At 31.2% G+C, this 144,179-nt stretch overlaps 2 protein-coding genes and 1 pseudogene across 2 annotated transcripts; all 3 read left to right on the top strand.

Moving 5' to 3' along the window:
• The first annotated feature begins 13,870 nt into the window (after positions 1-13,870).
• On the top strand, positions 13,871-24,662 carry LOC114756735 (probable leucine-rich repeat receptor-like protein kinase At5g63930). Its single transcript, XM_028945669.1, has 5 exons — positions 13,871-14,185; positions 16,825-16,896; positions 23,530-23,673; positions 24,289-24,507; positions 24,598-24,662. Exons 1-5 carry the CDS (start codon positions 14,017-14,019, stop codon positions 24,660-24,662), a joined length of 669 nt encoding a protein of 222 aa, XP_028801502.1. The 5' UTR covers positions 13,871-14,016.
• A 1,626-nt stretch (positions 24,663-26,288) lies between these two features.
• LOC114756736 (receptor kinase-like protein Xa21) lies at positions 26,289-28,558 on the top strand. The gene is made up of 2 exons (XM_028945670.1): positions 26,289-27,993; positions 28,218-28,558. The coding sequence occupies exons 1-2, from the start codon at positions 26,289-26,291 to the stop codon at positions 28,556-28,558; spliced, it is 2,046 nt and encodes a 681-aa protein (XP_028801503.1).
• A 29,553-nt stretch (positions 28,559-58,111) lies between these two features.
• On the top strand, positions 58,112-114,637 carry LOC114756738 (putative receptor-like protein kinase At3g47110; annotated as a pseudogene).
• Positions 114,638-144,179: the final 29,542 nt, after the last annotated feature.

Raw genomic sequence — 144,179 nt, forward strand, 5'->3', positions numbered from 1 at the left:
AAATACTCCCTCTGTTCCTTATTATAAGAGACAAATAACTGAAGTACGTTGATCAAAAAAATAGTTAAAATTAGTTAAGAACAATTAATGTGCAAAAAGTATAATTTTTTTTCCAAAAATGCCCTCATTAATAAGGAGAGAGAGCATGAGAGAGAACAATTAAATTATTAAAAGAAGAGAAGTGGGAGGGAGAGAGAGTGTGAGTTGGAGAATAATAAATATGGGTAAAATAGTAAATCAACACAAAAAGTAGAGATAACTTGTAAGTGTCTCTTATATATAGGAACATGCCATAAGCATCAAATGTCTCTTATAATAAGGAACGGAGGGAGTATTAAACAGAAAGGTGTGCATACTTGTTTGGTGAGTTTAAAAGCAGAAAATTACATAATACCCTGAATTTAAAATTTAAAGCAATACTAATTTAATCTCTCTAATAAAGAGAAACTAAGGTCTTCTTCACCATGCGATATGCGGAGCAGTGCATATTGTACATATACTTTACCTATGTGATATATAGTTATCTTTTTCTTTTCTTTTTTTTGAGATAATTAATATGCATATCCTTATAGTTTTGATTGATTTTGAATTAGGTCCTTGAGATTTTTTTTCTTTTTATTAGATCCTTTAATTTTTTATTGTTAAACGTGCTAGTCCTTACTGTTAAACATCCACTCACACCGTTAAATATTGCCGGTAGGAATCACTCACCCACACATCATCTCTCCCTTCCCACGATAGCAGTCTGGCTAAGCATTCTTCCCTCCTTGGACATATTGTCCTTTACCGTCTAGCCTCTTCATCATTTACCTTGACCCCTGTTTGAAACCATCCAGCATTATCAGACAATATTTAGTGTTGAATCATGTTCCAATCTAACCTCAACTTTCTGGGCTGTGTGGACATTTTAGTTTAATGAATATTAACGAAACTAACTACTTCAGATGTGCGTAGGTATCTATGAACCAAAAGAAATCGATGTCCCTGAACCTATTTGAACTATGAACTAAATGGAGTAGTGATCTATTTGCCGCTGTTGGACCTTCGGGATTTGACTATGATATCCTAGCAGAAAGTGTGGGAGATGGAAGACTACTCTCTTCTGGAAATAATACTAATACACACAACCCGCCTTTAATTTCTAATTCTCCTCATACAGAATTTGAAAAGCAGTAGCTGTAGCCATGTTCAATTTGTTCCATCACTTACAGATATTTGCCTCAAAATAGCTCTGTTTTCCTATTACTAAAACAGAGGAGACATATGCACATACAGTGCACACATACAACAATCATGTCACATGTAAGGTCCTTCTTCTATATCTCTTTTTTATTGAGTCCTCACAATAATAATTAGATTTTATATAATTGTCACGAAATGGCAACCTGTTAGCATGTTTTAGCGAATTTGATTGAGGAAATGAAGAAAGAAGGATAAGTTTGGGGTGTGAGATACAAGAGAGACAACCTCGGTCCAACTTGCTTTGGTTTTTATTATGATTCATTGATGGAAGATGCCCCTGGCCTAAGAGTTATTTCTTGTTTTCTCTATATTTTCTGTTTATGGAAGATGCAGTGGTCAGTGCTCCGTAACCGAAATTTTTAACGGTGTTAGCATTTTTTTTAACAGAAGGACTAAGGGAAATGATGGTAGAAAGTTGAACGATCCCATAAAAAGAAAAAAATCTAAGGACTTAATTCAAAAATCAAAGAAAACCATAAGGACCTCCAAATTATTTTTTCCTAAATTAAATAAGAGTGAAGCTAGAAAGTATTATATTTAATAGAAAATTAATACTATTTAAGAGGTTTTTCTTTGTTTATATAAAATATATTAAAAATATTTTATAAATAGGATCGGAGAAGTATAAAATATGAAATCAATATAAAAATTAGCTAGTCAAGTATGAAATCAGTTGTTTAAAAATGTTCGTTGGCTTTTTCAAATCAATATTAGTTTATTTTGCGATAATTAAGTTTGAAAAGAAGAAAGATATATGCCAAATTGTGGGCACATGAATAAAGATCAAATTATCTTGATTGACCAAAAAATAGAATAAAAGATCAAATTAATTAAGGATGCCATAAATAACTTTAAAAAAAATAAGAAAACAAAGGTGTGCATACTTGTTGAGTTGAAAAGCTGAAAATTGTATAGTAGTCTTAATTTCAGATTCAAAGCAACACTCAATTTCAATCTCTCAGTCCGTTTGGCCTGAGGGAAAGAGAGGAGAGAAAAAAATTTTGATGAGCTCGAATTAAAAAATTGAAGAAATAAGGTTAAAAACTTTTAATTAATTTTTATTACTTTTTTATTTTACATCTTCTCTTTATTCAAATTTTATAATCCAATTTTTTTTTTCAATTTTTAAAATTGAGCTCACAAATTTTTTTTCCTCCTCTTCCTTCCTGTCTGTTTTCCTCATACCAAATACCGGGTAATAAAGAGAAACTCAGTGGATGACCATGAGTTCAACATTACATTATTTTATTTGACGGTATGAAAATGTTGTGTAGAAAAAAAGACAAGATATAACGCAATCTAAATTGTAGAAAATGCCACCAAAACGTGTTCTAAGAATTTAAAGAATACCTATCTTTAAAGAATTTAAGGAATTGCTCAAATTTAAATTAAAAAATTAGAAATTTTTAATAGGTCTTAATCCCATTGTGTTATGCGTAGTACCAATGGAATCCAGAGTTCAGTTTTAAATGTTTCACTTTTTATTAGGCTCAACATTAAGTTGTCCAAAAAAGAAGTTACATAAAACATCATATTAAGAAATAGATAGAAAATTATGTGCACGATGAGGAGCTTTAAACCTGCCAGTCAATTGTCATATCAAGGATAATACTGTATTAGTCATAGAGAAGTATGCCCATAAAAAATATTAGTGATGAAAAGAACCTTTGTTTCTTTAATTTCACTTCCTAAACCACATTTTCGTTGTTCATTGCATTATTTTATTTATGGTCAGTCTTGTAGGCCATATACGGAGTACATCTAACAGAACGTTAACGTTACTTGTGGGAAGAAGCATGCAAGGAAATATTGTCCATATAGTGCTCGACTTATGAGTAGACCTTAAAATCATACCCCATTTCATATGAAAGAGCTTATATATTTGTATGCTTATTTCAAAAGCTACAACACTAATTAAATTTAATAATCTACTTTCTACCCCAGAAATTTAATATATAAGCAAAAAATAAAATATAAACTTATTACAAAATGATCTTCATTTGAGTTATTCTCTTATCTAATATAAAAACTCAATTCGGTAACTTCTAGATGTAGCTTTGCTAAAAATTTCCCATTGCAAAATTTATTGCTTAAATGAAAGTTATTTGAAATTTGTTTAAGATTAAGGTGCAACCTTTCTCAACAGGTGCATCTTTTTTTCTCTTTTTTTTGTGTACAACTTATCAATAACTAAGGACCCTTTTGAATAATATTAAATGATTTTTTTTTATTTTCCTGACACACTCATTAATGGTGAAATAATATATATTTAGAGCGCACTCACTAAAAATATGTATGTTAGACTTTTCAACCATTCAGTGATCCTCAAAAGAAGTTGATACAATGAAATAAAAAGAAAATCACGTTAATAATAAGGAAAAGCTTTGATCTTATAAATAGTTTGTTCACATTAATTAAGGACGATATTTTTATTATCGTTGTATTTGAGCGGTCATAGAATTATCCCGTAAACTACGTTAATGTTGAAAAGAAACTTTGTCCTTTTAGAGAGTATGATTTCACTTATTATACCATATTTTTATTTTCATTACATTCTTTCATTTATGGTTAGTCTTGTAGGCCATATACTGAGTACCTTCAAAAGAATGTTACTAGTGGGAAGAAGCATGTGTGGACATATTGTCCCCACTCTCTTCACAAACATATACATCATAAGTCAAGAGACTTTAATTAACTGGATGTATCACAGCAACTACACCTAATATTTGTAGGCACATGGAATATTTGACTTGTGGGTAGACCTCAAAGTCATGCACCATTTCGCACGAAACAACTTCTACATATGTGGGTCATACGCGCGCACGCAGACATATATTATTATGATAATATTATCTTCCTCTACCTAAGGATTTTCCAGCAATTTTTTTTCTAATTTTCATTTTAATCACTACTCTATTTTGGGGTCAAGTTGGTCAAGCTATAGCCAGAGGTTACCCCAAAAAAAACGCAAGTGAGAAGACGTCAAAGAGACCCAAAAAAAAAAAAAAGTAAGTCTTTGAAAATAGGGAATATATCCGTGTGCTTGACTTGTAAGCCACAACCTGTCTCTTGTGTGTATTAAAGTCATATTTGTATTTTATATATCACCCCTTTGTAGTCACAATCCATCTGGTAAGAAATAGCTTCATTTACTTATGTGTTAAAACTTAAAATATTATATTGGTAAGGGAAAAGTAATTTCTATTAAATAGCATTAACTTTTCATTGAAATATAATAACTTTCTAGCTTCACTCTTATTTAATTTAGAGAAAAGTAATTTGTAAGTCCTTTATGGTTTTCTTTTATTTTGAATTAAGTCCCTAGATTTTTTTTCTTTTTTATGGGATCCTTCAACTTTCTACCATCATTTCCTCAGTCCTTCTGTTGAAAAAAATGCTAACACCGTTAAAAATTTCGGTTATGGAGCACTGACCACTGCATCTTCCATAAACAGAAAATATAGAAAACAAGAAATAACTCTTAGGCCAGGGGCATCTTCCATCAATGAATCATAATAAAAACCAAAGCAAGTTGGACCGAGGTTGTCTCTCTTGTATCTCACACCCCAAACTTATCCTCTTTTCTTCATTTCCTCAATCAAATTCGTTAAAATATGCTAACAGGTTGCCATTTCGTGACAATTATATAAAATCTAATTATTATTGTGAGGACTCAAATAAAAAAGAGATATAGAAGAAGGACCTTACATGTGACATGATTGTTGTATGTGTGCACTGTATGTGCATATGTCTCCTCTGTTTTAGTAATAGGAAAACAGAGCTATTTTGAGGCAAATATCTGTAAGTGATGGAACAAATTGAACATGGCTACAGCTACTGCTTTTCAAATTTCTGTATTGAGGAGAATTAGAAATTAAAGGCGGGTTGTGTGTATTAGTATTATTTCCAGAAGAGAGTAGTCTTCCATCTCCCACACTTTCTGCTAGGATATCATAGTCAAATCCCGAAGGTCCAACAGCGGCAAATAGATCACTACTCCATTTAGTTCATAGTTCAAATAGGTTCAGGGACATCGATTTCTTTTGGTTCATAGATACCTACACACATCTGAAGTAGTTAGTTTCGTTAATATTCATTAAACTAAAATGTCCACACAGCCCAGAAAGTTGAGGTTAGATTGGAACATGATTCAACACTAAATATTGTCTGATAATGCTGGATGGTTTCAAACAGGGGTCAAGGTAAATGATGAAGAGGCTAGACGGTAAAGGATAATATGTCCAAGGAGGGAAGAATGCTTGGCCAGACTGCTATCGTGGGAAGGGAGAGGAGATGTGTGGGTGAGTGATTCCTACCGGCAATATTTAACGGTGTGAGCAGATGTTTAACAGTAAGGACTAGCACATTTAACAATAAAATTAAAGGATCTAATAAAAAGAAAAAAAAAATCTCAAGTACCTAATTCAAAATCAATCAAAACTATAAGGATATGCATATTAACTAGAGATTTCTTTCTCGTGCGATGCACGGATTAAAATATTTGATTAAATTTTAAATGATAATAAATTGTATTATCTAAGGCAGTTCAAAATTATATTTACTTTTTATAGAAGTGTAATTTTTTTTATTCATTCAAATGAGATTTGAATTAGAAATTCAAAAATTAAGAAGACAATATAAAAATTTAAAATTATTTATTTATTTCTCTATTTAAGCCCAATTGACGTACTATTTAATTATGATATTTCCCATTTAATTCAATATATTCAAATCCCAATTAAGATATTATTTAAACTCAAAATTAATTATTAATTCCTTCATTTGACCCTCAAATTGAAATCCCATTTAATAATGATACTCCTCATTTAATTCAATATACATAAATCCCAATCAAAATATTATTCAAAGCTCATCAATTAAATATACTTGGATGTCTTAATGTTATACCCGACCCGTTTTTAAACGAACAGGGTATTAAAAGTTTTTAAGAATACAATTGATGATTGAGATTGATGATGATTGATTGATTGATTGATTATCTCATAAAAAAAAAGTTAACTATATATCACATAGGTAAAGTATATGTATAATATGCACTGCTCCGCATATCGCATGGTGGAGAAGACCTTAGTTTCTCTTCATTAGAGAGATTAAATGAGTGTTGCTTTAAATTTTAAATTCTGGGTATTATGCAATTTTCTGCTTTTAAACTCATCAAGCAAGTATGCACACCTTTCTGTTTAATATTTTAGAAGTTATTTATGGCATGCTTCCTTAATTTGATCTTTATTCTTTTTTCGTGAGTCAAGATCATTTTATCTTTGCATGCGCACATCTTTCTTCTTATTCTAGACTCAATTATCACAAAATAACTAATATTGATTTAAGAAAATGAATAAAATCTTATAACAATGATTTCATACTTCACTAGATAATGTTTGTAATTGATTATTTAAAATTTTATATTTAGGAAAAGGTAGATATCTGTAAATTTCTTTTCAGGTTTTGCTTTAACTAAATAAACAATGATCCATGCTTATGTAATTTAAGGATTTTCAAAAGTCATTGATTAGTACCAATATAAAATTTTAGAAGTTGTACCTTGTATTCTCATCAATGGACTGTGATTACAAAGGGGTCATATATAAAATACTCTTTGAGTCCTTAATATATGACCTAATTATTGAGTTAATCTTAACTGTAAATGTAAGACATATTTATCATATTTATTATTTTTTTTAAATTGTCCGATACTCTTCCAATCACAATCAAGTAGGAGAGAGAAGGGGGATATTAAGAAAGATGATTATGGTATTTTAGAAAAAAATATCATATTGCTTTATAATTAACTAACTCTTTTCACTTTTTTAATTTAATCAAATTAGTTAAATAGGTTTATATTAAAGATCGAAGAAATACAAACTTGCTTAAATGCACACAAAAAACCGATTGTGACTTACAAGTCAAGCACGTCAATATTTTCCATATTTCCATAGACTTCTGATATATTTGTTTGTTTCTTTGACTCTCGCTAACGTTTTTTATGGGTAATCTCTAGTCATAGCCTGCCAAACTGGACCACAAAATAGAAGTTGTTTCGTGAGAAATGGTACATGACTTTGGGGTCTACTCACAAGTCAATTATTCCATGTAGCTATGAATATTGGGTGGTTGGTATAATGAAGTCCTTAGACTTTTGATATATACGTTTGTGAACGGTAGGGACAGGATATGGCTTGCAAGATTGACTGTAAGCGAAATAATGCAGTGAAAATGAAAATGTGGTTTAAGAAATTAAAGAGAAAAAGGTTCTTCTCATCATCAACATTATTTATGGGTTATTCTATAACCTATACAGTACGATGAAAATAAAAATAATTCCTTGATGTGATAACAAGCCATTTGTAGTTCTTCATCATGATTTTCTTTTTCCTTCATTGCATCAACTTCTTCTAATGACCACTTAATGTTTGAAAAATCTACCATGCTTATGCCTAATGAGTGCTCTTCATTAAATAAACATTATTTGACTATTAATGAGTGTATTAATAGAGGGAAAATAATAGAGAAATCATTTAATATATCTTATTGAAATATAAAATGAGATTTATTATGAAACATGTAAAAGTTTTTGTGACATTTCTTATGAATTGAGGGAGTAGCTTAGTACCACATACCAAATGGGTTCTTAGTCATAGTGAAACCTAAAAAAACTACTTACAACTCTACTTCTGAACGAAAAGCTCGTCTTATTAAGCTTGAAACTTCTATAAATGGTATCTTATATTTCCTCTTGATTAATTTATAATTAAATGTTTACTTAAGGATAATTTTTTAAAATTATTAATTTTATAACAATTTATATTATAAAAATAAAGTATATTCTCTCTATCCATTATGATCGAGTAAATAATTAAAGATTTTTTTTTTCCTCTTCCATTCATGCTTTCTCTTTATTTGGTTGTTAACCCAAATATATTCGGGATTAGTGTTTTGCCAATGTCATTGTTTGGCTAGTCTCAGAAATTAAGATGTTATTTATATGCTTTAAAATTAAAACACTTGAAAGATTAATAAGTTTACTATTATAGGACTTATTGGAAATTTCTAATTTTTTTAATAAATTTAAAAACTCCTCAAATTCTTCCAAGAACATATTCTTTAAATTCTTAGAACATGTTTAGTTGGCATTTTCTAGGATTTAGATTTAGATTATATATTGTCTTCCCTTTTTTTCCCACGCGACTTCTTTATACCCCAAATCAAATAATGTAATGTTAAATTCATGGTCATCTACTGAATTTCTATAGTGTTAATTTAAATTTAAGATTAAGATCTATTATGCAATTTTATGCTTTTAGATTAGTATGCACATGTTTGTTTTTATTTTATTTCCTATGGCATGCATGCTTCTTAATTTGATCTTTACTATAACATACGGTGTTTCATTTTAGCCTATTGGTGCAAGAGCACCCTATCTTCTTTCTCAATTTAATTATCAACAGAATAAACATTTTTTAAAGGAATTAACTAAAAGTTTTAGAATCTTCTAAGAGATGATTTCATACTTTACTAGCTAACATTTTTATTGATTATTTCAGACTTAATATTCGGGAAAAATTTGATAATCTCTGAAATTCCATTCATGCTTTGCTTTAATTTAAAAATAACCTTGCCTATATAATTTTAAGGATTTCAAAAATCATGAATTTTTCTTTTCGATGTGTGAAAAAAAGCATCAATTATTTTTTCCGGTGTATAAAAGTTCATCAATTATTGCTAATATAAAATTTAACACATAACCAAATGAAGCTGTTTCTTTACCATTCACAAGGAGACATTTAGAAGCTGTTTCTGGTCAGATGAATTGTAACTACAACTGCAAATTTGACTTTAATGCACAATAGACAGATTGTGTTTTGCAAGTAAAACGCGCTAGTAGTTTCTCTATTTCCAAAGACTTTGATATATTTATTTGTTTCTTTGACATCTTCTTGATCGCTAATTTCTTTGGGTAATCTCTAGGTATATTCACAAAAGTATTTGAAGACTAACTGCTAAAATGATTTTCATTTCAACAATAAAATTCAAACCTCACACTCCTTTAAAATATGTGCTATATTATATTCATATAAACTAAACCAACTTTAATTTTGTTAATATGTTATCCTTCAATATGATTTTCAAAATGCTTTAAAACAATTGCACAAATGATCCCTTCAAGTTTGTGGCGTAGAAAGTGGATTATCAGATTGAGTTTCTGTGCCTTTTGAAATATACATACAAAAATACCATACTATTTTTTTTTTTGCCACATACAATCTATAAAATCTGAAACAAAAAATAATTAAATTCTGCGCTATTCATGTGTTTTTGAAGTCAACTGTGGTATTTCTTTTGGGTAAACTAAAATGATATTACCAAATTAAAATTACAAACACACGCACACACGAGTTGTTTCTTTTGAAATTGAGTGTGACTTTGAGGTCTACTTACAAGTCAAGCGCTCCATGTACCAATGCATACGTACAATCAATTAAAGTTTGTAGACTTTTGATAAACATTTTGTTCATGCATGCTTCTTCCCACTAGTAATTATAATTTTTTTTCTCTGTCTATGGCCTACAAGACTGACCATAAATGAAATAATGCAATGGAAATGAAAATGCGGTTCAGGAAGTGGAACTATACTCTCTCATTACTAACGTATTTATGGGGTCATTTCATCAACTTGTTTTTGGGGATAACTTTAATCTTTGGAATGCCGATTTCATTTATGCTCAACTCTTTGTTGGTATCAACTGGAATATATTTTGGTTTAGTGGTTTGTCAATATCTTTAATTTGTTTGGCTAGTCTTAAAGAAATTCAGATGTTATTTACACTTAGCTGTTATTTATAAATTTGTTTTTGTGGATGTATTTTTCATTTGGAAAATTCCCTAATTAAAATAAATTGAAGGCTGCTTTTAATAAAATAGATGATACACTAGTTGAAAATTGCAAATTGAGACTACATCAAAATTAACATTTTAAAAAAGGGATAAGGTGATTAAATACTCTAAAAGTATCCACCAAAAAACACCCAGCATCTGAAGGTTTTTTTCCCCCCTCTTATCTGCCATTATATAATTTTTTTAATCTGTTATTGTATAAATATATGTATTATAACATGTCGTTCAGATCTGAGTTATTAGGTGTAACAAAATAATCTTTAAGTTTCCATCCCAGAGCGTGTAATCTTGGCAAATATCGTTTTTAATTATACAATTTACTTTACTGTATGTGTATTGAAATATTACCTGGCAAAAAAAATGTTTATAGAAATATTAAAGCCACACAAGACAAACAGAAGATAATATAAATCAATTTTAAACGAAGTACAATACAAAAAAGTAAAAAGCTTTTATTATTTGGAAGTCTGTAATTAATCACAATCACGCAATATATTTTATTTTAGTGTTCACTTTTTATGGTTATTTTTTAATGTAGTCACGAGAGATGTCATTTTGCAATTTGAAATTTAACGTCTTCGCCTTGACTTTGATTTAGAATTGGAGAAGTATAAATGGACTTGTTTGTTAATTGCTGGATGCACAACACTTGCGAATTTGATAAGTCTGCTGTGCAAAACATGGAAAAACCTCTTCCCTTTGTTTTCCTTTTCTTTTTTCATTGCTTCATGTCCTGCTTAGCTTGGAGTCAAACAAACATGACTACCGACAGATCTGCACTTCTTTCTCTTAAATCCTATATCACTTCGGATCCATACAATTTCTTAGCTAGTTGGTCTGTCTCTTCTTCTACCTGTAGTTGGGCTGGTGTCACCTGCAATACTCGTCATGGAAGGGTCCATTCCTTGAATCTTGGTGGCATGGATCTTAAGGGTAGCATATCACCACAACTAGGAAATCTCTCCTTCCTGGTTGATCTTGATCTCAGTAAAAACAACTTTCATGGTCAAATTCCTCAAGACTTAGTTCAATTACGTCGATTGAGACTGTTCAACTTGAGCTATAATGACTTTCACGGGCAAGTTCCAACATGGATAGGAGATTTATCTATGCTTGAACAGTTGAGTTTTCGAAATAACAGTCTCAATGGGTTCATTCCATTATCTCTATTCAATCTATCAAGGTTGGAGACTTTGGATTGGAACTCTAATATCATTGAAGGTACCATTCCACCTGAGATAGGAAGTCTAAAGCACTTGAAGAATCTACAACTTTCAAGGAACAAACTTTCAGGAGCAATTCCCCAAACAATTTCCAACTTATCTTCACTTGAACTACTATGGTTGTCTTATAATAGTTTGTCAGGTATGTTTGGATTAATTTTTATATTTATATTTATGTTTGCTCAAAACTAGTCTATTTATTCATCTGGATATAAACTCTCAATAATCATGTGTTTGGGTGCGTTGAATGTGATTGTTCTTTAATGATCCTTTGTTCTCAAAATCGAAGTTAATTATTTATAAAGTAAGGTGATAAAGCATAGAATTCAAGTTTTCATTATTAATATTGAATAACTCAGTTCTAATATTGATTTTTTTCCTGTCAATCTATGCAAATTATATCATTTTGAAAGAAAAATTTGTTTAAATTCTTAGGAATTACTTAGGTCATGACGTTTTAGAAGATATAGAATGGGTTTTATTTGTCATTACATACCAAACGGTTCTTGAGGATACTCCAAAACGCAGAAGACTTGTTCCTAAACAATGTGACTCCCGCATTTTTTTTTTTAGCATTTTATATTGATGAGATTTTTTTTTTCAAGTTGTGAAAGAAAAAGCTATGGCGAGTTGAATTTTAGAAGTTTAAAATAGTTAAGACGTGCTTTATGACAAACCCTTATTCGCGACGTGCTTTGAACACATGGTACAGCTGGGATTCCTTCTTTCTACTTTTTTGGTATTTTTCATTCCCCCCATATTTTCTTTTCAATGGCAAGTTTTTTGGATTTCTTTTGTTATAGACAATCCATTAGAATTTAATAAACACACATAATTATTGTGCTTAGAGTGTGTAAAATTCGCAAATACCATTTTTACTATATGTTAATTGAAATTTTAAAAAGGCCCCATACACCACTACTAGAATTACAAGGAATGAAAATACTAGAGTATTTCTTACTTTTATTAATGATATTTCTATCTTGGGTCATTTGTAATTAGCTGTTTATATTTAGCCATATCCTTATAATCTGAATAGTCTATTTATTTATATATTTATTTTAGCTTCTCAAACTTAAAAAAAAAATAACTTTAGATGTATGGAAAACAAATATAGCACACCCCTCTGATTAATTTTAATTTGACGTAATCACGAGAGATGTCATTTTCCCAGTTTGAAATTGAGTTTGCACTCCTTGACTTTGATTCCGGATTAGAAAAATATAAAATGACGTATCTATTAATTTTTGGATGCTTCACACTTACAAATTAAATTTTCTATTTTTTATCTTAATTATAACAGTTTGTTAAATATGTTTTGAATGATTCTGGGGTTGTCTCCATTTTTTTCTTTTTTTTTTTTTAGTTGTTGTTATATTTTTGTGCCTTTCTTATTATTTTTCCCATCATTTTTCTATTCTTCTTAAAAGAATAAAAAACAATTTGTCATCCCAATTGTGAGATGGTTAGTAACCCTATACCATAGGGAAAAAGACTATTGTTATAATATTTGTTTGAAGAGATCTTTTAAGGCCCATTATCAATCCTTGAAAACGATATTTATTATTATCATGCTATTACAAACTTTTGAAGTTTTTTTAATAAAAAAAATGAGTAAGCCTTACCAGCAACATGTTTGGAAAATGGAACATTTAATTTTAATGTGGATAATATAAAATATTAATTTTATGATATATTATTCACTTGTATTTTAAATAAGTTTGTAGATGACAAAAATAATTTTAAATTAATCAAAATTACAGAAAAATAAACTGAACTGGAACATAAAACAATGTAATGAATCCCCATATCCAAAATATTTATTCTATTTTATTACCTGAGCTAAATTGAAATGGTTATTTCTATTTTGAAAATAAGTATCGTTGTGTTTATCATTTACAATGTACTAATGTTATTTCTCATATAAGAGCGCAAGTCTCACTATGTGTTTTCAAAAATGCAAATATGTCTCGCGTACATAATATTTTTGTCAACTACACCAACGATCTTGACCTGTCCCTATATAGGACTTAGCTAGCTAGTGACAAATTTAATTTTTGAAAATAATTATATTTCTTAACACTGTCAGCTTAGCTTTGTAAGGTTATATCTTATCCTTGAGTATATTTTCAAAATTGTTTTCAATAAAAATGCAGACATAAAATGCAGCACTAGATTGACAAATATAAATATCAATTAAAAATACATACTTTAAAAAAAATCTTCCATATGCATGGTCAAACCCAGCAGCAAGAAAAGAAAAACCTAAAAAAATCCACACTCTTAGCTTCTCTTTCATTTACTTTCTAGTATTTAACTTAAATTAATTGTTGATTATTTCAACAGCGGATTATTTGATCATTTTATTATGACATATGATAGTTAATGCGCATGCTATGAAAGTTGATATTGACATATTGTTTATCACTTAATATTGGAAGGAGCCATTCCAAATGAAATTGGTCATTTTCATCAGCTTCATACAATATATCTTGGAGCTAATCAGCTTTCAAGTACTATACCAACCTCCATATTTAATAGTTCAGTGCGACAATACATTTCACTTAATGTCAATAATTTATCTGGGAGTCTGCCAACAAATGTGTGTTCTGGGCTTCCACAACTCAAATTATTTTATATGGATGGAAATGATTTGTCTGGCAAAATACCCTCCATTTGGCATCAATGCAAGGAATTGGTAGAGTTACAATTAGGGGATAACAAATTCAATGGAGGAGACATACCAACTGACATTGGAAATTTGACCAAACTTGAGTGGCTATATCTTAGCAGCAGCAACTTGCAAGGTAAGAGCTTTAATTATGCGGTTGTCTAAAATTTTGTTTTTACTATTTTGATAAGTCATTAATTTAATTTAAATATTAAAAATTTAGTCAATAATAATTTTGCTAGATTAATTTTAAAGACATGGAACTTGATGCTTTCTTTTAATCTCAAACTGGATATGCTTTCTTTTATATATAATTTAATTTTCACACATGTCAAAACATGAAATAAAATATTTAAACTAAACAAAAATAAATTAATCAAAATTTGTACTTAACTTTCATGTGGTGTGGCATTCCTTCCGTGTCGGTTATTTAATTTCCCCTCCATTTTGTTGTTGGCGGCTATTTTTTTTTAAAAATAAATCTGGTTCTATATTATCAATTAGAGCATATCAGTGTTATTTTTCAAAATGAGTAAGCCTTGAACGATGTTATAGAAAAAATATAAATTTTGTATCTCGTAGACATAACATGTAAACGAAATATATCATTAAAAAAAGTAGAAAACTATTATTTACTAATATTATAAATTGCTAACACGCACAAATATGTTAATTCATTCGCATTGAATTGGAACAATTTTCTGGCCAAAAAAATTGGAACAATTCTGTACGTTCAATTCTTGGTAAAATTGAATAACGCTCTTGAACTTAAAAATTTTCACTGGTAATTTCTTAATAATTATTTAATTTGAAGTTAAAAGAAACATTCAAAAAGGGGGAAAACGTAACAAATGTAGACGCATTATACGTTATGTGGAACTTTTTTTTCCTTATTAAGCAAATATACTTAATGATTTGGAAAATTTTCAAATAAAAAAGCCTGAAATTATGATATTTTAATTTTCAAATCAATTGTCATCATGAGTGAAAGTTAAAATAAAAGAGTAAACTTATATTATTTTTTTGCATTACAGTGTTGCTTTTAATTTTAGCAACCACCCGGTTGAGAGATTAAATCCCACTAACCCCACTGTCCTAGGCAAAAAAGATAAAATGCTTCGGCAAAGAGTTCCAAAGTTATTTAAAAAATGAGAAATTTTTATAATTTTTCATGAATTTCAAAATTTTAATTTGATTTTTCTTCATTTTCTATAATTTTAAAGTATTACGTACCTGAATTAAAATAATGTAATTTTATGTTTTTTTATCTGAAATTTTTGCTAATGAATTCTCACTAAAATTGTACCAAAAAATTCTTTCATGCAAAGATAAATTGCTGAAAAGGTGGTCTGGTGCTTTTTGCCGTACATGATTCATTGGAAAACGTACAAAAGAATTATTTAGTCAAACTTAACGTACTGACTTGCGATATATTTTTTTTTAAACCAAATTTGATGGTTAGACAAAATTTGCTTCTCACTTTTTAATATTTATGCATCGATTAATCCGTATAACACATATATTCAAGTTTTTGGAATTAGTACGTAAGAAACGTATATATATACATATATATATTACCTATATGCAAATAATATCTTTTGTGTTTATTCCATTTCTATTTTTCAAAGTGGAGGGGTGTCAGAAGTCTTTGTAAAGAATTTATGTTCCTTTTAATTCAAATATAAGCATAAAATGACTTATGCAATTCAAAAAATTAGTTAAAATTAGTTAAAACTAGTAAATGTATAAAGTATATAACTTATTAACCTAATACATCCATGTTTATGGTGAGGTTTAATAAGAGCGAGGATGAGGGAAAAAAAAGAAAAGAAATAGAATGAGTTAAAAAGGGTCAAAAAGATAATATGAGTGAGGCTTATAATTAATTTGGGAATAAAATTAAAAAAGTACATTAAATGATCCAACGCATCCAGAACAAAGCTTATAAAAAAAAGTTAGTCACTCTTAAAGATTTGATATTGATATTTTTTAATTGGTAGGAGTATGTCATTGTAATGTTCAGTTACGAGTATTGGGCTTTAGGTTCTCAAAGCCCAGTCTCTAATGTATGTGTTTCTGTATAAATATGGGCCAACTAGTCAGTGTTATATGTGAATCCAGTCTCCCTTTCACTCAATAATAGATAGATTTTGGTTCTTTCCAGTTTTCTTTTTTTGGCATCTCTTTACATTACATTTATACTTTATGCATGTTATACAAAAGTATTATAAATTGTTTATTTTCCATTTACAAGTCCATTCAGCGTTTTCACAAGAAGAGTTGTTAATGAATCATATTAAATGCCAACCTCTTTACAAGTATTGAGATTATTATTTCTTATTTTTCTTCTTTTATTTCCTTTTTTCAATATTCTTCAATAATCAAATAAATTTAAAATGAGATTTTATCTGTTATTTCTTTATCATCGTTCATTTTTCTAGTGGAGGCTTGAATATGGCTAATGATTTATAAGAACAAAGCGGCAACGATTTTTTATTTTTTTCTGGTGATATTTTCTTCATTTTGAGGAAAACAAAAAAGTGATTTTTTTTTGTCCTTTCATTCATTCATTCATATTCTTCGTTCATATAATGGGACTTATGTTAAGCTTGTGATTACAATGCCAAAATAAAAGAAAGATAAGATCAACAACCAATGGGACCGCTTGATATTTAAAATGTGTAAGACATTTTTTTAAAAAAAATTTTACTCTTAACTATCACATCATTTATACTTTGATCAGTAAAATGGCTTCACCACGTATAATTTTTCCAGGAATCATTCCAAGTGACATTGGAAGCTTGACAAACCTCCAGACCCTTGATCTTAGCAACAACAGTTTGCAAGGTCAGAATTTTAATTATATGACTGTCTTAGATCATGTGTCTATTTTTGTTTTGTTTTAATCTAGGGATGAAAAATAATTTTAAAATTAGATTCTGTTTTTGTTTTTTTCATTCATTTTAAAGAATCATGAGAAGGTCTGCGTTCATAGGAAAAATGCTTACAAAGAGCCATAACTTATTAACAAGTACATGTAATGTACGTGTTTGTCTGTTCATAAAATGCGGTTTATCTATTTTTCTCTTTATTTGGGAAAATACACATCTAATGGTGATGCTTTCTTTTAATCCCAAAAGTGAATATTGCTTTATGCATATATACATGTTTGCAACATGCTTAGAGTGTGTTAATTGAAATTTATACATATACACATATATTCATGTCTCACTTATATTCGCAACGTGCCTTGTACCAGTTGGGATTCCTTCTTTCTCTTTTTTTTTTTTTTTTCATTTTCCCCATTTTTTCTATTCAATGGCATGTTTTTTTGTTTACTTTTGTTATAGACAATCCACTAGAATTTAATAAACACACATAATTATTATGCTTAAAGTTAGAACCGGGAAAACGGACTGAGCCCATCAGGCCGGCCCGTTTAGGCCCTGAAATTATGAGGGCTGGACTTGATATTTTTCCTTTCAAATGAAAAATAAGCCCTGGAGGGCCGAGGGCTTAAAAGGGCCGGCCCTGGAGGGCCACGGGCCGGCCCTTTTAAGCCCTTTTATAATTTTTTTTTGTTTTTTAAATTTTTTTATATAATTCTAATATTATTAATTTTTTACATTATTAATAATATTTCAAATATTTAGTTATTATTATCATTTTAAAATTAAATTTAGTGTTAGACAATAATTTATCCAATTAAATTTTTAAAAAATGTGTTAATTTGGACTTTAATAATGATTTGATTTATATTATATGCGTTGATATTTTTAAACTATATATATATATTTGATAATAGAGTATTTTTATACTTATATAACTTGTGATTTTATAATTTGAATTAGAAATTCATGAGTTTCAACAACAATGTTTCTCACATTAAAGTAAAATAAGAGCTAGATTGTACAATTTAAAAGTAAAATTCCTATAAAGAAGAAAAACTTAATATTTTTGTTACGAAAAAAAAAGCATACTTATGAAGAAGAGTAATTAATTATAGTGATGATGAAGTTTCAAAAGATTAATGATAGTGTTTATTTATTGCACAATTGCACTATAGATAAAACTTTTGGATGTTGTTATCTTGTTAATGAATTTTTTAGATATTCTTGGATGTTGATGGATATTTATATATGATGATATTTTATATTTGTGACTTAATTTTATTGATATTTATGTCTTTTTTTAATAATTTTATTAGTTTATTTTTATTTTTTTTATAAAATTTATGATAAATATGAAAAATAGTATTTTTTTCCTCAAACGGGCCAAAAGCCCGCGGGCCAGCCCTGAGCCCTGTGGCTTAAGGACGGGACCTAGCAAATTAGGGTATTTTTGAAACTTCAGCCCTGGAAGGCCGGCCCTTTTAAGCCTATCAGCCCTAAAGGGCCGACTCTGATTCCCAGCTCTACTTAGAGTGTGTAATATTGACAAATACCATTTTTTACTGTATGTTAATTGAAATTTTGAAAGGGTCCCATACAACACTACTTAGAGTCACAAGGAATTAAAATACTGAAGTATTTCTTATTTGTACTAATGATATTTCTATCTTGGGTCACTTGTAATTAGCTGTTTATATTTAGCGATATCCTTATAATCCGAATAGTCTACTTATTTATATATTTATTTTAACTTCTCAAAATTAAAAAAAAAAAAATTAGACGTATTGAAAACAAATACAACATACCATTCTAAATAATTTAATTTGACGTAATCACAAGAGATGTCATTTTCCAGTTTGAAATTGAGTTTCCACTCCTTGACTTTGATTTGGGATTAGAGAAATATAAAATGATGTGTCTATTAATTTCTGGATGCTCGAAACTTACAAATTGAATTTTCTATTTTTATTTTAATTATAACAGTTTGTTAGTTATGTTTTGAATGATTCTGGTGTTGTCTCCATTGTTTTTTCCCTCTTTTTTAGGTTTTGTTATATTTTTGTGCACTTCTTCTTCTTTTTTTTCTAATCATTTTTCTATTCTTGTTAAGAGAGTAAAAAAGAATTTGTCATCCAAATTTTGAGATTTTTAGTGAGCTTGTACCATAGGAAAAAGAATATTGTTATAATATTAGTCCAAAGATATCTCTGAAGGCCCATTATCAATCTTTCAAAACGATGTTTATTATTATCATGTCATTAAAAAGTTTTTGAAGTTTTTTAATTAAAAAATGAGTAAGCCTTGCGAGCAACATGTTTGTAAAATGGAACATTTAATTTTAATTTGGCTAATATGAAATATATATTAATTTTATGATATATTATTCACTTTTATCTTAAACTAGTTTTTAGATAACAAAAATCAATTTTTTTGCAGTCTTCCAACAAATATGTGTCTTGAAAAAATGGTGAATTGACATAAATCTTAAAAAATAACAAAAATAAATTAAAATTAATCCAAATTACAGAAAAATAAACGGAACTGAAACGTAAAACCCAGGGTAATGAGTCTCCCATATACGTTCTCCAACATCAATTCATCCAAATATCTCATCAAATCACATATCCAAAATATTCATTCTATCGTTATTACCTATGCTGAATTGAAATGGTTATTTCTATTTTGAAAATAAGCATCGTTGTGTTTTATTATTTAGAATATACTTATGTTATTTCTCATATAAGAGCGCAAGCCTTGCGATATGTGTTTTTAAAAAATGCAAATATGTCTCATGTACATATTATTTTTATCGACTATACCAATGATCTTAAATTGTCCCGATATAGGACTTAGTTAGCTAGTGACAAATTGAATTTTTGAAAATGATTATATTTGTTAACATTGTCAGCTTAGCTTTGTAAGGGTATACCTTATCCTTCGGTATGCTATGAAAGTTGATACTGACATACTGTTTATCATTTAATATTCTTAGGAGCCATTCCAAATGAGATTGGTGATCTTCAGCAGCTTCATGCAATATATCTTGGAAGTAATCAGCTTTCAAGCACTATACCAACTTGCATATTTAATAGTTCGGTACGACAATACATTGAACTTCACACCAATAATTTATCTGGGAGTCTACCAACAAATGTGTGTTCTGGGCTTCCAAAACTTGAAATACTATATCTCTATCAAAATGATTTGTCTGGCGAGATACCCTCCATTTGGCATCAATGCAAGGAATTGGTAGAGTTATCATTAGGGGATAACAAGTTCAATGGAGGAAACATACCAAGTGACATTGGAAATTTGACCAAACTTGAGTGGCTACATCTTAGCAACAGCAACTTGCGAGGTAAGAGTTTTAATTCTGTGGTTGTCTTAAATTTTGTTTTTACTATTTTGATAAGTCATAAATTTAATTTAAATATTACAAACTTAGTGAATAATAATTTTGCTAGATTAATTTTAAAGACATGGAACTTGATGCTTGCTTTTAATCCCAAACTGGATGTGCTTTCTTTTATATATAATTTAATTTTCACACATGTCAAAACATGAAATAAAATATTTAAACTGAACAAAAATAATTAATCAAAATTTGTAGTTAACTTTCATGTGGTGTGGCGTCCAGAGGAAAACGGAGGTAGTGTTAGAAGTCTTGTGAAGAATTTGTGTTCTTTTTTATTCAAAACATAAGTATAAAATAACTTGTGTAATTTGAAAAGTTAGTTAAAATTGATTAAAAATAATAAATGTGTCAAATATATAACTTATTGTCCTAAAACATCCTCATTTATGGTAAGGCTGAATGGGAGAGAGGATTAGTTAAAAAAAAAGAAGAAGAAAGAGAATGAGATAATGAGAGAGGCTTATAATTAATTTGAGAGAAAAATAAAAAATGCTAAATGATCCAACAAATCTAGAACAAGCTTATTTTAAAAAAAAAAAAATAGTTAGTCCCTCTTAAAGATTTGACGCTAATATTTTTTAACTGAAGGAAGTATTTTGTGATAATGTTCAATCAGGGGTATTGGGCTTTAGGCTCTCAAAGCCTAGTCTCCAATCTCTGCGTTTCTATACAAGTATGGGTCAATTATCTAGTGTTATACATGAACCCAGTTCGCCATTTGTTGAATAACAGATTTTCAGTTCTCTTCAGTTTTTTCATGGGCATCCCTTTACATTATATATGTACTTTATGCATATTATACAAAAGTATTATAAATTGTTTTATGTTCCCATTTACAAGTCCATTCAGTGTTTTCATAAAAAGAGTTGTTAATGAATTATATTTAAATGCCAACCTCTTTACAAGTATTGAGATTATTATTTATTATTTTTCTTCTTTTTTTCCTTTTTTTTTAATATTCTTCAATAATGAAATAAATTTAAAATGATATTTTATCTATTCATTTCTTTAATATCGTACATTTTTCTAGTGGAAGCTTAAATATGACTAATGATTTACAATCACAAAGCAATGATTTTCTTTTTTTTTTGGGTGATATTTTCTCCATTTAGAGAAAAATAGAAATGAAAATTTTTTTTGGCCATTTCATTCATTCATATTGTTTGTTCATATAATGGGACTTATACTAAGCTTGTGATTAGAATGCCAAAATAAAAAGATAGATAAGATCAATAACTGATGGGACCACTTGATATTTAAAATGTGCAAAACCTTTTTTTTTTTTTAGTTTTACTCTTAAAACTATCACATCATTTATACTTTGATCAATAAAATGGCTTCACCATATATAATTTTAGCAACAACAATTTGCGAGGTCAGAATTTTAATTATATGATTGTGTTAGACCATATGCGTGTTTTTGTTTTTGTTTTAATCTTGAGAATAAAAAATAATTTGAAAATTAAATTTTGTTATTATTTTTTTCATTTGTGGAAATATCTTCTAACAGTTTATTAGGTGTATTTTGAATGAACCTGCGCTTTGGATATTGCTTTAGATTTTGTTGTATTTTTGGCCATTTCTTCTTCTTTTTTATTCAATCATTTTTCTATTTTTTTAAGAATAAAAAAAATTTGTCATCTGATTTTTGAAATGATTAGTTATACCATGGGAAAAAGAATATTATCATAATGATAGCCCAAATAGATCTTTTAGGCTGATTATCAATCTTTGAAAACAAATGTTTATTTTTATACTCGTATAATTTAAAACTTTTTGAAGCTTTTTCTTGAAAAAAGACTAAGCAAGCCTTACAAGCAACATGTTTGGAAATTAGAACATTTAATTTTAATTTGCATAACATAAAATATATATTAATTTTATTATTTATTATTAATTTTTATTGTAAACTCATATTCTTATTTGTCGAATGAAACGGATGCAGCTTACATGATATATAGGAATTTCTCAGAATTAATTAATCCACAAATCTGAAAAAGATAACAAAAATAAATCTAAAATTATAAGTTAATCGAATTTAAATTACAGAATAATATATGCATCGATTAATCCGCACAATACAAATATTCAAGTTTTGGGGATCAGCGCGTAAGACGCATATAGTTATATATAGAGAGAGAGAGAGAGAGTACCTATCGGCAAACAATATTTCCTGCTTTTTTTTTTTTTGGTCAAATATGTCCTGCTTTATTTTCCCTTTAAAGCTGGTACACCTATACAAATATATTATTAACTATTTTATTTTTCTATTTACAAGTCCATTCACTATTTTCACAATCAAAGTTGTTGTTAATGAATTGTATTTAAATGCCAACCTCTTTACGAGCATTAAGATTATCATTTCTTATTTTTATTATTTTCTTCTTTTTGATATTCTTCCATGATAAAATAAATTTAAAATGAGGTTTTATCTTTTAATTTCATTTATTGTATATATTCATAGCGGAGGCTCAAATATATAGCTCGTAAAACTAAAATGAGATTTTGTTTTTTTGTCATTTTATTCATTATATTGTTGATTCATAGAATGTGGCTTATATATAGCTTATGATTACAATGCCAAAATAAAAGAAATATAAGATCATGTACTGATAGGACCACTTGATATTTATGACGCAGAAAATAAATGGCTTGTTTTTTTTTTTGATTCTTTTCTCCAGAACAATTTTATAATTTTTTTAAAAATAAGTTTTGTGAGTAAAAGGATGAAAATATGTTTGGATGACGATTTTAAAAACCACATTTGAAACAAAAAAGAAAACATCAAAAATCACATTGGCCAGTTTGATTTTATAAAAAAGTTAAAATATCTTTTGGTCATTAGAAATATGTGTTTGCTGTTTGTTTTTATATGTTTTCTCTGTTTTTGCGTTTTGTTTTTCTGGGGACTTTGAGGTGTACTAGTTTACTTTGTTAATACATCGTACTTTCTGACCAAAAAAAAAAAATAAAGTAATCCGTTTCTTTTCAACATGCTATTCAGTTTGTGCGCTTTAAAAAAGTTTCATGTTTGTAATGTATATGAGTGGACGCAATGCTTTTTTTTTTTTTTTTAATGAAAGGATTTGCCTTTGAAAAGATTTTTATGATGCATCCAATTCTCTCATCAAAATATATATAACTCATATCTTGTCTTCTTTTAAATTGAAACAGGTGAGATTCCATCATCTCTCCTCAACATTTCTTCTTTAAGAATGTTGAATTTAGCCAAAAACAATTTGAATGGTAGTCTTCCAATATCAACTGGCAATGAGACATTGTTGGAAGAATTATATTTATCATGGAATTTCTTTACAGGTATGCCCAATCACCCATTTCTTTATTTTATGTTTTAAAGATTTTTATTTTTTTATACTTATTCTGTATTGCTTGCAAAATTTTTAATTGATATTGCTTTTAACCCCTTGTTTGGATGGAGAGAAAAGTTAGGAGGAAAGAGAACTAGGAGAGAGAAAATAGTAGAGAAAAGTGGGAAGAAGAAAAAGTGGGGGGAAAAAATGGGGTGTGGGATTCACAATATTTTCCTTTCAAACTTTCTCTCCACGTGTAAAAAGAAAATGGGAACAAAATACACCCTCCACTACCGCCCTCACATTCGCCCCTCTTGGTTATGATTTTTGTGAGTGAAACTCATGGCAAAACTGAACCTCACATTATAGCTGTTCTTATTATCCCCAAAGTTATTGCTTCACATGTGAAAAGAAATTTAATGTTCAATTAATCATTGATAGTAGAGGAGTCCATTTTAAATTACTGTCGTCAACCTAAAAACTGAATTATTTTCTATTAGTTTTAAGTCTCTAATTATCAAAATTCCATGTATTATTTATATGCTTGTGTACGTGTGAGTTTATCAGGGAGTTGCTTGCCATACTACCATGTAATTAACAAATATTTTGTATTTATTTATAGGTGAAATTCCTTCATTTCTTTGGAGCATGCCTTCTTTGAGAATTGTTAATGTTGGCGCCAATCATTTCAAGGGTAATTTGCCTGAAGAAATGTGTCATCATCTCCTTTTGCTTGAAGTCTTTGCTGTTACTGATAATCAATTAGAGGGAAGCATTCCGAAATCAATAAGTAACTGTACATCTCTGAAAGGATTATATTTGAGTGGTAACTCATTTGCAGGTATGCACTTATGCGTGTTTGTTTTCTTGTTTTTAATATTTTGTATGCACTTATGATAGGACTTACATGATTACAATCCCAACATAACAGATAAAGCCAGGATTATGAATAGACAGAACGTCATGATATTAGTAAGACTGAAAAGTTATATGTAAATAGTTTTTCCTTATTTAGTATTTTTTTTTTAGAAAAATTCTTTTTTATTATATATAAAATGTAACAATTCTGTATTTTTTAACTGTAATTAAAATTACACATAATATTTCTTAAAAAAATTATATCGTAGGAATTGAAAAATGTACAGTAAACAAAAAATTATTTAGATAATTATAGAAAATCAATTACAAATAAAATTTAAAAAATTTAAATGAAACTAAAAAAATGCTTATACAACCAAATGTGAGTTCATATTAATGAACAAGAATACAAGATGTTTTCAATAGTTAGTCAAATTATTAAATCGCATTATTCGAATTCATTTGAGTTTATAGAGAACTTTTGTATGTTCAATTGTATGTGAAATTAAATATAATTTCTTGCAATAAATCTGAAATTAAAAGAAGTATACAAAATCAATAGGAGGAGGAAAGTATACTTTCATAATTTCTTGCTTCAACTGTACCATAAAAAAAATCTCCTGGAGAGAAAAATTGCCGAAAAAATAGTGTAATGCTTTATGCCACACATGATTTATTGGCAACGAGCAAAATATTTTTATGATTAAACTTAATAGATTCACATGCAATTTTTTAAGAAATTTGCTTTCTTCCTTCCTAATATTAATAAGACATGTGTAGTATTTTTTTTTAATGTCACACATATGTATTATGTATATTATTATATGCAAATAATATGATTTGCTTTATTTTCTCTTCTTATAAGTCCAATCAATTTTTTTCACAAGGCAGTTGTAGCTAATCAGTTATATTTGGTTGTCAACCTCTTTACAACCATGAGATTATTATATCTTTTTTTTTTGAAATTTTTTGGCTAAAAATCTTATTTTCATTTTTCTTTGTTTTTAAAATCATTTTTCCTAATAGACTAAATTTAAAATGGGATTATGTTTTCATCATTTTATTAATATTGTACTATTCATAGTGGGGAATTTAAATATAGCTAATACTTTACAATCCAAAATATCGAAAGATCAAATCATGGATTGACGGTAGTCTATGAGATTTTGTTTTTTGATATTAAATTCATTCATACAATTCTAAAATAAAATAAAGATAGGATCACGATCTAATGGGACCACTTGATATTTAAAACTTGGAAGACAAAATTATTTAAGCACTTAGTATAATATAATTTAAACTCTATTCAATGAAAAAGCTCAACATCGTGTGTATGTGTGTGTGTGTGTGTGTGTGTATAATGTGCCTACATGTTATGTGCGCATGTTCTTCAATTAAGTTGAACCCCCCGGGGTGCGGGTGGACCCCTAATTGAAGAATACATCCTTTCGCAGTTTTTTTTTTTGGGTGTTAATTTTGTCAATTGTTTCTTTCTATTTCACAAATTTATTAATTTCCTATTACACCAAAAACGTTGATTTTTTAAACAAATCTTCTATAACCATGGCATCTCAAAGGTTCTTTAAGATTTCACCTAATTTTTTTATTTTAAAAATTTGTCAAAGATTTAAAAAATAATAGAAATAAATTTATTTGTATATATTCTTATCTTAGCTCTATAAAATCATGATTCCCATCAATTTTTTATGTATAGGTTTTGTACCCAGAGGCATAGACAAACTTGATAAACTTGAAGTCTTAAGTATGGGCTCTAATAATTTGAAAGGAGCTATTCCTTCTGAAATATTCAACATTTCCACATTAACACGGCTGGAGCTTTATCAGAATTCTCTCTCAGGCCTTCTCCCACCATATTTAGGAATTAGCCTTCCCAACTTGGAGATGTTACTATTGGGTGTAAATGAACTGACCGGACAAATTCCAAATAGTATATCAAATGCTTCTAAGCTTATTACGTTGGATTTGTCATGGAATAAATTTAGCGGAGCTATACCTGAAGTACTTGAAAATTTAAAGAACTTAATGGAATTAGATTTGGATGGGAATAATTTGACTGGTTTGATTCCAAAGATGGTTAACAAATTACAAAGCCTTCAACATTTAAGTCTCAGTGATAATAGATTACAAGGATCCATTATAAATGAACTTTGCCAACTCAAACGTCTAAGTGAGTTGTATCTTGCCAATAACCTATTTTCAGGAGCGATTCCAGGATGTCTCGAGAATACTTCAGTGCGAAAGTTGAATTTTAGTTCTAATAAATTGATTTCTCATGTACCCTCTTCTATTTGGAGTCTCAAAGATATCTTGGTTTTAGACATATCCTCCAATGCACTAAGCGGGATAATTTCACCAGAGATATCAAACATGAGAGCAATTATACTACTAAATTTGTCAAGAAACCAAATTTCAGGAAGCATTCCTATAACTATGGGTATCTTGCAAACTCTGCAAAACCTATCTTTGGCTCACAACAAATTACAAGGACCTATACCTGAATCGCTTAGTGGCATGATAAGTATTGAGTCCATGGATCTTTCCCATAATTATTTATCTGGTATAATTCCAGAGTCCTTAGAGTCATTACTCTATCTTAAATTCATCAATCTTTCTTATAATTTATTGCATGGAGAAATTCCAAATGGTGGCTGTTTTCAGAATTTTACAGCTCAATCTTTTATGATGAATAAAGATCTTTGTGGAAAATCCCAACTCCAAGTGCAACCATGTAAAAAAGAAAGGAAGTACATGACAAAAAGAGTAAAGTTGTTGATAAAATGCTCACTTCCTATCATGGTTGTCATTCTGGTTGTTTCATTCATTGTCTATCTAAGACATAAGAGAGATGCGTATGCTAATGGTTCAGCCAACAAAGATTTAATAAATCTGGGAACACCAATTAGGGTATCCTATTATGATCTTTTGCACGGAACAGATGGATTTGATGAGAGTAATCTTCTTGGCTTTGGATATTATGGATCAGTATACAAAGCAACTCTTCCAAATGGAATGATAGTTGCTGTTAAAGTATTGCGCTCAAACTTGGATGAAGCACTAATGAGTTTTGATATTGAGTGTGTTGTGGCTTGCAATTTACGACACCGTAATCTTGTTAAGATTATTAGTAGCTGCTCAAATGATTATTTTAAGTGTCTAATAATGGAGTTCATGTCAAATGGGAATCTAGACAAATGGTTATACTCTCATAACAACTGTTTAGATATCCTAAAAAGGTTGAATATAATGATTGATGTGGCAGTTGCATTAGAATATCTTCATCATGGTTCTTCCACACCAATTGTCCATTGTGATCTAAAACCGAGCAATGTCTTGTTAGATGAAAATATGGTGGCTCATCTCACTGATTTTGGTGTAGCTAAATTGGTGGGTGAAGAACACTTGGAAATTTATACAAAAACTTTGGCTACAATTGGTTATATGGCACCAGGTAATAATTTAGTAATCATATTTTAGTTTTAATTGTTTGCATTGTTTTTGTTTACCATCTTATAACAAATTTATATTATTCAATTACTAACAAAATATTTGTTTTCTTTGCATGCATGAGTTTATTGTATTAATAAAATTAAATTTTAACAACAAAGGCATTATGTTCTTTTTTTTTTTTTTGACAAAATGGCACTTATACTGATAATTCTACTTGGTATATAGAGTATGGATCAAAAGGAGCTATTTCCATTAAAGGAGATGTGTACAGCTATGGCATTTTGTTAATGGAAATATTTACGAGAAAGAAGCCAACAGATGGCATGTTTGTAGAAAGTCTAAGTTTGAAAGATTGGGTGAGCATGTCAACACCACAATCTGTCATCCATATTCTAGATGCAACTTTGCTGCACAATCAAAATATTGGTGATATATTACCACACATGTCATCAATTTTTGAGTTGGCATTAAATTGTTGCTCCAACTTACCTGAAGCACGACCTACAATGATTGATGTTGTGGTATCAATGAAAAAAAAGCAAGTTTGCATTAATACAGAATATTAGAGGCAACCCAAGTTAAATAATTGTTAAATAAAATTTTAGCTTCTGTTTCTTACTTCTTTGGTTTGGTTTATTTGTGAACTATGTAATAATCTTATCAGAGTAGAGCGAAGATATTTACCATGTAAATGTATCAAGTATTTGAAGTTTGAGTTTTTCTTAACCATATGTGTTTCAAACATCTCATACTATTTGAATAACAAGAACATGAAATTTTGGCACCAAAAAAAAAAGTAACCTGAATAGTTCACTTTTTCCCCTTAAAAATTCCAATATGCAAAATGGAATTTGATTCATTATAACTCTCATTATATAATTCTGTTATGTCAAACAATCAAAGGAAGGAAGGGATATTCTTTAGTGATTGATCTTGTACAATTTTGTTATTATAACATAGCAAAAGTATTGTCATACAATTTATCACTCACATAATTTATGGGCAACTTTAGCCATAAAATCAAAAGTTTAATATGTTTTTAGAAAGCCTTCACCTCAAAACTTTCTAATGATAATATAATTTTTTGAGCTTACTGGCTATTATTTTCAACAAGACCTATTTGCAATTTATAGTATTCTAGTATAAATTCTTTTTTTAGGATGTTGGTATTTTTTTCTATAGCATATTGCTCAAAACCCCAACTTACTTATAAATTACACATCATCAATCATGTTAATATTCATTTAAATTAAAATCCTTCAATAAATCTTAAGAAGATAAATTAGCAAAACCTCTAGAAACTTCGTAGTGAACTCTAATAACATACAATGATTCTGAAAGAGAAGACTCTTAAAAGATTGTCTTTATCTAATGTCCATTGTAAGTTTTGTTATCATGGCATCCAAGTCTAGGTTCTTCAAGATCCATTACCAAAATTTCAAGAGGGCCCCATAACTCAAGCCCATTATCATGATTGGGAATCCAAGAATGAATAAGAAACATTCTAAGAACAATGTCTGATGTGTATTCTCCTTCTCTCTCAAGCCAAGAAACTGAAAAACCCTCTTTCAAAGCAAGAAACCCGTTAGAAAACGTGACCATTGTTGACGAGAAAGCATTTGGTGATTATGGTGATTAATTTAGGCATCAACTTCGCTCAGCCGCTCAATCTTCATCCCTCTAACACACAAGGAGTCACAATCATCACTCTAATCTTGACTAGAAGTGAAAATTATATGATTTGAAAGGTTTATGCTAATTACTCTTCAAGTAAAGTGCAAGATAAGCTTCGGGGATGCTTCTTGTAAGAAAGAAGATCAGGAAAACACCTCCAAGAGCAGTGGGAGAGGTGCGATGCAATAGCTCTATTTCTTGGACTTTGATTATGTCATGGATTGACCTAAACAAAAGGTTGATAAAGTTTCAAGATTGTGGATATTCTCATTATGCTAAGAAATCAACTTACTTCAAGCTGATCAGTTAAGATAATGGTATAAAAATACACATTAAGTTTTTAAAACAACGTGAAAATACACATAACATTTCTAATGGCCATAGCATTTCTACATTGTTTTGGAAACTGTGTATTTTTGTATCACTTTCTTGACCTATATGTTCAATGTTTGTTGACTTAATAACCCTAGCTTTTTTGCTCTATTTTAAAATTTCATATATACTTTGGCAACCAAGAAAAATTTATGGTGTTGGATACTCATGATGAAATACCTTATATTTAGATATGCACTCTAACCCTTTACTACATTGGATAGTGCTAAAAAAATATTTTAAGATACTAGATGTACAAAAAATTAATGAATTTAGGATACCAGGTGCTTTTGAAAGAAAATTGTAAGCTTTTGTATGCATAAAAATTAATCAATTCAAGATATTGGATGCTATTAAAAAATATTTCAAAATGTTGGATGCAACTTAACCCAAATAAATTAAAATTAAAAAATTTAATAAAAAAGGAGGTGAGTCATCCTCAAACGTTGATTTGGGGGATGAGCATGCTCGGTTCATAGAATTGACGAGGAGGGCATCCACAAAGTAACATAGAACCAAACATTGAGAGATAGGTTTGAGTTTTCTCTATATTTCTTACGCATTCCATTCATAGATTCACACAATTACCATCACTTAATATTTTTAATTTCTAAACATATTTTTTTAAAAAAATAGTAATTTAAATAAAAATTATCGCACATTGTCTCAATATTGTTTCTGTCCTGATTGTTGCCTAGGATTCTACTTGATTGTGAGGAATGCTCATAATCAAATAGAATTTTAGGTCTTGTTTGGTTATATCTTTTTTTAAAGATAAACTTATAAAATTGTGTTTCAAAACAAGTAGAAAAAACTTATAATATTATTACTTGTTTTTATTTAGATCCCTGTAGATTTGTTTCTTTTTATCAGCTCTTTGTAATTTTACCTAAATTTTATAATTATACAATTCGAAGACGATTGGAAATGGTTAGCGTATGGATGAAAACATAGATTGTACATGGTGGCACATGACTTTACGAACAGTAAACCGCTACTGTATGCATTTAGATCGGCAGCCTTTTCACCCTGTTATGGGGCGCATCTCTTGGGTTATTAAGTGGAAGAAGTAGATCTAAAAATCAGAGAAGACAAAGGGAAGGGGGCGTGTTTCTTTGCTCCGCTGTTCATCAACTCCTTCATTATGAGGGAAGATAGAGTCATGATTTAGTGAAGCACGTGACGACAGCATGCAATCACAGTGGGATAAATGGAAGTCTCAACTGTTAGGTTAGAAAATTAGATCTCTAATCACTGGTATTCAGGTTTGTAATTATTAATATGTTTGATAGATTAAATTGTCGGATCATGATGAAGTGCATCTTTCAAGAAGAACTATGATTGTCTAGCTTGAAACCTCTTATTCTTTGTGGGACTTGTATGAAACTGATATGAGTTTGTCAAAAGAGGATATCGGAGAATGTGTATAAAGCTAGAATTTATTCCTTACAGTGCGGCCGTCAAATTCGTGCGTTTCTGTCAAAACTTCAAAACTTTCATGCAAGATTCGTCGTCACTTTTTTAGTGCTTATGCTACTTTAATCTCTATCTCTTTATGTAGTTGAGTCTTTGAGGAATTTAGTGGTAATCACTGCTTTCAATCTCTTTGGAAGTTCCTATTATGGGTGTAAGCATATGTGAAGTTGCATCTTCAACTTCCAATTGTGGTATTTTTATTATCAACATGGATAAATATGAGATAAAGGTGACTATTACTTGGCATGTTTCTGTGGCTTATAAGTATATCAACTCTGTTATTTCCATGTATAAATCTTTTCTTAGTAATCTTGTTGTGGGGCTGGGCATTCAATGGTCTCCTAAAAAAATATATCATCATCAACTTTGCAACTTTGCATTGGTCACACGTGTTTAATCTATCATCATAGTCATTCATGCTTTGTACCCAAAATTCTTCAGCTTTTTCTCTTAAACCCAAATTATACTTTGTGGGTTTCTAGAACCAATTAAATTGGGAAAAAATTGCAAACCTCACTAGCATAAATTGCAAATGTTGATGGATCCTTTAGACATTGAGTGACTTATGAGTAATTGGGAGAATAAATTCTTAAGCTTTGAATTGATATTTCAAGCCTCACTAGATGCTTACTTTGCGTTTGCCATTGGGAAAAAAAATTTCATGCTTGGAAGCTATCTGGACAATCTTTTTCTACTTCTCATCAAAGCAATACTTCAAAGGCATGTAATATTCCTTGTTGGGTTAAGAACAGTTCTGGTGATTGCAAAAATAGAGTTTCAATCTGCTTTTCAGCATAAGAGTCATCATCATATTTAAAGATCTCATCGAAATGATGCTAGTAAACCTATGGTTTTTGGTCTTTACAGAAGAAGTCTTCTCATACTAAGGTAAAGCAAGTCTTCAAATGAAATCAATTTGACTTTTCCAAGGTAAAGACAGATCAAGTTAAGGTAAAGAGAGCTAGACCTCTTGATGGTCATGACAGCTTGGCTAATGAACCAAAACGGTGATTACTAGATAATCAAAGTCAAGTGGTTGTTTCTTCCTTATAGTCATCTACTTTCTATAGTCTCAAAACTATTGTAGTTATGTTTTGGTCTCTTCTTACTAGGGGGAAAAAGAGACATAGTGAACCAACTTTGGCTTTTGATGTTATATTAAAGAAAGCTCATTTAATGTCTTACTCTGTCAAAGAGGCTTGGGAAGCTGCCTGCTCAAAGCTTTCTCAGGAGCCATGAGGATCCTTAGTTGGAATTGTCAAGGCTTAAGAAAGCAACGGTAGTTCAAAGATGCAAGCAGTTGGTCAAATTGCACTCCCCTAATTTTATCTTCTTGGCTAAAACAAAAATTTCTTTATCGAATGCTTGTAAGCCTCTAGTTGATGTGGGTTATAATCATTATGTGGCTCCATATGCAATTAAAAAAGGGGGAGGTACAATTATTGTGTGGAAATCTGCTTTTGATATTACCACTTTGGATGTCACTCCCTACTTTTGTCATTGCTTGCTTAATTTTACTGAAACAAGTTCTTCCTTCTATCTATCTTTTGTATATGGCCCTTTTTCTTCATCTTAAATATATTCTTACTTCTTAGATTAGCCTTACCTCTCAAAGCATTGATGGACCATGGCTGATTATTAGAGATTTTAATTAGATTTTCTCTTCATCTAATGAAATTAGCAGCTCTGTCTCTTCAAATGCTTCTACCCATTTCCTTTAACATACTGACTTCGCTCATCTTATTAATATTCAGTAACATGGACCTGTTTTCGCATGGACTAATAATAAGAAAGGGGAAACTAAAATCTTAGAAAGACTAGATACAACCTTCGCTAATCACTCTTGGCTGCATGTTTTCCTATTTTCCTCAGTCTGTACTATATCAATTGCAGCATCTGATCATATTCCTATATTGTTTTCAACTGATCAGGTGCACAAGAAGAGCAGAATTGGAAGATTTAAACCCCATTGGAAGTTATTTAAAGAAAGTGAATTGACTATGCAACGATGTTGATGTTAGCACGTTTCTGGCTCTCCTAGCTTGAATCTATATTGTAAGCTCCTACGCACTTTATCTGTATTACATTAGAGCCACTCTCAAGTTGAAAATTTCAACTGCAGAATCAATCTTGCTGAGATAAACCTATTAGAATCTTTCAACTAAGCTGGGGTCCATGCATCATTTTCAAGACAATCCAGATAATGTAATCTCTAAGGCCCAACATGAACTTGAATTTCTCTACAATAGTCAAGCAAGCTATTAGGCTCTAAGAGCAAAGATCAAATGGTAAATCGAGGGAGAAAGAATCACACAATTTTTCCATGCTATTATGAGTAGAGGAAAAGCTTTTAATGCTATAATCTCACTCAAAAAATAGATAATTCTTGGGCAAGTAACCAACAGCAAATATCATTAATAGTCAACCAATATTTTTCCTCTATCTATCAAAGTTCAAGTAACGTGTCTTTTTTTTACCACTTTTGATGCATCATTTGACTTAAAATCCCAACCATTGGGGCTATAAATGTGAGGTATTTGATGAGCCCCATTACTATTGATGAAGGCAAGACTGCAATCTTTCATCTCCCTAGGGGTAGTGTCCTAGGACCAGATGGTTAGCATGTTGATTTCTTCTAAGATCATTAGGACCTAGTTGAACAAGACCTTCTTAGTGTCATTTTATCATTATGGGAATCGAAGCATCTCTTTTGAGCTTTTAATAAAACTCTGATTATCTTGATACCTAAAACTAACAAGTCGTAAACTCTCAAGGATCTTTGATCAATCAGCTTTTGCAATATCTTGTATGAAATTATAGATAAGGTCTTATGTAGTCACCTTAAAAAGCCCCTTGATAAATGCATTGCTCAAAATCAGTGTGCCTTCTTTAAAGGGTAGCTCATGTCAAATTCAATCGTTTACCTCACTTTCCCTTTATCACAAGAAAAACTTATCCCCCTTACTTGTATTAATAATTTATAATTAATTCTATCAATGCATATTACTATTCCATCAATGCACTAACCATCTTCATATATCATCATATTTAATCTTGCATGCCGCCATCATCATTTATCATCACATAACATTAATGGTATATTCATGATATACATTGACATACAAATTTGCATAATGTAATACAATATGTTGTTGTTTCCTCTCATGACCAACTTGTTGAGGATGAGTCTCAATGTTCATTCTTTATATTTGGACTCAAGAAGGCGCGTTGGAAATAATATTACACAAGCCGAGCAAAATTCCAATAAACAAAGGCCCAATACAGTACATAATTACATCTAGCCCTATTGTCTAGATCATTCTTATTTAGGAGTGTTTGGCACTTTTTCAGCCCGAGATAAACTCCTCCATATATTTATTTTGTATATCGTAAAATCACTTTTAAAACTATGATTTGGATTCCATCCAAATACCCCCAAATATAACACGTGCTTCTTTATTATCCTAATCCTTTTCCTCTTACTCTTGCCTAGCCTATATAAGAAATAGTCAATCATAGTACATTTCATGGGAAATGCAAAAATACGATGATTATTGAGTATTTGTTTCTTTTCTGCTGAAATTTTTATCTAATAATTTGAGGCCACCCATTACATTTCGTAATTAAATGAGATTAATTATCCTTTAAATACCTAAAATGTCATAAATTAAATAAAATTTCTTTTTAGTGCAATTTTGTCTTTTTTTTTACCTCTTCTTATCAATAAATACTATTCAAGACAGTATTCTCTATTTTTTATAAATTTCTGATAATTTTCTCAAATTCCGCACATTTCTTCAAAATCATCCTTCCGTGTAAGTTTTCAAAATTATGCCTTTCTCCATCTCTTGTCCAAATTCATACTGTGTCTTGTTTGTATTTCTACTGCTTTATTGGGCTCATAACTAGCCTTTATTCCCGTCTTTGGGCTTTACTCAAAAAAGTCAGATATTACATATTGCTTCCTTAATAGATTGAGAAGGGAAATCAATACTCTATAAATGCAACTTGCATGTATCTAGCTTTTGAAAACTTGCAAGAGCAAAGTAGAATTATCAAGTGGATTTGCTTAGAAACTAAACGTTGGTCAAAAAGTTGACCCAAAAAACGGTAGGGGGAAAAAACATAGGCCAAATAGCTAGGCTAAACTGGCGTTAATCATTTGTGTCATATTTTCCTAGTTTTTAATATTGCTTTGTTTAAGCATGTTAATTATTTCATCGAGTTTCGTTTAAGAAAAGCTTTCAAAAATTTGTAAAGACATCCAATTTACCCCTCTCTTATCTCTACTTAGCATTATTTTGGTGTGAGTTTTCAACTAGCTTATGGGTGATGTATACTATATATATGTAGTTATGTTCACAAAACGTAAGTTTTACGTCATATATCTAGGTTTTTTTAAGAATGGCTTATATTTAACTTTTAAATTATGATTTATGAAATACAAAATAAGCATGTGAGAAGAATTTTATTTTGACATATATGAAAGTGCCCTTATCATGCTGTGGATAAATAATTGGTTGGGCAACACTTGAGATAATTTAATCTTTTCATTTTACTTCAAATTTTCAAGTAACTCCCTAATTTGATATTATTATGTAAAAATAATTCATATGACGATTGACTATTCATAATTTTAGAAAATATTATTTTTATTCTAAATTAATTTTTTTTAAAAAAAGCTCTGAATAAGAAAAATTATATTTTTTGTTAATAGAAAATGTTTTTTATGTAGATTTTAACAGTTCTACATTATGTTTCCTGCCAGGCCGAAATCTAACCCAACCATTCATTAAGTTGGGCATGGAGGAGCGTGAGAGGTTAAACATGACCTGGCCTTGGAAACATTCGAGTTAAGGCCCGTTTAGTTCAATTACAAAAAATCTTCTCTCCATAATTTAGTTCAATTACAAAAAATCTTCTCTCCATAATAATGATTACATTTCAATACAAGTATAGTCGCATTTGTTCATATTTTTTTGGGAAAATTGGAGAAAAATTAGTACTCCTTTGGTCCTAAATATAAGACTTTTTTTATAGTGTGTATAAGGGTCTTATATTTAGGACTGGATTTTTCAATTCAGGCACTTAACATTAAAATGATAACAATTTATATAGAAATAACAAATCTTGATTATTAAATGAAAAGTCTCAATTTGCGATTAGCACATGTTTTTTTTCCCTTAATATATGAAGTAACATGTGAATCAATTAAAAATGACAACAATTCACCTAGAAATAATAAGTCCTGATTGTGAAATTACAAGTATTGATTTGGGATTAACAACATATTTTTTTTCCTGATACATAACATATGAATCAATTAAAAACGATAACAATTCCTCTAGAAAAAAGATCCTAATTGTGAAATTACAACTCTTAATTTGTGATTAACAACACATTTTTTAAAAGAATTAACAAAGAGACATTTTTGTCATTTCTCTTGAATTTCAAAAGTCTAATTTGGATTTACTTCTTTGTCTATGATTTTGAAGTTATAGGTACCTAAATTAAACAGCACTAATTTTGGGGTTCTTTTTCTAGAATTTTTTCTTGTTTGGATTAGATTCACAATCAATTATCCATAACAAAATGGTTTTGTTAAAAATGGTCCATGCACAACTGTTAATGTTAAAACCTTGATATCGTCTTAGTCCATTCATAGGGGCTTCTAATAGCCTATTGTCATAAATAAATGTTATAGATCATAATTAATGCAAATCTTATATATAAATTGATTTTATCCAAAATTTAGTATTCTTAATTTCCACTCCTTTTTTTTTTTTGGCCAGCGTTTTCGTTACTAATTCAAACACAAGTTGACTGAACGCCATGTTCGATTTTTTTTAATGTTTTTTTAATATGTTGTTTTCTGATGGGCTAGCCTTCCTTGTCAGTTGGGCTTTACTAAAATTAATTGTGATGGGACAATTTTTTATATGCAATTTTTTATATGCAATTTTTTATTTAGTTTATACCAAAAACAATATCTTTTAATCAAATAAAAGTTATTCAGATCACGTTGTGGCGAATATGAGAGTTGGATTGATTTGGATGGGCTCTTCATCATTATCCATCCCTTTTCTTGATGCATTGGTAACATCCATTCTAATTATGTTGCTACTGTGTTCATTTTTATTATGACATTCTTATATCTTTTATAATAGTTTACAAAAATTTTCACAATGTTCATCAACCCATATACTCAACTATTGTTGTTGACAACCCATCTCTCATTGCATTGATTTTTTCAGCTTCATATTCCTCTTCATTTTGAAATGCCTCAAAAATAAGCAGCCAAGTACTAAAAATGTTAAAGAATTGAAGAAACACAATTTTAATTGTGTCACTTTTATTTATCTCATGTAGTTTCTCAATGACCCTTGTCATGAATGTAGCGGATCACATAATATCCGCATTTAACATTCCTATGTTGATGATGGCACTAACAAAACAAAAATATTAAATTCAATATATTGGTAAATATGTAACTTGATACCTAATAAATTTATAATCATGAAACATAGTTCAAAACAATGTTCATAAAACATAGTTCAAAACAATGTACTCTTGGAAAAATTCGCGTTGGTTTTAAAATGACCCCTTTTTCTTTTTGTTGACCAAACTGAATCCTTGAAGAGTCCTATCACCAATTGGGGAAAAAAAGATACAACATGCTATTCTAAATTTTATACCTAATAAATTTATAAACAAAAACTCACATCTTGATGAGATCCTTAGTTTCATTTTGGGGCAATCCAAGCAAGGAATCAAACCAATATATGGTGTTCTCATGAGGGGCGAAAACAAGAAGAGCCCAATGAAAACTACAAGATATCAATCGTGTGTCAAATATAAGAGTACACTTACTTTTTAACGTAAGGTGAAAAACATATCGACTTCTTTGTTTGGGTCGTTCTTGTCGTCATGTACATTGACTTCACTTTAGCAGTGTCTAATGTCTTCTACATCTTTTGGGAACACATGAAGCCATATATACTATCTTTTCCTTGTTTCTTGCATGTGTGATTAAAGTTCATGTTGTTCAAAAGGGGGGGGGGGAATTAGTGCATGCTTGAGTGAAAATGAAATTACAACTTATAATATGACTAGCTGTATGAAGACTATATCTATTTCCTCAAAATTTAGGAACTTAACAATTTCTTTTTTGTTGATGGTGAAGTCATAGGTGAGGCCTATACCCACAACCCCAATGGCATCTTAACTTGCACCATAGAATGAAAAAATGCCAAACTTCCAAACTCTGCATGAGCACTGGTAGATCAATTCGTGGAGCTCCAAAGGAATGATAGGGAATATAAATACCTGGTACGCACTTCCTTTTTGCATTTATATTCCGTCAAACTATAAGAATTCATGTATATTCAATATGCTGACTGCTCAAATATTAAGATTTATGCGCAATTAGTATTTTTATATGATGATCCATTCCCATTAAATGATGTTAAAATATACTCTATTTTTTGGAAGGGAAAAACAGAGGTAAACCTCCAAAAAACAGAGGTAAACCAAGTCATGTTGTACGATCATGTGTCCCCCCCCCCCAAAAAATAATTTTACGGTATAGAGTGAAGAAATGCATTCACGTCACAGGTTGGCTCTTTTTTCTTTAGCTCATTTGTTATTTGAAAAGACGTAGAAATGATTTGAGCTGGAAGAGGCCATTGGAAGCTCCAACCAGAGGAACCATCTTCCTTAAAAGCCCATTTAAAAGTTGAAACACTTAATAAACTGGGTTTTGGGTTCCATTGGTAGTACAAGACACAGGAATGTTAGAATTAATAAATTTATTGTTATTAAGACTTATTAGAAATTTTTAATTTTTTTTAATAAATTTTAGAAGTTTCTTAAACTCTTCGAAGAGGGTAGATATTTTGTGGCATTTTCTAAGATTTATACAACCTCCAGTCCTTAATATAAGATCTTATTTGACTTTTATTTTGATCCTAAATATAAGACATTAATCCACCTTGTCTCTCATATTTACGCATTTTTCCCAATGTAGTCCTTCTAACAATAGCAGTTCTAACCAATACATTTGATTAGCAAAGATATTTTAGAAAAGATAACATCTATTTATTACAAATAATTAACTTAGTTTCTTTTCTTAATCTCCTCAAATTAGTCAACTAGTTTTTATAATTAGGATTAGAGGTAGTATTAGATTATATGTTGTCTTTTTTCTCAAATAAAATAATGTAATGTTCGAACTCATATTCATCTACTGAATTTATCTACTTTATATCTTGGAATCTTTGGCCTTCGTTTGACAAATTTATTACTGATTCGGTTTATTTTAACATATTTCACTTCTTACAATTGAAACGCCGGTTTGTTTTAACATTTGCTCTTCATATTCAAAAAGCCTTATCAGCAGTTTAATTTAACATCGATTACTATTTTGTTGAACCCGGATGAGTCCATTTTCTTGACTCTCTACTGACGTTATAAATCAAGTTTGATCTTTATGTTTTACAGGATGTTTCTACAAGTGATCATGCAAATTTTGTTACTGTGGAAGAATCAGGAAGAAGTGTGATATCCCCAAGAGTTCCATGTCTTCAAATGATGCTAATAGTCCCGATTCTGATTTTTGAATTTCTAATATTAAGATAAAAATGATGGTGGCGCACTTTTAATTTCTTAGGAGATATTGAATGGGAGGAGGACAAGATACTGAATCTGGGAAATGATTAGCGAATTTGGGTGTGTGGAGGAGAGAAACTACATATGAGAAGTGGAAGGGCCATAATTTTTTTCAAAAAAATAGCATATTAAAATATTGATATCTAAAAAATTTAAATGATTATCGAATTTGGGTGTGTGGAGGAGAGAAACCATATAAGAGAAGTGGAAGGACCATAATTTTTTTAAAAAAGTAATAGTTATTAAAATATTGATATCTTAAAAATTAAATGATTAGCCAATTTGGGTGTGTGGAGGAGAGAAACCATATATGAGAAGTGGAAGGGCCATAATTTTTTTTAAAAAGTAATAGTATATTAAACTATTGATATCTAAATAATTAATATTAAAGTGATGTGGTACTATTTGGGAGATAAACTATGACCCATTGGATCAATTTTATAGTAGTTCGTATATGTATGTAAGAATAATAAAAAATTTCAATTAAATTCATATGACTTTTCCTTTAATTTAAATGCTAAACTCAACAAAATGCTATTTAATTATTTATAGGAGCTGCAGGATGTGAGGCCAGAGAAAGATGACCATCTTCCTATTTCACAACTCCTTGCTCAATAACACTTGAAAAAATAGGGTTATCTGAAGATAGAGCATTGAATCAATACTAAATAAATAATAATAATAATAATATAAATAAAATATAAATATAAATATAAATATTCCCTCCGTTCTAAATACAGTGTGTGCTAAAACTTCAAATTGTGAGTAATCTTAAATTTAGTGTTGATAAGGTGGATTCTAGATTCAGCAGAAAAACGATGAAAAATATATGTGCAATTCGCTCTTAGTATGCCAAAAATACAAATTAACACTTATCAACACAGCAAATAAAATAGAATCTCACGTTATAATGTTAGTTCTTAAATATTAGATCTTCCTATGTGCAAGTATAAAATTAAACGTAGGGACTATCAAACTATAACTTTTTTTCCGTCCCTAGTTTATATAGCAAATCAACCCATATTACATATAAAAATAATCCTTTAATTTTAATACAGTTGGGTAAAAAAATAAATTGTTCATGCATCCAAATAATTAACTCACACTTCCAACTAATGATGCTCAGATGACTTTTAAATAATGCTGGAAGTGGTAACGAAATTTGTATGATAGGAAATAGAACGTCAGGCCCAGGAAATTGCAAGCAAAAGTCGTTTGTTTGTTTTTTTTTTGGGCATCTCTGCTGTTATATTAGATTTAATGTTTCTAAAATTACTTATAAAATTTCACATTATTAAAAATAAATAAATTCAAAACTACTACATTTTGATCATAACAGTTTAAAACTGCAATAGAAAATATTTAAAACATAATTTTAAAAAAATATTATAACTCGACCACTCAAATTTCAATCTAATAGTAAAGATGGATAGTGTAAAACGGGATTTTGGATGCAATGGCCGAAGGATAGATTAGAAGCCTTGTCCAAAGCCTAGAACTCTTACGTGAGGATTTCCCTTGAACTAAGCCCATTTGAATTTATTTTGAATAACACGTTGGACAACCAACAACACCACACATTCTCAATCAACATTTTGATGCAGATTATGACTCTAATCTGTAGTGTTACAAATAATAATTCTGTAATAACCTCAATTAATTAGCCAGCGTTCAATAACGATAAATAGAAAAAAAAAATACTTCTTCTCTATCAGCATTTTTAGATATGATACACAGAATGACCTTGAAAATAATATTTGAGAAAATAATTTTTGGTAATACAATAATTTAATTATCTCATATTTAATAATTTTAACACAATATTAATTATTTAATTATCAATTATTTCATATTTAATAGAGAATATATGTATGACAACACATGTCACCATTCATTTTGCAATAGAGAGTGTTTTTTCATTCAAAATATCGGCAAACAAAAGAAAAAAAAAACCATATATCACATAGATTAAAGCATACAATATGCACCGCTCAGCGCATTGCATGGTGGAGAAGACCGTAGTTTCTCTTTATTAGAGAGATTAAATGAGTGTTGCTTTAAATTTTAAATTAAGCGCATTATGCAATTTTCTGCTTTTAAACTCATCAAGCAAGTATGCACACTTTTCTGTTTAATTTTTTAAAAGTTATCTATGGCATGCTTCCTTAATTTGATCTTTATTCTTTTTTCACGACTCAATTATCACAAAATAACTAATATCGATTTAAGAAAATGAATAAAATCTTATAACAATGATTTCATACGTCACTAGATAATGTGTGTATTTGATTATTTCATATTTTTTATTTAGGAAAAAGTAGATATCTCTAAATTTTTCTTTCCAGGTTTTGTTTTAACTAAATAAACAATTATCCACGCTCATGTAATTTAAGGATTTCAAAAAGTCATTGATTAGTAGCAGTATAAAATTTTAGAAGTTGTACCTTGCATCCTCATCAATGGATTGTGACTGCAAAGGGTCGTATATGAGTACTCCTCTAGTTATTAATGTAGGACTTAATTATTGAGTTGATCTTGGTCTTAAATGTAAGACATATTTTTCATATTTATTAATTTTTTTTAAATTATCCGCATTGATACTCTCTCAACCACAGTTAAGTAAGAAAGTGATAGGAGATATTAAAAAAGATAATTATAGTACTTTAGAAAATATATGTCATTAAAACCTCAAATAATTTTCTTGATGTGACAACAAGACATTTGCAGTTCTTCATCATTAATTTGGTTTTCCTTGTCTTCCATTGCATCAACTTCTTCCAGTGATCACTTTAATGTTTGAAAATTCTACCATACTTATGCCTAGTGAGTGCTCTTTAAATAAAAATTATTTGACTATTAATGAGTGTATTAATAAAGGGAAAATAATAGAGAAATCATTTAATATATCTTATTGAAATATAAAATGACATTTATAATGAAACGTGTCAAAGTTTTTGTGATATTAATATGAATTGAGGGAGTAGCACATACCAAATGGGTCCTTAGTCATATTGAAACCCAAAAAAGCTACTTACAACTCTACTTTTGAACGAAAAGGGCACCTTATTAAGCTTGAAACTTCTATAAATGGTATCTTATATCTTTTCTTGATTAATTTATAATTAAACGTTTACTTAAGGATAATTTTTTAAAATTAGTAATTTTATAACAATTTATATTATAAAAAATAAAATATATTCTCTCTGTCCATTATGATCAAGTAAATAATTAGAGAATTTTTTTTTGCCTCTTTCATTCATGCTTTCTCTTTATTTGGATGTTAACCCAAATATATTCGGGATTAGTGTTTTGCCAATGTCAGTGTTTGGCTAGTCTCAAAAATTAAGATGTTATTTGTATGCTTTAAAAATAAAACACTTGAAAGATTAATAAGTTTACTATTATAGGACTTACTGGAAATTTCTAATTTTTTAATAAATTTAAAAATTCCTTAAATTCTTCCAAGAAGATATTCTTTAAATTATTAGAACATGTTTAGTTGGCATTTTCAAGGATTTAGATTTAGATTATATATTGTCTTTTTTTTTCCCCACGCAACATTTTCATACCACCAAATCAAATAATAAAATGTTAAATTCATGATGATCTACTGAATTTCGGTAGTGTTAATTTAAATTTCAGATTAAGATCTATTATGCAATTTTATGCTTTTAGATTAGTATGCGCATGTTTGTTTTTATTTTATTTCTTATGGCATGCATGCTTCTTAATTTGATCTTTATTATAACATACGGCATTTCATTTTTAGCCTATTGGTGCGAGAGCCCTATATCTTCTTTCAGAATTAAATTATCAACAGAATGAATATTTTTTTAAAAGGAATTAACTAAAAGTTTTAGAATCTTCTAAGAGATGATTTCCTACTTTACTATCTAACATTTTTATTGATTATTTCATACTTAATATTCGGGAAAAATTTGATAATCTCTGAAATTCCATTCATGCTTTGCTTTAATTTAAAAATATCCTTGCTTATATAATTTTAAGGATTTCAAAAATCATGAAGTATTTCTTTTCCATGTATTAAAAAAATCATCAATTATTTTTTTCGGTGTATAAAAAATCATCAATTATTACCAATATAAAATTCAACATATAAATGAAGCTGTTTCTTATACCATTCAAAAGGAGACATTTAGAAGCTTTTTCTGGTCAGATGAATTGTAACTACGAAAACAAATATGACTTTAATGCACAATAGACAGATTGTGTTTTGCAAGTAAAACACACCAATAGTTTCTCTATTTCCAGAGACTTTGATATATTTATTTGTTTTTTTGACGTCTTCTCGATCGCTAATTTTTTTGGGAAATCTCTAGGTATATTCACAAAAGTATTCAAAGACTAACTGCTAAGATGATTTTCAGTTCAATAATAAAATTCAAACCCCACACTGCTTTAACTTATGTGCTATATTATATTCGTATAAACTAAACCAACTTTAATTTTGTTAGTATGTTATCCTTCAATATGATTTTCAGAAGGCTTTAGAACAATTGCACAAATGATCCCTTCAAGTTTGTGGCGTAGAAGTGCAATATCAAATTGAGTTTCTATGCCTTTTGAAATATACATACAAAAATACATGCTCTTTTTTTCCCACATACAATATATAAAATCTGAAAAAAAAAAAAAAATTCTGCACTATTCGTGCGTTTTTGAAGTCGACTGTGGTATTCTCTTTTGGTTAAACTACAGTGATATTACCAAATTAAAATTACAGACGCATACATACGAGTTGTTTCGTTTGAAATTGAAGATACGTTGTGAAGGGGAAGGACAATTTGTTCACGCATGCTTCTTCCCACTAGTAATTATAACGTGTTTTTGGTTACTCTCTCTGTATATGGCCTACAAGACTGACCATAAATGAAATTATACTCTCTCATTATGTCATAGTCCAGAAATCTGTGTGGACCTGATGGAAAGAAATGGGCCGAAAGCTCATTTGAAGGGGCTCAAATACGTAGAATCCAAGTGGGGTTTGGAGATGGGAATATAAAGCAGAAGGGGAGGCAGCGTGGAGGCTATCGAAGGATTATTTCAGAATCATTTCCCTCTGGCTTTTCTTCCCTTCTCTCTGTGTCGCCTTTCTTCTCCTCTCCCTGCAATTTCTTCCTACTGTTATTGATCTCTGAGTACCACTTTCTAGACTTGTAACAGATACCTATACGATTGAATATATATATGCCGAATGAATATCAACGATGTTTTATAGTTTCTTTGGCAATTTAGCTTAATCATTGCTATTTTGTAGTTGTTTTTTCTGAGTTTCGAAGGGTGATCATTACATTGGTGCTTTCATTCTGATGACCAAGAACATGGACTATCTTTCGAATGAACTGGGGAGACCCTCAGTGCTCGAAAATCATCGAAGCTCAGATTGTATTGAAACACATTTTAAAGAGAAAAAGATTCAGATTACAATTGCTCGGGTTTGGTTAGGAATATCGACACTCAACCAGGCATTGGCCATCGGATCTTCAAGCTCTTGCAATGCGAATACCCTTACAAACTTCAACACACCATCGCCTTGCAAGACTTTTTAACAGAGGGGACACTAGTACCGATGAAGACCGTGCTGCTGTTAAGCTACCGGGTCTGCCATCTTCAGAGAGTTATGAGGTTCTCCCATACTCTACTCTTTCAATGACTCTGGCTCCGCCATCTCCAGTTACCGAGGTGAAATCACCATTGCCATGCGTGATGGCAAGATCGTTGAATACGCAGAAGCCCTCGTCTCACTTCTTTCATCGTAGTGCGGCTGTCTTCAATCAACCAGTGGAAGTGCAAGTTCCTCAATCCAGCAAATTGTTCTTCATTCCCAAGCGTCCGGCGGCCACTCTGTTGATGAATCTCAAGTACTTGAGGCGGACATTGATGATTGTATACAGAAGCCCCGTACATCTTCCTTTCTGACTTCTACTGGCGAGCCCCCTCCTCCTCATCGTTTGTCTTTTCCTCAACTTCAAGGCTCAACAGAGACCAGTGTTTGTAATTCTGAGAAGATGAGGGGGAATGGGACGAATTTCGACAAGATTAAATTTCGACCTTTACTGAAAGGATTTTCCAAAGCTTCTCTCGTGAATGAGAAATTAGGGGTTCAAGAGGTAGCTTCTAAGTTGGGTGTTGATTCCGCTTCCCTTGTACTGACAGAGTTGATTAGAAGGGATACAGGATTTGAGCGAATTATATATGCACGTTTGTTGCTTGACAAAAGGTCTCGCCGGGACGTTGCCACAGGTAATATCACTTTCGGCAGTTGCTGCAAGAGAGGCCATTTTGATCATGTATTAGAACTCTATGAGGACATGAAAAGGCATTATATGACGTCGGATGAGATAATGTTTTGCAGTATACTTTTTGCTTGTGGTTTTGCCGAAATTGTGGACCGTGGACGGACAAGCCTTGAGTTCATTAGAGATAAAAAATCTAATTGTTGATTTCCAATTACGAGGCGCGCTCATCAACTTATATGCGAATTGTGGTGCAATGGATTGATTTGGCAACTCCATGATGGGCAAAACCATATACCTCATCTCATCACTCATGTTCATATGTTCGAATATGGGCCACATTACCATTGTTACGCTAGTCCAATTCATATTGCAGCTTCAAGTGTTTTATCTGTGGATTTTGGTGAGGTACCATTGCAGAAACACGTTATTCCACCCAGTTTTAATAGGTTGGTATTTGATCCTGGACTTGTTATATCAAATTGGTGCCTGATTTTGGTTGATAAACCTTTTTGCCATACTTTATATCTAGAAGCCCAAGATTTGGTTCAAACTCTATTTCAGTCCTGGAGCAGGAGTTACAAGATTATAAATGCACTTCTTATTTTGTTATTAAAATTCATGAAGACCAGTACATCATTCCTTCCATACTGTGATTCGATTTTCACAATGACAAGCAGAAAGGCCTTGCTTATGCTATCAATTGATCAATATCACAGTATAAAGGATTTGGAGGGATGGTTGCAAGGATTAATTGTTGGTGTTGAAGTCTTTATTATCTATGATAATATTAATTATTTCCACTTCGCTGAATGCTGATACAACTTTAGCTTTCAAACTGACGCCTATGGTCTCTCTTTCATTTAAGGGCAAGATCTGTTTATGATTAAAGTTTTGTGTTTGAAGGATGTCAATCATGGGGTTTACTCATGCTGTCATTATAAGCTTTCTTGGATCACTTATATTTTTATTTCTTGGAACGGTTTGGACGGCCTTCAACTCTGTTTAGCTTTCTAACTATTGATAGACCTTGCCCTGCGTTTTTTTTATTTTTTATTTTTTTTGGTCTATGTGTTAAGCTTTCAAGAATATAAAAGCTACTATTAGGCAATATCTTGTTGCTATGCTGTCACCATCCCCTGACCTTGAGGGCAAGGTCAATTTCAAGGGATGTCATGGTCCAGAAATGTGTGTGGGCTTGATGGAAAGAAATGGGCCTAAAGCTCATTTGAAGGGGCTCAAATACGTAGAATCCAAGTGGGGTTTGGAGATGGGAATACAAAGCAGAAGGGGAGGCAATGAGGAGGCTATCGAAGAGTTATTTCAGAATCATTTCCATCTGGCTTTTCTTCCCTTCTCTCTGTGTTGTCTTTCTTCTCCTCTCCCTGCAATTTCGTCCTTCTGTTATTGATCTCTGAGTGCCACTTTCTAGACCTGTAACAGATTACCTATGTGCCTGAATATATATATATATATATATATATATGCTGAATGAATATCAACGATCTTTTATATTCCTCCAGTCCTTAATATAGGACCCAATTGTTGAGTTAGTTTTGGTCTTAAATATAAGACCTATTTCTTATATTTATCAATTTTCTTTAAATTACCCCTATGGATACTCCTCAACCATAACCAAGTAGAAGAGGGAGAGGGGGTATTAAGAAAGATGATTATGGTATTTTAGGAAAAATGTGTCACATTTCTTATAATTAACTAACTTACCTAACTTCTTTAATCTAATCAAATTAGTTAAATGGGTCTTACATTAAGGACCGGAGGAGTAGTTTCTTTGGCAATTTAGCTTAATCATTGCTATTTATATATTGTTTCTTCTGAGTTTCGAAAGGTGATCATTGCGCATTACTAAAGTATTTATGGGGTCATTTCATCAACTTGATTTTGGGGATAGCTTTAATGTTTGGAAAGTTTACAATGCCGATCTCATTAATGCTCAACTCTTTTTTGGTTATTAACTGGAATATATTGTGGCTTAGTGGTTTGCCAATATCTTTGTTTGGCTAGTCTTAAAAAAATTCAGATGCTATTTACACTTAGCTGTTATTTATAAATTTATTTTTGTGGATGTATTTTCATTTTGAAAATTCCCTGATTAAAATAAATCGAAGGCTGCATTTAATAAAATAAATGATACACTAGTTGAAAAATTGTAAATTGAAATTTACATTTTAAAAAAGAGATAAGGTAATTAAATACTCCAAATTATCTACGAAGAAGCACTCTACATCTGAATTTTTTTTTTTTTTTTGCTCTTATATGCACTGGAAGTCTATTTTTGTAGCAAAATAACTCTATCTGTTATCCACCATTAAGGTTGATTGTTGATTTAGCAATTTGATTGGTGTCTTTAATGGTTAAATTAAATGAACAGTAACGGTTCAGGACAGAAATATTACGAAATAAAACTTCCAACAAAGCATATTAGAGCCCAAAAAAAATTGTTTTTTAAGTGCTTATGTGATATTTAAGCAATTTATCTCTTTTAAAAAATAATATTGGTTTACAGTCCTACTACTGAAATTGTACGTTAATATGTTTTTATTTATATTGTTGTGACAAAAGGTATTATATTCTTTTTTTAGCCCATTTCTCTCACGCAACTTTTTCAAACCCCATTAAAGCACATGAGTTTCCTCAAAAAGGAAATTTTAAAGAATAAGACGATATGTAAAGAATGAACAATAAAAACTAACAAAAAAGACACTTTATTCAAATTTATATCTGTTTGGTTGGTTTCCAAATACATAAGGTATTAAAGATGACAAAAACATACTGCTCCAACTAAAAATTAAAGATTGCCAGTTTTGTTACATTTTTTTAATTAGTTATAGTGAAGAAAATATTTTCATAAATTTAATCATATGTAAGTACACATCAAACCCCCAAGAAATAATATACTTAACAAAGCTTAATGAGGAGGGGGCAACGTCACAAATTTCAAAGAGTGTTTAAGTCATATCCTCAAACTAAAACAACCTTAATTTTGTTAGGATATTATCTTTTAGTACAATTTTTTTAAACTTTTTCTTTAAATTTGCATAAAACAATTCCATAAGTGTGTCTTCAAAGTTTCCCGGCAATATTGTAAAAAGTGCATATTCTCAACTTCTTTTCCACTTAGTAAATATTTAAATTATAGATTGAATATGTAGTGAATGTGTCATATAATATTAACATCATGCAACTCTTCTATGCTTTTAGACATAACAATTATGCACAGCTAGCGTTGCTTTTAATTCTCTTCCTGTTAATTATGTGATATGTTTTGCTCTTTGCATTTACATCATTAAATTCAAATAGTATGCATATATATTTTATAGAAAGTGGTATTATTTACTTGTATTATTAACGTCAAATAAGTCGTATTTTTCTTTGAACCAAGATGATATATATTACCAAAATAAAATACTCATATAAAAGGAGATATTTAGAACTAACTTCCTAGGCAATAGAGAGAGACTTTGAGGTCTACTTCCAAGTCTAGCACGCCATGTACACGCCAATCAAATTAAGACTTTAGAGATATATATTTGTGAAGGGATACTGTATCGATGCAAGCTTCTACTCACCACTGTTGTTTTTTTTGGGGTATTCTCTTATTAGCCTAATGCAAAGAAAATGAAAATGTGGTCCAAGAAATGAACTTACACATCATAAGATGACAAAGCTTGTTCTAATCACTTACGTGCATTTTGGGGTTATTTTGTGGCTTATACAATGCAATGATAATAAAAATAAGATTCTTAATATGATAGTGCACCACTTGTAGGGTTAAAGCTTCTTCTCATCGCTAATTTAATTTTCTTTCTCTTTCATTAATTCCATCAATAATTTTCTTTCCTTTTCGTTCTATCAGCTTCTTTCGAGACAACTTAATTAATGTCTGAAAAGTCTAGCTACCATACCATGTGCCTATGCTTTTGAGGTGGATGGGTGAGTCCTTTTTATTTTAAAAAAAAATTCTTAATTATTTAGTTATTGAGTTTGCAGAAATATTGTTATGCTATTTTGGGATTTTTTTTTAAATCTGTATACTCTATTTATATATCTATTTTTGGCTTGCCAAACTTATCATAATTCGTGACTCTATACAATTAATATATCAAAGTATCAATAAATTCAATTTAATTACATATTCATTTATTAATAATATTAAAAGCTTTAAAATATTCAAAATTCGGAGAGAGAGAGAGAGAGAGATCCTCAATGTTCAAAGACTTTGGCTATTTTTATAAATGCACGGAGTATCACAGGTAAAAGTGATCTTTATGTGCAGGCCAAATAAAAGGGGAGAATCCCAATTAAATTCAATTAAAATAGCTAAATCCAAATTCAAGCGTACACTTTTAATTAATTAGGCCATGAGACGTCATTAGTAATTTCTGAATATTATTAAATGATCAGAATGCCCCCATTTAATTAAAAAGAAAAATTGGTTGCTTTATCCCTCTCAAATGGCTTCTCTTTTCTCTTATGATTATCCTTTAGGACTAAAAAGCACATAAATTAAGTTTGAAATTTGTACATATAACACAAAAATTTAAAAATATTTTAATCAAACATTTTAAATTACAATATAAGTACCCTTTAGATAAATATTTTGTATTTTCAGATTGTAAAAATTTATTTTTAAGATTTTAAAATATCTTAGTTACAGAAATATTTTATATTGAATTGTTACAAATTACGCTTTGGGTTGGAATCGAATGTTTCTTAAATAAATAAAACTGACGTAAACTATAAGAACATAATATTAAATATTTTTAGTAATTGAAATATTTTAAGACCTCAAATTAAATATTTACAAACATAAAATAAAAAATATTTACTTTAAGGCTATTTATGTTGAAATTTAAAATTTTTTATTAAAATATTTTTGAAGATTTTAGTTATATATACAAATTTTAAACACAATAAAATTTTTTATATGTTTTTTTATCCTAAAAATAATCATAAAAAGTGAGAAATCACTTGGGGGAATAAAATAATCGATTTTTCACTTTAATTAAAGAAGGCATTCTGATCATTTAAGAACATTCAAAAATCTTAAATTAGGACCTAATTAGGGATTTATTAAAAATGTAGGCTTTAATTTAGATTTAGGTATTTCAACCAGATTTTATTGAAATTTTTCTAAATGAAAACTGTGATATTTATGATTTATGTTATTAAACTAAATTTTAAATTTTTTTAAAGTTAAAACACTATTCTCAAAATGAAAAAAGCAAATCTCAAATCCCACGCTAACAATTAATTTGCTTTTTAGCTGAACTTTTGCAATGTGCCTTTTTACTTAATTCAGGTGGTAGTTTTTGATTGGCTGATTGAACCTCATAGACCTAAGCAACCAGGGGAAATTGGGGATAAATCCTGAGAATTTAATTAGTAAATAGTACCTAGAGACTTTGTGTAATTTAGCTTTCCTAATATGCAACTTAAACTTCCTTCACGGGCAATCCATCCTCCCCTATGTGCAATTATATTTCTTTATATCACATCTTCTCTTTGTGTAATTGAATATCCCTTGTACGCAATCTATCTTCCTTTTTGTGCAAGTTATCATTCTTACGTACAAATTAATCTCTTATATCCACATAATATTTTGGGCAAAGCATCTTCTTTATGTGCAACACAACTTTATTTATGTACAACTTCTCTTTTTCTGTGCAACCCATCATCTTAGGGATCATTTGCCAATTAATTTTGTAACACGGGATTTATTCTCAATTTTCCCTAGCAACTCCACCTAAGTTTTCTCCTAAAATATTTTTCCAGTTTCTGAAATTATTCTTCAATTGAATTTTTATTGCTAAGCGACATAAGAAGGTGGAAGAATCCCAAAAAAAATATATCTTTCATTTTAAAATTTCAAATCAGTTTTGTTTACTATATTTTAATAGCACTTGACAACATTTAAATAGTAAATAGTAATATATTTTTGTATTCATTTTTTATTTGAAATTTTAAAATTTTAGAGGTATTTTTTAGGATTTTCCTAAAAAGTTACACTATTTACAGGTATATATTAATATTAACTTATGTTGACGGGTTTTACTTAAATTTGGATCTGATCATTTTCAAATCAAACTTTTTTAAAGCTGGACTTTTAAGCCAGGTCGAGGCATTCTACAATTTGAGCCAACCTAAAATAATGGATTTTAAGTCTTAATTTTAAATCACCTAGACGGGTGAAAAAAAAATATAAAAAAGGAAGAAGAGATATTATTATGCGGTGGAAATTTTCCTATCTAACCAATATTTTCAAAATTTTCAGCGTGCCCGCTACAGGGGCGATAGCAATAATAATGATAATAATAATAAGAAGGAGTAGTAGTAGTTATGGACACATATTTCCCTACAAAATTCCATTTTTTTTAGGTCAAAATTTATATGTTTTTTGGAATTTAGAAGACACATAGAGTGACAATATGTGTGTGCATACTAATAATTTTATATATATGTATGTAATATCTACGGATCAATTTTTACTTTATCTTTTACACTGTTATTCTAACCAATACTCAGCTTTGATATTGATATTAAATTAATGGTTCAATAATATAAATGAAAAATTCAATCAAGATATTGAAATTGTCAAGTGAAGTTTACAGAAAATATCTCGTGCGTTCTCTTTTTTAGTAATAAAAATATCTTGTCATAAGACCCCATTTTCACACAACATTTTTAGATCCCTTCTAGTAAGGCTAGATCAGTTTTCCCCAAAAAAAAAAAAAAGAAAAAGAAAACCAGGGAGAACATATTTAAAGAATGAACAATAAAGTATAACCAAAAAAAAAAACTTATCTTATGTATTAAAATTTGTATACATTTGTTTGGTCTCCAGATACAAAAGGTTTCAAATCTGACTAAAACCTGTTTCTTCAACGAAATGTAAAATATTGCAGGTTGTGCTAAGGTTTTTACTTATAATTATCATCAAAGAAAATTTTTTATAAACTTAATCACATCCTCTCCACAAAATGTATCAAACCAAGTTTAGTTCAGGCATGGTCTCATTGCGAAGAGAATTTATCTCTCAGCTCAAAAAATAGTCAGAAATATATTTCATTATTAATAACCACTAAAATGATTATCAACAATTATTGAAGTTCAACCATCATATTTCTGTACGGTATGAGCTATATCGGAATAAGTAAAAACAACCTTAATTTTGTTAGGATGTTGTCCTTCATTATAATTTTTCAAAAGGCTTTAAAAAAATTGCACCTAATCATCTCTTAAAGTCTCTGATGCAGAAAGTGGGCTATAGATTGAGTGTTTGTGTCTCTTTAAATATACATACAAAAATATATACTCTTCTTGCCACATACTCCTCCGATCCTATTTATAGATCAGAGAAAGAAGATATTTTTTTTCTTATTTATAGGGTACTGAGAGAAATTTTTTGTATGAATGTATAATTTTATCTTTCATTTATTATTGTATTAACTTAATTTATATGAGGTATAATATATATTAAGTAGGGATGAAGTTGAAACATTGTTAAATTTTAAATGAGAATTAATGAAATTTAAAGTTTTTATTAGTATGTATAAACATGTTAGAAATGACTTATAAATAGGATCAAAGGAGTATAATATAAAATCTGGTAAAAAAAAAATTAAAAGTTACATTATTTACATGTGTTTTTAAGTCAGCTGTGGTACTTTCTTTTGGGTAAACTAAAAAGATTTTTACCAAAATATAATATATATATATATATATTTATATAAGTTTGGTCAAGCACTCCGTGTACCTAAAAATATTGGGTGGTTAATATATAATACATCAAATTATTGTGATATATATGTTAATGTAGAGTAGGGACAGTGTATATATCCACTTACACATGCTTCTTCCCATCTGAAACGTTCTTTTGGAATTATACTCTGTATATATGGCCTGTAAGGCTGACCATAAATGAAACATTGCAATAAAAATGAAAATGTGGTCCAAGAAGTGGAATTATACTTTCTAAAGAGACAAAGATTACATTCTTCTCATCACTAACGTATTTTATAGGATCAATCTATGGGAAAATCGCCAAAAAAGGACAATGAAAATCTATGAGCTGTACAATACAAAGACAATGAAAACATGGTCAACGATGTGTGATAAGGGACCACTTGTAGGATCAAAACCTTTAATCATCACAAACGTAATTTTCTTAGCTCCTTCGTTGCACCAATTTTTTGTGTGGACAGTTTTAATGTTTGAAAAGTCTACCAAGCCATGTGTTCAATGACTGCACTAATAAGGAACAAAATAGAAAATCAATCACTTAATATCTTCTGGATTTATGAAAATGCCACCACTTATGAAATATGTAAAAACATTTTGTGACTTCGATTATGAAACGGAGGGAGTAGCTTAGCATAGCATATACCAAAATGATGACATTTTGTGACATTTACGTGTATTTTTAACATCAACTAAGTGGTATTTCTCTTTGAACCAAGATGATGATATTACCAAAATAAAATTTTCATATTAGAGGAGATATTTAGAAGCAGTTTTATGAAATTGAGTGTGATGCCTTTGAGGTCTATTCCTGAGTCAAGCACGCCATGTGCCTGCAAATGGGAGATAGAATCAAATTAAAACTAAAGATTTTTGAGGTATTTGTCTGTGAAGGACTTTAATGCAATGACAACGAGAATGGGGTCCAGGAAATATAATTACACTTCATAAAGGGATGAAGCTTTATTTGGGATTACTCTGTGGCCCGTACAATAGAATGATAACGACAATATGGCCCTTGATGTCACAATGAACCATTTGCAGAGTGAAAACTCTTCGCCATCACTAATGTAATTTTCTTTCTCTTTTGTTGCATCAACTTAAGGGCAACTTAATGTTTGAAAAGTCTACCATGCCTTTGGCCTACAATTTTAAGGTGAATGGATGAGTCCTGTTTTTATTAAAGAAAAAATATAACTTCGTGCCGGCAGTTCTTCTTCTTTGGACCACTGGTTGTTTTCGCAATGCAATTTTTCCAAATTATGGCGGGGAAAGCTTCAACATAACATGCAAAAGGTAAAATAGAAATTATTCATTTAAAAAAAATCATCATTTTTATTATTTTTATAGCAAAAATTACGCAAAATTTCCGTCCAAGGATTGATTCTTTTTATTAAAAAATGGATTTCATAATTTTAAGTAGTCACATATGGACTTGTTTTTTCGCAATCCATTTTTTAAGCTTCATATCCAGAGATTTTTTTTTTTTTTTAAGTTTTGCTTTCCTCCGTTTTACTGCAGAATTCCTTTTTCCGTACGATAGTAGGAGAAGTTCTAGATATTATGATTTATTTTATGGATAGTGTGTACCATTGTATAAATATATGCATTATCGTTCAGAGCTGAGTTATCAGGTGTAACAAAATAATCTTTAAGTTTCCATCCTGGATTGTGTAATCTTGGCAAATACCGCTTTTAATTATACAATTTACTTTGCTGTATGTGTATTGAAATATTATCTAGCAAAAGAATGTTTACAAAAATTAAAGCCACACAAGACAAACAGAAGAGAATATAAATCAATTTTAAACAAAGTACAATACAAAAAGTAAAAGCTTTTATTATTTGAAAGTCCGTAATTAATAAGCTTTTCTTACGTTCTTTTGGAATTATACTCTATATATGTGGCCAACAAGACTAATCATAAATGAAACATTGCAATGAAAATGAAAATGTGGTCCCCAAAGTGGAATTATATTTTCTAAAGAGACAAATATATTACGTTCTTCTCATCGCTAACTTATTTTATGGGGTGAATCTATTAGCCATACAATACAAAGACAATGAACATATGGTTCAATGATGTATGATAAAGGACCACCTGTAGGATCAAACTGTTAATCATCACTAATATAATTTTCCTAACTTCTTCCTTGCATCAACTTTTTTTGTGGACAGCTTTAATGTTTGAAAAGTCTACCAAACCATGTGTTTAATGACTACGCTAATAAGGAGCAAAATAGAAAATAAATCATTTAATATCTTCTTGATTTATGAAAAATGACACGATTTATGAAATATGTAAAAACATTCTGTGACATTGATTATGAAATGGAGGGAGTAGCTTAGCATAGCATATACCAAAATGATCATGTTTTGTGACATTTACGTGTATTTAAAAAATCAACTAAGTGGTATTTTTCTTTGAACCAAGATGATGCTATTACAAAAAATAAAATTTTCATATTAGAGGAGGTATTTAGAAACAGTTTTATGAACTTGAGTGTGATGACTTTGAGGTCTATTCCGAGTCACAAATGGGAGATAGAATCAAATTAAAACTAAAAACTTTTGAGGTATCTGTTTGTGAAGGACTTTAATGCAATGACAACGAGAATGTGGTCCAGGAAGTATAATTACACTTCATAAAGCGACGAAGCTTTATTTTGGATTACTCTGTGACCTATACAATGCAGTAATAATAAAAATATGGTCCATCATGTCATAATGAACTATTTGAAAGGTGAAAATGTTTCCTCAACAGTAATGTAATTTTCTTTCTTTTTATTACATCAACTTCTTTACACGCAACTTGATATTTGAAAAGTCTGCCATGCCTTTTGCCTATGATTTTGAAAAAAACAACTTCATGCCAGCAGTTCTTCTTCTTCAGACCATTGATATTCTTGGCAAGTTTTCCATATGATGGCAGGGAAAGGTTCAATATAATTATTCATTTTAAAAAAGCATCACTTTATTATTTTTATATATAGCAAAAGTCACACAAAATTTCCATCTAAGGGTTAATCTTTTTATTAAAAAAGGGGACTTCATAATTTAAAGTAGCCATATAGACATTTTTTTTTTTGCAATCAATTTTTTAAGCTTCATATCCAAATATCTTTTTTTTAGTTTTTCTTTTCTCCACCGTTTTATACAGAATTCCATTTTTCAGTACGATATTATGGGAAGTTCTTTTGTTTTTAGCTTCTCAAAAATGAACAAAAAAAAACTCATAATACATAGAAGGAATTTTGGATAATTTGCAAAAGAATCCAGAACAAGAAGACATAGAAACATAATCATATTATCAAGATTCATTTATTTACGAAAAATCTTGTTGCTTTGTTAATATTAATATATGAATTGCACTAGGAAAATAGACTGTCTTTAATTCATATATAAAATGAAAATATTATAACATATAGGTCATAGATATTATGATTTATTTTGTAGTTACTGTGTACCATCGAATAAATATATGTATTATGACATATCGTTCAGATCTAAGTTATTAGGTGTAACAAAATCTTTATAAGTTTCCATCTTCATGCACATGTAATTGAGCATCGTGGAGAATGTAATCTTCGCAAATACCATTTTTAATTATACAATTTAATTTACTGTATGTGTATTGAAATATTATCTGACAAAAAAATGTTTACAGAAATATTAAAGCCACACAAGACAAACAGAAGAGAATATACATTAATTTTAAACGAAGTACAATACAAAAAAGTAAAGATTTTTTATTATTTGAAAGTCTGTAATTTATCACAATGATGCAATATATTTAATTTTTGGGTTCACTTCTTTATCCTTATTTTTTAATGTATTCACGAGAAATGCCATTTTGCAATTTGAAATTTAACTTGCTGGCCTTGACTTTGATTTAGAATTGGAGAAATATAAATGGACATGTTTGTTAATTGCTGGATGCGCAACACTTGCAAATCTGATAAGTCTGCTGTGCAAAACATGGGAAAACCTCTAGCCTTTGTTTTCTTTTTCTCACTTCATTGCTACATGTCCTGCTCGGCTTGGACTCAGACAAACATCACCACCGACAGATCTGCACTTCTTTCCCTTAAATCCTATATCATTTCGGATCCATACAATTTCTTAGCTAGTTGGTCTGTCTCTTCTTCTCCTTGCAGTTGGGTTGGTATCACCTGCAATACTCGTCATGGAAGGGTCCATTCCTTGAATCTTGGTGGCATGGATCTTAAGGGTACCATATCCCCACAACTAGGAAATCTCTCCTTTCTGGTTGATCTTGATCTCAGTAAAAACAACTTTCATGGTCAAATTCCTCAAGACTTGGTTCAATTACGTCGATTGAGACTGTTCAACTTGAGCTATAATGACTTTCACGGACAAGTACCAACATGGATAGGAGATTTATCTATGCTTGAGCAGTTGAGTTTTCGAAATAACAGTCTCAATGGGTTCATTCCATTATCTCTATTCAATCTATCAAGGTTAGAGACTTTGGATTGGAACTCTAATATCATTGAAGGTACCATTCCACCTGAGATAGGAAGTCTAAAGCACTTGAGGAATTTACGACTTTCAAGGAACAAACTTTCAGGAGCAATTCCCCAAACAATTTCCAACTTATCTTCACTTGAACAGCTATGGTTGTCTTATAATAGTTTGTCAGGTATGTTTGGATTAATTTTTATATTCATATTTGTGTTTGCTCAAAACTAGTCTATTTATTCATCTGGATATAAACTCTCAATAATCATGTGTTTGGTTGCGTTGAATGTGGTTGTTCTTCAATGATCCTTCGTTCTCAAAATTGAAGTTAATTATTTATAGAGTAAGGTGATAAAGCATAGAATTCAAGTTTTCATTATTAATATTGAATAACTCAATTCTAATATTGATTTTTTTTTCCTGTCAATCTATGCAAATTATATCATTGTGAAAGAAAAATTTGTTTAAATTATTAGGTATTACTTAGGTCATGATGCTTTAGAAGATATAGAATGGGTTTTATTTGTCATTACATACCAAACGGTTCTTGAGGATACTCCAAAATGCAGAAGACTTGTTCCTCAAAAATGTGACTCCCACATTTTTTTTTAGCATTTTAGATCGATGAGAATTTTTTTTTTCCAATTTGTGAAATAAAAAGCTTTGGCGAGTTGAATTTTAGAAGTTTAAAATAGTTAAGTTGTGCTTTATGGTGATCCGTTATTTGCAACGTGCTTTGAACACATGGCACCAGCTGGGATTCCTTCTTTCTACTTTTTTGGTATTTTTCATTTCCCCCCATATTTTCTTTTCAATGGCAAGTTTTTTGGTTTTCTTTTGTTATAGACAATCCACTAGAATTTAATAAACACACATAATTATCATGCTTAGAGTGTGTAAAATTCGTAAATACCATTTTTACTGTATGTTAATTGAAATTTTAAAAGGGCCCCATACACCGCTACCTAGGGTCACAAGGAATTAAAATGCTGGAGTATTTCTTACTTTGATTAACGATATTTCTATCTTGGATCATTTGTAATTAGCTGTTTATATTTAGGGATATCCTTATAATCCGAATAATCTGTTTATTTATATATTTATTTTAGCTTCTCAAACTTTGAAAAAAATAATAACTTTAGATGTATTGAAAACAAATATAGCACACCACTCTAATTAATTTTAATTTGATGTAATCACGAGAGATGTCATTTTCCCAGTTTGAAATTGAGTTTGCACTCCTTGACTTTGATTCGGGATTGGAGAAATATAAAATGACGTGTCTATTAATTTTTGGATGCTCGACACTTACAAATTTAATTTTCTATTTTTATCTTAATTATAACAGTTTGTTAGGTATGTTTTGAATGATTTGGGGTTGCCTCCATTTTTTTTTTTTTTTTTTAGTTGTTATATTTTTGTGCATTTCTTATTGTTTTTTCCATCATTTTTCTATTCTTCTTAAAAGAATAAAAGCCAATTTGTCATCCCAATTTTGAGATGGTTAGTAACCCTATACCACAGGGAAAAAGACAATCGTTGTAATATTAGTCCGAAGGGATCTTTTAAGGCCCATTATCAATCTTTGAAAACGATATTTACCATTATCATGCTATTACAAACTTTTTGAAGTTTTTTTAATTAAAAAAAAAAAAGAGGAAGCCTCGCCAGCAACATGTTTGGAAAATGGAACATTTAATTTTAATTTGGATAATATAAAATATTAATTTTATGATATATTATTGACGTTTATTTTAAATAAGTTTGTAGATAACAAAAATAATTTTTTTGGAGTCTTCCCAAAAATATGTGCTTTGAAAGAAATGATGAAGTGGCGTAAATCTGAAAAAATAACCAAAAAAATTTAAATTAATCAAAATTACAGAAAAATAAACTGAACTGAAGCATAAAACAGTGTAATGAATCCCCATATCCAAAATATTTATTCTGTGTTATTACCTGAGCTAAATTGAAAGGGTTATTTCTATTTTGAAAATAAATATCGTTGTGTTTATTATTTAGAATGTACTAATGTTATTTCTCATATGAGAGCCCAAGTCTAACTATGTGTTTTCAAAACTGCAAATATGTCTCATGCACATAATATTTTTGTCAACTACACCAACGATATTGAACTTTCCCTATGTAGGACTTAGCTAGCTAGTGACAAATTTAATTTTTGAAAATAATTATATTTCTTAACACCGTCAGCTTAGCTTTGTAAGGTTATATCTTATCCTTGAGTATATTTTCAAAATTGTTTTCAATAAAAATGCAGACATAAAATGCAACACTTGATTGACAAATATAAATATGAATTAAAAATACATACTTTAAAAAAAATCTTCCATTTGCATGGTCAAACCCAACAGCAAGGAAAAAAAAAACCTAAAAAAATCCACACTCTTAACTTCTCTTTCATTTACTTTCTAGTATTTAACTTAAATTGTTGATTATTTCAACAGTGGATTATTTGATCATTTTATTATGACATATGATAGTTAATGCGCATGCTATGAAAGTTGATATTGACATATTGTTTCTCACTTAATATTGGAAGGAGGCATTCCAAATGAAATTGGTAATCATCATCAGCTTCATACAATATATCTTGGAGCTAATCAGCTTTCAAGTACTATACCAACCTCCATATTTAATGGTTCAGTGCGACAATACATTTCACTTAATGTCAATAATTTATCTGGGAGTCTGCCAACAAATGTGTGTTCTGGGCTTCCAAAACTCAAATTATTTTATGTGGATACAAATGATTTGTCTGGCAAAATACCCTCTATTTGGCATCAATGCAAGGAATTGGTAAAGTTATCACTGGGGGTAACAAATTCAATGGAGGAGACATACCAACTGACATTGCAAATTTGACCAAACTTGAGCAGCTATACCTTGGAAGCAGCAACTTGCAAGGTAAGAACTTTAATTATGCGTTTGTCTAAAATTTTGTTTTTACTATTTTGATAAGCCATTAATTTAATTTAAATATTAAAAAATTTAGTCAATAATAATTTTGCTAGATTAATTTTAAAGACATGGAACTTGATGCTTTCTTTTAATCTCAAACTGGATATTCTTTCTTTTATATATAATTTAATTTTCACACATGTCAAAACATGAAATAAAATATTTAAACGGAACAAAAATAAATTAATCAAAATTTGTAATTAACTTTCATGTGGTGTGGCATTCCTTCCGCGTCGGTTATTTTCCCCTCCATTTTGTTGTTGGTGGCAAGTTTTTTTAAAATAAATCTGGTTCTATATTATCATTTAGAGCATGTCAGTGTTATTTTTCAAAATGAGTAAGCCTTGAACGATGTTATGGAAAAAATATAAATTTTGTATCTCGTAGACATAACATGTAAACGAAATATATCATTAAAAAAAGTAGAAAACTATTATTTACTAATATTATAAATTGCTAATACGCACTAATATGTTAATTCATTCGCATTGAATTGGAACAATTTTCTGGCCAAAAAAATTGGAACAATTCTGTACGTTCAATTCTTGGTAAAATTGAATAACGCTCTTGAACATAAAAATTTTCAATGGTAATTTCTTAATAATTATTTAATTTGAAGTTAAAAGAAACATCCAAAAAAGGGGGAAAACGTAACAAATGTAGGCTCATTATACATTATGTGGAACTTTTTTTTCCTTATTAAGCAAATATACTCAATGATTTGGAAAATTTTCAAATAAAGAAGCTAGAAATTATGATATTTTAATTTTTAAATAAATTGTTATCATGAGTGAAAGTTAAAATAAAAGAGTAAACTTATATTATTTTTTTGCATTACGGTGTTACTTTTAATTTTAGCAACCACCTGGTTGGGAGATTACATCCCACCAACCCCACTGTCCTAGGCAAAAAAGATAAAATGCTTTGGCAAGGGATTCCAAAGTTAGTTTAAAAAAATGGGAAATTTTTATAATTTTTCATGAATTTCAAAATTTTAATTTGATTTTTCTTTATTTTCTATAATTTTAAAGTATTACGTACTTGAATTGAAATAATGTAATTTTATGTTTTTTTGTCTGAAATTTTTGCTAATGAATTCTCACTAAAATTGTACCAAAAAATTCTTTCATGCAAAGATAAATTGCTGAAAAGGTAGTCTAGTTCTTTATGCCGTACATGATTAATTGGAAAACGAACAAAAAATTATTTAGTCAAACTTAATGTACTGACTTGCTATATATATATTTTTTAAAACCAAATTTGGTGGTTAGACAAAATTTGCTTCTCACTTTTTAATATTTATGCATCGATTAATCCGTATAACACATATATTCAAGTTTTTGGAATTAGTACGTAAGAAATGTATATATATACATATATTTATATATATATATGTTACCTATATGTAAATAATATCTTTTGTGTTTATTCCATTTCTATTTTTCAAAGTGGAGGGGTGTTAGAAGTCTTTGTAAAGAATTCATGTTCCTTTTAATTCAAATATAAGCATAAAATAACTTATGCAATTCAAAAAATTAGTTAAAATTACTTAAAAATAGTAAATATATAAAATATATAACTTATTATCCTAATACATCCTTATTTATGGTGACGTTTAATAAGAGCGGAGATGAGGAAAAAAAAGAAAAAGAAATAGAATGAGTCAAAAAGGGTCAAAAAAGATAATATGAGTGAGGCTTATAATTAATTTGGGAATAAAGTTAAAAAAATGCATTAAATGATCCAACACATCCGGAATGAAGCTTATAAAAAAATCAGTCCCTCTTAAAGATTTGATATTTATATTTTTTAATTGGTAGGAGTCTGTTGTGGTAATGTTCAGTTATGAATATTGGGCTTTAGGCTCTCAAAACCCAGTTTCTAGTGTATGTGTTTCTGTATAAATATGGGCCAATTATACATAAACCTAGTTCCCCTTTCGCTCAATAATAGATAGATTTTGGTTCTCTCCAGTCTTTTTTGGCATCTCTCTATATTATATTTATACTTTATGCATATTATACAAAAGTATTATTAATTGTTTTATTTTCCTGTTTATTATAAATTGTTTATTTTCCTATTTACAAGTCCATTCAGCGTTTTCACAAGAAGAGTTGTTAATGAATCATATTAAATGTCAATCTCTTTACAAGTATTGAGATTATTATTTCTTATTTTTCTTCTTTTATTTCCTTTTTTTAATATTCCTCAACAATCAAATAAATTTAAAATGAGATTTTATCTGTTCATTTCTTTCTCATCGTTCATTTTTCTAGTGGAGGCTTGAATATGGCCAATGATTTATAATAACAAAGCAGCAACGACTTTTTATTTTTTTCTAGTGATATTTTCTTCATTTAGAGGAAAACAAAAATGTGATTTTTTTTTTGCAAGACTAAAGGTAATAACACAAATATTCAAGTTTTTGGAAATAGTACGTAAGACGCATCATATGCACACATATTGCTTCTATGCAAACAATTTATATATATATATATATATATATATACACACACATACATATATATTATCTATGTGCAATCAATATTTTTGTGTTTATAAATAAAGTATTCCATTTCTATTTTTTAAAATGGAGGTAGTGTTAGAAGTCTTGTGAATAATTTGTGTTCTTTTTCATTCAAAACATAAGTATAAAATAACTTGTGTAATTTGAAAAGTTAGTTAAAATTGATTAAAAATAATAAATATGAAAAATATATAACTTATTGTCCTAAAACATCCTCATTTATGGTAAGGCTGAATGGGAGAGAGGATTAGTTTAAAAAAAAAAAAAGGAGAAAGAGAATGAGTTAAAAAAGTCAAAAAGATAATGAGAGAGGCTTATAATCAATTTGAGAGAAAAATAAAAAAAAAGCATTAATGATCCAACAAATCTAGAACAAGCTTATTAAAAAAAAAAAAAAAGTTAGTCCCTCTTAAAGATTTGACGCTAATATTTTTTAACTGAAGGAAGTATTTTGTGGTAATGTTCAATCAGGGGTATTGGGCTTTAGGCTCTCAAAGCCCAGTCTCCAGTGTCTGCGTTTCTATACAAGTATGGCCCAATTATCTAGTGTTATACATGAACCCAGTTCGCCATTTGTTGAATAACAGATTTTCAGTTCTCTTCAGTTTTTTCATGGGCATCCTTTACATTATACATGTACTTTATGCATATTATACAAAAGTATTATAAATTGTTTTATGTTCCCATTTACAAGTCCATTCAGCGTTTTCATAAAAAGAGTTGTTAATGAATTATATTTAAATGCCAACCTCTTTACAAGCATTGAGATTATTATTTATTATTTTTCTTCTTTTTTTTTTTTTCTTTTTTTTAATATTCTTCAATAATGAAATAAATTTAAAATGATATTTTATCTATTCATTTCTTTAATATCGTATATTTTTCTAGTGGAGGCTAAATATGACTAATGATTTACAATCACAAAGCAATGATTTTCTTTTTCTCCATTAAAATGAAAATTGTTTTGGCCATTTCATTCATTCATATTGTTTGTTCATATAATGGGACTTATACTAAGCTTGTGATTAGAATGCCAAAATAAAAAGATAGATAATATCAATAACTGATGGGACCACTTGATATTTAAAATGTGCAAAACCTTTTTTTTTGGTTAGTTTTACTCTTAAAACTATCACATCATTTATACTTTGATCAATAAAATGGCTTCACCATATATAATTTTAGCAACAACAATTTGCGAGGTCAGAATTTTAATTATATGATTGTGTTAGACCATGTGCGTGTTTTGTTTTTGTTTTAATCTTGAGAATAAAAAATAATTTGAAAATTAAATTTTGTTATTATTTTTTTCATTTGTGGAAATATCTTCTAACAGTTTATTAGGTGTATTTTGAATGAACCTGCGCTTTGGATATTGCTTTAGATTTTGTTGTATTTTTGGCCATTTCTTCTTCTTTTTTATTCAATCATTTTTCTATTTTTTTAAGAATAAAAAAAATTTGTCATCTGATTTTTGAAATGATTAGTTTACCATGGGAAAAGAATATTATCATAATGATAGCCCAAATAGATCTTTTAGGCTGATTATCAATCTTTGAAAAACAAATGTTTATTTTATACTCGTATAATTTAAAACTTTTTGAAGCTTTTTCTTGAAAAAAAGACTAAGCAAGCCTTACAAGCAACATGTTTGGAAATTAGAACATTTAATTTTAATTTGCATAACATAAAATATATATTAATTTTTAATTATTATTATTTTTATTGTAAACTCATAATCTTATTTGTCGAATGAAACGGATGCAGCTTACATGATATATAGGAATTTCTCAGAATTAATTAATCCACAAATCTGAAAAAGATAACACAAAATAAATCTAAAATTATAAGTTAATCGAATTTAAATTACAGAATAATATATGCATCGATTAATCCGCACAATACAAATATTCAAGTTTTGGGATCAGCGCGTAAGACGCATATAGTTATATATAGATAGAGAGAGAGAGTACCTATCGGCAAACAATATTTCCTGCTTTTTTTTTTCAAAATAAAATATGTCTGCTTTATTTTCCCTTTAAAGCTGGTACACCTATACAAATATATTATTAACTATTTTATTTTTCTATTAAAAGTCCATTCACTATTTTCACAATCAAAGTTGTTGTTAATGATGAATGTATTTAAATGCCAACCTCTTTACGAGCATTAAGATTATCATTTCTTATTTTATTTTTTCTTCTTTTTGATATTCTTCCATTGATAAAAAATTAATGATAAAATGATTTATCTATCTTTAATTTCATTTATTGTATATATTCATAGCGGAGGCTCAAATATAGCTCGTAAAACTAAATGAGATTTTGTTTTTTTTGTCATTTTATTCATTATATTGTTGATTCATAGAATGTGGCGATATATATATATTATTCAATACAATAAAAAATAAAGAAATATAAGATCATGTACTGATAGGACCACTTGATATATGACGCAGAAAATAAATGGCTTGTTTTTTTTTTTTCTGATTCTTTTCTCCAGAACAATTTTATAATTTTTTTAAAATAAGTTTGTGAGTAAAAGGGATGAAAACATATGTTTGGATGACGATTTTTAAAAACACACACAAGAAACAAAAAGAAAACATCAAAAATCACATTGGCCAGTTTGATTTTATAAAAAAAGTTAAAATATCTTTTGGATCATTAGAAATATGTGTTGCTGTTTGTTTTTATATATGTTTTCTCTGTTTTTGCGTTTTGTTTTCTGGGGACTTTGAGGTGTATTAGCTTACTTTGTTAATACATCGTACTTTCTGACCAAAAAAAATAATATATAAAGTAATCCGTTTCTTTTCAACATGCTATTCAGTTTGTGTGCTTTAAAAAAGTTTCATGTTTGTAATGTATATGAGTGGACGCAATGTTTTTTTTTTTTTTTAATGAAAGGATTTCCCTTTGAAAAGATTTTTATGATGCATCCAATTCTCTCATCAAAATATATATAACTCATATCTTGTCTTCTTTTAAATTGAAACAGGTGAGATTCCATCATCTCTCCTCAACATTTCTTCTTTTAAGAATGTTGAATTTAGCCAAAAACAATTTGAATGGTAGTCTTCCAATATCAACTGGCAATGGGACATTGTTGGAAGAATTATTTATCATGGAATTTCTTTACAGGTATGCCAATTTTCTTTATTTTATGTTTTAAAGATTTTTATTTTTTATTTATACTTATTCTGTATTGCTTGCAAAATTTTTACTTAAGATTGCTTTAACCCTTTGTTTGGATGGAGAGAAAAGTTTGGAGGAAAGAGAACTAGGAGAGAAAATAGTAGAGAAAAGTGGGAGGAAGACAAAGTGGGGGAGAAAATGGGGTGTGAAATTCACCATATTTTCCTCTCAAACTTTCTCTCCACATGCGAAAAGAAAATGGGAAAAAAAATACACCTTCCACTTCTGCCCTCACATCTGCCCCTCCCCGTTATGATTTTTGTGAGTGAAACTCATGGCAAAACTGAACTTCACATTATACCTGTTCTCATTATCCCCAGCGTTAGTGCAGTTTGCTTCACATGTGAAAAGAAATTTAATGTTCAATTGATCATTGATAGTAGAGAAGTCCTTTTTATATTACTGTCGTCAACCTAAAAACTGAGTTATTTTTTATTAGTTTTAAGCCTCTAATTATCAAAATTCCATGCATTATTTACATGCTTGTGTACATGTGAGTTTATTAGGAAGTTGCATTACTTGGCCATACTACCATGAAATTAACAAATATTTTGTATTTATTTATAGGTGAAATTCCTTCATTTCTTTGGAGCATGCCTTATTTGAGAATTGTTGAATTAGACAACAATCAATTAAGTGGTAATTTGCCAGAAGAAATGTGTCATCATCTCCCTTTATTTGAAGTCTTTGGTGTTGATGTTAATCAATTAGAGGGAAGCATTCCAAACTCAATAAGCAACTGCACATCTTTGAAAGAATTATATTTGGATGGTAACTCATTTACAGGTATGCACTTATATGCGTTTGTTTTCTTCTATTTAATATTTTGTATGCACTTATGATAGGACTGATATGATTAAAATTCCAAAACAACAAATAAAGCTAGGATTATGAATAAACAGAACGTTATGATATTACAAACTAAGATAGAAAAGTTATATGTAAATAGTTTTTCCTTATTTAGTACTCCTCCGGTCCTTAATATAGAACTCAATTAGTGAGTTGGTTTTGGTCCTAAATATAAGACTCATTTCTCATATTTATCAATTTTCTCTAAATTACCCCTATGGATACTCCTTCAACCATAATCAAGTAGAAGAGGAAAATGAGGTATTAAAAAAGATGATTATGGTATTTTAGGAAAAACGTGTTACATGTCTTATAATTAACTAACTTACCTAACTTCCTTAATCTAATCAAATTAGTTAAATGGGTCTTATATTAAGGACTGGAGGAGTATATATTTTTTTGAGAAAAATTCTTTTTTATTATGCATAAAGTGTAACAATTCTGCATTGTTTAACTGTAATCAAAATTACACATAATATTTCTTAAAAAATTATATTGCAGGAATTGAAAAATGTACAGTAAACAAAAAATTATTTAGATAATTATAGAAAATCAATTACAAATAAAATTAAAAAAATTTAAATGAAACTAAAAAAATGCTTATAAAACGAAATGTAAGTTCATATTAATGAACGAGAACACAAGATGTTTTCAATAGTTAGTCAAATTATTAAATCGCATTATTCGAATTCATTTGAGTTTATAGAGAACCTTATGTATGTTCAATTGTATGTGAAATTAAATAAATTTTTTTACAATAAATCAGAAATTAAAAGACGTATACAAAATCAATAGGAGGAAAGTATTTTCATAATTTCTTGCTTAAACTGTACCATAAAAAAATCTACTGGAGAGAAAAATTGCCGAAAAAAGTTTTATGCTTTATGCCACACATGATTTATTGGCAACGAGCAAAATATTTTTATTATTAAACTTAATAGATTCACATGCAATTTTTTAAGAAATTTGCTTTCTCCCTTCCTAATATTAATAAGACATGTGTAGTTTTTTTTAATGGTACACATATGTATTATTTATATTATTATATGCAAATAATATGATCTGCTTTATTTTCTCTTCTTATAAGTCCAATCAATTTTTTTACAAGGCAGTTGTAGCTAATCAATTATATTTGGTTACCAACCTCTTTACAACCATGAGATTATTATATCTTTTTTTTTTTGGATAACAATCTTATTTTTTTTTTCTTTTTTTTTAAAATCATTTTTCCTAATAGACTAAATTTAAAATGGGATTATGCTTTTATCATTTTATTAAGGGAAAATGGCAATTCGGTCCCACTCAAGAGAATTAAATGCAAAAAAGTCCCTTAAAATCATGAAATTATTTTAAAGTCTCAAAAATGTTTTTGCATTAAATTTTATTTGTTTACTTACCAAATTACCCTTCTTTTTTTTTTTTTTAAAGTTTACATTGACAACTGAAAGAGCAGTGGTTGACAACTCAGGGTGCAAGGATTGACAACTATCGCGGCTGGTTTGACAACTTATAGTGTGATATGATGAGAAAATGTGTTGTCAAACCAGCCGCGATAGTTGTCAATCTTGCACCCTGAGTTGTCAACCACTGCTCTTTTAGTTGTCAATACAAAGTTTAAAAAAAAAGGGTAATTTGGTAATTAAACAAATAAAATCTATTGCAAAAAGGTTCCTTGGGACTTCAAAATAATTTCATCATTTCAAGGGATCTTTTTGTATTTAATTCCCTTAAGTGGGACCTAATTGCAATTCTCCCTTTTATTAATATTGTACTATTCATAGTGGTTTAAATACAGCTAATACTTTACAATCCAAACGACCGAAAGATCAACTCATGGATTGACGGTAGTCTATGAGATTTTGTTTTTCGATATTAAATTCATTCATACAATTCTAAAATAAAATAAAGATAGCATCACGATCATATGGGACCACTTGATATTTAAAACTTGGAAGACAAAATTATTTATGTACTCTGTATAATATAATTTAAACTCTATTCAATGAAAAAGCTGAACATCATATACAATGTGCTCACATGTTATGTATACTTACATATTCTACTGTTCTCCAATTAAGTTGAACTCCCCCCGGGGGACCCCATATTGAAGAATACATCCTTCCATAGTTTTTTTTTTTGGCGTCAATTGACAATTTGTCTACTGTTTCTTTTCCATTTTACAAATTTATTAATTTCCTATTACACCAAAAAAGTTGATTTTTTAAACAAATCTTCTATAACCTGGGCATCTAAAAGGTAGTCTTTCAGATTTCCCCTAATTTTTTTATTTTAAAATTTGTCAAAGATTTAAAAAATAATAGAAATAAATGTATTTGTATATATTCTTATCTTAGCTCTATTAAAGTCATGATTCCCATCAATTTTTTGTGTATAGGTTTTGTACCCAGAGGTATAGACAAACTTGATAAACTTGAAGTCTTATGTATGAGCTATAATAATTTGAAAGGAGCTATTCCTCCCAGTATATTCAACATTTCAACATTAACAAAGTTGGAACTTCGTGGGAATTCTCTCTCTGGCCTTCTCCCACCGTATTTAGGAATTAGCCTTCCCAACTTGAAGATGTTACTATTGGATGCAAATGAATTAACGGGACAAATTCCAAATAGCGTATCAAATGCTTCTAACCTTATTAGGTTAGATTTATCATGGAATAAATTTATCGGAGCTATACCTAAAGTACTCGGAACTTTAAGGAACTTAATGGAATTAGATTTGGATGGGAATAATTTGACTGGTTTGATTCCGAATACGGTTAGCAAATTACATAGCCTTCAACGTTTAAGTCTCAGTGATAATAGATTGCAAGGATCCATTATAAATGAACTTTGCCAACTCAAAAGTCTAAGTGAGTTGTATCTTGCCAATAACCTATTTTCAGGAGTGATTCCAGGATGTCTTGGGAATACTTCATTGCGGAAGTTGAATTTTAGCTCTAACAAATTGATTTCTCATATACCTTTTTCTATTTGGAGTCTCAAAGATATCTTGGTTTTAGACATATCCTCCAATGCACTAAGTGGAATAATTTCGTTGGAGGTATCAAACATGAGAGCAATTATACTACTGAATTTGTGAAGAAACCAAATTTCAGGAAGCATTCCTATAACTATGGGTATCTTGCAAACTTTGCAAAACCTATCTTTGGCTCACAACAAATTACAAGGACCTATACCTGAATCGCTTAGTGGCATGATAAGCATTGAGTCCATGGATCTTTCCCATAATTATTTATCTGGTATAATTCCAGAGTCCTTAGAGTCATTACTCTATCTTAAATTCATCAATCTTTCTTATAATTTATTGCATGGAGAAATTCCAAATGGTGGCTGTTTTCAGAATTTTACAGCTCAATCTTTTATGATGAATAAAGATCTTTGCAGGAAATCCCAACTACAAGTTCAACCATGTAAAAAAGAAAGGAAGTACATTGAAAAAAAAGTGAAGTTGTTGATAAAATGCTCACTTCCTATCATGGTTGTCATTCTGGTTGTTTCATGCATTGTCTATCTAAGACATAAGAGAGATGTGTATGCTAATGGTTCAACCAACAAAGATTTAATAAATCTGGGAACACCAATTAGGGTATCCTATTATGATCTTTTGCATGGAACAGATGGATTTGATGACAGTAATCTTCTTGGCTTTGGATATTATGGATCGGTATACAAAGCAACTCTTCCAAATGGAATGATAGTTGCTGTTAAAGTATTTCGCTCAGACTTCGATGAAGCATTAATGAGTTTTGATATTGAGTGTGTTGTAGCATGCAATTTACGACACCGCAATCTTGTTAAGATTATTACTAGCTGCTCAAATGGTTATTTTAAGTGTCTAATAATGGAGTTCATGTCAAATGGGAATCTAGACAGATGGTTATACTCTCATAACAATTGTTTAGATATCCTAAAAAGGTTGAATATAATGATTGATGTGGCAGTTGCATTAGAATATCTTCATCATGGTTCTTCTACACCAATTGTCCATTGTGATCTAAAACCGAGCAATGTCTTGTTAGATGAAAATATGGTGGCTCATCTCACTGATTTTGGTGTAGCTAAATTGGTGGGTGAAGAACACTTGAAAATTTATACAAAAACTTTGGCTACAATTGGTTATATGGCACCAGGTAATAATTTAGTAATCATATTTTAGTTTTAATTGTTTGCATTGTTTTTGTTTACCATCTTATAAAAAATTTATATTATTCAATTACTAATAACATATTTGTTGTCTTTGCATGCATGAGTTTATTGTATTAATAAAATTAAATTTTAACGACAAAGACATTATGTTCATTTTTTTATTGACAAAATGGCATTTATACTGATAATTCTACTTGGTATATAGAGTATGGATCAGAAGGAGCTATTTCTATTAAAGGAGATGTGTACAGCTATGGGATTTTGTTAATGGAAATGTTTACGAGAAAGAAGCCAACAGATGACATGTTTGTGGAAAGTCTAAGTTTGAAAGATTGGCTGAGCACGTCAACACCACAATCTATCATCCATATTCTAGATGCAAATTTGCTACACAATCAAAATATTGGTGATATATTACCACACATGTCATCAATTTTTGAGCTGGCATTAAATTGTTGCTCCAACTTACCTGAAGCACGACCTACAATGATTGATGTTGTGGTATCAATGAAAAAAAGCAAGTTTGCATTAATACAAAATATTATGGGTAACCCAAGTTAAATAATTGTTAAATAAAATTTTAGTTTTTGTTTCTTACCTCTTTGGTTTGGTTTATTTGTGAACTATGTAATAATCTTATCAGAATAGAGCAAAGATGTTTACCATGCAAATGTATCAAGTATTTGAAATTTTGAGTTTTTCTTAACAAATGTGTGTTTCAAACATCTCGTATTATTTGACTAACAGGAACCTGAAATTTCGGCACCAAAAAAAAAAAGTAACCTGAATAATCCATTTTCCCCCCCTAAAAATTCCCATATGCAAAATGGAATTTGATTCATTATAACTTCTATTATATAATTCTATTATGTCAAACGATCAAAGGAAGGAAGGGATATTCTTAAGTGATTGGTCTTGTACAATTTTGTTGTTATAACATAGCAAAATTATTGTCACACAATTTATCGTTCAGATAATTTATGAGCAACTTTACCCATACAATCAAAACTTTTATATGCTTTTAGAAAGCCTTCACCTCAAAACTTTCTAATGATAATATAATTTTTTGAGCTTATTGGCTATTATTTTCAACAAGACCTATTTGCAATTTATAGTATTCTAGTATAAATCCTTTTTTTAGGATGTTGGTATTTTTTTTCTATAGCACGTTGCTCAAAACCCCAACTTACTTATAACTTACACATCATCAATCATGTTAATATTCAGTTAAATTAAAATCCTTTAATAAATCTTAAGCAGATAAATTAGCAAAAACCTCTGGAAACTTCATGGTGAACTGTAATAACATTTAATGATTCTGAAAGAGAAGACTCTTAAAAGATTGCCTCTAATGTCCATTGCAAGAGCTCTGTTATCATAGCATCTGAGTCTAGGCTCTTCAAGATCCATCATCAAAATTTCCAGAGGGCCCTATAACTCAGGCCCTGAAACATCCTACCTTTAGCCCCTTAGAGTACATGTTTGGAAGTGTTATGGTTCAAGCGGATCATGACACAAGCTCATGGATTAAAATTTTAACATAATTACTCATGTTACTATTCACAGCTTAAATTCCAGATTACAGGTTCAACTTCAAAAATTCATAACTAATTCTATAAAAATTTTATTGAGGTGTTCTAAAATTTTACAGAAAGCTCTTTGAAATCTATTTAAGGGAAAAATATCAAACTAGAATTATCCATGACCAATTTGTACAGTTTAATTAAATAAAAATTACTATTCATTTGGTAAATTCTAGAACTCTCAGATTCTGTGCCTTAATTTTGAAAATTTATATCTTCTTGTGTACACATCCAATTAAGGCAGTCTACCTCTCATTTTAAAGCTTGAGATGTGTACTATGAGTATGCTAAATTTTGTGGCTTAACTCATTCATTTGATAGGTCAAACTGGAGCTACAAACTCACTGCTCCATGACTTACGTTTTATCCCTTAGCCTCTTTTTACTTTAATTCTTTCTATTTCTTTGGCATACATAAATTGGGTTTACACTTTCCCAATCATCCTCATACATTTCTATTCATCTCATAAATATTTTAATTAAACACATGGTATCATTGGTATCCATAACATAAATTACATAATAGGAGAATTACATATTGAATAATAACATCATTCATTAACGTCAATAATTCTCCACTTTCTTCTCCTTGCCTCTCATGCCATTATTGCCCACCATTGATTGACCTAAATGGTTGGCTAGGGAGGGGTGAGATTTAGGAGAATCTCAGTAGCAAACACTACCCATAAGCATGCAAGACATAATGCACATGCATGACATGTTATAACATTAACACATGAATGCCATGGAAAGTAAGCTAAAGCATTTCATGCTTTCATAACATATTGCCAAGGAAAAACATAACATAAACTTGCAAACATAACTTTGCAAACATTTCATCATAGCTTAGTCACATCATGGTAACACAACCATATCATGCAAGCATACATATCAAGCACACAATTCAGATAAGTTTACTACCTTGTAACATAGCTTTTCTCTTGCTTTTTCTTTGATTCCCTTGTCTTTCCAACCCTATGGATTTTTGGTCAATACCATTAAACATCCTCTTGGATGTTCCAAGATCCTAAACACATCAATACATGATGCAAAATAATTATTAGAATCAAGTCATCAACTTATCTCTACTTGATTCTTTCTTGAACATACTTGAACTTTTAACTTTTGAGTTTCAATTCCAACCTTCCTAAAATTATTTCCACATACTATCCCCACATAATTTTATATGTAGAATCCATTTCCATGCTCAAAACAATCAAAACCCAATTCTAATCATTCAAAACAGTCAAGGCCGAATAGAATTACAAACTAAGGGAAAGTTGGATTTCTTACAAAATCAACACAAAACCACTTGATTCTTGTTATTTCCAAGCCTTTAAACATTTTTCTAACATCTATTTCATCTTTTCCTAACCTTATCAATTTCGTGCAACACCTCTTCATAGGATTTCAATCATCAAAAATCCAATTAAACCAATCACCAGGCTAAAAAATAACAAAGGAAGTAGAAACTACATCAAAAACAGCACACATACCTTATTTTAGAGCTTGATTTGGCTTGGGATTACTTGGCCTTTCTTTCTCCCTCTTCTTTCTCTCTCTAGAAACCATTTTGCAAGAGCTTCCCCATGGGTTCAAGGAGCTTGGACGAAATAGAGGGGTAGGGGTATTTATAGAAAGCTAGAACAAATCTTGGCCGTCGATTCTGATTCGATCTCGGCCATCCATTCGTTCTTCTTGAATAAGTAAGATTTTTCTCTAAGAAATGTGACACTTGTTTAGGGTGATGACATCATGCTTACATTATCAAGCCACATGTCTTTAATCCAACCGCACACGTGTCTTGCATCCGATCGTACACGTGTCTTCCATATTTCTTCATCATTTTGGCATTAAAATAGGAAAGAAGTTAATATAAAATTAGTGCAAAATATAGCCCTTAAGCATTCCTCTACCTATTTTGCCATTATGCACCGTATAGAGTACTTTTTTGAGTCCTGACTGACCCGGTACCACTGAGACATGTTCTGGCACCATTTTCTCATCTTAATTAAGTACATAAATGGCGCCATCTTAGAGGAGCATAGATAAAAATAATCAACTCTACTAACAGGCTACTTAACCTTATTGAGTCACGTAGTAGAGATTTCACTATAACCAGTAGACGAAGAACTGTCTAAAATATTCCGTTACTGCATTCTGATTTTTTATGCTGTCCATAAATATCTTCTGCTGACTCAGCATGATGACTCGTAGGTGTCATGATTGCATTTGGTGACTCAGCATGCTAACTCAGTGCCATCATGATGGTCTTTAGATATATTTTTTCTCCTTTTTCCAGAATTATTATTAAATAATACTTAATCGGGGTTACCTTTTCCGAATTCTTTCTATCAGCTTGTAACTCTGTTGATATGTCTCTAGGTTTTATTCTTTCCTTTTTATCACGGGAAATTCTTCTAATTTTTCTCAGGTCAAAAGTCAAACTCTAGACAGCTATTTTGACTTTCCCCAGATAGGGTATAAATAGGCTTTAAATTTAATTAAAGCTAACCTTGTCAGTTTCTAGAGATGGAATTAATTTTACAATCTGTGTAAATTCCTCAACTATTGTTCCCCAGTTTTTCCTGATTATTTAAGGCCGTCTCATAGCTTAAATAATTTAATTTAAGCTACTATCTCAAATTGTCCAAAACCCTAGAATGACTTTAGGGCATTTCCGTCATTTCTAGCCTTATATCAACTCTGGGATCCTATTCTTATTTTTCTGGAATTTTTCTAAGTCATTTGGGCCCTTTTTGCTAACTTTGAGTATTGGCCGACCAGAACCTTTATTATTTACAATTAGGTCTCTACTTGGCCTAGGAATCTTTTCTTTGCAATCTGGTCCCTCCTTAGGCCTAACCTTCGGAACCATCTCTTACAAGTTTCTAGCATAACCTCTGGCCCTTAGTTGTTTCCAGTTCGTTATTCTTTAGTCCTTGAGCACTATTGTTTTACACATTTGCCCTTAGAAAATCTCTTTTTCCTTCTGAGGGATCTCCGAGACTTTCGTTGTATTGGACTTAATAATCATCCTTTTCTTGTGCTATTACTTGTATCTATGAGCCAAAATTTGGGATGTTACAGGCCCATTATCATGATTGGGAATCCAAGAATGAATAAGAAACATCCTAAGAGCAATGTCTGATGTGTATTCTCCTTCTCTCTCAAACTAAGAAACTCACAAACCCTCTTTCAAAGCAAGAAACTCATTAGAAAACGTGATCATGGCGAACAAGAAAGCATTTGGTGATTATGGTGATTAATTTAGGCATCAACTTTGCTCAACCACTTAATCTTCATCCCTCTAACGCACAAGGAGTCACAATCATCACTCTAATCTTGACTGGAAGTGAAAATTATATGATTTGAAAGGCTTATGTTGATTACTCTTCAAGTAAAGCACAAGATAAGCTTTGTGAATGGTTCTTGTAAGAAAGAAGATTAGGAAAACACCTCCAAGAGTAGTAGGAGAGGTGCAATGCAATATCTCTTTTTCTTGGATTTTGAATGTGGCATGGATTGACCTAAAAGAAAGGTTAATAAAGTTTCAAGATCGTGGATATTCTCATTATGCTAAGAAATCAACTTACTTCAAGCTAATCAGTTAAGATAATAGTATAAAAATATACATGAGGTTTTTAAAACAAGGTGAAAATACACATAACATTTCTAATGCCATAGCATTTTTGCACTGTTTTGGAAACTTCGTGTAGTTTTGTATCATTTTCTTGACCTATATGTTTGCTAAATAATCAATGTTTGTTGACTTAATGACCATAGCTTTTTTGCACTATTTTAAAATTTCATATATACTTTGGCAACCAAGAAAAATTTATGGTGTTGGATACTCATGATGAAATACCTTATTTTTAGATATGCACTCTAACCCTTTACTATATTGGATAGCACTTAAAAAATATTTTAAGATGCTCAATGTACAAAAAATTAATGAATTTAGGATACCAAGTGCTTTTGAAAAAAAAATTGTAAGCTTTTGTATGCACTAAAAATTAATCAATTCAAGATATTGGATGCTATTAAAAAATATTTCAAAATATTAGATACAACTTAACCTAAATAAATAAAAATTAAAATTAAAAAAATTTTAAGAAAAGAGGTGAGTCATCCTCAAACGTTAATTTGGGGGATGAGCATGCTCAGTTCATAGAATTGATGAGGAGGGCATCCATAAAGTAACACAGAACCAAATATTGAGAGATAGGTTTGCGTTTTCTCTATATTTCTTGCGCATTCCATTCATAGATTCACACAATTACCATCACTTAATATTTTTAATTTCTAAATGTATTTTTTTAAAAAATAGTAATTTAAATAAAAATTATCGTACATTGTCTAAACATTGTTTCTGTCTTGATTGTTGCCTGGGATTCTACTTGATTGCGAAGAATGCTCATAATCAAATAGAATTTTAGGTCTTGTTTGGTTATATCTTTTTTTTTTTAAATACACTTATGAAATTATCTTTCAAAACAAGTAGAAAAAACTTATAATATTATTACTTGTTTTTATTTAGATCCCTGTAGATTTGTTTCTTTTTATCAGGTCTTTGCAATTTTACCTACATTTTATAATTATAAAATTCAAAGGTGATTGCAAATGGTATGCGTGTGGATGAAAACAGAGATTGCACATGGTGGTGCGCGAATTTATGAACAGTAAACCACTACTGTATGCATTTAGATCGGCGGCCTTTTCGCCCTGTTATGGGGTGTATCTCTTGGGTTATTAAGTGGAAGAAGTAGATCTAAAAATCAGAGAAGACAGAGGGAAGGGGGAGTGTTTCTTTGCTCCACTGTTCATCAAATAGAGTCATGATTCAATGAAGCAAGTGACAACAACATGCAATCACAGTGGGATAAATGGGAGCCTCAATCGTTAGGTTGGAAAATTAGATCTCTAATCACTAGTATTCAGGTTTGTAATTATCAATATATTTAATAGATTAAATTGTGGCATCATGATGAAGTGCATCCTTCAAGAAGACCTATGATTGTCTAGTTTGAAACCTCTTATTCTCTGTGGGACTTGTATGAAACTGATATGGGTTTGTCAAAAGAGGATATCGAAGAATGTGTATAAAGCTAGAATTTCTTCCTTACAATGTGGCTGTCAAATTCGTGCATTTCTGTCAGAGCTTCAAAACTTTCATGCAAGATTTGTTGTCACTTTTTTAGTGCTTATACTACTTTAATCTCCATCTCTTTATGTAGTTGAATCTTTAAGGAATTTAGTGGTAATCACTACTTTCAATCTCTTTAGAAGTTGCTATTATGGGTGTAAGCATATGTGAAGCTACATCTTCAACTTCCAATTGTGGTATTTTTATTATCAACATGGATAAATATGAGATAAAGTTGAATATCACTTGGCATGTTTCTGTGGCTTATAAGTGGATCAACTCTGTTATTTCCATGTATAAATCTTTTCTTAGTAATCTTGTTGTGGGGCTGGGTGTTCAATGGTCTCCTGAAAAAATATATCATCATCAACTTTGCAACTTTGCGTTGGTCACAAGTGTTTAATCTATTATCATAGTCATTCATGCTTTGTACCCAAAATTCTTCATCTTTTTCTCTTAAACCCAAATTATACTTTGTGGGTTTCTAGAACCAATTAAATTGGAACAAAATTGCAAACCTCACTAGCATAAATTGCAAATGTTGAAGGATCCTTTGGACATTCGGTGACCTATGAGTAATTGGGACAATAAATTCTTAAACTTTGAATTGATATTTCAAGCCGCATTAGATGGTTATTTTGCATTTGCCATTGGGAAAAAATCTCATACTTAGAAGCTATCTGGACAATCTTTTTCTGCTTCTCATCAAAGCACTGCTTCAAAGGCATGTAATATTCCTTGTTGGGTTAAGAAAAATTCTGGTGATTGCAAAAATAGAGCTTCAATCTGGTTTTCGGCATAAGAGTCATCATCATATTTAAAGGTCTCATCAAAATGATGCTGGTAAACCTATGGTTTTTAGTCCTTTACAGAAGAAGTCTTCTCATACTAAGGTGAAGCAAGTCTTCAAATGAAATCAATTTGACTTTTCCAAGGTAAAGACAGATCAAGTTAAGCTAAAGAGAGCTAGGCCTCTTGATGGTCATGATAGCTTTGCTAATAAACCAAAATGGCGATTACTAGATAATCAAAGTCAAGTGGTTGTTTCTTCCTTACAATCATCTGCTTTCTGTTGTCTCAAAACTATTGCAGTTATGTTTCGGTCTCTTCTTATTAGGGGAAAAAAGAGACATATTGAACCAACTTTGGCTTTTGATGTTATATCAAAGAAAGCTCATTTAATGACTCACTCAACTTCTGTCAAAGAGGCTTGGGAAGCTGCCTACTCAAAGCTTTCTCAGGAGCCATGAGGATCCTTAGTTGGAATTGTCAGGGCTTAAGAAAGCAACGGTAGTTCGAAGATGCAAGCAGTTGGTCAAATTACACCCCCTAATTTTATCTTCTTGGCTAAAACAAAAATTTCTTTATCTAATGCTTGTAAGCCTCCAGTTGATGTGGGTTATAATCATTATGTGGCTACATATGTAATTAAAAAAAGGGGGAGGTACAATTATTACATGGAAATTTACTTTTGATATTACCATTTTGGATGTCACTCCCTACTTCTGTCGTTGCTTGCTTAATTTTACTGAAACAAGTTCTCCCTTCTATCTATCTTTTGTATATGGCCCTTTTTTTTCATCTTAAATATATTCTTACCTCTTAGATTAGCCTCACCTCTCAAAGCATTGCTAGACCATGGTTGATTATTGGAGATTTTAATTAGATTTTCTTTTCATCTGATAAAATTAGCAACTTTGTCTCTTCAAGTGCTTCTACCCATTTCCTTTAATGTATTGACTTGGTTCATCTTATTAATATTCAGCAACATGGTCCTGTTTTCACATGGACTAATAATAAGAAAGGGGAAACTAAAATCTTAGAAAGATTAGATACGACCTTCCCCAATCACTCTTGGCTACAGGTTTTCCTATTTTTCTCAGTCTGTACTATATCAATTATAGCATCTGATCATAGTCCTATCTTGTTTTCAACTGGTCAGGTGTACAAGAAGAGCAGAATTGGAAGATTTGAACCCTATTGGAAGTTGTTTAAAGAAAGTGAATTGATTATCCAATAGTGTTGATGTTAGCATGTTTCTAGCTCTCCTAGCTTTAATCTGTATCGTAAGCTCCTACACACTTTATCTGTATTACATTGGAGCCACTCTCAAGTTGGAAATTTCAACTGTAGAATCAATCTTGCTGAGACAAAACTATTAGAGTCTTTCAACTAAGCTGGGATCCATGGATCGTTTTTAAGACAATCCAGGTAATGTAATCTCTGAGGCCCAACATGAACTTGAATTTGTCTACAATGGTCAAGCAAGCTATTGGGCTCAAAGAGCAAAGATCAAATAGTAAATCAAGGGAGAAAGAAACACACAATTTTTCCATGATATTATGAGTAGAGGAAAAGCTTTCAATACAATAATCTCACTCAAAAATGGATGATTCTTGGACAAGTGACCAACAACAATTATCATAATAGTCAACCAATTTTTTCCTCTATCTATCAAAGTTCAAGTACCCTTTCTTTTTTTACCACTTTTGATGCATTATCTGACTTAAAATCCCAACCATTGGGGCCACAGATATGAGCTATTTGATGAGCCCTATTACTATTGATGAAGGCAAGACTGTAATCTTTTATCTCCCTAGAGGTAGTACCCTAGGACCAGATGGTTATCATGCTGATTTCTTCTAAGATCATTAGGACCTAGTTAAACAAGACCCTGGCATCATTTTAGCATTATGGGAATTAGAGCATCTCTTTTGAGCTTTTAATAAAACTCTGATTATCTTGATACCTAAAACTAACAAGTTGTAAACTCTCAAGGATCTTTGATCAATTAGCTTTTGCAATATCTTGTATGAAATTATAGCTAAGGTCTTATGTAGTCACCTTAAAAAGCTACTGGATAAATACTTTGCTCAAAATCAGTGTGCCTTCTTTAAAGGGCAGCTCATATCAGATTCAATCATTTACCTCACTTTCACTTTATCACAAGGAAAACTTATCCCCGTTGCTTGTATTAATAATTTATAATTAATTCTTTTAATGCATATTACCATTCCATCAATACACTAACCATTTTCATTTATCATCATATTTAATCTTGCATGCCATCATCATCATTTATCATCACATAACATTAATGGCATATTCATGATATACATTGACATACAAATTTGCATAATGTAATACAATACATTTCCTTAATTCTTTTCCTCATTTCCTTGCTTCCACTTCATACATCATCTTGCTTGCTCATTATCACCTATTAGGGTTGGTTAAGGGAGGGTGAGATTCAGAAAAATCTCAGTAGCAAACAATTACCTATATGCATGTAATATTAATGCTTGGTGGATGACATGGTTGGTTACATGTTTTCATGCTTTTATGCTTATAAAATGACATGCTTTAATACTCAATGTTTCATTCACATGTGGCCATGGAATATACAAGAAATAGAGCACCATTTAATATTTCATAATCTAATTCATCATCAAGCAATATCAAAATACAAGTGTACATATCAAGTACACAATACAGATAAGTTTACTACCTTATGTCTTTAAGTTTTCCCTTGTCTTCTTTAGCTCCCTTTTGCTCCCAACCTTAAGGTTACTTGCTTCTTGATGTCTCATGGTCCTAAATGCACACATCATTGTCATTTATTCATTAGAGCCATGGCAACTAACAATATTTACACTTTGTTATCTTTGAACCATATTATCTTGTAACTTTTGAGCTTGATTTCTAACGTTTTTAAAATTAATTCCACATGCTATTCCCCATAATTCTGCATGTTGAATTTATTTTTAAGCTCAAAATTATCAAAATATAACTCCTACGCCCAGAACTAGCTTTTGTTGAACACATAAGGTTTTAGGGTTTAAAATTCTATTTCAATTCTAATGCTTCTAAACTTGCTTTTTTACCTTTACCCCACACAATTTTTCATTCTCAATACATTGAAAGCATCAAAATCATCAAAATCTAACCCTAATATTAATCCTAAGTCTGGCCAAAAAATTCTACAAAGGTTAAGGAAAGTTGGCTTTCTTGCAAACTCATTACAAAATCACTTGATTTTTGTTCCTTTCAAACCTTTATATATTATTCTAACATCAATTTCATCTTCTCCTTAACTTTCATGTAGCATGTCCTCTAAGGGTTTCAAGTTTCTAAAGTCCAAGAAAACTCATGACCAAACCCAACAACAACAAAGGTAATGGAAACTACAACAAAAACCATAAACATACCTTGTCTTGGAGCTTGATCTTTCATGGTTTCTTTTGATCTTCTTCTTCTCCTTTCTCCCTTCATATTTTTAGCTTCTCCCCCTCTCTTTCCTTGTGTTGGCCAAAAATCTTGCATAGAATGGGACGGAGTGGTATTTAAAAAAAGATTTGCTTAAATCATAGCTCTTGATTCTTGCCACTAGGTGTCCCCTCCATTTAATAGAAGTACCACTTCATGAGACACATCACATGCCACGTATCACATATGTAAAGAAAGTGTGATATTTTATTATACAATTTCATTCTTCCAAGCTTAACTTTTAGCAAAATGTATTATTCCATTCATGTTCCCTAATCAAATTTACATTCAAATAGGGAGAAAAATAGGGAGAATTTGTGCTCCCTCGTACTCTTGACTATTCCTCCACTGATTTTTTTGATTTTACATTATATCGGGTATTTTTTTGAGTCCTACTTACCCTGTAATCTTGGGACATATTCTGACACCTTTTTTTTAATCATAGTTAACTTTGCATGACATTATATAACATGTCTAAAGAGGGATAGTGCTGTTCTCTTTGTTCTTTTATTAAAATATTTAATAATATTTATTTCAAAGCAAACTTGACCGAATTCTCTTTATTGATCCATAACTCTTAGAATCTATCTCTGGGTATTAATGCTACTTTCTCATCATGGGAAATTTTTTTTATTTTTCTCAAGTCAAAAGTCAACCCATAGATAGTTTATTTTGACTTTTTCGGATAGTGTATAAATAGGTTTTAAATTTTGTTAAAGTCAACTTTTTTGCTTATTGGGGACAAAATTATTTTTAAAACTCATACTAATTCCTCAAGTATTATTTCCCCTTTTTTTTCAATTACTTGAGGCCTCCTCATATTCTAGATAATTCAATTTCGGCTAATATTCATAATTAGTCAAAACCCTTGGAATTTCATCAATTTGTTCCAAGAGTATTTTAGTCCTTTTAAACCCCATGTAGGTCTCAAAACCTCATTTTTTTTCTTTTTCTTTTTTTTTAGAATTTTTTTGGAATTTTTTTAGAATTTTTGGACATTCTTCCCATTATTATGCTTTTCAGCATGAAAGTTTTTGAATTTACAATTAGGTCTTTACTCGAGTTTAACCTCAAGAATCATCTCATAACCTTTGGCCCTTAATCATCTCTAATTCTCATACTTAGCTCTTATTAGAGTCTCTAACTTGCCTGTCTTATTATTCCAGAAAACTTTTACTTTGTGATTTAGTTTCTGTGAATCCTTTCGTCTTTCTAACGGACTTTTGAAACTTCTGCCAAAAGGGGTCTGGCAGCCTACTCATTTCAAGTTAATTGTAATACTTTTATGTCCAAAATCTGGGATGTTACACAAGTTCTTTTAACAAAGATTGAACCTAAGCCATCTTTGCTGTCAACTCAATTAATGCTCGATATTCAAATTCTATACCAAACCCAGCTACAACCCTTTATGTATGAGAATTCTAAGAGACTAATGAGTGTCTGAAAAAAAACTCAATACTCTCATACAGATTTTCTGCCATCCAGATAGCAAGTGCATTCTGCAACAGCGTAGCATGTCAAAGTAACATCTTTGTTGTGGTGCATATACAACCTAAAAGTAGCAATTTATTTGAGACATCTCATGACTTGTTTGAAAGCTTGCCAATACTCTTCCCAAGAAATTGACTTAATCGATTCACAGTAAAAGCTATGCCTAGGTAGGTATGTGTGAGCTATTGCAATGCTCCCTCTGTACTTTTATATTGTTTTAGATCTACCAACAATTCCCCATCAGAAATAGATAATGATTTGGCTGAAACCATTGGTGTTGGACGTAGGGCATAGTGAAGCATGCCAAATTTTTTATATAAGTCAATAATGTTCTTGGATTGAGAAAGATATAGATCATGAGCATTTCATCTCATTTCAATGCCCAAGAAATAATGCAAGGAACCTATGTCTTTTAAAGCAAAGATGTTGTGAGGTTCTCAAGTGAAAGCTTTCAACTTTGTAGGGTTATTTCCTATGACAATAATGTCATTTACATAGACCAATAACATTATGATGCAACCTAAATGCTTAAACCAAAAGGAAGTATCATACTTAAAATTTCTAAAATCCCATTGCAGCAATGTGTTTTTAAACTTATCAAACAAATCTCTTGGTGCTTATTTAAGCCCATGCAAGGATTTGTCAAGTCAACATATATGATTTGGTCTTGTTTTGGCTATAAAACCCTCAGGTTGTTTTATATAAACTACTTCATCTAAAATACCATTAAGAAAAGCTTTTTTTATGTCAAGTTGGTTTATACACCAACCTCTTGCTATTGCAACTGTAAGCACCAAATGAACAATGGAAGCTTTAACGATAGGTATAAAAGTCTCACAATAGTCAATACCTAGGCTTGGTTGAAAAATCTTAACGACCAACCGAGCCTTTCTTTTATTCAAACTGCTATCTTGATTGAATTTGTTTCCAAACACCTACTTGCATCCGACTAAGCTTTCTTTGCTAGTGCAAGGGAGAAATGTCTAGGTTTTGTTTCTTATCAGAATATTGTACTCATCTTGTATTACATTCTGCTAGTGACAATTCAATAGAGCTTCTTTAATAGTTGCAAACTTATGCTATACTTTAATGGAGTTTTTTACCAATCTAATGAAAGGATGCTTGGCTTTGTAATACTAACTTTACTTTGTGTTACCATAGAATGTAAATTCTATTGAGATTTTTCTAATACAGACTGGATATGGTTTTGTGAAGATGCAACTAAACTAGAAGAGTGCTCAAAGTTGTTACTTATTGATGGCAGGAAAGATATAGATCATGCAGGAGATAGGACAGGCTCTGAAGAAGTATTTATGCTATCATTAACACTAGCAGAAGTTGCTGTGATGTGCTAATTAGCTATTGTAGCTGTAGGCATAGGTGGCAAGTAAAAAAAAAAAAGCATCAATAATGGTATGCTCTTTTACACATTTGGTACTCAGAAAATCATGCTTAAAAGAGAAATCAAGCTCATTAAACACCACATGACGTGAAAAAAAGATTCTACCTGTAGAGCTCAAGCATTTGTACCCTTTACGATTCTCATTAGCTAAAGAAAAAATCATGCTAAAAAGAAAACTAACCAATATAGATCAAAACAAATGAAGAAAACCAGACTTCCATAGAAACACCACAAAACCAAAGTAGTTGAGATAAAAAAAACACAAAAAGTAGAGAGCAAGTATGCACAACAAAGGAGAAAGAACCACAATCAGTGAAGACCAACATGAGCACTTAAACAAGCTACAACACCAAGTTTCAAAGAACTTTTAAGAGAGATTACTCTAGAGTAATATATTTCTTTCTTGTAAGTACATTCAAGTAAAATATGGTGATTAGGACGCAATTTTCTTTGAGGTTGATTGAGATCTATGATGGGTGCCCCCGGACTTGAGAAGAGGATTAAAGCTTTGAAGGTGGGGCATCCACAATCTATTCTAGAAATGAGAGAGGAACAAGGGAAGTGGTGAAGGGCAATTTCAGCAATGAGGATTCATGAAGCTATATATGCTATGTTGATGATGGAAGAATAGGGAAGCTCGAGACACTGGCATTCAGATTTAGTGCTCTCTTTGTGGTATGATATCTCCAATTCCTCTCACTTTATTATTTCTAGGGATCTGAAATGGTTTATGAATGTGGATTACTGGTTTTGGTCAACCCTGTTTCATTTTCTTGGTTCCATGGTTGATTTAAAAGGGATTCAATTTGGGGGGCTTAAATACAGAGAATTTTGCAGTATGACTCTTGTAATGGATGTTCTCTTTTCTCCTATCTACATATGCAAGAGTTTGTGGTCTTATTTTGTGGCACTATCTAGGCTACAATGGTTTATATCCAGTTAATCTTGTTGGTATCAAAGCTAAGGATGACTTGAGATGGGTTTGTCCTTGGAATAAAGGGCTAATTGAGTGTTTGGTGAAAAGAACCATCATAGATGTAAGTCTAACTATTTCCATTGGTGTGAGTTGCTCTAATTGTGTCATTTTGGTTTTTAGAGATTTGCCTAACTCTAATGGACTTTGGCAATCTTGACAAACAGTGAAGTGCTCAATTTTATAGTGGATTCCAAGACATTGTAACTTAGTCGCTGATTGGTTCGCTCGTGCAGCTTTGAGAGAAAAGTGCTTGAAAAACCAGGTTTTACAACCCCCTTCTCCTTTGCCGAAAATCCTAGTTGATGATGCTCATAAGGTTGGGAATCTTATTACCTGATTTTGTTCTTTGTTTTAAGTTGTTTTCTGTCAGTTTGTTTCTTTCTGTTCTTGATAGCTTTTTTTATCTTTGTTTTACTCTTCTTTGTGTGTGCTTGTATTACTGTGAACTCTTTTTGATGGAATGAATTGCTCAGTTTGACGCCAAAAAAAGTACTTTGTACTATATGATTTATACCATGTTCATTAAAAAAGCTCAACATCATGCACACGTACTAACGTATTCTATTGCTCCCCTATTAAGTTATGTTGTTTTTTCCCTCGTGCCTTAATTAAAGAATATGTCCTTTTCCTATTTACTTTTCTATTGTCAATTTTTTCAATTGTTTCTTTTCTATTTCACAAATTTATTAATTTCCTATTAGATCATTATTTAATAATCACAGCATAAAAACTTTAATTTTTATAATTTACAATTTCTCTATTTTTCACTCTAAATATTTTACGAAGACTAAGAAATAACAGAAATAAATTTATGCGTATATATTCTTACTAAACTATGTGAAAGTCATGATTTCCATCAACTTTTCTATGACCAGGTTTTAAACATAAAACATAGACAAATGCGATAAGCTTAATGTGGTAGATTTGACCCTATATCATTAGGATCTGTTTCTTTTAATATATTCAGCATTTCAACATTGACAAATATTAAGCTTTTGGAATTAGTAAGATAGGTTTATTTTTCCACGTTATAGCATGCATACATATATTATCTGCCAACACTATTACTTGTTTTGGTTTCTTCCTACGCATCCATTTTTCTTGTTTTTAGGTTTTATACCTAAGGATATAATTAAGCAATCTTGTTAAACTCTAAATCATAGATTTTGAATGGACCTATTCCTTCCAATATATTTAACATTTCAACATTGAAATCCTTGCGCCTTAGTAATAATTTCCTTCTGGCCTTCTCCCATTGTAGGAGAAATTGGCATCCATCTTTCAGAAGCAACAATTTTTATATTGTGATAAACTTGAGGACAACTCATTTGGCAACTAATCCAGTGTTTCATCCTCAAGCAAAACACATTGCTGTTGATTACCACTTTGTTCGTGAAAGAGTTGCTGCAAAGTGTCTCAGAATTGCTGTTGTTTCCTCTCATGACCAACTTGTTGATACTTTGACCAAGCCTATAGTTGCTGATCGTTTTAAGAGGTTAAGGACGAGTCTCAATATTCATTCTTCATATTTGGACTCGAGGGGGTCTGTTAGAAATAATATTACACAAGCCCAGCAAAATTCAAATAAACAAAGGCCCAATATAATACATAATTACATCTAGCCCTATTGTCTAGATCATTCTCATTTAGGAGTGTTTGGCACTTTTTCAGCCCGAGATAAACTCCTCCACATATTTATTTTATATACCGTAAAATCACTTTTAAAACCATGATTTGAATTTCATCCAACTACCCCCAAATATAACAATAATGTGTGTAACAATAATGCATAATACGATTGACTATTCATAATTTTAGAAAATATTATTTTTACTCTAAATTAATTTTTTTTTTTAAAAAAGCTCGGAGTAAGAAAAGTTATACTTTTTGTTAATAAAAAATGTTTTTTATGTAGATTTTAACAGTTCTATATTATGTCTCCTGCGAGGCCGAAATCTAACCCAACCATTCATTTAGCTGGGCATGGAGGAGCGTGAGAGGTTAAACATGAACTGGCCTAGGAAACATTCGAGTTAAGGCTCGTTTAGTTCAATTACAAAAAAATCTTCTCTCCATAATAACGATTACATTTCAATGCAAGTATAATCGCATTTGTTGATATTCTTCTGGGAAAATTGGAGAAAAATTAGTACTTCTCAGGTCATAAATATAAGACCTTTTTGTAGTGTGTATAAGGATCTTATATTTAAGACTGAATTTTTCAATTCAGACACTTAATAATAACAATTCACATAGAAATAACAAATCCTGATTATTAAATGACAAGTCTCGATTTGCGATTAACACACATTTTTTTCCTTGATATACGAAGTAACATGTGAATCAATTAAAAATGACAATAATTCAACTAGGAATAATAAGTCCTGATTGTGAAATTACAAGTCTTGATTTGGGATTAACAACATGTTTTTTTCCTGATACGTAACATATAAAATAACATATGAATCAATTAAAAACGACAACAATTCATCTAGAAAAAAAATCCTAATTGTGAAATTACAACTCTTAATTTGTGATTAACAACACATTTTTTAAAAGAATTAACAAAGAGACATTTTTGTCATTTCTCTTAAATTTCAAAATTCTAATTTGGATTTACTTCTTTGTCTATCATTTTGAAGTTTTAGGTACCCAAATTAAACAACACTAACTTTAGGGTTCTTTTTCTAGAATTTTTTCTTGTTTGGATTAGATTCGCAATCAATTATCCATAACAAAATGGTTTTGTTAAAAATGGTCCATGCACAACTGTTAATGTTAAAACCTTGATATCATCTTAATCTATTCGTAGGGGCTTTTAATAGCCTATTGTCATTAATAAATGTTATAGATCATAATTAATGCAAATCTTATATGTAAATTGATTTTATCCAAAATTTAGTATTCGTAATTTCCACTACTTTTTTTTTTTGCCAGCGTTTTCGTTACTAATTCAAACACAAGTTGACTGACCGCCATGTTTGATTTTTTTTCTTAATGTTATTTTTACTATGTTGTTTTCTAATGGGCTAGCCTTCCTCGTTAGTTGGGCTTTACTAAAATTAATTGTGATGGGACAATTTTTTATATGCAATTTTTTATTTAGTTTATACCGAAAACAATATCTTTTAGTCAAATAAAAGTTATTCAGATCACGCTGTGGCGAATATGAGAGTTGGATTGATTTGGTTGGGCTCTTGGGTTAGGACGACCTGGGGGACCTTCATCAACCATCATTGTCCATTTCTTTTCTTGATGCATTGGTAACATCCATTCTAATTATGTTGTTATTTTCATTTTTATTATGACATTCTTATATCTTTTATAAGAGTTCGAGCTCACAACTTTATATTCATAAATGTTTTAAGTGTTTAGTGCTAGTTGTAGTGGGATAAGGCAGCGGCTGTTGTTGTTTAGTGTTAGTTATTGCAAGATCGGAATATTTATATAAATTTTTTATTTTATGATAAGAAAAAAAATCACAATAATACAATATTTTTGCCAATTGCAAGCATAAATTGAAAATTGAACACGTCAGTGACCTAAGATCAGCCTATCATGTATTTGCCCATTAACACAATCTGAATTGTTCTAGAACTTTTTTTTTTGACTCTCTTCAATCTCTAATCCACAGCTCATAATTTTATTGTGGGGCTGGCTATAAATTTTCCATTCCAAGGGTTTAGCGGTTTACCGTTCTTATCTGTCAGATATAGAAATTACTTGTAACACATTCTTACATACTAATGAATACATTAAATTGATAAAAAAAATTTAATTTTATTCATGTTAATGTTTTCTCTCTCTTCAGTTACAAATCATTTAATATCCCTCTCGTCTTTTTCTCTTTTTAGTGAGAATTAAATATGGGTAAAATTGAAAAACAAGCATCAAATATAAATAACTTGTATTTACCTCCTGAGGGGTATATTTCTGCCACAGCATATTCTGTGGGTCTTCCTTAGAGATCTTCATCTCTCCATCTGCTCTTCCTTCAGGGGTAACTTAGTGACCTTTACATTTCGTGTTCATCTTCTGGACGCTAATCCTCTCAAAATCCATTTGATTAGCTCTTCGATGATATCTAGGATTTTTCCAATTTTCCTGTCTCATTGTAGAAGAAAATTGGGATTTTTAAGGTTCTATGTGGTGCACTTGAAAGGTTTTGTTGATGGACTATGTACGTTTATGCTCGCGCTGAGACGTTAGTTCGATCTTTCCCTAAAAACAGGAAATCGTTTACAGTTTACGGGCATGTATTTTCCTTTAACCCATTAATCTTAGGTATCGTTTGGTAAGAACCATTGAAAATTAGGGGTAGGGGATTGGGATTCGAATGGAGAAAATCTATTAAAAGAATGTTTAGTATAAGAGATTGCTTATTGTAAGGGATTAGCCAAACCCATGTATGTGAGATTGGAGAATACCATGAGGGGAAGTGGTATTTCCTAATCTCACCTCTATAGGTTTGTCTAATCCCATATAATAAACAATTACTCATACTAAATACTATTTTAATAGTTTTTCTTAATTGCAATTCCAATCTGAATCCCTTATTTTCAATGCTTTGTAACTGGGACCATAGAGAATACTTTGTCAATTGTGGTTATTATTTCAACTCCGCGGACTATGATATTTCAAACGGCAATGTTTTCGTACAACTTTTTTTCAAGTGAAACATTTGAAATGTATTATGATTATTATAATTATTCTGTCTTGTTTTAGCGGTGTGATCCATTGTGATATGGTTATCTTTGCAGGAAGATCTTCTTGTTCAGGTAAATAAATAAGAATATGATGCAAGAAATGCTATGTTCACCATGCTCTTAATGCACATTCCAAAAAGTTGAACTGTTTTCACAGGAGTCAAGCTGTTCTTAGATAAAAGTATTGATGAAGGTCTAATATACCTTCCAAAGAGCATTGTCTTATGTGACATAGTTTTAATACTACCCCGCGTCCCTAATCTAAGGGCCAGTTGACTAATTTGAATAGATTAAAAAAATTAGTTAAGTTATTATTTATAATACATAGGTATTGTTTCTCTTAGAATATCCTTACTAATCATATGTATTAGTTATAATTACCATTTGATGAAACATTTAACATGTGTAATTATTAGAAGGACTATCTTAGGAAAAATAAATAAATATGGAAAACAAGATATATTAGGTTCTTATATTTATGACTAAATTAAATCAAACTAATTTTTATATTAAAAACAGAAGTAGTATTACTCAGTGAAACATTAAGAAATAATTTAATTTTTGTCGAGCTTTGGCTGTGTCTTAATGCTGCTTGTCACACTCCAAATTTTGAGCCTAAGAATACATAGATTAGCCTAAGATAGGTAGGCTACCAAATCCCTATGAGTAGGAGTCCCACAAATATAAAAAGAAGGTTGGAGGGTTTCAGGGACTAAACTGTAAATAGAGAAAGTTCTAGTGACTAAAATGTAAAGAAAGTTAGAGGCTCTAGTAAAGTCTTAAGACCCATAAATGAGAAAAGAGGTTAAATCAGACCAAAAGTTATGGTAGAGGCCATAAATGGGTGATTTATGAGGTTTACTTGACTAGAGGCAAAACTATAATTTTAGAAAGTTTCGGGCCAGGAATGAGTAAAAATGGAAGTAACACCCAAAAATTTTAGAAAATTCCAGAAAATGAAAAATAACATTTTAAGGCCTGTACATAAGGAGAAATAACAAAAATGCCTTTGAGTTGACTGAAAAGGAATTTATAAGTTTATGGTTCAGTTTGAGATGTAGAGATAGATTTAATTGTTTGAATCATAAGGAAACCTCAGAAAATTATGGTAAAATGGGGATGTATGATCTAAGAGGCTATAGAATTTATAAAATTAGTCTCAACCCTAGAAGGCCAGCAGAGTGGCTTTAACATTTTTTAAGGCCAAAATTGCAGTTTATAGGTTTGTTATGGGAAATTTAAAAAGAAATATTTATAGTTTGAGTTATGAACTGAGAAAATTCATAGTTTTTCTATAGAATTAAATGAATTTTATGGTATAAATAGATGAATTTTTAGAGTTCAGAATTGGATAAAATGCTCTAATTAAATGTTAAATAACTAATGTCCCTTAATTAAGAGACAAAGTTAGAAAATATCTCAGATATTTTGAGGAAGACAAGTTCAACTTGAATTCTCTTCTTCTTTCCCATGTGCTTCATTTATGAGGGTGATGTATCATCATATGAGTCACCAGAAGATATTTTATGGGTAGTAGAAAAATTAGAATGCAATAAGGGTAAGTGTTAGACAGTTTCCTATCTATCCAATAGAGCAAAATTTTTACTATGTGACTCAATAAGGTTGACTAATTAGTCAATAGTGTTGACTATTTTTTTTTTGCTCTGCTCCTCTAAGGTGGTGCTATATATGTGCCTTTTATTGGCCAATATCAATTACTAAAAATACCTAGAGATCTCAGAAAATTATGAAAATTTAAAAGAAATTCATTCAGGAATTATGGAGATTTATAAAATTATTTTCAACCCTAAATGATGAGGAGGTTAGCTTTAATTGAATTTAAAGCTAAATTAATATTGATAGATTATCTGTTTTTATAGAAACAGCAATTTAAAGGGTTATAGGGGGAGAAAAATTATGAAATTAATCAGGAAAGCTCCCTTTACTGAGATATAATTAATGGTGATTTGATATAAAAATTCTGAGCTACTAGAATTTTTAGGCTATCAGATAAAATAAACCAATATTATAATAAGACTCATTAGACTGTCAGGATAACCGAGGTGGTAAAAATTTCTGACCGAATCTCAAGGACACATGTCATGGCCAAATTGGCTAAGAAAGGGAAAAAGAAAATAAAAAGAAAAAGAAAAGGAAAATAATAAATCAAATTAGATTAAAATCTAATTAGGGTTAAGTAAGATGATTATGGCTAAGTCATCTTCCATAAGATCTTGACACATGGAAAACATAGTTCATTGGATGGCTAGGATTCAACCATCTATCTTTGAAAAGTCAAAATTTTCTAGAAGGGTAATTAGCCAAGTTAATCAAGAAATTAAGAGAGTTAACCTTGATTAAAGCCTAATTAATCTTAATGGATAAGAAGAGATGACATAAGCCTTAGTGACTCACCATCCAAGTGTCAACATATTAAGCCACATAGCCTAAGATTTGTACATGTGGAAAGAGGTAAAAATTGGAAGGCCAAGGTTAAGTCTTATGCAAGAAGGGCATGTGTGGAATTAATGAAAATATGAAGCCTATAAATACCCCCTACATGTTCATTTCATGCAAGGCCATTCAAGTCAGGAAACTCTTGCAAAATTTCATTTAGAGTGAGAAAGAGAAGAGTTTTAGTGAGAGGAAGTCACTTGGAAGCAAGGTAAGCTTCTACAACTCTTCTATTTCAAGTTATAATGGTTGTATGTTGGTTTTATACTATTTTGATGATGATGGAAAGTCATTTTCCTAGGGAGAAGTGCTGCCTAAATTTGATAGGAAATGGTTTAGATGATGTATGGTTAAGATTAAGCATGGTTAAAGGTTAAGGATTAAGTGATTACATATTAGTTTTATTGAAAATCCTTTTCCCTATGATTATTTATGGAGTTCGGTCAAATCAAGTTAGTAGGGTAGGAATTGGATTTTCATAAAACTAATTTGATAATTGAATTCTATATGAAAAATTATGAAGAAAAGGCCTAAGAAAGTTCAAGAATCAAAGCTAGAAAAATAAACCCTAAAAACCAAGAAAAGGGGGTTTAAGGGGTTATGTTAAATTGTGAAGTTGCAACGATACTTAATGTTGTGTCATTGATTGCCTAATAGGCTATACACAACAAAAGGGTAAAGATCTAGTCAAGAGGAAAGAGTTCAAAAGGAAGGAAAGCATTCAAGGTAGCTTTGCAATCCATTATATTAGAGTGTCACCTTGCTTTGTATGATTATAGCTATGTGTCTTGCTAACTTGTTATGCTATGAGGTGGATGAGAATGTTATGTTATATGATGTTGCCTCCATGCAATTTATGCCTTGGCTTATGCTATGTTGAGTGCTCTAAATGTTTATGATGATATGTCCTTGCCATAGCATGAACATAAAGTTAAAGTATGTATGCATGTAGCTTAATTTGTAATGTATTGTGTGACCTTGATAATGTATGCAATTGCTACTAATATTCTCCAAGAATCTTAACCCAATATTTAAACAAACCCTAGGGCCTTCAAAATCCAAGGGCAATGGAAGGGAGTTGGCTCTTATTTGAAGAGGTAGTAAGCCATGGTAACTTTATATGGCTTTGAACCTTTCTATTTTGTAAGAATGTAATATTAAGCATGCTTTAAGTTTCCAATAGTATGAATAACGTTAGAAGTATGTAAGCATGATTAGAAATAGCTAATATAGCTAATGAGAGTATGTTATGATGGTAAATGGTCAATTAAGTTAAGTTACCCTTCCAAGAGGGTAAAATGTCAACTAAAATAGATCAAAGTTTGACCCACAACCATTTGAGCAAACGAGTGAGTTAGGTTATGAAATTTGGTGAGCAAAAAGATCTAATTTTTCTCTTTGAAATGACGGGTAGTTTGCCCGATTCCGATAACTGAGAAAAAAGTTATGCCTTTCCAAAGTTAGGTAAAAGCAAGGTGAAAATCTAAAGATGACCAAATAAATAGTAAGGTTTTCAAAGAAAACTGGGCTCAAATTTCAAGGCAACCAGTCTAGAAACTATTTTTCTTCAAAATTTTGTCCAAAGAGCTTTCCATAGAACTTCGAATCACTCGATTTCGATTTTTCTACAATTAGTTATAAATTTTTAAAGTTGGCAAAGATTTCAGTGAAATGTGAATAGTGCGCAGAAGTATTCTGTGACTTGAGGTCGCAACCTGAGAAGTTGAAGTCACAATCTGGAGGCAAAAATGGCCTTTGTGACCTTAAGTCGCGACCTGGAAGCACTAAGCCGTGACCTGAACTGAGAAAATAAAAAAGTTTCAAATTTTTAAGCCTTTTCTCATACTTAAGGGTCATATAAAGTTTCAAACGTGATTTTTCATAACTTGTAGTCTTCAAAAGTGATTCCAAATACTTCCACAAGGCAAGTTAATTGGTATAAACTTAAGGTGTTACATTGTTCACCATGCTCCTCCTCTAGGCTGTTTCTTAATGCTGTTCACCATGCTCCTCCTCTAGCTCCTGCTCGCGGTGGTAGCAGCGACTTTTTCAAAATTAATAAAGGGAAAAAGTATATAGAGATGAAAATAAAAATTTAGAGAAAGTATAGGTACTTACTAATGATTTTTCCTTTTCCATCGAAGGAGTGGTTTCCTGTGTAAAATAAAAGGGACATTTTAAGAAAATGAAGGCACATTTTTTGCACAAATAATAACTAATCTAACTAATTTTACTTATCACTGCAAATTTGTTGTCTAAATTTTATATTTAGGATCATATATTATTTTAAGGTCCAATTTTTGCCTTGAAAGTTTACATGTACAAACTGTAGGTATTTATAAATTTTTTGTGGGATCAATATTGCTTCAGAAGTATTAAAAAAAAGGAGAAAATTGTACTAACCCTTAAAAGAAATAAAGTTGACTGTTAGTATATTTTTAACCGGTAGGGGTGGATATTGCTCCTTTTTTAATTCTTCCTAGCAAAATTGGTCCAACAAAATTTTTTGCCTCTTATGCAAAAACTTTCAGGGGTAAATTGTAGCTTAATATTTTAAATATGGATCACACAAGATCATAAGTACTGTCAAGTGTTTTGGCTAACTCATTATTGACTTTTGTAGTCTTGTATACAGAATATCCTTAGTTATCTACTAGCCAAGTAAATGAAAAAGAAAAAAGTCCTTATTTGAGGTCTCTTCTCAAAGACTGCTCCCTAAGAAACAATATTTTGCCCTCAAAATTATGAAATTTCTTATGATGATGATGATGATGATATATTTTATAGGGACTTTAATTGAATGTAAGTTCCAAATAGCTAATACAACTAACTTGACATATAACTCAGATGCGCATGTGCACTACTCACCTATTTTCATTTAGTAAATTCATCTATTGCCTAATGCCTTTTTCAATTAGTAATATACTACATCCGGTCCTTAATATAAGAGTCAGATAATTAGTTGACAGATATTAAGAAAATTAATTTAGTTCTTAGTAATGAATGAATTGTTGTCTTTCTGAAAATATCCATATTAATCATATGTATTGAAAACACTCTTTGATAGAAACTCTTTAACATGTCCAATCATCATGAGGATTACTAAAAGGTGAAATGGATAAATGTTGCCAACAAATTAAAATGGATTGGAATCTTATATTTAAAATCAAATTGAATCTCTAACTACCTCTCACATTAAGGATCAGAGATAATGTAACATCCTGAATTTTAGGCCTAGAAGTACCAAAATTAGCTTGAAAAGAGCAGGCTACCAAACCCCTTCTAGCAAGAGTTCTAGAGGTTTCTGAGGGGGACAGAGGGATCCTTAGGGACTAAATCGCAAAGTAAAAGTTTTCTAGGACTAAGAACAGAGGAAGATAAACACTCTAATGAACTTTCAAGTGGTCCAGTATAGTGAATTGAGGTGATTAAGGGCTAAAGGTTGTGTTGGGAACCTCAGTAAGATGATTCTTGAGGCTAAACCTAAGGAGCGACCTAATCATAAATTTGGAAAGTTTTTGGTCAGAAAAGGCAGTGATGAAAAGTATGCCTGATAATTCTAGAAAAGTTCTAAAAAAAAATAGGAATGAGGTCCAAAGGCTCATATGAGGCTAAAAGTGATGAAAATACCCCTGAAAGGAATTTGTGGAATTCCTAGGGTTGTGGCTAATGGTGAATATTAGCCAAATTGAATTATTTAAAATATGAGGAGGCTTCCGATAATTAGAGAAAATGGAGAAAAATACTTGAGAAATTATTATAGGTTTTAAAAATAATTTCGTCCCCAAAAAGCGAAGAGGTTGGTTTTAATCGAATTTAAAGCCTATTTATATACTATTCAGGGAAAGTCAAAATAAACTGTCTAGAGGTTGACTTTTGACTTAAGAAAAATTAGAAAATATTTTTGTGATGAAAAGATAGTAGTAGTATCCAGAAACAGATTCTCAGAGTTATGGACTGATAGAAAGAATTCGATCAAGTTTGCTCTAAAATAAATATTATTAAATGATTTTAATGAAAGGTAGAGGGAAAGCTATTTCTCCATGGTAAGCATATATAATACCATGTGGACTTATTTGAGATGTAAAAATAGTGTTAGAACATGTTCAAGGGTTACTAGGTGAGTTAGGATTCGAAAAAATACCTTATACAATGCAGAATGGCAAGATAGGTGGAGGAATACGTAAGGGTTGTATTTCGCACGAATTTCCTATTAATTTTCTCCCTATTTTAATTCTAAAATGATGAAGGGACATGAATAGAATAATATAAATCATCATGTTTGGAAGAAATAGAGTTATATAATAAAATATTGATTATAATCACATGTAGGATTACGCGTCCCTTGAGGTGGCATATGAGGTAACTTTGGTATTGATTATAGAGGACACATAAGAGAGTTAGGTAGCAAGAATCAAGATGAAAAGGGACACGTGGCAAAGAGATCAAATGAATAGTCAAGATCAAGCTAGACATACACAAGATCAATACCTAGGATTTGAGCAAAATTTTATAAATGCCTCCCTTCCCCATTTAGGCCAAGTTTCAGCCAACATAGAGAAAGAAGAGGGAGAGACCAAAATGGAGAAGGAAAAAGAGAGAAGAGAAAGAGCAAGAGATGACATGCAAGATCAAGCTCTAAGACAAGCTATATTTATGGTTTTTAAGGTAGTTTATCTTGCTACTTGCCTTGTGCAATTTGGTTATGGATTTTGTTGGATTTTGGGAGCTTCGAACCCTAAGGGGACATGCTATATGAAATTTATAAGTTGAGAGGAGGATGAAATTGATGTTAGAATAATGTTTAAAGGCTTAAAAAAAATGAAAATCAAGTGGTTTTGTGATGAGTTTGCAAGAAAACCAACTTCTCCTTAACCTTTCAACAATTTTAGCAAACCTGGGGTTTGAGTTAGGGTTGACTTTTGATGATTTTGATACTTCCAATGTGTTTAGAATGAAAAATTATATGAGGTAAAGGTAAGAAAGCAAATTTGGAAGCATTAGAATTGAAAATGAAATTTTGCCCTAAAACACTATAATGCTCAGCCAAGTTGAGTTGAAGGGAAAGGAGTTGGATTCTGATTATTTTGAGCTTATTCTACATGCAAAATTATGCGGGAATAGCATATGGGATTAATTTTAGAAAGATTGAAAATCAAGCTCAAGAGTTAGAAGTCAAGATGGCTTAAAAAAAACAAAGTGTTGATGTTGTTTGTTACCATGGCTCTAATAAATAAATAACAATTATGTATTAATGTATTTAGAGTCATGAGACATTAAGGAAGATGAATAGGAAGGTTGATTAAACAACTGTGAAGGTTAGGAATATAGGGAATAAGAAGCAAGGTTAAAGACACAAGGTAGTGGACTTACCGTTCTTGTGTGCTTAATGTATATGCTTGTTTATTGATATGTATTATGCTATTTGATTATGATTTGAGATGCAAATGCAAATATAATGCTCGGTTTCTTTTATGTTTTCCATGGCCATACATGTTAATGTGAAACATTGAGCATGAGAGCATGTTATAAGTAAACATGTATTAGATCAAGTAAGCATGTCATACACTTATATCCATCTTGCATGCATTAATGGTAATATTTGCTATTGAGATTCTCTTGAATCTCAGCCCCTTAACCAACCACGATAGGTAAAATGTGCAAGAAGAGGAACATAGGAAGTAGAATCAAGAACAAGAGAAGATTTGAAAGAAAATGGTTATGATTCAAGTGTATCGATTTTCTCTCTTGGTTAATGTATGATTATAAGAGCATGCCATTGTTATTATGTGTTGATAAATGGTGTAATTGTCACATATGATTGAGTATAATGCTGTAGGGAACTAAGGTATGGTTGATAGAATGGTAATATGCATGAAAAAAATTAATTATAAATTATTAATGCAAGTAAGGGAGATAAATTATCCTTAAATGAACCACAAGTTTGTGATAGAGTGAACATGAGGCAATTGAACAAATCTACTCATGAAATTTGGTACGCTTAAATTACACATCTTGAGCTTTAAAACAAGTGATAAATCACTTAAAATGGATGTGTATGTTAAAAGTTATGATTGCTCAAAATTAGGGCAGAGAATCTAAAAACATTGTTTTGACTAAATAAACAATAAATTTCATACAATTAACTGTACATATTGGCAAGGGTTAAGTCTATATTTATATTCTTTTTCCTATAGAGAATTGAAAGATCTTCAAATAGAATTTCAAGCCATCTCAATGCGATTTTTCTATAATTAGTTATGAATTTTTAAAATTAGATCGAAAATCTAAAATTTCCTAGTGAATAGTAACGCAAAAATCAAATTTCAAAATTTTAATCCACGCATATTTAGTGGCTGCCCTAAATTTTTTGTTTATTAATTTGAGAAATACCTAATTGGCAAGGCTTTTCCATAAGACACGTATAGTAAAATAACTAACATGACTGGTGAAAGGGTCTTCATTCTAGGCCTAGCTATTGTCCTTCCCTAATCTATAGCTTATTAATTGAATAAAATCTTTACATTGAAATGTATTAAAAAAAAAAGGGTGACTTTCTCAATAGTTAGTGGTGACAAGCAGGATAACTATGAATTCTTGCAGTTCATAGTTTCCATCTTAAAAAAAAAATGAGTTCATCATTTTATACATCCAAGATGTTGAGAAGATTTTAATTTCCTTCAATCGGAACAATTATATAGTTCGCCAATGCTAGAGAAACTTTTAGGGCTAGTTTTGATATATGGTCCCAAGATAATATTGATATCAAAGATGAATCTTCTAAAGATGATTTTTCGTAAGTTGATAAAAGGTTCATGATGCTTTTCGTTTACAAGATTAAGAACAATATTTCTAAGGGGAAAAGATGTATGGTCATATTCACTCTCATGAGTTAGCAAAACGGATTGACACAAATTGTAAAGTTCATCTCTAAGAAGAAATAATAATAATAAGAGAAAATGGCAAATAAAGACTTTGGAAAATATCAAATTGTAATTTGATTTCCTCAATTCACAAAATTGCTATCAGAGATCAGGTCCTAAATATGAATTATGAAATGTTAGAGAAAAGACCAAAATGCCTTTCCCTTCTTCTTTTTCTCTTCCTCCTTCTCTTTCCTTCTTCTCTTACTCTCCCCCTCTTCCTCCTCCTCTCCTTCTTCTTCCTTCTTTGGACATCATCCATTGCTCTCATCATTGATTACTCTAGACTTAATTACTCAAAGGGTTGGTCACTACTCTCTCTCCCCATTGATTACACAAGAGGCCTCTCTTCTTATACTAATTTTTAAATCCTCAAATTAGTTAAAGGCATAGATAGACTTTCTCAGTCTAATGATTCTCTTCTTATTCTCTTCCCTCTTTTTCTTCCTCAAATCATGGGTCTTTTGATTCGACCTAGATCTTACATGATTCCCTCCCTAAATAATTCTAAGGTTGTCGGCAACAATTTCATTACAAATGAAACAAGGTGTGAATTTTTCTTTTACTATTTTTATACTAAAAAATTCCTAGGTATCGGATTCAAATAATATTTAGGCATTTAGGCCTAAATTCCTGATAATTATGATTATTGTGAGAATGTAGCTCTATGTATTAATAATCCATTGGTGAATGGGCTATACGAAACCCACTTGCAGTGGAGGGAGGGAATGAGGATGCTATCATTTTTAATGTTGAAGTTGTCAAGCCCTAACGTCAAGTTGGGAAGAGAAGAGGTCATTGGTTTCTACTATGTTAATGTGCACTTGCCACTAAACCTTGAAAAAAACTGGTTGCTGTCAAAATGCCTTTGGTTTTTTGTTATTTGTCTTACTGTTACTGTAATTTCACTTTGTAGTGTTGTTACTGCAGACTACTTACAATGATGACAGCAACATAACATGACAATCTGATAATGTTGGTGTTTTGTTTATGGGCAGAGCAATGTTAACGTTTTGTATTTATCAGCACTATATGGTAATGATGTAGATCTATTTAATGTGTAAGAAAATGGGCTAGTCTACCCTTGGTGGATTGGACCCGAGCCCAATGTCATTTGGGACTCCAGTGTAAATAGCAAAACTCATAGGTCTTTAACTGTAATTTTCACCCTTTCATATATTTTGCCAAAAGCGGGAACAGTTAAAACGAAGGAGACAGTTTTTATTTGAACTAACATGAGGGGAGTTAAATAACTGATTCATTGGGATCAGTTTGCGGTAAGTGCATTTTGCGTTTTTTCTCCTCCATCAGACTTTACTCTCCGTCTCTCCAAACTCTATCTCCGGTGCATTTGCTGTGTCTCCCAGATCCGACTCTGTGACCGTGATCGGACCTCCGCGTGGCAACCTAACTTCACTGCAGACTCCAGGTATGCCCAAAAAGCTTCATTGGTATCAGAGCATGTGATTTTTCTTGTTGATTCTGTGGCTTGCGTTTTCATATCAGCATTCATTTTCTGATAGTTCGGTCTGAGTAACTTGCGATTTGCTTCAATATATTATGCAAATCCTCCATTTTACTTCCAATATGATAGTTTTTGTGTCTTATATTTATGTTTAGACATATTGGGTTGCTTCTCTGCCTCCGTGAAGATCGTTTTAGACTGGATATTCTTTTCGCCGTACGGTTATTGTTTTTGAGTTTGCTTAAAATCAAGTTTTTAGGTTTCAAAATTTATCCCATTGCGTAGAACTCGAAAAAATGAAGAAAATGATATAAGGTACGCTAAAAACGGACACCGGACGGTGAAGATACGAAGGAGAGAAGAAATCGAGTCTGACGGGTCCGTCGGACCCGACCAGGTTGCAAAAGCCGGGTCAAGGCGACCCGGCTGGAGGTTGAAGGAGACCTCCAGGGGCCAAAATGGCATCGTTTTGGCCCCTCCTGTAAAAAAAAACGCATTTACTGGGCTGGACGTAGGATCCAGCCCAGACAAAAAAAAGAAGAAGGAAGGGGTGTACTGGGTTGGAGGCAGGATCTAGCCCAGACCAGAATCATAAAAAAAAAAAATTTTGTGAAGGGAACCGATTGGGCCGAAATGGACCCAAACCCAACCGGTCCAAATACTTTTAATAAAAAAAGAAGGTCTGTCTAAAAAAAAAAATATTTAAAAAATTTTTTTTTACCAAGCAGCGCCACGTGGCGCGTTCTGCCACGTGGCACCCCACCTTGGCGCGTGGAATCTGCAGGCACGACGCGTGTCGCCGATGGCGGGCTTCATGGTGGCGCTTGAAGTACACTCGCCGATAGGGCAAGTGGGCGAAAATTTTTTTAATTTTTCGCTAATTTTTCCTTCTAGGGGTGCCTGTAGGAGCGTGAAAGGTCCGTTTGAGGTGCGGTTTGTCTCTAAAAATCCCTAAAATCAAGATCTTCATTTTGATATATAATTTGATAATTTTGGAGATAATTAAGGATCTATTTCAGTGTATTTTTTGGTATTTTTCATGCGGAAATAAATTCCAGAATATTCAAAATAATTTAAATTATTTTGTTCTAGGTGAAAATGAAGCAAGAGGCTTCTAGTAGCACTGAAAATATCAAAGATGGTTCATTGGAATACTCATACATGGATAATGCAATTCCAGAATATGAACCAGAGGATGAGAATCCTGAAGAGGACCCTGAAGAGGTTCCTCAAGAAATCCCGGAGGAGTTAATAGATTATGGACCTGAGTAAGAATCTTTATTTCCCACTGAACCCTTCCGTACCGAACCTCATTTGGTCTGTAATGATTCACTAGATCTTCCCAATAAAACCGAAGTAGAGGAAGGCGAAGAGGTGGATCAACCCTGTACCCCTGCTTTAGCTATGAGAATAGCTGAAAGAGATGCAGCTAAATTGACAAACATAAAAGGCATCAATGGTGTGCTCGCTAGCTACGTCCATTACATGACCGATAAGAAGAATACCGAATTCTACCTTAGAGTCATAATGGAGTACATAAGAGCAATAAGAGTTAGAGGCGGACCTAAAGGCAAACCCATAAGAAAGTCTTACTGGATTTGGGCCATAGAGCTAGTGTCCTCCTTTATGAACAAAACGCGTAAACTTAGAAGCCTAAGAAAAGCAATGCTTGATTACATTTATGTTCATATTAAATGATGTAATATTTGTATTCGCCTTGAATTTTTGGTTTCATGCATTGTAAACAGACTAAGTATGTCATTTCATTTAATGAAATTACTTGAATTATTGTTGTATGATTATTTATGAATATCATATGTATGCCTTTTATAAGTGGGAGCTTTTAGAAGATGAGACTTCTAAAGGTTACAATCTTTGAAGTGCTTATATAGTATTCTTGATAGAATATAATGATAATTGCTAGTATCTGTGTGATGGGAGATACAAACGTATTCTCCTGATCATAGATCTTGTAATTTCATTATTTACTGATCGAGGATAATATAGGCACATTACATTGTATACTTCATTGTGCCATATAATTGAAATGTTCTTTGGTTCGGTTCTCTTTAAAGAGAACATAGATTAATGTGGGATAGATTTGTCACAGAACTAAGAATGGCAACCAAGAACATAATTGCTGAATTGAACAAGGGAGAAAAGCTTAACGGGGACAACTGGGACATCTGGCACCGAAAGGTCCAGTATATCATAGAGGAACAGGATGCGATAGAGCCTCTCACCACTGCTATGGTTGAACCTGAGGCTGGCAACACAAACCAGCACAGGAGAGACCAAGAGGCATATCTAACCTGGAAAAGAAGAATGGCATAGCAAGAATCACGCTTTTGAGCTCCATGGCTGATGACCTAATGTGTGAGTTTGAGTCGCACAAAACTGCACAGGCCATGTGGATAGCATTGAAGGATAAGTTTGGCGGAGTCTCTCAACCAAGCTTAGAAGGTTGACGATTAAGTTTGATACCTATAAGCTCAAGCCAAACAATCCTATGAAGCAACATCTGAGAGAGATGACCAATATGATCCGGGAACTGAAGGAAGCTGGACATAATCTGTCTGATGAGCAGCAAGTACAGGCTGTCATCAGGTCACTCCCTGCAAGTTGGGAGCACATGAAAGTCAACCTAACCCACAATGAAAACATCATCACTTTTAATGATGTAGCTAAGCATCTGGAGCTGGAAGATGAACGTTTAGAGGCTTACAAGAGCTCTAGACAGACTTATTTAACTGAGGATGCTGGTACTTCCCAATCTAAGCCCAATTTCAAAAAGGGCAAGAAGCCCCAAAAGAAAGGGAAGAAGGGCAGTCCTCAATTTAAAAAGGGGAAGAAACAATTTAAAAAGAAGGGAAACAAAGGCGAGAAGAAGAAGCTAGACCTGAAGAAGGTCAAATGCTTCGCCTGCCAACAAATGGGCCATTTCGCACGTGACTGTTCCAAACAGGCTGAAAGCGAAAAGGTATTAGTGAATTATGTGAATTCACATGTTTCATATGTTTCTAGTACTGTTTTTCTAACAGAACCTGTTTCTTCTTCTTGGATTATAGACTCAGGCTCCACAGACCACGTAAGCAGGGATCGGGGATCCTTCGTGGAATACCGTCGGTTGCCGTATCAAAGCAAGTGGCTTTATGTTGGGAACAATGCGAGAATCGAGGTTCGAGGCATTGGCACCTGCAAGCTTGCTTTGCGTGGTGGAAAGACCTTGATACTCCATGATGTGCTTCATGCTCCCAACATCCGACGGAATTTAATTTCTGTTATTTGCTTAGTAGACTTTGGGTTTAATGTTTATTTTCATGATAAAGTTGCAGACATTTCCTTCAACTCTGAATTTTATGGTTCAGCATTCAGATTCCAGAAATTTTTTGTTATGGATCTTGCTTTTGGTTTTAACGCTCATGATTGTTTTGCTATTTCTTCAAGCAATCCTGATATGAATATCTGGCATGCTAGACTAGGACATATTAATCAAAATAGAATGATTAAACTAGCAAAAGAAGGAATGTTGGGCACAATCCCTAACATGGAAATGTCCTTATGTGAAAATTGTCTAGCTGGTAAGGCAACTAGAAAACCTTTCGGTAAGGGAACAAGAGCTGAAAATCCATTGCAATTAATCCATTCTGATATCTGTGGTCCGATGAGTGTGAGGGCGAGACACGGAGCTTGGTATTTTATTACCTTTATTGACGATTTTTCACGATATGGTCATGTCTATTTGATCTCGCATAAGTCTGAAGCTCTTGAGTGCTTTAGACGATACATAAATGAGGTAGAGAATCAAATGGACAGTAAAATTAAAGCATTACGTACTGATCGAGGTTGTGAATATTTATCTGATCAATTTAAACAGCTCTGTGAGGAAAAAGGGATAATTAGACAACTGACTATCCCTGGCACTCCACAACAGAATGGAGTGGCTGAGAGGAGGAATAGAACTCTTCTAGACATGGTTAGGTCTATGATGGCTCAAGCAAACCTACCAATTTCATATTGGGGTGATGCTTTGTTAACGGCAACCTTCATACTTAACCGTGTGCCCTCAAAATCAGTCGCTTCCACACCCTATGAATTATGGACAAAACGCAAACCAGATCTAAGTGTCCTAAGACCCTGGGGGTCAGCAGCATATGTTCATGATAATTCCCACAAGCATGGGAAATTGGGTCTTAGAGGAAAGAAGTGTATTTTTATAAGGTACTCTGAACAATCCAAAGGATACGTTTTCATAGGTGAAAACGAAGATGGAACAGTGACTGAAATGGAATCAAGAGATGCCACATTCATTGAGACTGAATTTCCTAATAGAGGAGATGTTGACCGTACTGTATCTCTTTATGAGACACAGGAACAAGTCAGTGCAAAACAAATTGACAGACCAAAATCGTCTAGGTGTGTCAATCTGAGTGGGAGCCAAGAAAGGTCAACACCAAGACCTGAACAAAGAAAGAAAGATAAGCAAATAGCTCCCATCAGAAGGAGTAACAGGGAAAGTGTTCCCAAAAGACGCTTTCAAATAGAATGCGAATCTCTCTTAGTTACTCTAGAAGGGGATGATGAGCCCCGTTCTGTACGAGAAGCCTTAGGTCCTGCTATGATGAAATGAAAGCCAATTGGGTGTTAGTTGATCTTCCAAAAGGGCGTAAAGCCATTGGGAACAAGTGGGTTCTCAAAATTAAAAGAAAAGTGGATGGATCAATTGACAAATACAAGGCTCGATTAGTGGCAAAGGGGTACACACAACAGGAAGGAATAGATTATGAAGATACATTCTCACCTGTTGTGCGTTTCAATTCTATTAGACTTATTCTGGCAATAGTAAACAGTTTAGATCTAGAATTACATCAGATGGATGTAAAAACCGCATTTTGAATGGTGATCTGGATGAAGAAATCTATATGGAACAACCATTAGGTTTCATTGAAAAAGGGAAAGAAAATAAAGTTTGTAAACTCAAAAGGTCCATTTATGGATTGAAACAGCATCCAGACAGTGGTATTTGAGGTTTCACAAAGCAATAACCTCATATGACTTCCAAATGATAGAGGAAGACCACTGCGTCTACATTAAGCGGTTTGAGGGTAATTTTGTCATATTATCCTTATATGTAGACGATATACTATTAGCCGGAAATAGTCTAGATTCGGTGGTGGCTATTAAAGAATGGCTTTCGTCGAATTTTGAAATGAAAGACATGGGTGAAGCAGAGTATATACTTGGAGTTAAGATCCAAAGAAATCGTTCAAAACAATCCTCTCTCTTTCACAAGAGAATTATATCAACAAGATTCTTGAGCGATTTAACATGAAAGACTGCAATCCCATGAGTACACCCGTTGCCACTGGAGTGGCTTTGAGTTCTGACATGTGTCCCAAAACCGAATCTGATAAAAAGAAGATGGAAAGAGTTCCATATGCCAGTGCTGTTGGTAGTCTGATGTATGCAATGATGTGTACAAGACCAGACATTGTTATGCAGTGGGACTGGTGAGCAGATTCCAGTCTAACCCCGGTGAAAAGCATTGGAAAGCAGTGAAGAGGATCTTGAGATACTTAAAGGGCACTTCCAATTATGCACTGTGCTACGAAGGAGGTGACCTGCGTCTTGTTGGGTACTCCGATGCTGATGTAGGCGGAGATGAAGAAGAACGAAGGTCAACTTCAGGTTATACCTTCTTGCTCAACAATGGCGCCATATGTTGGAGTAGCAAGAAGCAAACGTGCATTGCCTTACATTCAATGGAAGCTGAGTTTGTGGCATGCACTGCAGTAGTGCAAGAGGCTTTATGGCTGAAGAGATTTATAGAACACCTTGGATTTGGAAACAAGAGTACCAATCCAGTGATGGTATACTGTGACAATACTGCAGCCATAGCCTATACTAAAGATCCTAAGTATCACAGCAAAACCAAGCACATTGACATCAAGTATAATTTTGTTAGAGATTACATAGCACAAAAGATTGTTACTGTACAATAGATTTCAACCAAATGTATGGTAGCAGATCCTCTGACAAAGCCAATAGGCGAAAGAGTTTTTAAAGAACATGTACAAGCCCTTAGCATACGTAAAGTGTAATATGAATGCTTCATTAATGAAATTGTATTTCGTTATCACTTTATGTGTCTGTCCGAAAGTATACAATGTCTAGTATGTCGTACAGGTTAAAAAGGTTGGCTCTCTCACACGGGCAACCGCCTTTGACACTCAGGTAGAGTGAACAAAGATGAGACATTTGTGTTCACCAGTAAAGCAGCAATGAATGCTGATATGGTAGAGAAGAAACACAAACTTTATGTCGCCTTGACTAAAGTGTAGCAAGTCAAGATGAGATCCACGTTGATAAAGCTGGATCGAAGTTTGGAATCCCACTTCCATAATACCTGTAGCCAGACAACAAACTCTTCAACGTCGACGTCATAACAATGAGCAGAGTTGAAGAATTTGGGTTTAGATACTGAGTGTGTCTGGACCTAAGTCTGTACGGTGTTAATAATAAATCTAAATCGACATACGCTCTTATAGTAAAAGAGTAACACCGTAGCATGTGTTTCATACCACATGTACTGAGAGAACCGCAAAAGGGAAGCAAGTGAAAGATCCCTGCTTCATTGCTGTGTGAGTCCCAGGGAGGAATTATCCTCCTATTGGTGTCCTTTGACTTTGACAATATCATGAAGATATGTTTCAGTGACTGCTACTTTGGCATATGTCCTATGGTCATGATTGATGCGATCTAAGGTAGTATGCTAAGAAAGCGACTGATTCATTTCAAAGTGATATTTGGGCGAAAGGAAGATTGACTGTGATATACACACCTATGCTAGTGTCTGTGACATGTCCCTTATGACATTTTGTGGTCGTAAGTGTGGATACTAGACATAAGAGAAAGGTAATCTGAGTCAACTATTGACTCGAGAGGGGTTAGATTTACCATGGAAAAGTGTATATAAGTAAATCTAGGACATTGAGGCATAATTTTAAAATTCAAGCTACACAAAAGAGAGGGTGACTTGTGCTGATCCTATAAAAGGGATTTCTAGTACAGGAACCCAAGTGAAGACGTCATGCCCACGCGGTCACGGCAAAGCACTAAGTATGAAATTGAGGGAAGGTGAAGAGACTAGACCCGTGACATCTAATCCACCAAGTGTGAGTGGGAGATGTAGGAAAATGGGCCAGTCTACCCTTGGTGGATTGGACCCAAGCCCAATGTCATTTGGGACTCCAGTGTAAATAGCAAAACTCATGGGTCTTTAACTGTAATTTTCACCCTTTCATATATTTTGCCAAAAGCGGGAACAGTTAAAACGAAGGAGACGGTTTTTATTTGAACTAACATGAGGGGAGTTAAATAACTGATTCATTGGGATCAGTTTGCGGTAAGTGCATTTTGCGTTTTTTCTCCTCCATCAGACTTTACTCTCCGTCTCTCCAAACTCTCTCTCCGGTGCATTTGCTGTGTCTCCCAGATCCGCCTCCGTGACCGTGATTGGACCTCCGCATGGCAACCTGACTTCACTGCAGACTCCAGGTATGCCCGAAAACCTTCATAATGTTCTCAAGTTAATGAGAAACTTAGTGACAGAATTATTATTTTACATGAATTGCTTATCAGAAGTTGTAATTTGCCTTATTATACTTCTCATTCACCAATGAAATTTGAAAATAATGTAATTTGGCCATAAAAAGTTAACTTTATATGAATTGCTTATCAAAACTTTCAATTTGCCTCACTATACTCGTCATTCGCCCATTTGGCTACAAAAAGTTAATTGTAAATGAACTGCTTTGTTATACTTATCATTTGCCAATGAAATTCGAAAATAAGTTATTTGGCCGCAAAAAATTAACTTTACATGAATTGCTTACCTGGACTTGCAATTTGCCTTATTATACTTGTCATTGGCCAATAAAATATAAAAATAATGTCATTTGGCCACAAAAAGTTAACTTTTAATGAAATGCTTATTAGAACTTGCAATTCACCTTACTATACTTTTCATTCAGTAATGAAATATGGAAATAACATCATTTCAAATGTAACCATTTTACAATATCAACCCTAATATTATTTTACCATTACATAACTGACATTAATAATTAACAACAGAATTGAGTCAGGAAGTAAGTAAAATATGGGAAAGCTAAGTTAACTGCAGTAATATTATGTACAAATTTTCCCTATTGCCTTATTTCTCTGTAGAAACTTTCTCCCTTTCTTGGTTATTCGTCTCTTGTTTAGTTGTGAAATAAGATTCTACGCATTCTGATGGCATTTATTGTCATCACCCTCTACATCATCACCTCCAACATTGGTAGTTGTGCATTCAACTTCTTCAATTCCGGTATGCAAAAGACGTTTATCAATTAAGTATAGCAAATAACAAGTTCACTTTAGCGAACCATAACTTAAATATGGCAAATGACAATATCACCATAGCAAATGACAAGTTCACTTTAACAAATCACAACTTAAGTATAGCAAATGACAACTTCACTATGGCAAATGACAAGTTTACTTTAACGAATCACAACCTAAGTATGGCAAGTGATGACTTTACTATAACAAATGACAAGTTCACTTTAGCGAATCTCAACTTAAATATCGCAAATGACAACTTCACTATAGCAAATGATAAGTTCACTTTAACGAATCACAACTTAAGCATGACAAATGACGATTTCACTATAATAAATGATAAGTTCACTTTAGCGTATCTCAACTTAGGTATCGCAAATGACAACTTCACTTTAACGAATCACAACTTGAGTATGGCAAATAACAACTTCACTATAACAAATGACAAGTTCACTTTAACGAATCACAGTTTAAGTATAGCAAATAACAACTTCACTATAACAAATTACAAGTTCACTTTAGCAAATAAAAAGTTCAGTTTACCAAATATACCACATACTGAATCTAAATTCAACATTGATCCTCTCCTTTTTCCAAGTCACAACTTTATTGCTTTTCTCTACATACGTAATTCCTAGCTACTCAATAACTTGTTATTCACTATTATACACTTGTTACTTCTTGTTACCAACTTTTTAATTTCACACATGCAAGTTCATATTGTAAATTTGTTATTTTCAACTGCATATTTGTCAATCTTCCTACTCAGCTTGTTATTCTCAACTTCACATTTGTAATTTCAACAAACTTGCAAGTGTGAAATTTATTCATTTTTTATGAGAAACATAAAAAAATAAAGCAAATACTCCCTTTTTATTCAATAATACCAAATCAAATAATATAGCATCAACCCCTCACCATCCTTGTACATCTACACTAGAGATTCAAAGCTCTTATTATGAACACTAACTTATCTAAATAAAAACCATAAGACGATCAAGCATCAGCAACCAAATATTCAAACCAAGCACATTACTTAGTGCAATTCAAAAGCATATACTCCAAGGTAGCCATCAAAAATAGAACTTATAATCCATTAATTGAAACGAATTAACTATTACTATTAAACACCGCTATGAATGATAATAATTGTATCCTCACAGTCAAGACACACAGAAGAGAGAGAATACCTTAGAATTTCATTCCTACCGAGCATGAAAATGCTAGGACAGTCTTGATTCTTGTCCTCGACTGCAATGATCTTTCCAAACCTCATACTCTCTCCTTCTCCCCATATGTCCCCAGTCTCTGTTCACATCCCGTCATCAAACCCATTCTTCAATTCCATAACCACCACGTCTTTATAATACCCATCTATTGGGGAAAACCCCAAAATGGTCCTTGAAGCACTATATCCACCTATCACCTAGAACTCCTTGTTGTCCCCTTTTCGATTCCCATCAAAATGTCCAAGGCAACCCGATCGCGAGTTTGCTAAACCATCCATGGCAACCCACTCATTCTTCCCAACATCATGCCGCTCCATGACAACCCATTCTTTTGATTTTTGGTTGAAAGAGAAGGAAAAAATGAGATGAAAGAGAACGAGACAGGAGAAGAAGAGACCAAAAAGGAAAAGAAGAAGAAGGACATTTTTGTCTTTTTACCAATATTTCATAATTCATATTTAAAACTTGGTCTCTGATAGTAATTTTGTGAATTGGGGAACTCAAATTGTAATTTGATATTTTTCAAGGTCTTTATTTGCTATTTTCCCTAATAATAATAATAGATAAAAATGTCACAGTATACTTTTAGTCCTTTAAATATTTATCAGATTTTAGTTTGATCTCTTAATTTTGTAAAGTATTTTTTTAATTAAGTCATTTGACCTTATGCCATTAATAAAAACTGTTGACATTGAAATTGTTAATTTCAACAAAATATATGAAGATACACTAGATTTAATTTTAATAATAAAAATAATTATTACAAAAAATTTATTAATTAAGATTAATAAGATTAATGGTATTAGAATTAGATGACTCGAAAAAATACTTTTAAATTAAAGGACAAAATTGAAATTCCATATAAAGTTAAAGGTCAAAATCTACTTTTGACTCAAAAAATAAAATAAGGTAAAAAATGTAATAATAATACCCACATGCACCTAGATATTTTTTTTTCCGCTCCTCTTCCTTTGACAAGCTTGGTTTTCTTCTTTGGTTCAGTTTCGTCGCCTGCTTTCCTTCCATCGCCGGTGTGTGCGTGTTTGATCTCTGGTGGCTCAAGCTCGGGCTCCTTACTGAATCCTCTTCTTCTTCTTCTACTCTATAAGTCGCTACCACGCGTGGGTGTGTGCAGAATGCCGTCCCCCTTCTTTCTCCTTCTGTGGTGCATCGGATATGCGGGGTATGCTCAAAAGTCTTCTCCCTCGTCTGTTCTTCAGCGTGTACGCAGAACGTTGTCTTTTCCCACTTTTCAACGTTGTGTGTGTGGTTGGCGTTAGGGAGCTTTGGCTCTTCTTCTTTTTTGATCCGGCGTGAGGTTTGGGGAGTGATGGGCTGAAATTTTTCTTTCCTGCAGCTGAACGTGGAAGGAAGGGAGGAGTTTTGGGTTCTACTTAGACGAAGCATTGCTGGAGGAGACCCATTTGGCATTCTAGTGTTTTTGTTAAATTTTGCAAGAGAATGAGGTAGATTGCGTGCTGATCATTGTGCTTTTTCGATGAATTTTGTCATTTTATTAAGACATTGAATTGAGGAATGTTTTGCAGGCTATGTTGATGCTTGTTTTATGATTCAATCTTTTCAAATCCTCACAAAGTGTTCGTTGAAATGTGTGATTTATGAATTCATGGTCTAAGGTAATGAAATATATCTCTTTTAAGCTTTATGGGGTCGTAGTTACAAGTTAAGATGATATGGGTAAGTTGCAAATTTAAATAAAGAATTTGCCCACTGTTTTGATTGATTAAAGCATACTTCGAGGCTATGGATGATTAATCACTTTATTTTCGGTTAAATTGAATGTGAGTTTAGGATATGACCTTTAATAACTCATTATTTTGAATATATTTAAAGAATAGTTTGAGTAATTTTTGGAGAGTTATCAATATATTTTAGGAGATTTTTAAGAGGTAATTGGAAGATTTGATTTTGGGCATTATTTGGGGATTGTCTTTGTAAATATCTTAGTTTTAAATAAATAAAGGTAGTTAATAATAGTTTTAAGAATTATCTCATTTTATATAATTTAGCTTATTTTACTTCAGTTTTATTTTTATTTTCTTTTCTTTTCAGCTTTTCTTTATGTTATTATATTTCTATTAGGTTTGTCCCTTCGAGAACCAAATCATACGCAGTGTTACAGAAGATGGAAACGTGAAAAAGAGCTGCGACACCGTTTTGACAGCAGGAGCGTGGGTGTGGTGGAGCTATGACGCAGCGTTTTAACTGTTCTGTATCTGGTTCTTCTTCGCTAGATAGAGGGAGGCCGCCGAACTGTTGTGGAAGAAGGGGAGTACACTGTGCTTTTGCTAGAGCTCGACGGAGCCAAGCAAGGGAGAGCTGGTGGATCATCTTCTTCATCTGATAGCGGCTGGTTCTGTTTCGAAAGTAGGAAGATGCATTTTCGGGGACTGCTCCGTATCATCTCCTTCTTAGCTGGACCTGAGGAGAGGACGTCAATCTGGTTCTGCGAGAGAGAAAGCTGGAGAAGGATCATCTTCGGCTGATCTTGTAGGACGAGTTAGACGGAGCTGGAGAGGAGGGACTGGGCACGGTGATTTTCTGATCTGAAAAGAGAGAGACGCCGCGAGTTAACAGTTGAGGAAGAAGAGCAACTGTTCATCATCTTCAAGCTGGAACACTCAAGCTATACCTGAGCAATATTTTGATTCCCTGTTCTCTGTTTTGATTCCTGCTTCCTTTACTTCTGATTTTCACTATGGGTTTCGCATTTGAGATTGTTGCTTTAGAGCTGGGACTGATTATATTCATGTTTAGCTAATTTTCTTTTCAACCCAGAGGAACTATAAACTTGTTAGTGGATTGAGCCTTGGTTTCACTGAATTGAGGATGTCAATGTTAAATTTTGGTTAGCTACTCTTGTTCTTTATTGTCCGATGACTAGCCACCATTAATTGTGAATTTGCGAATTGAAATCTTCCTTGACAAAAAAGATTTTAATTAAGCTCTTAGATTAAGTAATATGGAATTGGATGATAATCTAATTTGTGATTAGGATAGAAATATACCTAATTGTCCCATATAATTATTGACGAGTGAGACCGAATTGTTTAGTCTCTTAGGTAATTGTGTGATAGATTACATAATTAATTTAAGAGAAGGTTATAAGTGGACCGACAAGCATTCGTAGCTAATTGAACTTTAGATTAACAAAATTTACATTAAAGTTAATCAGTTTAGTGAAACAAGATTTAAGAAGCTAGTAAGGGATTAGTGACTCTAGGTTGGACTTTTTAATATTTGGTCTAGTAATTTGAGAATGCGTTGTTTTGTTTATTTTAATTTCTTGGCACTTGATTTCATTAATTCCTGATTTTCTCAACTTAAATGAAAAGAAGATTTTTACTGCTTAATCACTGTTAACTAAGTTCTCTGTGGGATTGACTTTGATTTGCTACTGTCTATTTTTATGACTCGTACACTTGCGGTGCATCTTAATATTTGGTAGCATCAACTTTGAATTGAGGATTAGCTACAAATTTTCCTTTTATGTAGTGCAGGGCATTTCAAGCAAAGAAATATTGGTGAGAAATGTTTAAGACGTTTATTGTAGGACTTGGAAATGCAACACATTAACGAATAGTGTCCCCATCAATTTATAAATAAATTTTCTTTTATCAAAAGATTCCTTTAAATAGACTCACGTGTATCATGAAATAACTCACACTAATATGGATTATTCCCCTATTTGACGTATTTTCATTATATTAGTTTCGGGAGCAGAGTTAGATTTATTCTATAATTTTAATCATCGTTATGTTTTAAACATGACGGTGATATTTCATTTTATGACCTAATGAAATATTTGATCAATGCAATTCATGAATGGTTACGGTGAAAAGATTTTTGGAATGGAAAATATAAAGATTAAGTTGGAAAGAGATGACATTTAGATGATATAGATTCCATGCATGCTTTAAAGAGGTTAAAGGATTGAATTCAAAATGCTGGTTGCTTAAGGCAATCCCATTAGTCCTTATACCTCATTTGGTACGATGGAAGAGTTTTTGATAGAAGTGAAAGTAGAAAATGGAAGTGGAAGTGGAAGTAGAATTGGGCTAGAAATGGGCATTAAAAATGTGTTTGGTGTGATAGTAATGAATAGGGAATTGATGTAAATTTTTTCATTTAAAAAAAGATAAAATGTGTGAAAATAGCATAAAATGACCTTCTTGTTGCCCTCATTAAAACATAGCAAAAAAAAGACAGAATAAATAAAATTTTTGTTGCCCTAGTTGTTCATTTTGCCCCAATTGTCTCCTTCAACAAATCGCTAGATCGCCTCACCTCCTCTGCCTAGCCTTCTCTGACATTGTCTTCATATCCTCCATAAGGCACTACAGCACCATCAATTTCTCTTCATCCTTGGCCTTCGTTCCCTCATCTTCATCAATCTGAATTGAAGACGAAGATTTGCCCTTTCAAGTTTTTGCAATAAAAAACTTCTCTTTTTTTTTTGGTAGAAGAACTTGCGAGTTTGTATATTGCGTTTTTCATTTTTGACAATATTTATTCATGTTTTGATCTCTTGGATAAAGGTTCCAGAAAATAATGCTTGGTTAAATGAAAAGGAAGAAATTAAAAAAGAATTAATTGTATGGTGTAGTATATGTTAGTACAGAGAGTAGTAGTGTTGAACTATTCTAAGTTGAAACATATATGATAGTCCATGTTAATCTCAATGATAAATTGTGTAGTAGCATGGTTAGTATTATTAGTTTAATACTATTTCAAGGTTTAAGATGGTGTTTCTGAAAGTACTTTGTTTCACTATTATATATTAGACACTGTTTCATATACTGAAATTGGTTTGAAGAGAAATTTTAATTCCTAGAAGTGGTTGTTTAGTCACAAATTGTAGTTATTTAATGCTGATGGTTGAATATAATTGTTGTGATTAGAAGGACTTAAACTACATATATTTTCCTTTGTAAGTATTCTGACTTTATTATTATGCAACAGTATGGCAAAAAATCTTCATTTATAGACTACCCAGGAGGATGAGGTCCTAGTTGAATGCTTATTAAAGTTTGTGGAAGAAGAAGGAAGTTTGATGGCTAGAAAAGAGTTCAAACCATATTTATTTAAGAAAATAGAAAAAATGATGGAGGACGAGGTTGATGGGTGTGGGATAAAAGCTACGCCTAACATTATTTCTTGGCTAAACAAACTTAGACAATATTGAATTATGATATATGAGATGATACATGATACACACAATTTGGGATTTCACTAGGATACTGAAGACAAACATATTATTGCAGAAGAGAATGTATGGGATGATTATATCAAGGTAAGACATTATAGATAAAATTATTAATAATTTTATGTGATCAATTCTGTAATTACTTGTTTTGATCATTTATATAGGTCCACAAGAAAGTTACGAAGTTACGTGGAAAATCATTCCCCCATTTTGATGCTCTTAACATGGTGTTCAACAATGGCAAGATTGTTGAGGAAGATTCACATGTTTACAATGAAGTTGTTAATGAGTTTGAGATGGTTCATGACGAGGTCTTGAAGGTAGAATGAATAACTGATGAGAAGCGCCAACAAGCTTATTAAGTTGGTTAGAGATGATGAGTTACGTGTTACTTTTTCTCATCTTCCATTTGATGCAAAGAAAGAGATGTGATAAAGCTTCTTAAATAGAGAGGTTTATAGGACACAAATTTTTTTTAGGTATATTTGTGTTATAATGTAGCTTTGTCCTTTGACTGGAAATTAGATTAGTGTGATTGTTTATAATATATTTTCTTTTTTGACTATGAATATATGATGCAAAGTAATAATATATCATCATTATACTACAAATATTGTTCCAACAAATATATCAAAGTGAAAATATTAAAAACAGACCACTAATTTAGATAATATATTTATAATGACAATGAAAATATATCACATCATAAATGGTGATAATATACATATCTCACTATATTTTCTCAACTAATGAAATCATATATTTTCATACTGAATCAAATCAAAAGATAAGTCATGAGATCTTTTATAATTAAACAAGAATTAATTATATCTAAATTATTCATATAATAAAAAAGAGTATTAAAATTAATAATCATAAATATATTTATAATGACAATCAAAATATCTTGCAGTATAAATGGCAATAATATAAATATCCCATCATATTTTCTCAACTAAATCAAATCAAATGATAAGTCATGAGATCTTTTAATTTTATAATTAAACAAGCATTAATTATATCTAAATTATTCATATAACAAAAAAGAGCATTAAAATTAATAATTATATCTAAATTTAGATAATATATTCATAATGACAATCAAAATATATTGCAGTATAAATGGCAATAATATACATATTCCACCATATTTTCTCAACTAAATCAAATCAAATGATAAGTCATGAGATCTTTTATACTTAAATAGGCATTAATTATATCTAAATTATTCATATAACAAAAAAGAGCATTAAAATTAATAGTTATATCTAAACTTAGATAATATATTTATAATGACAATCAAAATATATTGTGGTATAAAGGCAATAATATACATATCCCACCATCTCTTTTCAACGAATGAAATCATATATTTTTTTACTAAATCAAATTAAATGATAAATCGTGAGATCTTTCATAATTAAACATGTATTAATTATATCTAAATTATTCATATAACAAAATGAGCATTAAAATTAATAATTATATCTAAATTTAGATAATATATTTATAATGACAATCAAAATATATTGTAACATAAATGGCCATAATACTTATCCCTAATATATATTCTTGCATATATTATAATTTTAATGCAATCTAGTTAATAAAATCAAAGTCACTGTCTTCTAAAAGAAGATTTAAACATAACCCACCAATTAACATAAATGGCCATAATATATATATATATATATATCCCTGCATATACCAAAAAATAGATAGCAGGGGCTTACTTACAAAATATACAAAATACATGGCCAATAATGTGTAATAAAAATATGACCTAAAATATTGTCACCGTCATTTCTAGCTACGCAAGCACCTTGTGAACCATTTGTAATTTTGCCTCATATGGAAGGCTTGAGAAGATAGCAAGGGTATTCTCATCCTTATTAATTTTAAATAATGCATGATGTATCTCACGAGAAGATAGCTCCTTCAAATTGCATAGCTCATCATAGAGTCATGCTTTTTATCTAACACAACAGCCCTTGCAAGCTTTTGAACATGAGATCCCAAAGTTGCAGTAGCTTCTTGAATTCCTTGACAAGTAGTAGTCATTATTTTCTCAAACCCTTCCATGTAAAGGTCATCACAATCACTGCTGTTTCTTCTCCTCTTCCTACTTGCAATTGTAGCAGTATTGGCTTCTTCAATTGTAGTAGCAACTGAAGGCTCCATTTCTTCTCCAAAATCAACATCATCATCAATGTTTTCTGTATCAGGTTGTGGGGGAATTTCACTTTCATCAAGTTGATCACCTTCAAGCCCAGAAATTCACCCTTTTCCACTAGCTCTATCTTTTCCAAATATTGTGCATAATGCATTAAAATGGGGGAAAGTTTTTCCACGAAGATGTGAGGCTTTTTTATTGCTCTAGAAATAATAAAAGCAGACAATATATAGTTAACTTTCACATTTCATGATTTATTAAAAAAATATAGTAATAAAAATTACCCTTATGTACTCATCTCACACCGCCTTTTCAGCTATAAGACAATGGTTTTCTGGATCCCATCCAAATCCTAATGTATTAGTTCCACTAACCATGTCATATAGGGCCTGTCAATTCACCTTTAACATCTTCAATCGAGATCTAATATGAGGATCAGCCTTAATGCCACATCTAGGAGACTTTTCAATCAACATTTTTTGCAATTGAGTAAATACTCCTATCTTAAAACCATTATCAGAAATTAAAGAGCCTTGTTCATGAAGAACTAGCAGTGCATCAACAAGCAAGGCATCTTCTTCAACTGTCCAAACACGTTGCTTTCTTTTGGATGATCCCTTTGCTTCCATTATCTATACAAGAAATTAATAAAACAGTAAAGTTACCCATGGAAATTGTTATTATACCATCCCATATAATAGTAAATTCAACCATAAAACAAATGTTTTCATTTCACCAATAACACACTACAAATAGTAGTCTACTCATAACAATAAAGTGACATGTAACAAGATAACACAAACACTAATCCACTTATATAAATAAATTACAGTTCCGCTACATTTATAAATACTCATCTATTGTCCCTATGTCTCATGAAGTCAACAGATATTTCATTGACTAATGTCTCACGAAAATAGCCTCATACATTAGATGGCTCAATTGTCAAAATAGTTGGAGCATCTATGTTAGATATATCCATATCCATATCCATTTCCTCAAATCCAGCCTCAAGAGGATCTAATCCTTGTTGACAAATCAAATTATGTAAAAGACAAGCTATGACTATTCAACAATGAGTTCAAACAAGGTAAAATGAAAGACTTCTAAGAATAACCTAATGTAATTTTAACATCCCAAAGTAATGCTCAATGACATTGCGCGCTGACGCATGTCTCAAATTAAGGCATTCATGTGAATTTACAGGATGTCTTCCCTTTCTCCCTTCACTTAAATGGTATCGTTGACCTCGATAAGGCACAAGGAATCCTTTACAATTTGTATAGCCAGCATCTTCCAAACAGTATTATCCTATATGAGGAGAAATTTAAATTACCATATGAAAATGATAAATAATTTTATAAAGCTCTCTCAACTTACTACAGAAATAATACTTTGAAAGACCTTCAAAACAAAGTAGATATTACTTTTTCCAAGTATACAAAAAATAGCATTTACCTTGAGGTACTTTTAAGCTTCCATTTCTTCTATTGATTGCATCTCTCAAAACTCTCCCATCAGTAGCCAACCCTTCCCAACCAGTGAGAACATATATAAATTGTGCATCAGGGGAGCAAGCACCAAGCACATTAGTAGTTATTTCTCCTTTTTTATTTCTGTACCTTGCTTTGTCTTTCATAGGGACTTTCACTTTAACATGGGTACCGTTAAGGGCACCTAAACAATTTTGAAATAACATCCAAACAATGACATTAGTGCAATCAAATAAATGATAAAATTAATTTACATAATTTTATGATCAACAACATTATACCTTAAACCACTTCCACTTCTTGTCTATTGAATCCTCGTGAATTGGTTCAGGTTTCTTAAATAGCTCTATAGCCAATCGCATCATGGCCATTAAGACAATATTAAAGTATCGACTTATAGTTTTACCAGACCTCCCAAAATAAAATTGTACAACTCTATTCTTCACATGATGAGCAAGAATATGAAGAAACATTATAGCTTGCTCATCAACCAATATATTCTTAGTTGGCTTTAAACCACCTCTTATATCAAGCATGAGACATAACTTGCCAAAAGTAGCCCTATTCATTCTAATTTGGTTCAAACAAGTGGTATCACTATTATACACTAGATTTTGAAGATGAACTCTCCTAGACTAAAAGTCCACAGTGTATGGATGATGAGGAATTTGTCTTCTACGCATAGAAGTAGTGATACAGATGACACTCATAAAACATTGATACATAGCAAATATAGCACCCAACTACCAAACCAGCAGATGCACAATTGGTTCACTTGTTTCTGGATCCATGGCTGTATAAAAACATGTAATAACATCTCAAAAAGTTGAGTTACAGGGAGTTGCAAAATCCAATTCAATTTAAAGAGTTACAAGAAGTTGTAGAATCCAATTCAAACTAATAAATATTAAGGGGAAAAAAACCTAACACAAAACCATGAACAAGAGCGTGGCAATAAATTCACTTGAGGTATACTAGAAAAATCATAATTTTGGTTTTGATATAGATATTACAGCTTTGGTAAACAATAAGTTTGTTATGGTTTTTTTTTCCCATCTTCCTTTACTTGGTTAACTTACTTATGCCTATTCAGGAGCTGTACCAAATGCCTAGACCATAATTATTTAAAAATATTATAACCTATTACATGTGCTCTTGAAACTTGGAAATTCATTATTTATGCTACACAATAACGTGGGTCCCCATAAATCAATGGAAAATGCGTGAATAAAAAAAACTTAGCAAGCAATGGGGAAAGTAGTGTGAACTAGCTCACAAATGTAAACCTAATGTATTCTACCAGCATATCAATCTTTATAAAATGCTTAGAAGTAACTTAACTTCTATTTCTGATTTTTAATGCAAGTCTTTTGTAATTTAAAAAAAAAAACTAGAAAGCATTAGGGGTATAGTAATATTTTTTAAGAGGTATCAACCATAGATGCAATTAAGCCCCACAAAACAAGAATTAGACAATCAAGAATGAGCTTCAAACAAAGCCCAGAATAATTCCTATGAAAAATACAAGAAGAAGAATGTGTAGAAACTAAATCTAGGAAAAGCATATTGATATAAAAAAATCAACTTTGTCTGTTATCCTCTTCTTCAATGCTTCGCCGACTTGTGCTCCTACCTGCACTGCAGCTTCTGCCATGCTCTGCTACGATATTCGCTATGCTTCGCTGCGTCTTCTTCTACCTTTTGTTTTCTCCTGCCTGCTTGTGGGATACGGAAACACAATCAAAGATGAGATAATAGGGTTTCTTTTTGACTTGGAAGAAGGGCAAAGTTGTCCATACGTTTCATAAGTTGGGACAACATTGTCCAAAAAATTTCACTTCCATGGAACTCATATGGGTTCCATGGGTCTATCCAAGGAACCCACTTCCATCATTTTTGATGGAATTGGGTTCATGCAAAACAAACAGCCTAATTTACAGGTTCCACTTCCATTTCCAATTCTTTCACCCAATTTCCATCATACCAAACGCAGCATTAGTGCACCATGGTACTTCTAGCTAATAGGGTGCTTGGGAGGCACTAGTCCTATCTGACAGCCAACACACATGGAACAGAGAAATGAATATAGTTAGCATCACATCTGCACTTGATCAGTCCACTACCTTAATAGATTGTGTCCATGCTTATTATCCCTTTTAATAAGTCTTACTAAAGAAGGATTTTTGAGATTCTTTTTTTATTGCTTTCTATAAATAAATTGTTTTATCATATAATTGATTTTTTTATTTAATAATTTTCTGTATGCGTCCCAAAACATAGAAATTGAAGATACATGAATATCATATGTAGTCGAAATGTTTACCACATGGAATTTCTTTAGTTATGAAATAAGTGCTATTTACTGCTATGAAAAGCAATGCTTGCAAAGGTAATTGCAACTGAAACTAGAGCAAGTTTCATCAATGTTCCAATGTCTACCATCACATCTAAGTGTTATGAAGAAGCTGAGAAGAATTAATGTTCTAGCCCATTTACACTGGCTGCAAAGGTTCCTCCGACTTAAGTATCTATCATCTGGACTCGAGTGGAAGAATCTTAAATACCATATTGGTATTTATTTAATTTCTATGTAACAAATAGTCATTTCATTATCTTTGAGAAAGCTTAATGAATTTGAGTATCTTTCTTTAAGCGTAAAAGGATCATTTTGAGCCTATGCTTGGAGGGCTGTTCGAAGACGCTATTCAATACTCATAGTAAGAAAAGAAAAGTAAGCTGGAGTCAAAGCAAAAATGAAATAGGTTAAAAAAGCTTTAATTTTGTCTTGGTCATGGTGAGTTGCAAGAACACACTTTATGTTTTACAATCTCAATTTTTGAAAATTTATTACAAATTTTAAGAAAGTATCCTCAAGTAAACATTTAATTATAAATTACATAAGGAGAGATAAGATACCTCGGTTAAATATTTAACCTGTTAATAAAGGTGTGTTTCTAATTTCAAAATAGTGTTATAAATAGCACTTTTGTGTTCCTTCCTAATTACACAAGAAGAGGTAAGATATCATTGGTATGAATATGGTATAGTATGACTTGTCATCAGCTTTTTTGATCTCTCATTTACTTAGCTTATTGATAACATTCATCCTTGACATTCAAAATGTACTTTATTCCTTGTAGTTTTAATTTTTTTTTTCTTCCAAATGCAAGGACAGAAATCTAAACGATTTAAATCAAATTTATGGGGATTAATTTATATTGAATTGAGATTATAAGACCCAAATTTATGTTAAAATAAAAAATAAAGCAAGCAGTGAATATATGCGTTCCATGCTGCTTGATCAAATAAAATAATCAAAATAAAAATACAGTAGGGAGACAAAACAGGGCTCAGATTCGCAGTATATCGCAACAAGCAAATATTTTGATGGCAAATATTCTCCAAAATCAGATATGAACGAAACACACTTCAATTCCTTATTATGATATTAATTCACTTAAAGCACAATTCTTAAGTTCAGCGTCCCGAAGCTAATTAGTATATTTCTCATTAGTGACAGTTGTATACTTGTATGATAAATGATAAATTTGCCAGTTTTTTTTCAATATGCAATTCCTTATAAGATATTATTTAATTTATCTGTATGTATTATTCCTTTTGATATGTAATTTTTTAAGTAAGGGCTTTATTTTTTTTTTAAGAGTAACATTTATAAGATTATATTTATTTAAAAGTTTTAAACTATTAAAATAAAAAATATTCAAAATATGTAACTAAAATAAGTAAAACTGAATCATTCAAAATCAATTCCAATATTTTATATTGATTATGAGTGCAAGATGAGACTCCGGAGTCAAGGTATGACCCCAACAAAAATGCCACCGAGAAGAATTAATAATGCATAAACTGATGCGGTGGGATGGGTTGCATGGAGAACGAGGTTTTTGGACATCTAATATTAGCTTGATGTTGTTGGTGAGTTAATTTGTTAGATCACCCCCACTGAAGCTTGGGTGTTATTGTTTATATCTATTTATTGGTTGTTTATATCTATTTATTGGCTGTTTATATCTATTTATTGGCATTCTCTCACAACATTCAATGCAAAACATGAAACATAGAAGATGATCGAATCACATAAAATGTTTATAGAATCTAGATGTCAGATTTTTTTTCAAAAGAAAAAAAATCTCTAAAAAGCAGGGGATGTGTACTAATAGGAATAATTCCTATCTGATTAACCAACAGAATGCCAAAACGATGATGGAATGTTACAATTAACCAGAGATAATCTGGAAAAAGAAAAAAAGAAACTATGTACCAAAAGAGGGGAACCAACTGTTAAGTATCAGCCTCTTGCAATTGAAAGAAGTCAAGACTATCACAATTAATATATTTTTATCAAGAAATTAAGGGGTGTTAGATGTCAATGTCATACATTACGTTAGATATTAATATGTCCAGTTACCATTATTCAACCATTACAATTAATATATTCATCTACTTCTTTGGTTCTATTTATAAGTTAAAGAGAACATTTTTTTTTAATTTTTTTTATAAGTCATATCATTATTATATTTGACATGAAGGTTATGTTTGGATGAAGAAAAAAGTGGAAGGAAAATAAAAGAGAGGAAATACTAGGAAGAAAAACTTTAAAAAATGATAAGAAAATTTACTATTTTTGAAAGTTTTTCCTTGTAGTATTCTTTCTTTTCTAATTTTTTTCTTCATTTATTATTGTGTAGACAATTATTTTATTAAAAATTATATATATTAAATAAAGATAAAATTAAAAAATTATTAAATTTTAAGATAGTTAATAATATTTAAAGTTTTTATTGGTTTAAGTGAAACAAACCGAAAATAACTCATAAATAAGATAAGTTTCTTGTCACTTGTATTCCTTTCAAAGCTCTCGTATTTTTCATCCCATCCTACCATCTCACTATGTACACTAATGTCCAAGTCTTTTTCTTTCTTGCCCCTTTTTTTTTTTTTTGCCCCTTTTTACTCCGGGTGTGTTTATTTGTACTGAAGACTATCATTTTTTTTTTGGGGAAAAATAATTTGGCGCATCTTAAAGTTTGTTTTGATTTTGGATAAGGTACTTAAAGTTTTTCTGGTTCTCATTCGGCGCTCATCAGGTGATGAGCACTCAATGCTCATCACCTGATGAGTAATCTGGATGGTCCAGATTTAATATTATTAAATAATTATTTTAAAATAGAAAAAATTATATTTTTAAAGAATGATAATTAAGAGATTATTTTTATTTTTTATCCTATACATATTAAAATAATTATTTTTAAAAAAATAAAAATAAAAATAAAAATAAATCTAAACGGTCCAAATCTGATAAGTATTGGGTGCTCATCAAAACTAATGAGCACCCAATGTAAATCCAAGTTTTTCTTGACTATTGGAACTTTGTGTTGTTAAACTCAGCAGTCCCTGAAAGTTAAAACTGTTTAAAAAAAAAAAACTAACGCCGCTCAAAATTTTCGTTAGCAAAAGCTCATTTAGTCTTCTTTCACTGTAAACCCAAAATCTCAGAACAAGTCCCCGTTTAATCTCCTTCCACTGTAACCCAAAATTTCAGGGCAGTCCCTCGTCTCGGGCTCACCGTTCCTCAGGATTTTCTCCTTCCCCACCATTAAATGGCTCACAGCTCACTGCTCCTTCCCCAGCATCATGTCAACTCTGTAGTAAAATCTTCTGGCTAATAGCTCTGTTTTCCTGTTACTAAAACAGGGATGGAGGCATGGTCAAAAAATTAAAATAAAAGAAAAGAAAAGGGACGGAGGCCTCACCTCACAACACATCTTTGTTTTCAACTTTGAATGGTCATCTCAAATTCCAGATGCTTGCATTACGTATTCAGACTCAAGATGCTACTTAAGCTTGCTTCCCTCTATCTGCTCATCGCCATTTGCATCTATGCAGATGTAATTCCAACTCCTTCGTTCCACATTCCTGATTCGCCCTCCTTTGATTCTACCATGAACAATATAATAAAAAAATAATTACACGCACATACATGTACAAACAAATAGAGCAAACAGAATTCCTTTTCTATAAAAATACCAAACTCAGTTTAGTTGATCTCGCAAAAAACTTGGCTTTAGGTGTCATGTGTTTCGTAAGTTTGACAATTAAATCTTATATATAGAAAAATATTAGTGTCAGTCATCGGAATTATTAACGAGGGGCGTCTTTCATCATGTTGTGTGTGTGAATATTTATTCACAGTATGTGTATTCCCCTGTTTTAATAATAGGAAAACAGAGCTATTAACAAGAAGAGTCGACCACAAGGATGGCATAATGTTGGGGAAGGAGCTGTGATCTGTGAGCCATTCAGTGGTAAGGAAGGAGAAGATGCTAAAGAACCGTGAACCAAAGAGGAGGGATTGTTTTGAGGTAAGGAGACTGAAAGAGCCCTTGCTAACAGAAATTTGAATGGCGTTAGTATTTTCATAACAGTCTCAAGACTTTAAAAAGAAGAAGACACACGGATGCATGAGTCTTTCACGTCGCATTGGCAAGTCAAGCTTTTGTGAGTCCCGCAAGTCCTCATCACATGTTAGACTTCAATTAGTTACAAATAATTGTTTATCAAAAAAAGTACATACTAAAAATTACAAAAATAAAAATGAGAAAAAATATCCGTGGAAAAAATTATTGGTAAGAAGGATTTAAATCACAGTGGTGCTACTATGTGAGTATAAAATTTACAGATTAATAATACTATCTGTGTATAAAATTTTATCAAGCCCTTCTCGCTAGTAAAATTCTGAAAGGGGGGCTTTCCTTCAATTTTCCCTGAAAATTAAAATAAAAAATTAGACATTAACCGATGTAATTGTTTTCTTAATTTTGTATTTACACAAATTAAATCTTACAAGTAGAGATGAGATGGAGGAAGTAAAAACTATGCGCCAAAATTTGGTAAAAAACAAAAAACTATACGCCAAAAAAGGGGTAAATCCTGTCCTATCAATATGAACATCAGACGTTATGACAGGGATCAATTTCTCCAGCTAGCTTGCCATTAATTCTTCACCTAAAACACCTAATCTATCCATCTAAATTATATTTTTAAAAAATAATAATTAAAAAATTATCTTTATTTTTTATCCTATACCTATTAAAATAATTATTTTAAAAAAATAAAATTAAAATTAAATCTGAATCGTCCAGATCACATCTGGACAATCCAGATCTGATAAGTATTGGGTTTAGGGTTTACAAGGCACCCAATGCAAATCCCTCGTGTTCTTTCGTGATCCTCAAAGCGATCAGCCCCACTTCTCATGTCAGCCTTCCGTCTTACTTGCTCCATATTCGCTGTCAAAATAAATGCTCTCTCTAGTCTTTACTACAGGGTACTTTCAATTAATTATTACATACCAAAAAAAGAAGTTAAGTCATTATATTTATTTTAAATTAATAAAATTTTCCAACTTTAAACTTCAATTAATAATAAGGGCAAAATTAAAAAAATAGCAATCTTGTTGATGACTTTATTTAGGAACAAAAGTTTTGATTCGGTTAGAATTCAATATCTTAACTTTGGATATTTTAAACCATTTAAATTTTAGTTCCTCTATTTTGAAAAATAAAAATATGAAGACTAAAATTATATATTGAATGTCAGTGCCAACCGAATCAATGAGGGTTGAAAAAATCTCATGGCAGAAGTCACCCTATATGGCTCATACCTGCCCATATATTTATGTGGACAAGCAAATAAGATATTAAAAAATCTTGGTGACATTGACGTAACTTCTTGTTTAATTCATTTTGACTTTCAAGACTTACTTAAGGGTGTTATGAATATAACACATTAGCTGCATGTCAGATCTGAAGACTTTGGGAGACACCAAGGCTTACGATTATTAGGGAGACCTTTTACAGAAAGATCGTGGTGATAATAATTTATGATTTAAAAAAGGGAAAATGACAATAAAATACCACTTGAATTCTAAAAAGACAGATAAGGGACCTGAATAAGCAAAATGACAAATAAGGCACTGGGTACCAATTTGGAATTCATATTTTCGGCCAAAAGACCAAAATGCCCTGATGAAATGCGGGAAGACTGAAAGCTGAAAGTGAGAGAAAGGAGAGAGGAAGACCGACGCAGTGAGAGAAAGGAGAGAGGAAGACCGACGCTGATGAAATGCGGGAAGAAGGAAAGAAGAATGTTGGAAATGCTATTATCTTACTCCTTCGCATCACCATTCTGTAGAGATTGTTGATTTAGTGGGTTTTGGTTGTGGGAAAGAGGATTTGTAGTGAGAGAGGGAGTGAATCGAAGTGGAAAGATGAAGCGGAAATCACAAAACTGGTAAGCAATTACGTAACGTAACTGCTGTCATATGCCTGCTGGTTTTTGGTAAATCCCATTACGTGAATGGTAAATTTCACTATACATGTAGTTAATTATGAATTTTACAAAATACATATTGTGATTTACAACTTTTGTAGTGAAAGTGACTACTTTGTTAATGGGTTTTGCAACCTGTTTTCAGGAGATAAACAACTTGTTTGTAAAAACTAATAAAATTTCACGCTAAATTTGACAAAACGTATAGTGGGATTTACAACTTCCGTAGTAAAAATGACCACTTATTCAATGGGTTTTATAACTTGTTTTCAGGGGATGAGCAGCTTGTTTCTAAAAACCAATAAAATTCCATGCTGAATTTTACAAAACATAGAGTGATATTTACAACTTTTGTAGTGAAAATTACTACTTCTTAAATGAGTTTTGCAACCTCTTTTTAGGGGATGAGCAACTTGTTTCTAAAAATCAATAAAATTTGACGCTGAATTTTACAAAACACACAGTGATATTTACAACTTTTATAGTGAAAATGACCACTTCTTAAATGGCTTTTGCAACCAGTTAATTCAACGTGACTACAAAAGTTGTCACTTTTATTAGTTTTTACAAACAAGTTGTTTATCTCCTGAAAACAGGTTGCAAAACCCATTAACAAAGTAGTCACTTTCACTATAAAAGTTGTAAATCAAAATATGTATTTTGTAAAATTCATAATTAACTACATGTATAGTAAAATTTACCATTCACATAGTGGGATTTACCATTCACGTAGTGGGATTTACCAAAAACCAGCAGACATATGACAGCAGTTACGTAACGTAATTGCTTGTCATTGTTTTCTGATTTCCACTTCATCTTCCCCGCAGGTTCACTCCCTCTCTCACTACAAATCCTCTTTCCCACAACCAAAACCTACCAAATCAACAATCTCTACAGAATAGTGATGCGAAGGAGTAAGATAATAGCATTTCCAACATTCTTCTTTCCTTCTTCCCGCATTTCATCACCGTCGGTCTTCCTCTCTCCTTTCTCTCACTGCGTCGCTTTCTTCCTCTCTCCTTTCTCTCACTTTCAGACAGGGCATTTTGGTCTTTTGGCCAAAAATCTGAATTCCAGATTGATACCCAGTCCCCTATATGTCATTTTACTTATTCAGGTCCCTTATTTGTCTTTTTGGAATTCAGGTGGTATTTTATTGTCATTCTCCCTTTAAAAAATTGTAGTAGTTTTATAATTTTCTTTTAATTAGTTTTATTCATCTTTTCTTGCGACTGAACTCAAATCTGAATCTGGTACTCGACAATTGAGTTTGCATATACTCCTCTGATCCTATTTATAGAATAGAGAGAGAAGTTTTTTTAATCCTATTTATAAGTCATTTTATTAAATTTTCAGCATAAATATATTATTTTGTCTTTCGTTTATTATAGTGTAGACAGTTATTTCTTTTGAAACGTGTGTATATTAAATATGGATAAAGTTAAAAAATTATCATATTTTAATCAAGAGTTAATACATTTTAATGTTTTTTTAATCTGTGTGAAATATACTGGAAGTACTTTATAAATAGAATCAGATGAGTATTGTTCTTTTGATTTTGCGTTTTCTATTTTAATTATGTTACTCATGCCTCCATACATTTATATATCAAAGTATCAATAAATTGAATTTGATTACATATTCATCTATCAATAATACTAAGAAAAACCTTAAAAATATTTAAAATGTAGAAAGAGAGATCCTCAATGACCAGAATATATCTCACAGCTAAAAGATCATTGGCAAATTATTCAAATATTAACCACTAAAATGATATTCTTATCAGTAATAAAATTCAAACACACACTCCTATAAGGTATGAGTTTTATTCTTATAAACTAATAACCAAAACTTAAATTTATTACGATGTTATTATCCTTCGATATAATTTTTTAAAATGCTTTAAAAAATTGCTCATAATGTTACCGTCAAATTCCTGGCGTAGAAAGTGGATTAATAGATCCAGTGTTGTGGCATTTGAAATATATATACACAAAAATAAATACCTTTTTTGCCACATACAATGTATAAAATATGTTGGGAAGAAAAAAACATAAAAGCTGCAATACGTAAAGTGTTTTTGAAGTCAATTGTGGTTTCCTTTGATAAAGTAAAATGATATTACCAAAATACTAAGGTACTAAAAACTTTACTACGTGGTCGAGATGGCCAAGGATTAGTCAGTCAGATTGGAGTCAAATCGAACTTAAACCAGTGAAAAATAAATAAGTTAAAATTAATTTAAATTCTCATTATCTCATCTAAAAGACTAAATATCCATTTAATACATTGAATCTCTAACAAAATAATCATACACTTACATTTGCTTTTCAGTTTTCCCTACAATCCCCTTGACAAATCAACATTATAGTAATATACTACTAAAATAATTTAATATTTATTCTAGCAAAATATCAAAATAGATTTATGGTAACAATATTCCTATCTACAATCCTTTAGTCACTAAACTAATAATTTTTTAGAATTAAAACAACTTTTTATTTTTTTTAAAAAAAATAATCAGGTTAACCAAAGAAGTCAATAGTTTTTGCTGGTGGCCGATTGGTTTAGTTTTTAATATTATGCAGAATACTACACACATATTTATATGCATACACTCCCTCTTATCCTAAATATATAAACTAGATGAGGGGTTCATTTGGGTCCTAAATATACTACCTCCCAAATTTTTGGTTTTTTATCTAAAAGTATTTTTATTGATTACACATATTAGTGGGCTCTCAAAAAAAGAGTAATTCCAATGCATATGATTAAAAATGATGGCCTAGGGAAATCAAGACTCATTTGTTGCAAATAATTAATTAATTTTCTTAATATTTATAAATCAGTTATCTAGTTTTTATATTAAGGATTAGAAATAGCATATATAAAAGTTGTTTCATGTAAATGAAGACTTTAAGGTCTATTCACAAGTCAAACACTCTGTGCACCTAATAAGTTGTTGAAATAGCATGTCTTACAAGATCGCTTTATGGCTTATACAATGTCACTAATGACCCTTTTTATTATTATTATTTTTTTTTGCTAGTGTGTTGTGATATTAAAAAGGGAGAATTTTAGTAGAGGACTATTGTAGCATCTTATTTAAAAAGAAGGATAAAAAATTCTAAAATCTCAGTTCAAACCTTGAAGTTTGAAATGAAAATAAGTTTGAGAACAGAATGTCTAAAATAACCTTCACTTCATACTTAAAAAAAAAAAACCTTAACCTGAAATAAAGAGCAAAAAAAAAGAAGAAGAGAAACTTGAGGAAGAAAAAAAAAAAAAAAGACGGGATATATCAAATCGATGCAGTAATGGCCTAATGTGGTCTCGCATTGTTGTATTATTAATTGTGTGTTATATATTTTAAATTTCATTTAATTTACATTTTTGCAATTTATTCTATTCTTGCAAAATTTTCTTAAACTCCTCTAAAATTGAAATGATTAGTAATGTTTAAATAATTATAATATGTTGATTTGAAAAAATACATTAATACTTTTATTTAATCCTACTTAATTTTACTGATTTTCTAATTCTAAAAATTATAGTTTATTGTATTCATGGATTAATAAATTTTTAAGCGCTAATAAACATTTTAACAAGTACTCTACGTAGAATAACAAGTGTAATGATATGAAAAATCCTGCAAGTCTTTACTCTTTACTCTTTACTTTTATTCTAACTTGTTGGATTTATTAAACCAAAAGGTCCTAAAAAAATCTAAAACTTTAAATCAATCTCTTAACCCCCATTATAAAATTAAATGGATAAGAGAAAAAGAAAATAGGAAACTAGATCAGAGCATAATCTTCTAGAACAATCCTTGACCAAAAGGCTTTATTCAAAGCAAATAAAGAAAAAGAAAACTTAAAGAAACGAATTTAAATCATAATTAATCCATAATGATGCCTTCTTGACCCTTCTTGAAGATTCTTGGATGTCACCTACGATCCTTGTCCAAGGCACATACTTATCACATGGTATTTTAAGTTAATTCTTCAATCTGAACCCCACATGGGCTTTGTACATCACCTTGTTAGGCTTCTAGCAATGTGATCACCATTTTTGGACTCTTTTTAGGCTCACTAAAATGTGCTTCCTTCAAATAAATGGGCTCCAACTCTTTTAGCTCTCTTATTAGACAATTCAGGGCCTCCTTCATAGCTTTGGTCCTTGCTTTTGTCACTCGGCTTCCAATTTCTTGTAATAGATCTTTCAGAATGTTGGACTTCTTTGTTTAGGCTCCTTGCCCTTGCTTTTGATCACACCATGCTCCTCCATCATAAACATAAATTCCAGTTAAAATTAAGCACAAAAAAACCCAAATATTAATCCAACTTTAGAATAAAAATAGTGACAATTTAGAACTAAATTGTCTCAAGGAAATATAACTCAAAGTTATTTAAAACTAAATAATCTCAAGGTCTTGAATTCAAAAGACAAATTGTGGTCTTTATATGCTAGCCCAAGGCTTCAGCTTCCTTCATACTCCTTCCAAATTGTCTCCCAAGGAAGCACAAGCTCCCATGGATGACATGAAATTAATGGAATAATGGAGGATGATTGATACATTAATAAATGGAATGAGAATTAATGAGTGAAGAGGGAGTTGGCCCCTTATCTCACAAGGGAAAGTTTTTTTTTTTTAAAAGAGCAAGAAAGGGCTTTTAGGTATAAGAATTAAATCCATTTAAATTTAGCCATTTAGGAAAAGGCTTTTACATTAATAATGATGCTTGAACTCCAAGAAATAATTTTGTACCATTAGATTTTCTCTTTTGCTCTTCCTCAACCTATAAGAATTTAAGTGCATCTATTAATGTAAATTATATTCAAGTATAATATAACCTATATCAAAATTAAATATTAGATATGCACAAAAATGAGGTAAGAAATTACAAAACTTTCTAAAAAATCAATATCTCTCTAAAAATGAGAATTCTTTCCAAAGAAATAGGAAATATTAATTTCAAGCTAAAAATAGAAAATCACAAAATATTCATATTTTCAATCTAAAATTCCAGTTTTTCTAAAAAATCCTAAAATTAATCAAGTAATCTAATAATGCATAAGAAATCTATTTAAGCCCAAAATATCATTTAATTCCCAGATTAATAGTAGCCAAGTGAATATCTGTCACTTTAAACTTTATGGCATGTGTGATTCTACACAGACATAATTGAACTTTATTTTTTTGTTCTGAAAGTTTTCGTGAAATAATAACATTACTTTGAAAGTATGGGGGGGGAGAGAGCAATCACTACTGGAAAAAAGACATTTAACGTTGCATAATAATGGCGGTTAAGAAGAAAAACACTGTGAAAAAAAAGATGGTGGCATTTTTGTAAATAAATTGCTTGACTGTTGATTTTTCACGACGGTTATTAAGAAAATCGCCATGAAAAGTTTTAAAATAACCGAGAATAGGGTTCAGTTTTACTCATTTTCACAGTTTTGGATCAGTGCGCTGTGGTCCCCCCTATCCCACCACCAACAAACTTCCATTATTGGCCATTCCCTAGCCTTTTACACAGTTTAAACTCTTCCATTTAGCTTGTGGTATCTTGCCGCCGTCCACCGCCATTTGAATGCCCAACTTCGTGTCTTTGAATCATCGTACTGAGTGAATATCCTCTTCTTTCAATCTTTTCAATTTTTTTTTGGTTTCTTGGATGTTTTGACTATAAAAATATATTGTATTTCAAATGGGTTCGTTAGTTTTACATTGTGATTGGCTTGCATTGTTGATTTTGCGTTTTTTATGTGCTTGAGTTGTTGATGGGTGGCATTGGTGTGAGAAAACTTCAATTACTTCCTATATACAGTATTAGAAACATGTTTAAATATTTGAAGTTGATTAGTTTTAAAGTTTTTGATTTTTTTAATAATTTTTTGATATTTATTTCAATTTTTTTAATTTTTTTGTAATAAATTTGATAATTTAGTAATAAATAATCTGTTAATTGTTTTGTGATTTTTTTTTTGTTATGAACTTTGATTGATGATAAAGTGTTGTTTAAAATTTCATTGCAAATGGATATCATTTGTGTTCCCGTTTGGCATTCAGAAGTTTTAGCTATAAGAATCTTTATTCATTGAATTGGTTGGAAATTGAATTCTTATTTTTGTTTTATTTGTTATATTTTTTCAATTTTATCCTATCTTTAATTTGTTTGTTACGTTGTTAAGTTGGTTTGGTTGATTGACTGATTTGTTTATTTTTTATGCAGATTTAGGATTTGTTATAGGAAAAATAAGAATGGAGGATGTAAAGAGAATAATATTTTTACAAAAATTTACTTCTTTATGTATATATGTGTGTTAATTAATTTTTACAAAAAAAATAAATTTTATATATAAATCTATTTTTATTTATTTCTATAACTTTAAATTAGAAACAAGTGTTTGAAAAAAAAACTATATTAAATTAATTTAATATTTTTATAAAACTTTATGCATGTTAAAATATGCTATGAGGAATAGTTTTAATTTTGATTAAAATAATTTTTGTTTAACTATTTTACAAAACTTATATATGTTTGTTTGATTTTACATTTTTATCAACATTTTCGCTTATTCACTATATACACCAATTTTTAAGAAGTAACATAATCTAATTTTTAAAAGTAATTATATATTTCATTTTTTATTATAATATATTTAATATATTTATGGTCCTTTTAAATAATTACAATTTTTAAGAATCTTTATAATAAATATAACTTTTTCTTGGTCCTTCACTCTAATTTTCCTTTTGTTGTATATTTAAGGGGAAATTCTGTTAATTTTTTATTTTTAAAAAAGAGACATTCCCTTTTATTTATAATTAAATGTTAGTCAATTTTAATTTATTGACTAAGATTTAATTATTTTATTATTTCAATATTTGAATTAAGGAGTTAGAATTGAGCTTGACAACTATAGTCATTGACTCTGTAGAATAATAGATCGTAGTTGGATGAAAGCTAAGAGAATTAGCAAAGAATATGAGGATGGGGTTGAAAGGTTTTTTCAGTTTGCTTAGAGAAATGCCCCTAGTCAAAGAGATAGATTGTACTATTATCCTTGTGTCAAATGCTTAAACAATAGTCGGAGGAATATTTCTGAGATAAAAAAGCATCTTATCTGTTATAGGATAAATTTGAGGTATACAAATTAGATAGCACATGGAGAAATTAGAAAGACTATGCTGTCTGGAAAGAAGAGGTTGTGAATGAAGACTTTGGTGATAGAATGTTGGATATGTTTTGTGACATAAGGTCTAAATCATCTACACAGTTCTCTCTGACTTTTGAAAATTTGTGTAGTGATGTAGAAACGCCTTTATACCTAGGGTGTAAAGATGATTACACAAGGCTGACAACTGTGTTTAAATTGATGAACTTGAAGGCCAAAAATGGTTGGACCGATGCTAGTTTCACAGAATTATTTGAATTGTTGAGTGATATTCTTCCAAAGGGGAATTCACTTTCAAAACGAATGTATGAGACAAAGAAAATTTTGTGTCTGATGGGTTTAAAATATAAGAAGATACATGCATGCCCTAATGACTATATTATTCAGAAATTAGTATAAGGGATGAATAAGTGCCCTAAATGTGGGACTTCAAGATACAAAGTTAAGAAAGATGATGGTGATTATAATGAGATGCCCAAAGGTTCCCCTTTGAAGGTTTTGTAGTATCTTCTAATAATACCACGATTTAAGTGCCACAGAAGCAAAAAACTTGAGATAGCATTTTGATGAGAAAATATGTGATGGAAAGCTTCGTCACCCAGCAGATTCTCCTTAATGAAAAACAATAGATCAAAAATTTCTTCAATTTGGCAGAGAGCCAAGAAACCTTTGGCTTGGGCTTTGTACGAACAAAATTAATCCATATGGTAATCTTAGTAGCACACACAGTGCTTGGCCGGTGCTCCTCGTAATTTACAACTTGCCTCCTTGGTTATGTATGAAAAGAAAGTATATCATGCTATCTTTAATGATCTCGGGGCCAAAACAGCTGGAAAACGATATCGATGTGTATTTGGAACCTTTGATTGAGGATCTGAAGAAATTATGGGAGGAAGGTGTTGATGTGTTTGATGCATATAAATAGGAGACCTTCAATTTATGTGCCATAATCTTCACTATAATAAATGGCTTTCCGGCATATAGAAATTTGTCAGGATACAGTGTTAAGGGGCATAAAGCATGTCTGATATGCAAAGAAGGCACCCACTACATGCAACTTAAACATGGCAAGAAGACAATCTACCTTAGTCACAGAAGGTTTCTTAGTCGGCACCACCCTTACCGTAGGTTGAAGAAAGCATTTAACGGCTCACAAGAATATCAGATGGCTCCAATACCATTAATTGGAGAAGAAGTTTATCAATGGGCAAAGGGAATTAATATGGTCTTCGGTAAAAAGAAGAAGAAGACTGCCAGTGAGAGGAATATATAGAAAAAAAGATCTATCTCTTTTGATCTTCTATATTGGCAAAGTCTTGATGTGAGGCATAGTCTAGATGTGATGCATGTGGAGAAGAATGTGTGTGAGAGCCTGGGTGGTACACTTTCACATATAAGTGGAAAGACTAAAGATGAAAGCAATGCAAGACGAGACTTAGTCAAAATTGGAATAAGAAAACTCCTCCACCCACAAGAAAGAGATGGTAAGAGGGCTTATTTACATCCAACTGTGCACACATTATCAAAAGAAGAGAAAAGAACTTTATGTGGTTTTGTTAATAGCGTTAAGGTGTCACAAGGTTGTTCTTTTAATTTAAGCAAACTTGTTTCAATAAAAGATTTGAAGATAATGGGGACAAAGTCTCATGATTATCACGTGTTGATACAACAATTACTTCCACTTGCTATTCAAGGCATTATGAAAACTGATGTGAGAAGTACTATTTCAAGACCTTATATGTTTTTTAGTGCCATTTGCAGCAATGTCATTGATCTTGTTGAGTTAGATGAATTAGAAAATGAAAGTTATGTGATCCTCTCCTAATTGGAAATACACATTCCTCTATTATTTTTTGACATTATGGTCTACTTGATAGCTCGTCTTGTGCGAGAAATAAGACTTTACGGTCCTGTGTGTTTAAGGTGGATGTATCTATTTGAGAGATACATGAAAATCCTAAAAGGGTACTCTAAGAATCCTTATCGGCCTGAGACATCAATTGTTGAGAGATATTTAGTTGAGGAGTAGTTGAGTTTTGTAACGCATATCTTAATAGGGTAAAGCCAATTGGACTTCCTCAATCTCGACATGATCAGGGGAGAAGCAAGGGAACACGGGGTGTCATAGTGAGGTTTATGTCAAGAGAAGTTGTAATGCAGGTGCATCTATATATTTTAAACAACACGGATGAAGTTTTGCCTTACTTGAATACTCACAAGAATATGCTGAAGAACTTGAATCCAAGAAAGAATGATATGTAACTAGCTAATGAACATAATAAGTCATTTGCAGAGTGGTTCAAGCAAGAAGTATTAAAAGATGGCAATCCTTCTGAGACAATACAGAGGCTAGCTGCAGGGCCTTGTTTTGATGTTTTTTGTGTTAGGGAAGATATGACATAAATGGTTATTCATTTTACACAAAACCTCAAGATGATAAAAGTACCATGCAAAATAGTGGGGTGATGGTAGTAGCCGAAGCTATGCATTTTGCTAGCTCTAAAGATAGAAACACAACGTTGGCGGCAATATCCTATTATGGAATAATAGAAGATATATGGGAGGTTAGTTATATCAAGTTTAAAGTTGCCGTCTTCAAATATAAGTGGGTTAATAGTAATGCCGTGCAAGTAGATGAAGAATTTGGATTTGTTTCAATCGATCTTGAGAGGTTTGGATATGGAGATGAGCCATTTATTTTAGCAAGTCAAGCGAAACAAGTGTTTTATGTTCCAGATCTAGCAAAGAAGAAATTGTCTATCATGCTTCAAGGTAAGAGGCAAGGAGTTGGTGGAGATGATAGTGACTCAGAGTTTAATCTTGATGACACCCCGCCTTTCATAGCTACTCGACCTAAAACAGTTGAATTAGATTTGGTAGATGATAACTATGCTATTAGAGATGATCATTATGAAGGAATTTAAGAGGATAATCGTTGTAAGGCCCAAATAAATTATTTGATGTTTCTTATTAAATTCATTTCATATTTATTATTATTGTTCATAATATGATGTTTTTTTGTTAAATATACTTAATGTTTTATATTAACTTGATATTTCTTATTCTTACATTTATTAATTGGTTGTTCTCTGAACAGGAAATGGACGAATCCAGTCAATAGGGTTCTGGCGATAACAGCTCCTTTACTAGCCAGAGAAAGGGTAGAGGGCCAACGCGTATGAGGCATTTGGCTTTACGTGATGAGAACATACAGCCCATGAGGATCATAATGGAATTTGATGATGATTTAAAGCCTGCAGGAAAGACTGGGATTTACTAGTTATATGGATTATGTTGCACATAGTAAGATTGGGATTGATATTCCTAGCTGGAAGAAGGTCGACAAAGATTTGAAGCAAAACATTTTGGAGGATATTTTGGTACATTATGAATTCTTTTCTCTATTTTTTTCAATTATAATTGCTTATTTACTTATAACCCTATGCTATTGTATTGTAGCTGACATTTGATATGCCCGCCACTGAGCAAATGAGAGACCATCTGTTTAAGCAACTTGATGAACGATGGAGGGATTTTAAATCCACGCTTACAGAGCACTATATTTGTGGAAAAAGAAAGGGTGAGCATTCTAAGGAGAGATACCAGTTTATTAGCGACGAGGCATGGGAGAGTTTTGTGAAGCAACGTGAAGACCCTGCATTTCATGTTTGGTTTCTTCAAACTTAGTTTTTAATCAGTTCATATTTTATTTAACTAAACTAATTTTGTTGCATTTGTTTCATTGTCACAGGCATTGAGTTAGAAGAACAAGCAAATATCTAAGTAGAATGTGTATCCACATATCATGTCTCGTACAGAGTATGGTGGGTTGGAAAAAAGTATGATGGAGGAGTGAATGAAAAATACACAAATGGTTGCTACTTCAGATCTTACTGGCTACATTCCACTCATTGAGCATCCTTCTCGCCAAGAAAAATAGAAGGTGACAAGGATTAAAAAGGGTCAATATATTACTCCAAAGTCTGCTGCTGTTGCTGAGAGGATTGTACGTAGGAGTGTTCAATTTGTCCCATCCCGGTCGTTCCATCCCGGTCCCGGTGAGTTCGGGACGGGACGGGACGGGACAAAAAAAATTTCAGGACGGGATGGGACAGTAACCGGAACGGGACGCGGGACGGGGTTGTCCCGTCCCGTCCTGTCCCGGGATTTTTTTTTCTTTTAAAAATTATTTATTAATAATTATTATTAGATTATTCAATTTACTTATTAATAATAACTCTTATTTTTATGGTGATTTGTAGCTCTTAAGTTGTAGTATTATCTCAACAAAATCTCCTTCCTCAATAAAATAATTCATAAAGTCATTATATAGTGTTTTTTTTACGATATTTTTTTTATAGTATTATTTTTACACCTTTTTTATGCTATATAATTAAGCTTTCTACATAATATTTTTTTTATAATGTTTTTATCTTTAAAAGCCCAATAAAAAATAAGTATTAAAACATAAAAAAATTCATATAAAAAATTATGGTATCTTTTTTTTTTAAAAAAAAAGAGGAAGCGGGACGTCCCGGTCCCGTCCCGTCCCATGAACACCCCTAATTGTACGTAATATTTATACATTATGCTTCAAATTGCTTTTTTCAATTATCTTAAATTGAATTTGTTGCTTTAATGTTACAGGATACACTTGAGGAGCAATTATCCCAATGTATATTCATCCCTCAAGGACAGATGGATATCTTAGCCACTGCCATTGGAAAGACTGACCATCCTGGCAGAGTCAGAGGGGCCCCTAATGGATTGGTATTAAAGAATTTTTTGGCTTTGGTTCATGAAGAAGCATTGGATCATCCTCTGCTAATATGGTATCTAAAGAGGAGCTCGACTAGTGATTACATAAAGAAATGAAGAGAGTTCGAGCTGAACTCAGTGAACAACACAAGGCAAAGATGCAAAAGATACATGAGGAGTTTGACGCCAAGTTTCAACAGGCTATGATGATGATGGGCACGACCAGATTCTAGATGCCCCGAGTGTCTAAACTTCTCAGGTAATAATCACACATCTTTTCAAATCTTTTAAAGGTTCATTTCATCCATGTAAACTTATTTAATATGCCTTAACTAATTTCATATTATATTTCAGGGTTCATCTATGATAAAAAGTGAGAAGGGCGGTAATAATCAGACACAACAATTGATACTGTCTGATCTTGACCCTAGCCCTTATCCTGTCGAAGATGATGGAATCCGTGTGCTTTTTATGTGAACTTTGGAGATTCATCTGTTCATGTCGCTAATGGTCGAGCATTCTTGGGCACAACGATCTATGGCATGAAAGTTCCAAAGGATCAAGTAAGGGTGACAGTGGATAGGATTCTTCATGGTCATGGTGGTACACCAGTGCCCAACACTACTGATGAGGTTCAACTATTGGCTCGGGCTAAAGGACATTTCATTTTATGGCTAAAGAGACTTGTTACAAAGCCATTAACGAAGAAGGCAACATCAAACAAGGCCATAAAGAGCGCATCATCAGATCTTGCCCTTATGTATTCCAGTTTGGAGGTTCTTTATTTTGTAGTGACAAATATGGATAAGCCTGTTACTTTCAATATGCCGTTAGGGATTGTGGGTTCAGATGTAACATACAACTTTACCATTGACAAGGAGGATCTTGTTCAATTCCTCAACTTTGAGAAGCTGGATATAGTCTTTATGCAGCTAGCTATTTTATAAGTTACAATATCATTTTCTTAATTCATGTTATATTTATGCATGTCCTAATGTTTCTTATTTGATCAACAGGCACTTTACTCAAATCTGCTAGCAAAAAGGACTTGAAGGAACATATGACTTTATGTGTCCTCAAAAGGTGCAGAAAATAGTCAATATTATGGAAGCAAAGTCGATCTACATGATGACCATAATGACTGAGACAAGAAAGCAAATATATTTTGCACCTTATATGGAAGGGTAAGTATATTATTGTATTTGAGCTACACAAGTTGTCTGTATATGATTATAATTAACATGGTCGTATTAGCATTTATCATTGGACCCTAATTGTTTGTATCCCTTTTGATAACAAAGTCTACTGGTTTGATTTCCTTTGTGAAAGTCCATCAGAAGAAATCAGAGATGTCATCGACACGTTAGTTTATGTTTATATATTTATTACATGTGAAGTTCATAAAAACATGCTCTAACATCATTAAATTTTATTGTTGATAGGGCTTTTCATAGTTTTAATGTTTTGGCGATAAAGCAAAATAGACAACCATCAACATGGATTCTCCCAAAAGTATGCTATTTTGAGCTAAATATATACTTTTAAATCTTTTTCAATATTAAAGTTAATGTTTATAATCAAAGTCTAATATTCAATTTTATATTTGAGTTTGTTAGTACTGTTGTCAACAAGAGAGTATTGAGTGTGAATATTATGTCATCTGCTACATGAATGGCATCATTGAGACATGAGTGACTGAGAAATTAGACGAGGTAAAGATAAGTTACATTGCATGTAATTCTTCAATTCTTTTCACATTTTTGATTAAGTCGACTACGTTATCTTTGATTTACAGGTATTTCAAAATGCTGCTCCATATCAAATGGAAGAAATCAACTTGATGAGGGACTCTTTGTCAACAATATTGCTACAGAGTTTTGAAAATTTAAAATAGTTACATCATTCCTCAAAAAATTCATTTTTAGATTTTTTTCTGTTAGTTTCCTCCCTATACATGTTCCTCAGTTCTATTGTGCAGATAGAATTAACTTAGCTTGTTACTATTCTTTGAATTATGCCTTTACTTGTTGTTAGGAGAAGTAGCAAGCTAAGGTATCATCTTGTAGTTATAGGATTGGTTTCTGTCCTGCCTAGACAGATTCGAACCCTTGTAAGCTCTTTGTACCTATGTTAAAAGAAATTTCAATGCTTGCTGCACTATATGTATTAACCAGCTAGTTATGGTCATCTTGAAATAGTTCTGTATATTCTGCACTGCCTGGATTTATTTGGTAAACTACAGGGAGCTAAAAGAAATAAATGCAGTATTATTAAAAAAATATGTTTTTAAAAATAACTGCCGTTAAAAACATTTACCATGATGGTTTTATTAATAACCTTCATGGAAATTTGATTTTCCATAGTGGTTTTTAGCATGACCCCCGAAACGCTGTGGAAGGTCTATTTTTCACAGCCGTTTTCAACTACCGTTTTTTATTTACCTTTTAACGTTGACTGTATCCATTGTGCCTCTAAAACCACCATTAAAAACCCTTATAACTGCCGTTAAAAGTTTTTTTTTTTTGGCAGTGAAAGTTACTCAAATTTAAGCAAACCATGCAAATAGAAAG

Source organism: Neltuma alba, unplaced genomic scaffold (genome assembly GCF_004799145.2).
Source record: "Neltuma alba isolate B1F8T4 unplaced genomic scaffold, ASM479914v2 tig00010467_pilon, whole genome shotgun sequence".
Classification (NCBI taxonomy): domain Eukaryota; kingdom Viridiplantae; phylum Streptophyta; class Magnoliopsida; order Fabales; family Fabaceae; genus Neltuma; species Neltuma alba.

Bases quoted from the DNA above. Each gene is read 5' to 3' on its own strand.
- LOC114756735 (XM_028945669.1), top strand. From the start codon at position 14,017: ATGGATGGAAATGATTTGTCTGGCAAAATACCCTCCATTTGGCATCAA. The intron at 14,186-16,824 runs GTAAGAGCTTTA...TAATTTTTCCAG, and splicing joins TAGCAGCAGCAACTTGCAAG to GAATCATTCCAAGTGACATT. The intron at 23,674-24,288 runs GTATGCCCAATC...ATTTATTTATAG, and splicing joins ATCATGGAATTTCTTTACAG to GTGAAATTCCTTCATTTCTT.
- LOC114756736 (XM_028945670.1), top strand. From the start codon at position 26,289: ATGGGCTCTAATAATTTGAAAGGAGCTATTCCTTCTGAAATATTCAAC. The intron at 27,994-28,217 runs GTAATAATTTAG...CTTGGTATATAG, and splicing joins AATTGGTTATATGGCACCAG to AGTATGGATCAAAAGGAGCT.